This window comes from Lepidochelys kempii, chromosome 19 (assembly GCF_965140265.1).
Source record: "Lepidochelys kempii isolate rLepKem1 chromosome 19, rLepKem1.hap2, whole genome shotgun sequence".
In the NCBI taxonomy this organism is placed as follows: domain Eukaryota; kingdom Metazoa; phylum Chordata; order Testudines; family Cheloniidae; genus Lepidochelys; species Lepidochelys kempii.
This window is the reverse complement of record NC_133274.1, coordinates 9,885,569-9,995,001: the sequence shown is the minus strand read 5'-3', so window position 1 is coordinate 9,995,001 and position 109,433 is coordinate 9,885,569. Positions and strand designations below refer to the sequence as shown.

The window sequence follows — 109,433 nt, the reverse complement described above, 5'->3', positions numbered from 1 at the left end:
CACCCAGGAGATGACGATGACTAGTGGTCATACGGCACAGTCTGCTGCCAGCAAGATGTATAAAAATAGATGAAGTGGATCAAAACAAGAAATAGACTAGATTTGTTTTGTATTCATTTTCTCCTCCCTCCCTCCGTTAAATCAACGGCCTGCTAAACCCAGGTTTGAGTTCTATCCTTGAGGTTTTGAGTTCTATCCTTGAGGGGGCCATTCTGTTTCTCACAAAGCCACCCCCTTTGTTGATTTTAATTCCCTGTAGGCCAACCCTGTAAGCCATGTTGTCAGTCGCCGCTCCCTCCGCCAGAGCAATGGCAAACGATAATGCATTTCGCGCCCTTTTCCCTGGATTGCCCGAGCAGGAGCAGACGCCATAGCACGGCAAGCATGGAGCCCGTTCAGCTCACCGCAGCAGTTATGACCATTGTAAACACCTCGCGCATTATCATGCAGTGTATGCAGAACCAGCACCTGAAAAACCACGCGAGGAGGCGATGGCAGCGCGGTGATGAGGACATGAACACACTTTTCTCTAAAACCGTGTTCCCCCGCAATTTGGATATCATGGTGTTAATGGGGCAGGCTCATGCCATGGAATGCCGATTCTGGGCCTGGGAAACAAGCACAGAGTGGTGGGACCGCATAGTGTTGCAGGTCTGGGATGATTCCCTGTGGCTCCGAAACTTTCGCATGCGTAAGGGCACTTTCATGGAACTTTGTGACTTGCTTTCCCCTGCCCTGAAGCGCAAGAATACCAAGATGAGAGCAGCCCTCACAGTTCACAAGCGAGTGGCAATAGCCCTGTGGAAGCTTACAACGCCAGACAGCTACCGGTCAATCGGTAATCAATTTGGAGTGGGCAAATCTACTGTGGGGGTTGCTGTGATGCAAGTAGCCAATACAATCACTGAGCTTCTGCTATCAAAGGTAGTGACTCTGGGAAATGTGCAGGTCATACTAGATGGCTTTTCTGCAATGGGATTCCCTAACTGTGGTGGGACTATAGACGGAACGCATATCCCTATCTTGGGACCGGACCACCAGGGCAGCCAGTACATAAACCGCAAGGGGTACTTTTCAATGGTGCTGCAAGCACTGGGAGATCACAAGGGACGTTTCACCAACATCAACGTGAGATGGCCGGGAAAGGTTCATGACGCTTGTGTCTTCAGGAACTTTGGTCTCTTTAAACGGCTGCAGGAAGGGACTTTATTCCCAGACCAGAAAATAACTGTTGGGGATGTTGAAATGCCTATATGTATCCTTGGGGACCCAGCCTACCCCTTAATGCCATGGCTCATGAAGCCGTACACAGGCACCCTGGACAGTAGTAAGGAGCTGTTCAACTATAGGCTGAGCACGTGCAGAATGGTGGTAGAGTGTGCATTTGGATGTTTAAAGGGTCGCTGGCGCAGTTTACTGGCTCGCTCAGACCTCAGCGAAAGCAATATTCCCATTGTTATTGCTGCTTGTTGTGTGCTCCACAATCTCTGTGAGAGTAAGGGGGAGACGTTTATGGCAGGGTGGCAGGTTGATGCAAATCGCCTGGCCGCTGAATACGCGCAGCCAGACACCAGGGCAGTTAGAAGAGCACAGCAGGAAGCAGTGCGCATCAGAGAAGCTTTGAAAACCAGTTTCAAGACTGGCCAGGGTACTGTGTGACACTTCTGTTTGTTTCTCCTTGATGAAAACCCGCCCCCTTGATTGACTTTAATTCCCTGTAAGCCACCCACCCTCCCACCTTTGATCACAGCTTGCTTGCAAAGGAAATAAAGTCACTATTATTTAAAAAACATGTATTCTTTATTAATTGATTATAAAAATAGGGAGATAACTCACAAGGTAGCCCGGGTAGGGTGTGGGAGGAGGGTAGGAGGGAAGGAAAAGGCCACTTTAAAACTTGTTGAATGCCAGCCTTCTGTTGCTTGGGCTGTCCACTGGGGTGGAGTGGTTGGGTGCCCAGAGCCTCCCATCCCGCGTTCTTGGGCGTCTGGGTTAGGAGGGTATGGAACTTGGGGAGGAGGGAGGGCGGCTAAGCAGGGGCTGCAGCGGCAGTCTGTGATCCTGCTGCTGTTCATGAACCTCCATCAGACGCCGGAGCATGTCCGTTTGATCCCGCAGTATCCCCAGCGTTTCCTCATGCCTCCTCTGATCTTCCTGCCACCACCTCTCCTCACGTTCATCGGCCACCATCCTGTACTCTGCTATTGTGTCCCGCCACACAGCTCTGTCAGTACCGGACGACTGCATGAGCTCAGAGAACATTTCATCGCGTTTTTTTCGCTGCCTTATCTGAGATAGCCTGTGGGACGGAGGAGGGAGGCTTGAAACATTTGCAGCTGCTGGAGGAAAAAAAGGGAGTGAAGTATTTAAAAAGATACTTTTTACAGAACAATGGCTATACTCTTTCACGGTGAACAACACTATTCACATTACATAGCACATGTGATTTTGGTACAAGGTCGCATTTTGCATCTTATATTGAGTGCCTGCGGCTTTGGTGTTAGAGATCACACATGCAGGGCTGGGCAACAGAATTCGGCTTGCAGGTGGCCATGGTAAGCCATAGTCTTTCGGCTTCTGCAACCTTCATAACAGCAGCCCCCTCCTTTCCTATACCAAGCGAAGCCTGTTGAGTTGGCCATTTACTGCTGCAGTTTTCCTGTTAACGTGCAGCAGCAGAAACCAAACTAACCCCCTCCCCCCATCCAATTCTCTGGGATGATCGCTTTTCCTCTCCCCCCACTGCCTGGCTGGTATCAGGGAAGATCCCTGCTAGCCAAACGCGAACAGCTCAGCGCCAATGGCCCCCCCTCCCACCGCATGGCTAACTGCAGGGAGTATTTCTTTTCAGCCACAGGCAAACAGCCCAGTAGGAAGGGTCACCTCTGAATGTCCCCTTAATCAAATTCCCCTATTTCAAGCAGGTTACCATGAACGATATCACTCTCCTGAGGATAACACAGAGAGATAAAGAACGGATGTTGCTTGAATGCCCGCAAACACTGGGACCATACGCTGCCAGGCTTTGTCATGCAATTATACCAGATTACTTGCTACTAACATGGCGTGGTAAAGTGTCCTACCCTGGAGGACGGAATAAGGCTGCTCTCCCCGGAAACCTTCTACAAAGACTCCAGGAGAGCTTCATGGAGATGTCCCTGGAGGATTTCCGCTCCATCCCCAGACACGTTAACAGACTTTTCCCGTAGCAGTACTGGCCACGAATGCATCCCAAGTCCTCAGGGCTACTCAATTATTAAAAAACGCTTGCTTTTATAACGTATTATATTTAAAAAGGTACACTCACCAGAGTTCCTTTCTCTGGCTTCGTTGGTTTGGGAGGGTGGTAAAAAGATCCTGGCTGTCGGGGAGAATGGTGTGCTGTGTGTTCTCCCCAAGCTCGTCCTCCTCCTCCTCATCTTCCCCATCTGCAAAATCCTCAGCCGTGGTAGAGAGTATCCCATCCTCAGAGTCCACGGACAGGGGTGGGGTAGTGGTGGCGGCCCCCCCCAGAATTGCATGTAGCTCAGCATAGAAGCGGCATGTCTGGGGCTCTGTCCTGGAGCATCCATTTGATTCTTTGGTTTTCTGGTACGCTTGTCTGAGCTCCTTAAGTTTCACGCGGCACTGTGTTGCGTCCCTGATGTAGCCTCTGTCCCTCATGGCCTCGGAGATTTTTTGAAATGTTTTGGCATTTTGTCTTTTGGAACGTAGTTCTGATAGCCTCTGATTCCTCTCCCCATACAGTGATCAGATCCAGTACCTCCTGTTCAGTCCATGCTGGAGCTCTTTTTTGATTCTGGGACTGCATGGTCACCTGTGCTGATGAGCTCGCCTGGCCAAACAGGAAATGAGATTCAAAAGTTCCTGGGGCTTTTCCTGTACACCTGGCCAGTGCATCCAAGTTCAGAGTGCTGTCCAGAGCGGTCACAATGTTGCACTGTGCGATAGCTCCCGGAGGCCAATACCTTCGAATTGCATCCACACTAACCCTAATTTGAAACGGCGATGTCGATTTCAGCGCTAATCCCCTTGTTGGGGAGGAGTACAGAAATTGGTTTTAAGAGCCCTTTATGTCGAAAAAATGGCTTCGTTGTGTGGACGGGTGCAGGGTTAATTCGGATATAATGCTGCTAAATCCGACATAAACTCGTAGTGTAGACCAGGCCTCTGACTCTCTGCTTTCTCCAAGAGGTAGCATTTTCACCTAAGTGGCACTTCATTGCTTCTTGGCTGTTGGTGCTGCTACACAGCAGGGACTAAGCCCACACCAACCGGTAGTGAAAAGCCATGCCACAAAAATGAATGGAGTGGATTAATTAATAACTTAATAATTTGGCAGCTAATGAGATCTCAGAGCAAACATATTCCCTGATCAACAGAGCTTTGATTCCGCTCCCAGCTGACTCCCATTAGCCATTCTTTCTGTGATCCTACTCCTCAAATCCCAGAAGTGATCCTGCTTGAGAAATTATTTGGGATGAGCACCCCCCCTCCGCCCCCGGATCCCCCCAAATCACAGAGCGGTATTATAGTGTGTGGGAATTGAGTCCTTTTACATACTTTATGAGCCCTCTAGTGGAACTAACTGTATTCTATATTTTAGAAACCACCTGAAACTGTTCAGAGCTGCAATATGTATGCAGCTACTAGGCCCGTGTATAGTCAGCAAATGCAGTTATTTGGGACCCAGCTGTGCCCTGTGGCTTTTTCATATTCTGTTGTACAAAGAGTAAAAGACATAACAGATTTAAATATGCTGGGAAATGCATTTACTTGGCCAAAGGAAAAATAATGCCTCACAAGCTTCAAAACAACAACAACAAAACCCACCTGAGTTTGTGGCACTCTTGCGTATTTGGCAATGCTGCAGCTCAAAGGAGCATGTGTCACCACAAAGGAAAAGTGGCTGGAACAATATAAAGCTTGTACTGTCTTGCTTCTCTGTATGTTTCATAACCTTTTTTCCCAGAGGGAATGGACCAAAGTATGAAGTCTACAAAGGGACTCGGCAAGTGTTTGTTTTTTTAATCGGACGTGTGCCCTTTTTTCCTCCCTCTTCTTTACGATAGATAAACAAAGACCTGAGAGGAGGTTGGACGTTTTTTGGGTATCCCAGCAGCTCCCTCCTCGCAAAAGGAAATTTTTTTCCTATTTCTTTTTTACATTAGAAATCTCAGGAACATCCAGTCTGGCCTTCCCTGGGTCTGTCAGACTAATGTTTATCCTGGCTCTTGCACCTTGATGACAGGCGGGCGAGAGGGCATCGAAACTTTTACAAAAAAAATGTCCTAACTCAGTCATATTCACTAGGCATCAATATGAAATAGACATTAACAAACCCAAGTGGTTTTACAGTGTGTGACTGAAAATCCCTTCCCCACTGAGCTTCCGCTCATAGCTCTTGGCATCTCACTAGTTCTCCAGGCACCACCGACTCTTCCAGGACATATTAGATCTGAATTTATAAGATTTAAAAAAAATAATAATCCTGCTTGTTTTCTAACAAAACTTTTTAGGCCTCCTGTTCCATCATAATGAAGTTGAAAAGGGCATTGCCCATTTTTTCCCCTTTGCAGCTAACTTTGCATTTGAGCCTGTGCTCCCCTTCTCCATCGCTACAAGATAAGGACAACGTTAATCAATTGCAAGGTTTTAATGCTGGTTAATTTAGCCAACAGACAATGTCTAATCTGCTATATATTTTTCATGTTATAAAAATTAAAATGTGCCCTGAGGGGCTCATATTAAAAAATGTGTAAAATAAACATAGCATCTATAAAAAGATACAAGTGCAGGGAAATATCAAGGATGCATGTGTGTTTTTAATGAAAATAATGCATTGCACTTAGGTAAGCACCTTCCATCTAAGGATTTCAAAGTGCTTCATAAAGGTAGATATTGTTATACCCATTTAGAAGATGGGGAAACTGAGGTACAAAAGTAAAACTACTTATCCAAGGTCACAAAGCTCACAGCCAGTCTGTGACAGACTCGAGACGAAAATCCATGTCTCCATGTCAGTTTGCAAAATATGAACTTCATGCATTTTGGCCCCTGGTAGATTAGATAAAATCTTTATTGCACCTACTTTATATTGCAGCATAATACTATAAAGCCTGTGTCCATGGAAGTCAATGTGAGTTTTGCCATTGACTTCAGTGAGAGCAGGGATAGCAGGGCTTGCAAGGCAGGTAAATAAAGGTTTCTTTTTGCCTACTTTCCAACAGGAGCTCAGTGAGACACTTGCTCACAAATTAGCTTTTGAAGGCCCTGGCCAAAGCTGTGGTGTTGATTTGTCTCTTTCAAAGTCTCCACAGAATCATTTCCCCCCCGCCCATCCTTGCATGCCACTAATTAACATATAAGATAAACATTCCACAGCAGCCCAGAATAAGATATAGTGGAAATGAGGTCAGTGTGTTGGAAACAGATAATAAATAATGTTACATCAGATAATATTTAGCTCAAAAATCCTATCCACTCAAACAGCAAGAACTCCAGTGTACAGTAAGAATCCTTTAAAAGGCCACAAGATCCACTGGATATTGACAGCAATAACACATTAGTAGCTGGCGGCGGGCAATGGTAATAGGTCACAAAGAACCTGGTTACTCACCTTCTCGTAACTGTTGTTCTTCGAGATGTGTTGTGCATGTCTATTTCAATCAGGTGTGTGCGCATGCATATGCATGATAGCTGGAAGATTTTTCCGCTAGCAGCATCCGTGGGGTTGGCCTGAGCACCCCCTGGAGTTGTGCCTTCATAGTGCCCAATAAAGGGCCCTGCCAACCCGGTACCGCCTCAGTTCCTTCTTGCTGGCTACTCTGACTGCGGGGAAGGAGGGTGGGTATTGGAATGGACACGAACACATCTTGAAGAACAACAGTGATGAGAAGGTGAGTAACCGTTTTTTCTTCTTCGAGTGCTTGTTCATGTCAATTCCAATCAGGTGATTCACAAGCCCAAGTTCAGGAGGTGAGCTTGGAGTTGTTGACCAATTGGAGCACTGCTCGTCCCATCTCTGGCCTGCTGGGTAATCACCTAGTGCATGGCGAAAGTGTGTATGGAGGACTACGCCACCGCCCTGCAGATTTCCTGAGTGGGAACCTGAGCCAGGAACACTGTTGACGAGGCTTCCGCCCTGGTGGAGTGTGCAGTGATTGGAGGTGCAGGAACTCCCGCCAGGTTGTAGCACTCATGAATGCAGGACATGATCCATGACGAAATGCGTTGCGATGACACAGGCAGACCTTTCATTCTTTCCGCCACTGCCATGAATAACTGGACAGATTTTCTGAATGGCTGTATTCTCTCAATGTAGAAGGCTAGCGCCCTACGGATATTCAGTGAGTGAAGTCTCTGCTCCCTGCCACTGGAATGCGGCTTAGGGTAGAATACCAGGAGGAAGATGTTCTCGTTGATGTGAAACTGCGACACAACCTTTGGGAGGAAAGCAGAGTAAGGTCTGAGCTGAACCCTGTCCTTATAGAACATGGTGTAAGGAGGCTCTGATGTTAACTCTTAAGTTCAGAATCCCTCCTGGCTGAGGTAGAGCAGGGAGCATGATGCCAAGGGTTCAAATGGAGGTCCCAGGTTGAGGTCCCAAGCTGGGACAGGCTGCCAGATGGAAGAGTATAGCCTGTCAAGACCTTTTAGAAACAGGCTGACCATCGGGTTAGCAAAGACAGAATGTCCGGGTGGAAGGCTGAGATGGTGGCCAAGTGAACCCTTATTGATGACACTGAAAGCCCCTGCTGCTTCAGATGGAGGAGGTAGTCCAGAATAAGCGGCACTGAGGCTAGTATTGGGAACGAATGGTCCTGTGCCAACCAGACTGAAAACCTCTTCCACTTGGCAAGGTAGGTGGCTCTCGTAGAGGGTTTCCTGCTGCCAAGGAGGACTTGTCTAACCTGGTCTGAACAGGAAAGCTCCACCAGGTTCAACCACGGAGCTTCCACACCATGAGGTACAGTGACCCGAGGTTCGGATGTTGGAGATGACCGTGTTCTTGTGTCAGAAAGTCCGGGAAGAGTGGCAGGGTGATCGGGGCTTCTACGGACACATCTAGGAGAGATGTGTACGAGTGCTGGCGGGGCCAGGCTGGAGCTATCAATCATAGAATATCAGGGTTGGAAGGGACCTCAGGAGGTCATCTACTCCAACCCCCTGCTCAAAGCAGGACCAATCCCCAACTAAATCATCCCAGCCAGGGCTTTGTCAAGCCTGACCTTAAAATCTTCTAAGGAAGGAGATTCCATCACCTCCCTAGGTAACGCATTCCAGTGTGTCACCATCCTCCTAGTGAAAAAGTTTTTCTTAATATTCAACCTAAACCTCCCCCATCAATATGACCTGAGCATGTTCCCTCCAGATCTTGAGGAGTACCTTGTGAACGAGCAGTATGGGCGGAAAGGCATATAGGAGACAACCTCCCCATGGGAGGCGGAACACCTCCGTGCTGGAGCCCTGGCTATGATTTTGGCGGGTTGGTAGGGCCCTTTATTGACCCCACGGATGCTGCTAGGGGAAAAATCTTCTGGCTACTGCGCATGTGTGCACGCACACACCTGACTGGAACTGACATGAACAAGCACTCAAAGAAGAACCTTTCACCACTGTGTGCCTGTTCAAAGATATCCAAGGTCAGTAGTGATTGGAAATAGTTATCTGACAGTCATTCAATGGCCCCTGTGAAATGAGTGGGTGGATCTCTTAGTTTCAAATGGACAAGTTCTGCTCACAAAACCACCACCACTTTTGGCACTCAGGCTTTATCTACACTGGAACTTAGATGGCAAAATTTTTGTTGTTCAGGGGTGTTAAAAAAATCACCCCTCCGAATGACCAAAGCTTTACTGATGAAGCGCTGGTGTGAACAGTGCTTTGTCAGCAGGGGCACTCTCCTACCAAAGCTACAGCCATTTGTCGGGGGGAAGTTTTTTGTCGGCAGGAGAGCTTTTTCCTGTCGACAAACAGCAGCTACACTGCGTACCTTTTTGCGGCACGGCTGTAGCAGCAGAGCCGTGTCGCTGAAAGCTGCGTGGTGTAGACAGCCTAATTGACCAATGGCAGTCTCAGCAGAGGCAATGGTGGGCATGGAAATAGGCATGCTTGGGCACTGCCAAATATATAAGGCTGGCACTATACTAGGACTTTAGAAATTCACTTAATAAAAAAGAATAGTAATGGAAAGTGAACCCCAGGCAGGGTAAGTCTCTAGTTTGAGACACATTAGTGGAATGGAGCAGTGGAAACTTGGATAAGTGAACCAAAATGGTCTGAGTCTTGCAGTCCGCACCATCACCCACTTCAACAGCTTGGGATCTGCCTTTGTGCAGGATAGGGATTGTATCTCAGATCGACAAGAGCCGCAACAGGAATGCAGAACTAGCGTGTTTTTGTGGGGATACCACTGTAAAGTATCCTGTTTGTGAGGAGAGGGTGATATTACAAGCTACATAAGCAAAACTGTGTGTGTGAGGATTGCTGAAGGGGGATGTGCCCAGACCCAGTGGGCGTGACTGCACAGAAGCCCAGGGCAAAGAAGCATCTGTTCTGCCTGCATATGTATCCGGTTGTGTAATGAAGTGAGCTACCTGTTCAGTGTTCAGATTGCAATTGCTCCATATCTGGGCTGGAATCCAATGCCTTAGGGAATAAATCATCCCACTGTTCCCTGCTCCGGTGCACACAGGCAGTGCGTGCACAAATCTGGTGCTGAGCATAAACATTGTGTGATAAGGAACTTGATGACATTGGGGCTTTTTAACTTCAAGATCTGGGTCCAGGCAACCCCTATTGTTAGCAGGGCATTATGTAAGCTACCCCAGATCTATTTCAGTGTGTCATAACAGAAGCTTTCATGTTGTGGCCCCTGCGAATTCTGCTGCCTGTTACTGACAATTTCAAATGAATTATAGACTGAACAGGGACACTGGATTTATGGCTTATTATAACAATCTGTAACCCACTAACCCTGTCTTTTTGTGCTATGCCTGCAGAGGTGTTAATGGGCAACCCTACCTTGAATAGTCCATTACAATATGTGCTAACTACTTAAGCTAAACAATCTGTTCCACCTTGCATTTAGCTGAGATACTTGGAGTACCTTTCCCAGACCTGAAGAGCTGTGTGTGGTTCAAAAGCTTGTCTCTCCCACCAACAAAAGTTGGTCCAATAAAAGATATTACCTCACCCATCTTGTCTCTATTTATTTTTCATTTAATTTTAACAGTTTATAAATTCACTGCAGTCTTGAAGACCTTCTAGTACAGGGGTCTCAAACTCGAATCACCAGGAGGGCCACATGAGGACTTGTACGTTGGCCTGAGGGCTGCATCACCCCCTGCTGCTCCTGCCCCCCACTCCACACCTGCCCCTGCCCACGGGGTGCAGGAGGGGACTTAGGGCAGGGCGCTGGGATGCAGGAGGGAGTGCGGGGCGTGGGAGGGGGTTGTGGTGTGGCAGGGGGCTCAGGGCACGGGGTTGAGGTGCAGGAGGGAGTGCGGGATGTGGCAGGGGGTTGGGGTGCAGACAGGGGCTCAAGGAAGGGAGTTGGGGTGCAGGGTGCAGTAGGGGTTTGGGTTCCGGCCCGGCACCGCTTACCTTGAGCGGCTCTGGGGTGGCAGGGGCACGCACCAGGGCCAGGGTAGGCTCCCTGCCTGTCCTGGCCCCGGCCCTGTGCCACTCTGCTCCAGGAAGCGGTGGGCACCCTGTGAGCCCTTCTTGCCTGTGGGTACCTCCCCCGAAGCTCCCATTGGCCGCGCTTCCCTGTTCCCGGCCAATGGGAGCTTCGGGGGAGGTAACCACAGGCAAAAACAGCTCAGGGAGTTCTCTGATCCCCCTCCCCCCAGGGCCGCAGGGAAGCGGTGCGAGGCCCTCAGCACCATGGGGTTGGCAAATCCCTGGGCCGGATCTGGCCCGGGGCCGTAGTTTGCCCACCCCTGGCCTGGAGGTAGGCTGGGGACGTGGCGCGCTGGGGAGGGGACGGGCAGGGGGGATGCAGGGAGCTTGGCGGGCCGCAGGGAATAACCTCGCAGGCCGTGTGTTTGAGACCCCTGTTCTAGTAGCTGAAATCCTAAAACAGTTTCCAGGAAACAGTCTGCTTTGAACTAGGCCATGCTGGATTGGCTCATAGTTTAATTTTAATTGTAAGTGCTTTAGGGCAGAACTGCATTTTCTACTACACTTTGACTTTGCTTGGGGAAGAAGCTAGTTTTCAGGGAGTCCAAAGCAGATTGGTGCACACACACATACAAAAGTAAATATATTTTCTGACAGACGCTGAGTTTAAATAGGCTTGGCAGAATTCCTTTTTATAAAATTTTAAATGAATCATATAAATGGTTATTTTTAAGCTTTTTAAAAAACTTTTATTTATTTCAATTTTCAGAGCTGTAGGAAATTATGGGGGATCAGACAATAGTTATTTAATGATGGTAGACATTGAGATTTAAAAAATTAAAGCTGTATAACTTAAAACACAAATTTTCAACATTACATGTAAAAAATATACAAAGTAAATATCCTTAAATCAAACTCCAATAAGTTCTCAAGCAGCATTTTTTTTACTTTGCCTATATATAAATTTTGATTATTGATGGAAATATTTTTTCATCGGTGTGTGTGTATATGGTGAAATCAACATTTACTAATAAAAATCTAAAGCCTTCCAAGTATCAGAAAACTTGATTCAATCAGAATTTAATGTGCCTTATGAAGTGGGACAAGTCTTAACATCCTAGATCCTGGAGTGCATTTATATTGTGAAAGAAACTGGAGAGAAAGCAAACACAAACAAAATATTTGGGATGGGCTGATTGGGTAGAAAAGTGAGGGAACACAATAATAAGTGGAGGAAGCTTGCAGTGAAGTGAGGTTCAGATTATGTGATTTATACTATAACCTCAATTTCATGATTTAGCAGTACTGACATAATTTTACACTAATAAAAGCAGGATAATATTAGGCTTGCGGATACCAATTTAAATTTGAGTCTGAAATAAGGAATCCCCTGCTAACTGAGGACAAATAAGGATGACAAGGGTTCTCAGGTTGAACCCAGGTCTCTAGGATAGCTCTGATAGCACCTGTAACAACTCTTCAAGAAGGCTGATCCAGTGCTTCATGTTCTAGTCTAGGCCTTGGGAGACCTGGATTCAATTACTTTCTCCACCACAGAATTCCTGTGTGAACTTACAAGCCTGAACAAAGGTCTTGTACTTCCCTACTTCACATGTGTGTTGTGAGGCTAAATTAAGATTATGAGGTTCTCAGATCTTGTGGCAATGACAGCCATATAAGTACCTTAGATAGAGAGACCACCAGACTCTTAAGGGAGCCTCATGTTGCTTAAGTGACCAGTTGCATGATTTTGCTCTTTTCAGGTCAGAAGAACATCAGCACAATGGGGAATATTAGAGCATTCCAGAGAATTCCCTTTCTCCACCCTAAAAGAACACACAAGTTAGATTTTGTTATTAAAATGGTTTGAAAACACCTGCTTGTTGACAGGCACAGACTATGTTACAGGTTGTCAGTGTCCCAGCTTGTGACACATGGTTCCAAGTATTGATTTTATGTTTGCTGGTGATGCCACCACATGGTGAAGTGGGGAATAGTCTCTTAATCAAAAGTGCTGCTAACTTGAAGAGCAGCACTGCATAATACAACCCTGAATCCACCAAACTGGTGTAGGACTGTCCTGAGCTTGCCAAACACAGTGCTACCCTGGCAGTAAGCTTCAAACCTGACTTGCAGGGATGCTCACACTTTTGGGGGTGAGTGGTGTTCATTGAGTCCCCACGGCCCATTAAATTCTGGGCCTCTCTGAAGAGGCTAATTATAGTGACTGGGACACTTGTGCATTAAGAACCAGACTGAGACTCAGCAAAATCATTTCACATAGGCCACTGAACAGCCAATATGATTTAAAAATCTTTGGTATTATCTCCACTTTAGAGAGGAGAAAATTGAGGTAGAAGTTAAATTAATTGCTGAAGGACACAAAGGCAGTTGGTGCTAGGGCTGGGTTTACAAGCCATGGGCTTAGCATCCTTATGCTTAGATCACATTCATCTGCACCAGCATTAAGCACCAAGAGATGCCATGTTGTTAGAATAATGGCCTCTCCTATGCCTATCTCTTACTGTCTGTATTAGTGGAGCTAGATTAGTAACTCTTGCCTAGAGGTAACTGCTGTCTTGTCTCATCTGTGACCATTGTGCTGTACCCCTCTTGTTCAAGAGGGGTATAACACAATGAAAATGGCTAGAAGAATTTAGATCTGGAAACTGTTACTCTGGGGAAAATTTCAGTTAGAAACCCAAAGATAAACTGAGTAAGATCAGTTGAATAATGGAAGATGCTGTAACAGTAGGTGACAAAATCATCATTTAGAAGGGGAAACCAGCCCTAAAGTCTGGTTTTGAAGGACCGGTCCAGACGGCGAAAAGTCTTCCTGAACCCCGACTTAGTAGAAGTTAGAGAATGAAAAGACCTATTAGGTCACATTGATGACATCCCCCAGCCATTGCAAGATTGTTTCTTATGCTAAGTCTAATTTTAAGCATCCAAAATATGAAGGTTTCTACTGTTTCCCCTGGGGAGACTATTCCATTTGAACAGATCTCACCAACAGGAAGTTTTTTGTCCTAGTTAGCCCAATTTCTCTTCCTCAGCCCTGGTCTACACTAGGAGTTGAGGTCAAATTTAGCAGCGTTAAATCGATTTAACCCTGCACCTGTCCACACGACGAAGCCCTTTTTTTCGATTTAAAGGGCTCTTAAAATCTGTTTCCTTACTCCACTCCCGACAAGGGGATTAGCACTTAAATCGGCCTTGCTGGGCCGAATTTGGGGTACTGTGGATGCAATTAGACAGTATTGGCCTCCGGGAGCTACCCCAGAGTGCTCTATTGTGACCGCTCTGGACAGCACTCTCAACTCAGATGCACTGGCCAGGTAGACAGGAAAAGGCCCGCAAACTTTTGAATTTCAATTTCCTGTTTGCATGGTCACCTGCAGCTTGCCATGCTGGCCAGAGCTCATCAGCAGAGGTGACCATGATGGAGTCCCAGAATCGCAAAAGAGCTCCAGCATGGACCAAACAGGAGGTACGGGATCTGATCGCTGTATGGGGAGAGGAATCCGTGCTATCAGAACTCCGTTCCAGTTTTCGAAATGGCAAAACATTTGTCAAAATCTCCCGGGGCATGAAGGACAGAGGCCATAACAGGGACCCGAAGCAATGCCGCGTGAAACTTAAGGAGCTGAGGCAAGCCTACCAGAAAACCAGAGAGGCAAACGGCCACTCCGGGTCAGAGCCCCAAACATGCCGCTTCTATGATGAGCTGCATGCCATTTTAGGGGGTTCAGCCACCACTACCCCAGCCGTGTTGTTTGACTCCTTCAATGGAGATGGAGGCAACTCAGAAGCAGGTTTTGGGGACGAGGAAGATGATGATGATGAAGTTGTAGATAGCTCACAGCAAGCAAGTGGAGAAACCGGTTTTCCCGACAGCCAGGAACTGTTTCTCACCCTGGACCTGGAGCCAGTACCCCCCGAACCCACAACAAGGCTGCCTCCTGGACCCGCCAGGCGGAGAAGGAACCTCTGCTGTGTGTCCTTTTAAAATACTATACATGGTTTAAAAGCAAACATGTTTAACAATTAATTTGCCCTGGCATTTGCGGCTCTCCTGGATGTACTCCCAAAGCCTTTGCAAAAGGTTTCTGGGGAGGGCAGCCTTATTCCATCCACCATGGTAGGACACTTTACCACACCAGGTCAGTAGCATGTACTCAGGAATCATTGTAGAACAAAGCATTGCAGTGTATGTTTGCTGGCATTCAAACATCTGTTCTTTATCTCTCTGTGTTATCCTCAGGAGAGTGATATAATTCATGGTCACCTGGTTGAAATAGGGTGCTTTTCTTAAGGGGACATTCAGAGGTGCCTGTTCCTGCTGGGCTGTTTGCCTATGGCTGAACAGAAATGTTCCCCGCCGTTAGCCATGGGGAGGGGAGGCAAAATGCGACCTTGGAATGAAAGCACATGTGCTGTGTATGTAATGTTAACAGCAAGGTTTACCATGAAAGAGTGTACCCATTATTCTAGAAAATGTGTCTTTTTAAATACCACTGTCTCTTTCTTTTTTCTCCACCAGCTGCATGTGTTTCAAGGATCACAGGATCTTCTCCTTCCCAGAGGCTAGTGAAGATTAGAAGGCGAAAAAAACGCACTCGTGATGAAATGTTCTCTGAGCTCATGCTGTCCTCCCACACTGACAGAGCACAGACGAATGCGTGGAGGCAGACAATGTCAGAGTGCAGGAAAGCACAAAATGACCTGAAGGAGAGGTGGCGGGCTGAAGCTGAAAGGTGGCGACAGCGTGATGAGAGGCGGCAGGATTCAATGCTAGAGGATCAAACCAATGTGCTCCAGCGTATGGTTGAGCTGCAGGAAAGGCAGGAGGAGCACAGACCGCCGCTACAGCCCCTGTGTAACCAACCGCCCTCCTCCCCAAGTTCCATAGCCTCCTCACCCAGATGCCCAAGAATGTGGTGGGGGGGCCTCCGGCCACTCCACCCCAGAGGATTGCGCAAGCAACAGAAGGCTGGCATTCAATAAGTTTTAAACTTTTAAAGTGCTGTGTGGCCTTGTCCTTCCCTCCTCCACCACTCCTCCTGGTGCTTCTCTCCTCCACCACCCCTCCTGGGCTACCTTGGTAGTTATCCCCCTATTTGTGTGATGAATGAATAAAGAATGCATGAATGTGAAGTAACAATGATTTTATTGCCTCTGCAAGTGGTGATCAAAGGGAGGAGGGGACGGTGGTTAGCTTACAGGGAAGTAGAGTGAACCAAGGGGCGGGGGGTTTCATCAAGGGGAAACAAACAGAACTTTCACACTGTAGCCTGTCCAGTCATGAAACTGGTTTTCAAAGCTTCTCTGATGCGCACTGCGCCCTCCTGTGCTCTTCTAACCGCCCTGGTGTCTGGCTGTGCATAACCAGCAGCCAGGCGATTTGCCTCAACCTCCCACCCTGCCATAAACGTCTCCCCCTTACTCTCACAGATATTGTGGAGTGCACAGCAAGCAGTAATAACAGTGGGAATATTGGTTTCGCTGATGTCTAACCGAGTCAGTAAACTGCACCAGCGCGCCTTTAAACGTCCAAATGCACATTCTACCACCATTCTGCACTTGCTCAGCCTGTAGTTGAACAGCTCCTGACTACTGTCCAGGGTGCCTGTGTACGGCTTCATGAGCCATGGCATTAAGGGGTAGGCTGGGTCCCCAAGGCTAACTATAGGCATTTTGCAAAAAGAAAAGGAGTACTTGTGGCACCTTAGAGACTAACCAATTTATTTAAGCAAATAAATTGGTTAGTCTCTAAGGTGCCACAAACACTCCTTTTCTTTTTGTGAATACAGACTAACACGGCTGCTACTCTGAAACCTGTCTATAGGCATTTCAACATCCTCAACGGTTATTTTCTGGTCTGGGAATAAAGTCCCTTCCTGCAGCTTTTGAAACAGACCAGAGTTCCTGAAGATGCGAGCATCATGTACCTTTCCCTGCCATCCCACGTTGATGTTGGTGAAACGTCCCTTGTGATCCCCCAGTGCTTGCAGCACTATTGAAAAGTACCCCTTGCGGTTTATGTACTCGCCGGCTTGGTGCTCCGGTGCCAAGATAGGGATATGGGTTCCGTCTATGGCCCCACCACAGTTAGGGAATCCCATTGCAGCCAAGCCATCCACTATGACCTGCACATTTCCCAGGGTCACTACCCTTGATATCAGCAGATCTTTGATTGCGTTGGCTACTTGCATCACAGCAGCCCCCACAGTAGATTTGCCCACTCCAAATTGATTCCCGACTGACCGGTAGCTGTCTGGCGTTGCAAGCTTCCACAGGGCTATTGCCACTCGCTTGTGAACTGTGAGGGCTGCTCTCATCTTGGTATTCTTGTGCTTCAGGGCAGGGGAAAGCAAGTCACAAAGTTGTGCCCTTATGCATGCGAAAGTTTCGCAACCACTCGGAATCGTCCCAGACCTGCACCACTATGCGGTCCCACCAATCTGTGCTTATTTCCCGAGCCCAGAATCGGCGTTCCACTGCATGAACCTGCCCCATTAGCACCATGATGCCCACATTGCCAGGGCCCATGCTTTGAGAGAAGTCTGTGTCCAGGTCCTCATCACTCACGTCACTGTGCTGACGTTGCCTACTCGCCCGGTATCGCTTTGCCAGGTTCTTGTGCTGCATATACTGCTGGATAATGCGTGTGGTGTTTAATGTGCTCCTAATTGCCAAAGTGATCTGAGCGGGCTCCATGCTTGCCATGGTATGGCGTCTGCACAGAAAAAAGGCGCGGAACAATTGTCTGCAGTTGCCCTGACGGAGGGAGGGGTGATTGACAACATGGCTTACAGGGTTGGCTTACAGGGAATTAAAATCACAAAGGGGGTGGCTTTGCGAGAAACTGAATGGCCCTCTCAAGGATAGAACTCAAAACCTCAAGGATAGAACTCAAAACTGGGTTTAGCAGGCCGTTGATTTCACAGAGGGAGGGAGGGAGGAAGGAGAAAATGAATACAAAACAAATATGGTCTATTCCTTGTTTTGAGCCACTTCATCTATCTTTATACATCTTGCTGGCAGCAGACTGTGCAGTACGACCACTAGCCATCGTCAACACCTGGGTGCTCGGCAGAAGACGGTGCAGTATGACGACTAGCCATCATCTTCTGCTAGCTGCAGGTTAAAAGACAGTGCACTGCCGGTACGACTCAATTGCCACGAAACGAAACAAGGGAAATGACCTGGCTGAGTCACTCCCATGTTTGCCCAGGCGCCCGGTTAAAAGAGCACCCAGGATTATGTCGATGACGGCTACCAGTCATACTGCACTGTCTGCTGCCAAAAGGCAATAAACTTCTGCTGTGTAGCAATGCAGTACCACGTCTGCCAGCACCTAGGAGACATATAGCGATGGTTAGCTGAGCAGGCTCCATGCTTGCCGTGGTATGGCGTCTGCACAGGTAACTCAAGAAAAAAGGTGCAAAACGATTGTCTGCCCTTGCTTTCACGGAGGGAGGGAAGGAACGGGGGCCTGACGATATGTACCCAGAACCACCCGCGACAATGTTTTAGCCCCATCAGGTACTGGGATTTCTACCCAGAATTCAAATGGGCAGCAGAGACTGCGGGAACTGTGGGATAGCCACCCACAGTGCAATGCTCCGGAAGTCGATGGTTGCCTCGGTACTGTGGACACACTCCGCTGACTACATGCACTTAGGGCATTTGTTTGGGGACACACACAATAGACTGTATAAAAACGCTTTCTACAAAACCGACTTCTATAAATTTGACTTAATTTTGTAGTGTAGACATACCTTTATTCCATCATGTTGCTCCCAGTTATATCACTTTTGAGCACCCTAAACAATTCCTCATAGCCAGAAGTCAATAAAAGTCGGCACCAGGCTCTCTTACTACCTTGCCCCTCAGTTCAGGCAACAGACCTTCCAAACTCATTCTTACTAAAGTTTTTCTTCCATATAGGCCCAGATCCATACAGACACCTAAGACACATAAGTCTCAGTTTTAGTCTAAGATCCACTTAGACACCTAAGTCTCAGTTTTAGGCACCATTGAGATCCACAAAACCCCTGCTTGGCTGCTGCCTCTCTCTAGGCACCTACATTCATTTGGAGCCTAAATTTCTACTGTAAAAGTTCCATAGGCCCCTACATTTCTGCCTCTGGGCAAGTGCACTGCTGCCTCCTTCTAGGCATCTGGTCTCTTAAGCCCTAGTGCAGGGTAGTCAACAGGCAGACTGTGGGCCAAATCTGAACCGCCAGAGGCTTTTGACTGGACTGTGAAACTGCTTGGAGACTGTGGGCAGTTAGTGCTGGGATGGAGGAAGTCTCGTACACGTACAGGAGTGACTGGCTGTGTGCTGGTGGGCTTGGGGGAGCTGGTGCCCAAGCTGAAGGTGCCTGAAGTGTCCCCTCCTGCCCTCCCTAAATGGAACCATGCTGGGTGCACTGGGGCCTCAAACCCTGCTGGGCAAGCTGGGCGGGACTCCATTTCAGGAGGGTGGGACACTTGTCCCCTCAAAAGTTGAGTCATCCTCAGGTGCTTGCCGTGGCTCTTGCTCAGAGCCCCATGGGGGTGGGGCTCCATTTAGGGAGGGTGGGGAGGCACCTGCCACCCTGAGTTATGTGTCAGCCCTGGGCACCAGCTCCCCCAAATCTGTCAGCATGCAGCCAGTCACTCCTCTACCTGCATTAGCTGCCCCCACCTGCACGAACTGCCCACAGCTTCCAGAGTTTCCTGGTCCAGTCAAAAGCCTCTGCAGTCTGGATTTGGCCCATGGTTCACCTATTGACTACTTCTGCAGTAGGCCCTGGGTATATTACACAGCATTTTAGGTGTTTGTTGAACAAGGGGACTTGTGGTGTGAAAAATGATTCTCTGGAGTCTGGACCTTGTCTGTACCTTGACCAAGAAATTTGGACCATGAGAAAAAATAATTGACTATCTTTGCCCCAGTGCAATCCACAAACCAGATGAAGATAGGCATTCTTCCACCTGCACTTCTGTCCTGTAGGCATGCTCAGAGCACATCTAACTCCACACAAAACAGCGACCCCTGAACTATAGGATATTCTTATGTAGGTCTCCCTCAGCCTCTCTGTTGAAGCCATTCCACTTTAATTAAATTATTATATATTAATTGCACCAGAGAGAGAATCACTCCATAGTCCAGTGGTGAGGGCACTCAGCTCCTTGCCAGGCAGAGGGGGAAATTGAACTGTCGGGGTAAGTATCAATGAGACAATGCAAGTGCCAATTAATGCAACCTAACTCTGTGGGGCAGGACTACCCACCCCTAGAGCTAGGAGTAGTTACATCTTTTGGCCAGTTCAATTCTTCGCCTTTCTGCCACGAATGCAGCCACCAGATACAGGGAGACTACCTGTGCTACATTTGAAGAGGAGTTATTTGGTTGCCCAAGTAATGCATTCTGAATCTGTACAGAATGCTTTGTCAAATATTTGTATATTGGGATACTGTACAACTGAAACATTATAAAGGTGCTGGCCCTTTAAAAATAAGCTGTCCCATATTTTTCATGCAGTAGTCGGTTTCCTTTAAACATAGGTGGTCCCTAAGGTACTGTAATAATTTTTAAAAGGATTATGAGTGTTACCTGTCTACCCCCCCTTATTCCACGTAACATAAAACAGGTGATTAAAGAGCCGGTGACATTTTGCACGATTAACTTTAACAGCAGTCCTAGACAAATCCAAATTAGGGTAAATACATTCTGTTTACCTAATTTCCACTGCATTCTCAATTCAGTATAGTATTCTGAACTTCTGCCTTAAACTGGCATGTTCCACCCAAAGCTGGCTGCAATTCACGGTAGCCAAAGTGATTTTTGTATGTGTTATTTGTAAAGTGTTTTGGGATCTTTGAGGGGGCAAAAATATATTATAAATATGATTTCCCCAGTATAAAGTTTTTTGGGAAAAATGCATTAAAGACTATTTAAACATGTAGAGTGGACTGCTTATTGATTTTTCATTAAATTTTTTCCATCTCTTCAATTATTTGCATATCACATGGCATACATCCCTGTGCAAAGCACTCAATAGATATAGCTGTGTTTTCATAGAGATCGAGCCAGTAGAAAACTGTAGGACAACCAGAAAAAAAAATCACCGACAATTTTCCTGATGTTTTGCAGGGCCTTTGTTTTATAGTGTTACATCAGATGGGGACAGTCACTCACAAATGTCACACTGCTAATCATACCAGAAGATCCACAAATTGACAAAGTTAATTGCATTAATCAGTAACATCTAACAGGAGCGCCATGTGAAGGTTTTCATCTTAAGTTCAGAAGAAGCTTTTTCTAAACATCCAAGAAAGCCCCCCCACTTCACCACTATCATCTCCATATACTATACAAGAAACAAACAAGGCACTTATGGCCACTAAAAGTGGTAACGTTTCTGGAAAGGATGACCTAATGATTGCTATACATTCAATGGGAAAGATCCCCAAAAGCTGGTATGAGGTGATAAGTCATTACACTCTTCAAATGATAATGCCAGCTATTGCCCAATATCACTTCTTTCACTGGCTGGTCTCAACCCTATTTTTGACGTCGTCCTGCTGAAGAGCTGGTTTCAGACCAGGCCATAGTTGCTGTGACCAGGTTCTCACCATTGCTATTCATATTGAGACTGGCTTTCAGGGGAATCTAAAAACCACAACAGCACTGATACATTTATTTGCCACTTACAATATGGTAAGGAGATATGGGCCACTGCTCAAGGCATTTATGGCCATCAAGTATCGTAGCACTATGCAACTTCTGGCCACAATGTGGAGCAACAGAATATACTGCATTCTTCTGAATAGGGAGATCGGCAAAAAATGGTACGAGGCAAAGGTCTCATCACCCTCTCCATTGAATTCAACATAATGGCACAATATTTCAATACTGGAAGCTCCATGCCAACAGCCTTTCACCTAAACAACAAAGCCAACAACAAACACTTAATGTCACCTTTCGCAGTCAGCAGGTCTGAAATGAGCCCTGTCCAAAGAACTTTGACAGAAGAGCTTGACTTTTAAAGCCCACCTGGAAAAGATATGCGAAAAGATAAAAGCAAGAACGAGCCTTGTTTGAAAACTCATGGGCACAACATGGCATGCTGATGTGCACACACTTCAAACAGTGACTCCAGCTTTGGCAGACTCCACTGCTGAATACTGCACACCAGTCTGGGTGGGCAGCTCATGTGCCAAATCTCTAGATGCACAGCCTAATGCCACGATGACAATCGTAACTGGAACATTAGAATCAACGTCTGCCCAAGGTTGCCCACTCTTGCACATGTACCCCCACCCAAAATCCAGAGAGACACATGCAGTTTGTGAGTACAGTTGAATCATGGCCAACCTTAACTTGCCAATTCATGACGAACTCCAGAAGATTCCAAAGACGCATGAAATCTCAAACCTTTCTGGGATTGGGCTAAAACTATTAACTATTCAGGGGACACCATCATAGGGCCTAATCACATCAGCCACACTATCAGAGGCTTGTTCACCTGCACATCTACCAATGTGATAGATGCCATCATGTGCCAGCAATGCCCCTCTGCCATGTACATTGGCCAAGCTGGACAGTCTCTACGTAAAAGAATAAATGGACACAAATCAGACGTCAAGAATTAACACATTCAAAAACCAGTCGGAGAACACTTCAATCTCTTTGGTCACTCGATTACAGACCTAAAAGTGTCAATTCATCAACAAAAAAAAACTTCAAAAACAGACTCCAAAGAGAGACTGCTGAATTGGAATTAATTTGCAAACTGGATACAATTAACTTAGGCTTGAATAAAGACTGGGAGTGGATGGGTCATTACACAAAGTAAAACTATTTCCCCATGTTTATTCCCCCCCTTTCCCCTCCCACTGTTCCTCAGACGTTCTTGTCAACTGCTGGAAATGGCCCACCTTGATTATCACTACAAAAGGTTTTTTCCCCCCTGCTCTCCTGCTGGTAATAGCTCACCTTACCTGATCACTCTCGTTACAGTGTGTATGGTAACACCCATTGTTTCATGTTCTCTGTGTATATAAATCTCCCCAATGTATTTTCCACTGAATGCATCCGATGAAGTGAGCTGTAGCTCACGAAAGCTTATGCTCAAATAAATTTGTTAGTCTCTAAGGTGCCACAAGTCCTCCTTTTCTTTTTGTGGATACAGACTAACACGGCTGCTACTCTGAAACCTATTAAAATATCCTCATTCAATCCTGAGGCAGAATGGAAAGAATTCTGGGATAATTCTGTGGTTGTTTGTTCGTTCCAAACACACACCTGATTGCCAACCCTACAAAAGAATTTCTAGGCTACAATCCACTCTGAAAACAGTGGTCTGCATTGAACCATTTAACAGTGCATGGCAGATGCTGTCACCTCTTACAACTTTGGAAGATCAGAGACAATGAACAATGTGACTGCTGTAGACTACTCCTGGGGGAATTCTGTGCCAAAAAAATTAAAAATGTTGTGCTCAATATTTTAAAATTCTGCAAAAGTCTACATATTTTATTTCTCAAAATAATACAATAATTCAATTATTTTGGTAATTTATTTCAAAATACCTGTCAGCAATCTGAAGCAATACAGACCATAAAAAAAAGATTCAGGAAATGTTTTTTTGACAAACTGATTCCTTACTAGGCATATTAATACAGAACTGTGTGTAATTCATTTACACTACGATACAGAAATGTATTTCTCGCACCCGTAAGAAGCAGTGCAAAGGCTTGGGGGAGTCAGGGGTAATGAAGGAGCTGAGGGAGATGGAAGGAGCCTGGGAGTGAATCTGGAGGGTTGTTGGGTGTGGGTAGAAGTATGAAATAGTTTCTTGGGGGGAAGGGGATTGTTAGGAAGCCTCCCCCATGCAGACCCTGGCTGACCCCGAATCTCCCCCATTCAGTCAGGCACATCTGTCCCTGTCCCCGTGTGTCTCTGCACTCTCCACCCCCATGTGACCCTGGAGTCCCTTCCCATTCAGCCCCTGGCTCAATACTGTCATGCCACTTAGCTCCTGAGCCTGTGCCCCACGTCTGTGACCCCCCCCCCCCCCAGCAGCCCCATGTGCCCCACTCTGCCTCCTATCCTGGCTACAGGGGCAGGCTGCTGTGATGAAGATAGCTGGCTGCTAGCCATTACTACTGGACAGTTGGCTGTTCTGGCACCACAGCGGCCTCTGATGGCTGAAAGGCAGAACTGCAGCACTTTATGTGCAGAATGTATTTTTTGTGGGGGAAAAATTCTGCTCTGGAAATGAATTGTGTGTGTGTGCAGTGGTGCAGAATTCTCCAAGTAGTAAACACCAGTCACAATTTTATGGACCACACTGTAAAGCAGTTTCTGCTTTGATTGCTTGCCAGTAGCATCTCAAACGTACATCAAGCCACTCCCAAAGCTAACCACTGGCTCTCTAATCTGGATTTATTTGAATGTTGCTTTTTTCACCTCTCTTGCCATATGAAAGAAGTCACTGACATTTTGGATCACAGTTATATCTATTTATATCAATCACACCACTGTAATGCTATTTGTTTAAGATCTCAGAAGCAGGTACTCTCAAGCAAAAATCAACTCAGCAGCTAGATGCCATTCTAAATATCATTAACAAAAATTAACAAGAAAGGTTGATGATAGATCACAAGCCCAAAGTTTTTGCAAGGAGTTTTCTACACTTTTTTTTCTTAAACCACACAACTGACAGCACTTACCTTACAGAATCATAGAAATGTAGGGCTGGAAAGTACCTTGATAAGTCATCAAGTCCAGCCCTCTGTGCGTGGCAGGATCAAGTAAACCTAGTCCATCCCTGACAGATGTTTGTCCAACCTGTTTTTAAAAACCTCCAGTGATGGGAATTCCACAACCTTCCTTGGAAGCCTGTTCCACAGCTTTAGAATGTTTTTCCTAATATGTAACCTAAATCTCCCTTGCTGCAGATTAAGACCATTACGTCTTATCCTTCCTTCTGGGAACATGGAGAACAATTGACCACTGTCCTCTTTATAACAGTCATTAACATATTTGAAGATTTAGCAGGTCCACCCCCACCCCGCTGACAAGTTGTCTTAAACTAAACATGTCCAGTTTTTTAAACCTTTCCTCATAAGACAAGTTTCCTAAATCTTTTATCATGTTTGTTGCTTTCCTCTGGACTCTCTCAAATTTGTCCACATCTTTCCTAAAGTGTAGCACCCAGAACTAGACACAGTACTCCAGCTGAGGCCTCCTGAGTGCAAAGTAGAGTGGGACAATTACCTCGTGTCTTATACGACACTCTTGTTAATACACTCCAGAATATTAGCCTTTTTCATGGTTGCATCACATTGTTGACTCATTCAATTTGTGATCCACTAGAACCCCCAAATCTTTTTCAGCAATACTACCTCCTAGTCAGTTATTCCCCATTTTGTAATTCTGGCATTTGATATTTTTTTCTAAGTAAAGTACTTTGCACTAGTCTTTACTGAATTTCATCTTGTTAATTTAAGACCAATTCTCCAATTTGTCAAGGTCATTTTGAATTCCGATCCTGTCCTCCAAAGTGCTTGCAACCCCTCCCAGCTTGGTGTCATCTGCAAACTTTATAAGCACACTCTCCACTCCGTTATCCAAGTCATTAACGAAAATATTAATACCAGACCCAGGACTCACCCCCCTGTGCAACCCCATTAGATACATTTTCCCAGTTTGACAGCAAAGCATTAACTACCCTTTGAGTATAATCTTTCAACCAGTAGTACACCTATCTTATAGTAATTTAACCCAGATCGCATTTCCCTAGTTTGCTTATGAGAATGTCATGTGGGACTGCGTCAAAAGCCTTACTAAAAATCAAGATAGATCACATCTACTACTTCCCCTCCATCCACTACAACAGTAACCCTGTCAATGAAGAAAATTAGATTGGTTTGCCAAGATTTGTTCTTGAGAAATTCATGGCTAGCTATTCCTTGTAAATCTATTATCCTCCAGGTGCATCAAAACCATTAATTTACCTGAAGCGAGAGAGGGTTAGGGTTTCTTGAAATAGAACCTCAACATTCATGTTACATTTTTATTTGGTAATTATTCTTTTATTTCAGGAGTTCTTAAACTTTTCCACAGCATGGATAACTTTCTAATATAGAGACTGTCTCAAGGATCAACTCTAGTCATTTATGACTGTGTGGACTACCTTCCCTTCCTTCCCATTTGCAATCATATGTGATAATCACAATTGTTTACATGGAATCATAGGAAATGATTTAATGCATTTTTAGCTTGTAATGAATTTTAGCAGTTGGAAAAAAGGTAGGGTACTTATTTCATTCACCAAGACTCCATGGATCATTGAGGGAACTTCTGAACTTTTATTATTCAATTTACAAAACTGATTAACTGGACAACCTCTAAGCGCACAGACTTTGATAAAAACCACATTAATAATATCTTACTAAACAGATTTCCATCCCGAAATAGGTTTTATGTCAGGGATGGGCAAACGTTTTGCCCTGAGGGCCGCATCTGGGTATGGAAATTGTAGGGGGGGGCTATGAATGCCCCGTGCGGGAGGGGTACTCTATGGGGTTTAGCATGTGGGGGCTCTATAAGAGATGTTACTGAGGTGGGGGGAGCGGTGAACTCATGCCTGCGCAGTGTGGCTCTGTGTGCCAGAAGATGGTGCTCATCAAGGGAATTGTGAGTTGGGGGCTGAGGAGTGCTGGGTGGGCAGAGTGGGGCAAGCCCCCAACCCCGCTCCCTGGCGGGAGCTCGAGCTCCAGATAAAAAGATCTAACGGGCCACCGTAGTTTGCCCACCCCTGCTTTATGCAGTCCAATTCCCCTGGGTGAATATATGAGCTTTACAACAAGACTGAACTGTAATGGGGAAAAGGAATTCCAATGTCAAGGACCCTCCACTAAGAATGTTCTAGTATCCAGAGCGCAGATGTTCAAATCTCCCAGCTATCTCAATTCCTGCAACACCATTAAGTGGGGAAGAGAGACAGTCAGTCTCTCAGGTAGCGAGGATGTGGATCATTTAGGAAATTATAACAACTACTCACTAGCACCCAGTAAGAAGGACGACAGGGCAGAGAAGACTCCTAATCTCCTTCCAATGTAGGCAGTGACAAAGTACAAGGAATAAACAGCAAGCAAAGTCTAACCTGCAATGAAAGGGAACACAAAAATAAGAGCTTTGCAGCTGGAATCCATTTGAGTACCTGGTCACTTCCAAATTCAGTCATGCTAAAGGGATCTAGTTATGCATTTGGCTTGACACAGATATGGTAAAGCAGCATGGTCTTGCAGTGCAGCTGGGACCCAATGGGGTACATCTTCATAGCAAAAAAACCCCAAAACTCTACAGCAGGAAGTCTCACAGCCCCGACATACAAACTTGGGTTCACACTAGAGTGCTACAAATAGCCTGTGTAAACATTCAGGCTGGGGCTGAAGCCCAGGGAGAGCTGTACGGGCTCTGAGACACTGCCGTGGGCTTTTTTTTGTTTGTTTGTTTGCACTGTGTAGACATATCCATGGAGTCTGCCACTACAGTTGAATTTGCAATGTATTAATATTTATGTTATCAAAATTAAACTTTGATATTAGCCACCAATTAAAAGGGATTCGAGAAATTACTTTCCTGCTTGTCTAGAGCAGAGGTTCCCAAACTTTTCTTATTTTATACCCCCTTCCAGATCTACCAGCTGCTGCATACTCCAGCCCTTTTCCTCACTGATACTTCGTGAACTTAACAGTACCTGTATTTAGCAATCCATCCATATTTCACTGTTATGTACAGATATAGTTATAGTGCGACATAGGAGGGTTTTTTTGGTTTTCTAAGTTCTGAGCTCAATTAGACTGGACAGTTGCTGGGCAATTGAACTGGTGATTGGAGGCGAGGGCTTGGTACATCAATGTCTGTGTACTTGCGTTCTTATTGGTACATCTTAAATAAATGACCATATTTTATAAAACAGATTCCTAGAGTTTTAAAGCCAATTAGGAAAATGAAATAAAATAAATAAAATTCACCATTATGCAATTTCTCCCACATACCCCTCACAGTTTGGGAACCCCTGGTCTAGAAGAAACATTCCACAAGATAAGGTAGACATAGCAGAAGTATACCTGTTTACATACTTTTTATATTGGAAAAGGCTATATAGTACAATGTCAAAAGGTATAAATGTTGTTTAAGGAGCTTCAGCTTCATAGTTTTACCCTCATTTCTTTTTATGGAGATATAGCAACTCTGACCATCAAGATATCAGTTGTTCTCAGAAGGCCTAAGAACATTATGCACCTGGCTTAGCATTTGAGTAGACAGACATTACACTGAAGAAAGTCCCTTTCGCACTCAGAGCATCTGTGACTGGTTCTACTGAAAGCTTACTCCAACTCTCCTTTGCTGGAAGGGAAAGTATAACAGGCTTTTATCAAGGGAGGAAGAGGCATTTCTACAACTATTTCAGGCTCTTTCTGTATTCTCTAGCATGTATCCCAGTTAATATTTATAACAGCTCCAGTAAAATGAGAGCTAGCTGTTATGGTAAAACTAACCTAAAAAACAGTAAAGACGTAGAATAGAACCAAATCGGAATTGGACAGCATGAACAGGATAGTCTGTGAACGTGAAATCCTATTCTGCTCATAGATCATATAGTAAAAAAGAACAGAGAATGTAATACATTGGCAAACTGCAACTCATTATTTGAGTGCTACCTAAAGCACATGGTTGCATTTCTCTTACCATATACTATGTACAGCTGGTGTATATGGCGTAGTCTTTCCTTTTATTACTTAGATTATACAATTTTGTTAAATATATAGTAACAATGAGCAGTAATAGCTGACTAGAAGTAATTCATCCCTGCACTCTTCTAGCTCAAGAGACATCAAAAAGTAATACACCAGGTAGTTTGACTCCTACCTCTCTCTCAGCACCAAATGCCTTTTAAAAAAAGTAAGATTTCAAATAAAATATTAAGCTAGAATCTTCCTCTGGCCCTCCTCAGACACACAATCTCTGTAGATGCACCTCCTTGAGGCAGGAATCTTCTGTATAATGTCACTGCTCACATATGACTATACAATATTACAATACACAAACATGGCTCAGGAAAGTTTACAAAACACTGACTTTGTTCCACTAAAATTACTGATGCAGACAGTAACTGAATGGAATACTAGGTTCAAGGTGACTTGGAGCACTTTAACTCGTTAAGTAGCACAATGCAAACAAATCCTTGTCTGATTTTAACCTCTTAAAATGCTACATTTACAATAACTGACAATTTTAAAAATAAGAACATGTGATTATAGAACCACAGGAATTGTTAAGGGGACGCAGGGGCAGATATACCCCTTAAAATTACATTAATTCACCATTAAATAGATTTAAACTAGGGCTGTCAAATGATTAAAAAAAATAATCGCAATGAATTGCACTGTTAAACAATTAAAGATTACCATTTAAATATTTGTGGGATGTTTTCTACATTTTCAAATATATTGATTTCAATTATAACAGAATACAAAGTGTACAGTGCTTGCTTTATATTTATTTTTGATTAAATATTTTCACTGTAAAAAATAAGTTTTTCAAATCACCTAAAACAAGTACTGTACTGCAATCTCCTTATCATGAAAGTTGAACTTACAAATGTAGAATTAAGTACAAAAAAACCCATGCATTCAAAAATAAAACATAAAACTTGAGAGACTACAAGTTCACTCAGTCCTATTTCTTGTTCAGCCAATCACTCAGACAAACAAGTCTGTTTACATTTGCAAGAGGTAACGCTGCCTGTTTCTTCTTCACAATGTAACCTGAAAGTGAGAACAAGTGTGTGGCACTGTTGAAGCTGGCATTGCAAGGTATTTACATGCCAGATGCACTAAAGCTTAATATGTTCCTTCATGCTTCAACCACCATTCCAGAAGACATGCATTCATGCTGATGTTGGGTTCTGCTCGATAACAATCCAAAGCAGTGCAGACCAACACATGTTCATTTTCATCATCTGAGTCAGATGCCACCAGCAGGTTGATTCTCTCTTTTGGTGATTCAGGTTCTTTAGTTTCCACATCAGAATGTTGCTCTTTTAAGACTTCTGAAAACATGCTCCACGCCTCATCCATCAGATTTTGGAAGGCATTTCAGATTCTTAAGTCTTGGGTTGAGTGCTGTAGCTATCTTTAGAAATCTCACATTGGTACCTTCTTTGCATTGTCAAATCTGCAGCAAAAGTGTTCTTAAAATGAACAACATATGCTGAGTCATCATCTGAGACTACTATAATATGAAATATATGGCAGAATGCAGGTAAAATAGAGACAGACATACAATTCTCCCACAAGGAGTTGAGTCAGAAATGTAACTAATGCATTATTTTTTTAAACTAGTGTCATCAGCTTGGAAGCATGTGCTGCGGAATGGTGGCCAAAGCTTGAAGGGGTAAATGAATGGTTAGCATATCTGGTAAATACCTTGCAATACCGGCTACAAAAGTGCCATGTGAAAGCCTGGTCTCACCTTCCAGTGACACTGTAAATGAGAAATGGGCAGCATTATCTCCCATAAATGTAAACAAACTTGTTTGGCTTAGCGATTGTCTGAACAAGAAGGAGGACTGAGTGGACTTGTAGGCTCTAAAGTTTTGCATTTTATTTTTGAGTGGTTATGTAACAAAACAATCTACATTTCTAAGTTGTACTTTCACAATACATTGTACTACAGTACTTACAGGAGGGGAATTGAAAAATACTATTTTTTAGTTTTACAGTGCAAATATTTGTAATAAAAAATAATAGTGTACACTTTGTATTTTGTAATTGAAACCAATATTTGAAAATGTAGAAAAATATCCAAAAATATTTAATACTTTCCAATTGATATTCTACTAACAGTGAGATTTTTTTTTCAAGTTAATCACATGAGTTAACTGCGATTAATCCACAGCCCTAATTTAAATTAGCATGCATCTTTCAGTTTGGCTCTATTTGAGAAATGACTAAACAGAAGTGACACTTTCTTACTCAACAAATCTGCTCTGTGCGTATTCAGTTCCTAACTTGGCAAAGTAAGCTTTTGCTCTTATCTCTGCAGCCAACAAAATTCAGCTGGCAAGTGTTTTGCAGAGCCTATTACAACGTAAGTTTTTTCACTGCAAAAATCTAGGAAGTTAAAATATTAGTTCTCCCTATTCTAATCGAAGCACTCATTGTATGTTAGACCAGGATATTGACGGGAACGGTTAGTTTAGTATGTTTTCCTACAGACGCCCAAAAATGTAGCCTGAAGCCACATATGACCAAAAAACCTGCAGTGGAACCACCCCTCCATGTACCATCCCAGATTACAATCTGGGACCAGATATGACCCAAACAACCTTGCAGTGGAGCTACCAGGTGTATGTACTTGTACTATAAGGGCGAGGTGACTAAATACAGCTTTTGTTTTGTGAACAGGCTATCCTATTAGTGTACATGTGTATGTATTACGGCTGTCAAAAAATTAACTATACAATAAAAAAAGTCACATTTAAATAATAGAATACCATTTATTTTAAATATTTTTGCATGTCTACTACAAATATTTGCACTGTAAAAAACAAAACAAAATTATTTTTCAGTTCATCTCATACAAGTACTGTAGTGCAATCTCTTTACCATGAAAGTTGCCTTCCAAATATAGAATTATGTACAAAAAAAACTGCATTCAAAAATAAAACGTAAAACTTTAGAGCCTACAAGTATACCCAGTCCTACTTCTTGGTCAGCCAATCAACCAAGGTTAGTTACAATTTGCAGGAGATAATGCTGGCTGACTACGTATTTACAACGTAACCAGAAAGTGAGAACAGGCATTCGCATACCATTGTTGTAGTTGGCGTTGCAAGATATTTACGTGCCAGATGTGCTAAAGATTCATATGTCCCTTCATGCGTCAACCACCGTTCCAGGGGACATGCATCCATGCTGACGACGGGTTTCGCTCGATAACAATCCAAAGCAACACGGACTGATGCATGTACATTTTCAGCATCTGAGTCAGATGCCACTAGCAGAAGGTTGATTTTCTTTTTTGGTGGTTTAGGTTCTATAGTCTCCACATCAGAGTGTTGCTCTTTTAAGACTTCTAAAAGCATGCTCCACACCTCGTCCCTCTCAGATTTTGGAAGGCACTTCAGATTCTTAAATCTTGGCTCCAGTGCTGTAGCTATTTTTAGAAATCTCACAGTGGTACCTTCTTTGCGTTTTGTCAAAAGTGCTGTGAAAGTGTTCTTAAAATGAACATGTGCTGGGTCATCATCCGAGACTGCTAGAAATGAAATATATGCAGAATGCAGGTAAAACAGAGCAGGAGATGTACAATTCTCCCTCCTCCCCCAACAAATGCAGTCACAAATTTAATTGATACATTTTAACAATCGTCATCAGCACGGAAGCATGTCCTCTGGAATGTTTAGCATGTCTGGCATGTAAATACCTTACAACGCTGGCTACAAAAGTGCCATGAGAACACCTGTTTTCACTTTCAGATGACGTAAATAAGAAGCAGGCATCATACCTCCCATCAACTTGTCTGTCTTAGCAATTGGCAGAATAAGAAGTAGGACAGAATGGATTTGTAGGCTTTAAAGTTTTACACCGTTTTGTTTTTGAGTGCAGTTATGTAACCAAAAAAAGTCTGCATTTGGAAATTACAACTTTCATGATAAAGAGATTGCACACTTCAGTACTTGTTTGAGGTGAATTGAAAAATACTATTTCTTTTATTGTTTTCACATATTTGTAATAAAAAAAATAATAGAAAGTGAGCACGGTGCACTTTCTATTCTTTGTTGTAACTGAAATCAATATTGAAAAGGTAGAAAAATATTTTAACACATTTCAATTGGTATTCTACTGTTATAAGTGTGATTAATCGCACTTATTTTTTAATCACGATTAATTTTTTTGAACTAATCATGGGAGTTAACCACAATAAATTGACAGCCCTAATAGACTGCTTGACATATATCGCTTTCTTCTTCAGACATGTTGCCATGTCAAAGGTGGGAGAGGCCATAGAAAACAGAAAAAAAAAAATATTAAGAACAGTCCGAGCCAAACCGTATCCAGCTTTATTAAAGGTACTTTTCATAAACAATCATGGTAATTCAGGCAGGACATGGGCTACAATCTGCAACATTTTACAACAACTTCAAACTCCCCTCCCTCCATGGACTATCAAAACGTAAAAGTTACTATATAAAACCAATGAAGAATCTTCATTTCATACTTGGACAAGGAAAAGTTTAGAGTGAGGGTGGACACTTTCACATTTAGCATGTTGTTTAACAACTTTTCACAAGCCTACCCTGACTTTTAGAGAAAAAAAATTAAAACTGCAGAGTTTTTAATTTGAAGATCCACAATATAAAAGAGGAAATGTAGCTTCTTTTAGAGCCTGCACATCCCAATTTGGACACTGAAAGTCTGGATTGCCTGACAGTGACAATGCATTACAATTTGGGGTGATAAGTCCCAAAATGCCTTTTGCCATATTTAAAGGAGTGATAAGCTATATGCAAATGGCTAAGGGAATGAGAAAACAGAGGGCATTACAAACTGCAGTTTTAAAATTGGCAAGCAGACAGGTTGGGACCTTCAATGTCCACTCCAATGCATTTCACAAAGCTAAACTCATTTGCAGCATCAGGGAATCCCTCCTTTTCATGTCCAGGAAGAGCCCTCTCCTAAAAAAAACCAAAAACACCCAAAACCAAAACAAAAAAAAAACCAAGGGGACTTTTTTTTGTCTTGTTTAAAATGGGTTCTGAGAAATAGAGAGTGACATTTTTGCCCCTGTTGCTCCCCAAAAAACACAACAACGAAGCATTCTGTGTGCTAACAACATAGCTTAAAAAAAAGTAAAACAAAATTCTGCATTGTTATAAAACTTGATAAAAAATAGTATTTCAAACTGTACAGTCACCAGAAGTACACAGTTATCAAAAAATTCACAATTCACTTGGCATCACCAGCACCTTCAGCTTTCTGTGCCTGAAAGAAAAAGGAGAACTAGTCAGTGCACTGTGCAGATTTACACTCACTTCTCACTTTGCACAAAGCAATTCATAACAGAATCTGGGAGGAAACAAATTATAGCCCCCCAACCACTGAGGATCTTAAAAATGTGCTTTATTACAGTAATCAGATCACAATATTCATGAAGAATTAGAGGAGCCTTAGAAGTTAGCCTGAAGTTACTTTTCTATGCATCAATAGCATTTAAATAAAAGTGCATAACATAAGTGACAATTTAGCACTGCTGCTTTCAACTAGCACCAAACAAACAACTTTCGTTTTAAAGTACACATCAGTTGAGAATGGTAGGAACAAAACAGCCCAGAGCAAACTCTTAAATGTAAGTGTGCACATGGCTTATGCCATAAACAAGTAGCCTAATCAAATCAAGTATCAACACCTCTTTTTACAGCACAGGCCTAGACCTGCCTTTACCTAATAACATGGAAAACTTCCCAGTTCATTTGAGTAACTGACGCTACCAGACTATACCTGGTCTGTTTTGGCATCTCCATTTTCTGCAGGGTTGTTTCCATCCTTGCCAGCATCAGCTTTCCCCTTCTTTCCCTTGGGTAATTTTTCACCCTTCTGCCAAGTGGTGGGAAGATATTAATATTGTTAGAAGGACAAGCATCTTCTCAATACCCAACTATGTACCTGCAAAAGCCCCAAACTGGCAAGATGGGGTAACAGTACACTATTTGGAATTTAGATGTAAGTGGGGGAATAGAGTGACACACACAAGCATTTAGTTATCAGACAACCAAATTTACAGCTTTAATGAAAATACTGTCTTGAAGTTCTTGATCAGAACTCACACAAATATTTTATGTAACGGAAGGGACATCAACCCTTCCAAAGAGATTTAAGTAGACACACAATGTTTTTATTTAATGCACTGACAACTGAGCATTTAAGCCATAATTACTTGTTACCACCAGGCCATGTCTCAAACTAAACAGATCACAAATATACTTTGCACAGGACATTCATGATATTTTACATTAATTCGCTTCCCATGGTATCAGCTTACCTTTGGAGCTACCTTTTTAGGTTTAGGCTCTGGCTTCGGAGGAATAGGTTTCTAGAAGTGAGAAAAACAACTGAAGTATAGAACCCAAAGACACAAAATGACAAGCACTTTGAGCTCTTGTATTTTTTTCCCTGATGCCTTGCTTTTCCACAGCAGAAGAAACTTGGGCTGTTTGCCCATGTGGGTAGGTTTCTGTCTCAGCTACCACACCATTCCTCTAGCTTGTAATATAGCACAATATTCACACCAGACAGTGAGCGGATAACCTTCTCCCACTAATGAGCATTCTAGAATAACACCTGATGTTACCCCCAGCCGATCTTCCATGTTAATATTAAAGACCAGTATTTTAAAAAAGTGTTTATCATGCACCATATCTCATCCCAACAACAAAATACTCACAGCAGATAACCTTGCTGATCTCCGTTGTGGCTATCAAAAAAAAAGAAAACAAATTAATATAACTGTCAGAACAGTTGAAAAGTATAAATTAATTATCTACTTTAAAGACCACAAAATAAATTTGATTCAAGAGTTAACACTAGAACATTTGACCTGCTTTCTTCACACTACCATGAAGAACAGAACACATTGCTTAGATCAGCGGTTCTCAAACTTTGGTACTTTCACACAGCAAGCCTCTGAGGGCAACCCCCCTCCTCCCTGATAAATTTAAATACTTCCTGCTTGAGGTGAAGTGGGGTTTGGGGTGGAGGCTGATAGCTCACAACCCCCCATGCAATAACCTCACAACCCCAGTTTGAGAACCCCTGGCTTAGATGATGGACAATATGGGGATACAGCTATTAGCTAGGCTGACAAAGGGCTAAGATTAAAAGACTTACAACTAAAGTCTTTCAAAGGTTAGTATATATGAAGAATGATTTGCTCCTTACAATTCGCCAAGATGAAATCAAAACTGTAATCTTGAAATTTAAACATTCATAAATCTTCTTACCTCATCCTTAACTTTGGCCTTATCGCCCTTAGAATCTCCTTCAGCCTACAATGAAAAGTACTAATTACACCAAGAAATTAACAGCACCGAACTAAAGGGGCTGAATGAAAGATAAAACTATCAGTCCCAAGACACTGTGCTAGGATGCAATTTTTGTATGTTTGTTTGGTTCAGGTAGTTAGATCAAGCAAATACATTAATTTGACCTCTCACTGGGGGGGGGGGGGGGGGGGGGGAAAGTGGCCTGAACTATACCTTCTATCTCACGGATAAAGTCAAGTTCCAGGGGTGCCCACCATCCTCTCTCAAGCTTGTAGATTTCACAGTAGTATTCCACCCAGCTATTGGATTGTCAGCCCTCTACACTGTGTGGTGTGGCTACACACTATTTAAAATCAGTGTTGACACCTAGCATCCCTAGACTTGCTAAACAAAGCTGGAATAGCAGGAATTGCCATGCCATAAGAGATCTGGGCAGAGATGAGGGAGCCACACAATGCGCCTGGACTCCGTGGCAGCGCATCTCCTGGATCCTGCAGAAAGGTGGTACCAAACTTGCCCCTGGGTGTAATGGGGGCCTCACTATGATAAAGCTGAGCTTAGAAGCACTCTCTGACACTCTCCCCCCACTCTACCCGCCGGAGTTGCAGGAAAGGGATATATACGGTTAGGAGGCTAGCCCTCCCCCCCGGGAGGTGGCGAAGGGTCTCCCCCGAGCTCAGCGGCTGGGCTACCCTAAGGAGACCCTGCTCCCGTTGAAGGGCCCAGCCAGAGCCCTGGTTTTGGCGGCAACTCGGCCCCAGACCCAGAGCGCGGCCGCTTCCCGCCCTTTCCCGCGCGCTCTCGCCTACTTGAGGGAGGGGGCGAGCCCGCACATCCTCCTCCCCCCGCGCGCTCCCTAGCTCCCCGCGGGCACGTGCATCTAGCCGCCCTCCCGCCAAAACCAACTGGATCGAGCCGGCTCCACTCGGCCGCCCATTAATCCGACCAGGCCCAGCCGCCACCCTGTTCATTCGAGCCCGCCCCCGTTCCCCGACTCAGGCTGCTTCGCCCAAGGCCGCTAAGCGCGCGCGACGGGTAACGGTCACGAAGTGACTCGCGCTGCCCCGCCCCTCCCCCGCGACCGTTGGGGCCTCTCCCGCGCGCCGCCTCACAACCGTTACCGCCCCAAAGGGGGGGGAGGGGAGAAAGAGGGATTGGTCCCGCCCCCCTCAGCAACGGGGGGGAAAACACTTTGGGCCTAGGGCCTTAGCCCCGCAAACGGGTAGAGGGTGAAGTGGCTGCCCTTCGGCCGCGCCACGTACCTTTCTCTTGGGCATGTCTCCGGGCGGTGCGTGAGGAGCTCGGCTGGGCGGAGTGAGAGGGTCTCGCTAGGTCCGGACCGGGCGGTGTGGGCAGGGGAGTCTCGCCTAGGTCGGACGGTATGGCAGGCGTTGGCGCTAGGTTCCCTGGTCTCTCTCCCGACCCCACTAATTTGAATCGGGTGTTTATAAAGTTTTATATAGAGCCGGACGCGGCCCAACCGGTTCCAGCCGGATCCCCACCGCCCCGCCCGCCCATTGGCCAGCACGGGTCACGTGGGGAAGGGGCCAAACTGGGCGGGGGGGAGGAGAAGGAGAAAAAGAGGAGGTGGCGCGCGCAGCGCTGCCCTCTTCTCCCGTCCCCGCCATGCCGGCGCTCGCGCTGCGCCCGCCTCGCGCCTCCGTGCGAGCCTGCCGCTGCAGCCCCCTCCCCCCACCTTCTCCCCGCCGAGCAAGCCCGGGCCGGGCTGTTCACCGTCCCCACGGCAGCGGGGGGCTGCAAAGCCTACTTTCTGCCCCAATGGCGGACAGCGCGTAGCAAATACCTGTCAGATATCCGGGGGGGAGGAGGAGAAGGGGAAGCTTCACTATTCCGGCCCTCCAGATCAATGGGGGGGGGGGGGCTGTACGCAATCACACTGAGGGGCGGCGCTGTGCATCGCCCCACGCCGGTGCACGGGGGCTGCGCGAAGCCCTCCCGCGGGCCACTCGGGCTCAGCTGGAGCTCCGCCTCCGGCGGGCGCCCACGAGGGGAAGGGCGAGGCCCCTGCGAACCGCCCAGGGCCCAGCCCGGGGGCTGCGGGCGCCCTCCCCCGGCTGAGGGCGCAGACCGGGCACGGCAACAGCTGCTCGGCTGAAGAGGGGGCGGCGGGCGGAGCGCGGCCGCGGAGCCCCGCGGCCTCCCTCCGCCTGGGCTGGGCGCTGCTGCCGCCCCTGCGCGGGCCGGGAGGCAGGTGGGAAGCAGGTCCGCGGGCGGCCGGCCGGGCAGTCTGCCCTGCACCGCACACGCGAGGGTCAGGGGCTGTTGCCACCTGGAGCCAGCCCCCCGCCTCGTTGTCTGCTGGGGGCCAGTGGGCAGGTTAAGGAGCTGTCCCTTCAGCACCCGCCGGCCCTCCTAGCCTATCCCCCCCGCGCCAGGCACAAGCGTGCAGGCCGGTGGGGACCCCCCTCCCCCCGGGGATTCAGTGACCCCCGTGGCCGCTACCCCTTCACCCCGCACCCAGCCCCTGCTAAAGCCAAGCCACGTGCGCCGGGAGGCGGCTGGCGCCTGGCACCGGGAACAAAGCTCCGCTCGCGGCAGCGGCGCCCAGCCAGCCAAAGCCCGGGCGCACAAAGGCGGAGCGCGCGGGGCAGGTTCCCATCGCACCCGCAGGGATCGCTCCTGAGTTTTAAACGCCCCCCACGGTCCAGGCTACAACGGGAAAATGAATCGAAGAAGTTTTTTTTTTTTTTCTAAATTACAAAACGAAATCACTCACCCTGGCAACAAAAACGATGAGAGAGAAACAGCCAAGTCAATGACCAGAGGAAGGAGCAGGACTTGATCCATGAAGGACAGCGTAGTTAAAGCAACAGGGTGGAACTGGGCGCTTTAGGACATGCATTTGGCCACACGGAAACAGATCAACACTAGGCTGATAACAGAAATGGATTAGAAGCTTTGCTACAGGGAGGATAAAACAAATCTCCCACCCCCTAAACCTGTAAAAATTCCAGGTTTTCCAACAGAAATAGGGAAACTAATCATTTAGTGTTTGAAAAGCCCAAAAAATTAGATTAGGGACTATTAAACAACTCAAACAGTGAAAGTCTGAGTGCCGGTAACCATTATTGATTGTAAATGACTTGTAAAGTCTGCTCCTATCCATAGGAAGACACAGAGAAAGAGACCCCAGAGCCTATTCTTCCATGTATATTTGCTACACTTTGTCTCTGATTATTAGGTACAGTTTCACCTGTGTCAAGCTTGTCCTTTTAGCTGTACCTTCTCTAGAAGAATAGCAGCCCATAGCTTTTTGGGTTGTGACAGGGCTCTTCAACTACACAGCAAGCCTTCCCAGAAAACTTTCTAGTGATGATAATCCATATTAGAATCATAGAATCATAGAATATCAGGGTTGGAAGGGACCCCAGAAGGTCATCTAGTCCAACCCCCTGCTCGAAGCAGGACCAATTCCCAGTTAAATCATCCCAGCCAGGGCTTTGTCAAGCCTGACCTTAAAAACCTCTAAGGAAGGAGATTCTACCACCTCCCTAGGTAACGCATTCCAGTGTTTCACCACCCTCTTAGTGAAAAAGTTTTTCCTAATATCCAATCTAAACCTCCCCCACTGCAACTTGAGACCATTACTCCTCGTTCTGTCATCTGCTACCATTGAGAACAGTCTAGAGCCATCCTCTTTGGAACCCCCTTTCAGGTAGTTGAAAGCAGCTATCAAATCCCCCCTCATTCTTCTCTTCTGCAGGCTAAACAATCCCAGCTCCCTCAGCCTCTCCTCATTACTCATGTGTTCCAGTCCCCTAATCATTTTTGTTGCCCTTCGCTGGACTCTCTCCAATTTATCCACATCCTTCTTGTAGTGTGGGGCCCAAAACTGGACACAGTACTCCAGATGAGGCCTCACCAATGTCGAATAGAGGGGAACGATCACGTCCCTCGATCTGCTCGCTATGCCCCTACTTATACATCCCAAAATGCCATTGGCCTTCTTGGCAACAAGGGCACACTGCTGACTCATATCCAGCTTCTCGTCCACTGTCACCCCTAGGTCCTTTTCCGCAGAACTGCTGCCTAGCCATTCGGTCCCTAGTCTGTAGCTGTGCATTGGGTTCTTCCATCCTAAGTGCAGGACCCTGCACTTATCCTTATTGAACCTCATCAGATTTCTTTTGGCCCAATCCTCCAATTTGTCTAGGTCCTTCTGTATCCTATCCCTCCCCTCCAGCGTATCTACCACTCCTCCCAGTTTAGTATCATCCGCAAATTTGCTGAGAGTGCAATCCACACCATCCTCCAGATCATTTATGAAGATATTGAACAAAACCGGCCCCAGGACTGACCCTTGGGGTACTCCACTTGATACCGGCTGCCAACTAGACATGGAGCCATTGATCACTACCCGTTGAGCCCGACAATCTAGCCAGCTTTCTACCCACCTTATAGTGCATTCATCCAGCCCATACTTCCTTAACTTGCTGACAAGAATACTGTGGGAGACCGTGTCAAAAGCTTTGCTAAAGTCAAGAAACAATACATCCACTGCTTTCCCTTCATCCACAGAACCAGTAATCTCATCATAAAAGGCGATTAGATTAGTCAGGCATGACCTTCCCTTGGTGAATCCATGCTGGCTGTTCCTGATCACTTTCCTCTCATGCAAGTGCTTCAGGATTGATTCTTTGAGGACCTGCTCCATGATTTTTCCAGGGACTGAGGTGAGGCTGACTGGCCTGTAGTTCCCAGGATCCTCCTTCTTCCCTTTTTTAAAGATCCACCTTTGCTCAAGGCTTTTACACCATTCTAAATTACAGAAATTGGACTCTCCCTTGAAAAGGCTTGCAACTTTATTCCTGGGGCTTTAGCTCAAAAACTTCAGTGGAAAGACCCATTCCTTAAAAGGTATATATGTACAAGCTCTGGGTGCTGTTTTTCCACCCCTTCCTTATTTTAAAAAAGCATACCACTGCAGTTCAGGCTGTCATTGTTTTCATTTTACACCTGAAAATATAATTTTATTTGACCAAAAAACAGGTTATTGCACAGAACATATTCTCTAGTTCCTGAAGGGTACAAGGGAATAGGGCTCCCAAGTACTGTGCTAGGACTCTACCTGCCCCGTAAAATTTAGACTACAGAGAAATCCAGCTCCTTAAGGATAAAAGAGATCAGATTTTAAGAACTATTTCCGCAGAAGACCCTATGAAATGTAAAGAAAGGATTAAATGAAATGCAGCTGGATAAACACTATCAAATTGATAGCCTCCATCACCCATAGATCTCACAATGCATTATTTGGGAAGTTGCATTAGCTATTTACACAAGAGGATGCACTGGAAAGTGGTTTATTCAGCCAATGTCTCAGGTTTCCAGCACATCACCCACCCAAACAGAATAAATCAGAAAATCTGCTAATTCACTCTATGCCTGTTAAAATGAAGTGGGGAGTCACACATTGGTTAAGGAACAACAACATTATACCTGGGCATCATCTTCATTAAATCTTAGAAAAGCAGCTTCCTCTAGTTTTAAATTTTCAGCTTACTTTTTAATATAAAGCATTTTAATCATCTTCACAATAATTTTCAGAGTGCTGTTTACAGCACTTAATCTTTTAAATCTGCATTTTTTTATCAAGAGGTAAAAGGAACACTTTAAAAACAGCAAAAGCTGATGTTGCATTTGAACGTGCCTCAGGAACAAGTTGTGGAGACATGTTCAGTTGGTTCTGACCATACAAAAGCACATAAATCAGAGACGAAAAAACAGAAGGTCAGCTAGCCCATCTCCCTGCCAGTAGGGAATTCAAAACAGATAGTACAGTGTCAATTTGAGTCTTTCCCCATCATCAAATTACTCCACAGCCACACAAACCATCCCTGTTAAGAGCCTCTACAGGTCATCTTTAAACTGTATTGAATAGGAAACATGGATTGATCTCAGTCCCCATGTACTTGAGCTAAGGCCATCCCAATACTCTGAAGCAGAAGGGGAAAGCTGTACATGTGGGTTGAGTTTTACACTCATTTAGTAGATCATAACATAGCTGGCTTTAGCTAAGTTCTCTCCCTGCCTCAGACAAGTTCTTTTTAACAAGGTATTTGATTCAGGTAAGGTTCTTTCTTCACACCTCCTCTAAAATAAATAAATAAATAAATAGAAGTATTGTGCCTGATATTGGAAGACACCTGTGCCCTTCCTTGCTTCAAGACTGTAGAAAGGATGATGGAACAACAATGCAAGTACAAGATTATATTAAGGGCCAGTAACAACTTCTTCCTCTATACAGCATGGCTGACAGTCTATGTTTTGCTACAGCTCTTTGAAAGCCAGCAGCAGTTGTATCAAAACCTGGAACAAAAAGGCAAGGAGGGCAAAGAAGAAAATGATTTATGGAGAATATTTTTTGCCACAGCTCATAGCATGTCCCCACCACAAACAATTCTTTCCACACAGAAGGGGAATAGCATGCTTCTTTGGAAGAGATGACCACCCATGTTATTATAATAAACAAATCTTACCGAAAGTGGCAGTAGGAATTGAAGCACAGAGTCCAAGGCAGATTTAAGGGAGAATTGGGTAGCTTTGCCTCAGCTGATTCACAAGGGGACTTAAGTTAATTCTAGTCAATTGCTTGTCGCAAAAATACCCAGAGATGCAAAGTGTCAGGCAGCAGAGATAAGAGAGGGGGCATTGCATTCCTTTCTCGATTTTTAGTGGCAGGAGGCAAGACCATCCTGACACATTACCTTCCTCAGTGGCATTTACAGAACTAGAAAGCCGCATAGTACTCAGCCCAGATCTGCCCTCTGGATAGTGGCACTTTGGATATAAAATCTTGTACCAGTCCTGCATCACCAGTGTGGAACACCCTGCCACATAGTGAATTCCTCTGGCCTAGCAATAGTGTTATTTCTAACACTGCTCATATTCACTGTCACAAGGCCTATCCAGGTCATGCAGACACTGTACACAACCTTTCAAGGAAGTCCACTCTTTTGTGCTCCAGAGCCTGCAGAAAGCTCTGGATTCTCTCTTCCCGCAGGGCAGTGTATTTCTGCAATAGTGTCCGTCGGCGCTGAGAGTCTCCATGGGATGCAGACCCTTCCTGTTGCAGCTTGTTTGTCACATAAGCCTGGTCACTTTCCAGCTGCTGCCGCTTCCCTTCCTCCATGTGCAAATCTCTGGCCTTCTGAAGAAGTGAAAAGCAAGAGAGTATTAGCATTTTACTGGCTCTTTCAGCTCATTCCTCTTTTTGTGGTGCAGATACATGGCAGAATGGACTGTAGCAAAAATAAGTCTCTGCTTACTTAGCCATCAATCTGTAGATTAAACCAAAAATAGGCCCTGTGCGAATATCCTATACTGTTAGGCAGCTGTTAGATTGGCTGGAAAAGATACAGGGAAATCCTTGAGGAACCCTTCACAGAGACCTAGGTCTGGTCACAGACTCACTTTTAATATGGGAACAAAGGCTGTGACTGCCAGTGGAAAAACCTCGAGTATCTGAATCAGAGTTAAAGAAGCTAGTTTACAACACAGCTCTCAAACCACGAACCATGTAACCGAAACAGTCCCTGTCAAAGCAATCCCAGAATCCTTGGAACTGGTTCTCAAAGCAGTTCAAAGGTGGTGTTATAGGAGACAGCACAATGGTTTATGGGGCAAGTCTACCATCTGATGACCAGCTGTCCAAAGTAATCTGCTTCAGCAGAAAGTGAGAGCAGGTTCACCACCACCCAGATGACACTTTGGACTTAATACACTGATTTAAAGACGCAGTATGGAGGCTATAGAAAGGTAACAGATTTAAGTATTGAACTTTTCCAGTATAAAAATAGTTTGATTTCTCTCCACATCACATTTTGAAGTCTGCAGTCATGTAGCTTTGAATACTAGAAAGCTACATGGAGACTTTAAAAAAAACAAAAAAACCCCCAAAGGATTTAGGAGTCTCCACAAGGCTTCCCACAGTGCAGAAATCCCATCCCAAAATAAAGCTCCTCAGCTGATAAAATTCACTGTCATCTAGCAGCAGAAGTCAAGCCACCAAAACCCTACCACATCTTCATTGACATACTTCCTTCTCAACACAATTCATCCCACACCTATGTGGACCCTCCTTGGCCTTGGATGAGACTTTCCTTCATGTGCCATCATCCCAGCTCCTTCCGAAGCTTCAGCGATTATTTTAAAGCAGTGATACTCTGACCTCACTGGCTCAAGAGCTAAATTAGCGATCAACATTACCCAAAAGAGCCACAGTAGTTTGAATTCACTGCTTCGTTTATTATTTTGATATATTATTCTCACAGCAAAATGACTGACCAAGTATTCTACAATTGGTTAATAACATAGTAAAAGCATCCTGATCAGTAAAGAATTAAATCAGTGTTTTAATATCATATGCTGCAAAGAGCCACAGAAAACACATTAAAGAGCCACTTGTGGCTCCTAAGCCCCAGTCTGAGTATCACTGCTTTAGAGTGACAAGCAGCTCTCCTCCCACAAAGCCTAAATGCACACTTAGTAGCATGTACAACCCCTGATGCCCTGTAAAGAGAACAGGCCTGGAAATCTAACTCAATTTTTACGTAGCAATGTGGAGCACTATCCAAAGATTAAGGCTGCCCCAAGTAATCTTGGTTATTCATTTAATTAAGGCACTAGCGACTCTCCATAAACGAGAATACAAGTGACAGTGCTAGTAACTAGAAAATGCTGAGTTCCTATAAAATTTGGTCTAGCAACAGTAACTCATTTTAAATAGAGTAACTTTTTTTTTTAAAAAACAAGTCCTTGTATTTGACCATAATTCGTAATACATGGGAACACAAGTAACAAATAAAGCCAAAAAAAAAATTAGAAATTCAAACAAGTTTTGGCTAGGATCTCTAACCAACTTCTGCAGAAACACCCTCAATTGATTTCCGGTTGCCATGAGATAGTTGGCCTAATCTCAGTATGTATGGGGCTAACAGTTTTGAAGCATAATAGCTAGCCGCAGTCAGTTTCACTTTTGGCTGTTCTAGTAATCCACACTTAATAAGCTGTAGCACTGATGGGGAAATTCCTCCTTACCTAGTTAAATTGATCTAGGTCAGAAAGAAAACTAAATGGAAAGCAGAGAATATTAAATGAATAGATTTGCAGTGAAAACATTAATTTGATTATTTTTCAGCAATCTGCATGTTTGAAAGGGATAGGATCAGAATGCTCCCAGAGAGTTGGGAACTTACATGTTAATACCTTGAAGTTGGGGTTAACTACATTTAGGTGACATTTTAACCTGTCTCATTGTAATCGAACCTTATTATGCCCTCAAAATAAATGAGGCATTAAAGCAATCTAGTGAGATTAGGGGAATTTGTTTAAATTTTGTGTGTTTTTATCACTGAGGTGCAACCCAAATTACATGATCAATGACAAGCCTATAAGAAGTTTGAGGCAGTATTGGGGCTTTTCACCTTCTCATTGCTTATGGAAGAAGTTGTGGTATTTCAGCGCTGCCCAGAATCCCAAAGTGTCTGGATACTTCTATTAAAATGATCATCGGTCAATCAGTTAATTGTATTGCAATGTGTCATTATGCTTCAGAATGAACATCCTAATGAGATGAACAGGGGAGAATCCCAGCTGTCAGAGCTGCTTCTTTTATCTGAAAACTCAGGCAAATGGTATTAGATCAGGTCAGATCAGCATTGGCTCAGATTTTCTATGCCATCATTATTCATTATTATAAAGGCTAGAAATTGTTTTGTGAAACATTCTGCAGAAACCACCCCAGCCACCAGACAAGTGGTGATATGGTGCATCATTATACTCACCCCACTACTGAACATCTGCTGTAAGCCACTATTGAAACAGCATCGGACTAGACATATCATTAGTTTATCCAAACATGGTTAATTGCAATGTTTCTAATACTTACTAGGCTACTTTACACACATGCTCTCCTGACTTCCAGCCTATTACTGTTTTACTGTAGACAATATATCTTGGGCTTATCCTATCTCGTGCTCTTACCTGTAAAGCGCTGTGGTTCATCTGGAACCGAAGGATAGCCTCACACAAGTTCCAGAAGGAATATTCTGGCCACAGTACAGACTGAAACACCAGGCATGAGTGGGATGTCTGCAGAAAGCAAGATCACCAAGAATTTAATATCCTAGGGATGAAAAATCATCAAGAAGTGGCTCTGTCAGTCACAAGCTATGCCAGAGCTTCCCAGCCAGTGGCTCTCATAGGATTTATCAGGTCCTGCCTGCATGTGTACATGAGGCAGTCCAATACAGTATTCCAAGAATTACAACACAGCCTGCTTTATCGGATTGGTTGTGTGAAATTTTAATAGGAAAAGACTAGGAAGCATTAAGCAACAATCATCCCTCAGAGGGATGATAACATACCGTTTGGATGAAGGGGGTTTAAATTAAAACCACAACAGCCAGGAAATTCAGAGTCAGCTTAACACTGTTCTATTTGCACCTGTTTGTTTCTACTGTTGGTAGTGCAAGGATCTTCCATCCTTATTACAATCTGCAGGCAGGGTTAGACTGCTACATCAGTCTTAAAATAATCTATTGCTAGTAAATTAAGCATCAAGCCACACAGCAAAACTAAAACAGCATCCCATGACTACTGGAGCCTGTGTCAGGGATGGATGACAGGTTCATATTAGGGATCAGAACATGACCTCTGGACCACCATTTATCATAGGACATCTTGTGTGATTCCTTTTTACCCTCTCTTAATGTCACTGTAACTGCACCTTGAATTTGAGACACAGTGGGTAACATCTTAGGACTGGGAGCTAGGATCTTTTCACTTAAATCTTGCTTTTGCCATCAACTCCTTCTAAAGACTTGGGAAAGTTATATAATTATTCTGCAAGGGTTTCTGAAAGATGTGGATAATGCTTTACCTTCCAGGGCCATTGCAAGGACTGCTAACGTCTGTACAGTTCTTTGAAGATTTAAAAAACGCTATATAAAATCTAAAGAATTTTAAGTTCTCATTTTGTTACAGAGAAATATAACAATTAAGACATTCCCTTTCAACATTTCAAATTAGCTTCATCAACATCAGAATAACGCCTGTTTCAGGGCTGTCATGGTGTACAGGACACACAACCCTCAGACCATTTAGTAGCTTCTCCAGAATGTCTGATCCATTTCTTGGCCACTTCCTCCCATTCTCCAATGTAGACTAGAAGTTGAACAAACTCATTTTACCTGCGCAGATACATGGCATAAAGGTATTTGTCAGACATATATGTTTGGGTGACAGCTGTTGTGCCCTTCTCTGTGTTGCTATTCAGTTTGTTGTAGGTCTACATTACAGGACCACAATATGAGGAGAAGCAAGAACGAAGGAAAGCAGGGATTCAGCTTGTAAGAACCTCCACCTCCACCTGTTACGCAAATACGGAATATTTTCAGAACAAGACAGAGGTTTTACCTGCCAGAGCAAGAAGTCACTAAGTCGGACCTCTCCAGAGGTTCGTATCAGGAGGTCTGGGTTGGGGGAGTTGTTGGTGTAGAGACATTTATCGAGCAATGACTCTGACACATCGCTGAGAGAGAAAGAGACAGACGGAGAGACATCTCATTAATAAGATCACTTTCATAACCTGACAGTGATAACACCATGAAATCAGAGTTACTAGGCCTACTTATAAAGGTATGAGTTTGCTGTTCTGGACAGAGAACACCAGAGATTGAAGAGACCTACAGTACAGACAGTGGCAGTGTAAGCTCCTTTCCCTCTCCTGACCATCTCAACTCTACTCTGGCTCCAGCATGGAGAGGGGAGTTCAGTCTCTATGATCCATTTGTTACTTGACCTCACAACTGAGACTGCCAGCAAGGAAGCCAACTGTCAAGGCATCTTTTATGCCATAAACACTGGAACTGAATTGAGACCCTCTAGCTCACTTCCGTTCTGTTCAGGTTCTTGTACCATACTCATCACCATGTTACCTAAGGCCACCAAAAAGGCCCTCACATAGTAATTTTAAGTCACTATAAACCAGTCTGATTGGAATCAGTGAATGCCTAAGGGCCACTAGGGAAAATATGACAAAGTATCGGGTGAAACTTGCAAGGAATCATCCTGTTTTTACAATACATTAACTGACGGACTAAACCACTTACCAAGTCAAGGTGCTGTGGTGTTACTGTCTCTTTAAAATGGCATTTATGGGTGTATTGGGACCCAAAAAAAAAAAAAAAAAAGGTTTTGTGTAGCTATTAAAACCTGTAAAGTAAGGGCCTATATACCCTACAGGTTACCACGTTTGCTCCCTAAACTAGTTACAACACAGTTCAAATTTACAGCGTAGGTCAGACCTTAAAATTCCTGCTGGGTATATCCAAAGCTTTAGCTTCGTTATGAGACATAGTTAAGATCCCAGACACTACAACGGGAAGTGTGATGGAACCAGTTTAAGATAGCTGCATTGTAACATGGTCTCCTACATGTCTGTACTCGTAGCATAGACGGGTTATCTGAAACAAGGACTCAGTTCAAGTCTGAAAGACTGGACATTGCAAAGCAATCTGCTGAACATCCAGGGGAAGGTATTGGCCTTTTCACTTCACAGCACCAGCGTATCCTGGGCGCACCTCCTCTGTTCCCCGTGCCAGGAGATTGTGGAGAAGGCAGAGTAGGAGCTGGCCATGCCAGCTCCACAGCTGTTGGGACTTCTCCATGCTGGGGGATCCCCTTACAAAAGGGCGAGGGCCCGTAGCACAAAGGGGATGGAAAGTGGCAAAGAATCTGTCTCAATATTAAGGTATTTGATATAATTGTAGTTGGTTTTTTTTATGCAGTCCAGCAGCTGAAAATAAGGAGAAGCCAGCATCATATGACTAACCAGCTCTCTGTGAGCCACAAGCAAGCACTCCAGGGACCGGTTTTGGAATCACATCCAGCACCCTTTTAAAGAGCAACTCATTATCCCATCAAGTGTGGTTAGCAGTGGTGGAAAGAAAGGACTGATTATTTGCTGAAAGACCTTGTAAACCCATCACCCCTGAATTCTTTATCACCATATATAGAACATTCCACACTGAAGTCTTTTGATCAAAAGCAGTCTTGCTCTCCCTGTTCATTTATTTTTATCCACCCTGGAATAAAGTATTTTTTTTATTTAAATCTGATTTTTTTGATAAAATGCTTTTTGAGGAAAAAACGTATCTAAAGATAGTTTTAATTAAGATAAATTATAGCTCAAATGTATATATCTCATCATGGAATAGGGATTATAAATTCTAATTCCATAGTATGAGATAATATATTCATGTAATGTTTAACAAAAGTTTTGTAAATGAGTTTCAAAAATTCATGGATTAGGGATCCAATCTTGTTGGGTTTTAGGGGCTTTGTTATAGATTATTTAGGTGAATTTTTCTATCTACCCAATGGGACTCAGTGCTCAGTCTAGATACCATCACAGATGCTTAGTTTTGCAGTTCTCAAACTGTGGATTTGTGTCTCCAGAGATAATATGCTTGTTAACAGCAAAAATGTTTTAAAATAAATAAATAAATAAATTGAGGTGCGAAATAACAGACCCGCTGCAAATAATATTGTCCCGCTGCAAATTTGTGTACACAGAGTCAATCCCTTACCTCTCTCTAAAAGTGCCAAGTTTCAAAAACTTTAATGAATAGAAGATTGTTGCGGGGCGGAATAGATCTGGACAAGGAGAAGTCTGGAGATAAATGTGAGATGGAAGGGACAGGCAGTAGAAACAAAAGTGAAACTGTTGGAGCCGCATATTCCAGAAGTCTTGAGGTCTGAGTGTAGCCTTCATTAATTTGAGATCTACCATACCATTCTCACTAGAAGGGAAAACCTATAATGGCAGCAGGCCATAAAAGAGACCCAGTTTGGGAATATTTTAATGAAGTTCCTCTACCTGTGGGTAAGGCAGGCATGCATGCAAAATGCAAACAGTGCAACAAAGAAATGCAAGGCCTGGTTGCCCAAATGAAACAACATCATGAGAAGTGTTCCTTCTCAGGAGGAAGCCGCATTGAAGATGATGAAAGGAACATGTCTGAACATGCAGAATCTTCAGGGTGGTAAACTTTTTTTTATTTCATACCTCTTTCTTAAGGACTGCCAGTCTTCCTTCTGGACTATTCTTGAATTCTCATGTTTGAGCAAAAAATATAGTTGTTACTCTATGGTACTGTTATTTTAGATGCAGTTGTGATAAAAAATAGCTGAAATAGATCTTCCTTTTACAATTTCACCTTTCAAGTAGTACTGAGTGTCAGTGAACGCGATGAATACTACTAAATGAGCAGTATGGTAATAATAATTAAATAACTGCATCGACTTATTTTGTTTAGGAGACTCCATCCTCAACATACAGGGTTCGAAAACTATCCGCCTTCAACATCACCATCATTTTCTATAGTTTCAGCGTTATTCTGCCAATGATCATGTTTCAGTCATATCATGTATGTCACATAGCCACAGTATATCACCTGTAGCAAAAAATAAATAAATAAATCCCCATCATCCAGAAACAACCATAGATACGTTTGTGGTAAGAACCAGCAGATCACAAAAAGAGGTAATTGATGAAAAAATTGCTCAGTTTGTTTATGCAACAAACTCTCCTTTCCATATGATTGAGAACCCACAGTTCATTAACATGGTTCAGCCATTAAAACCAGGATACAGTTCACCCAGCAGAGCAGATATTGCAGGCAAATTGCTGGAAAAAGTGTATGAAAGAGAAATTGAGCAGTGTGCAAAAGGTCTAGAGGGTGAAATTGTTAACCTGAGTCGTGATGGGTGCAGCAATGTCCACAATAATCTTGTCGTATGTGCTTGTGTGACAACAGAAGAATGAAATGTCTTCCTTACAAAAACAATTGATACATCAGGAAATGTACACACAGCAGAATACCTACAAACAGTAGCAGTAAAAGGTATAACAAACTGTGAAAAAATATTCAAATGTCTCGTACGCAACTTGGTCACAGACAACGCTGCAAATGTATCCAAGATGAGAAGAAATTTAGAAGAGAGTCCCAAGCTAATAACATAGGGTTGCAGTGCTCATTTCATGCACCTCCTAGCCAAAGACTTCAGTCTTCCAGAAATAAAGGCTAATGTTGTTGAAATTGCAAAATACTACCACAACAACCACTTTGCAACAGCTGCTCTGAAAAAAGTGGAAGGAACCAAGCTAACTCTCCCACAAGACCTGCTCTGGAACTCCGTAGTGGACTGTTCTGAGCACTGTATCAAGAACTGGCCTAATCTGATGACAGTTTGTGAACAAAATCATGAAAAAATAGATGGCCCTGTCACAGCCAAAGTTCTCAACATTGGGCTTAAGAGAAATGTCGAACACGTGCTGAGTACCCTGAAGCCTGTTTCTCTCGCCCTGAACAAAATGCAGGGAAACAGCTGTTTTATTGCTGATGCTGTTGAAATCTGGAAGGAACGGAGTGAGATCTTAAAAAGAGAAATATGCAATGACAGAATTAAATTACAAGCATTAAAAAAAACAAATGGGACAAGCTATCTCCTGCTCATTTTCTTGCAAATATTCTCAATATTCGGTACCAGGGTCAAACCTTAACTGCTGAAGAAGAGTTGGCTGTGACATGGACATCCAGCAACCATCCCTCCATAATGCCAACTATAATAAACTTCAGAGCTCAGGGTGAACCATTCAAGAAATATATGTTTTCTGATGTTTTAAAGAAAGTTACACCAGTGAACTGGTGGAAGTCACTTAAGCACTTGGACTCAGAGACTGTTGAAGTGATAATCTCACTTTTAACAGCAGTAGCTTCTTCTGCTGGAGTAGAAAGAATATTTTCTTCCTTTGGACTAATTCATTCCAAATTGAGAAATCTTTTGGGACAGGAAAAAGCAGGAAAATTTGTTTTTCTTTTCCAGATTATGAACAAACAGGAAAATGAAGGTGAAGATGACTGAGCTAGCTGCAGAAGCCAATATTTTAAGTTTCTCATGTTGACCTGGCTGACAGAGTCAATTTCACTTTAAAAAAAAAAATGTCATTTAACTATTTTGGTTAAAACAATTTTAACAAAAACCCGATTTTAAAAAATTTGAATGTTTAACTAAATTCAAAAATTCATATGTTTGTTTCGTTAAAATTTTATATGTTTGCTGTTGAAGAAAACAATCCAGAATACATAATATTGTTATTTTAGTTAAATAAAACAATTTAAAATGTCAGTCTGGTGATGTTCTCCACCTAATACAGCATGGCAAGAAAATCCTCCAAATATTAATGATTAACCTGTTGAATTGGAGATATGTATGAAGTCATTGGGAGGTGAACTATCTGCTTCAATTACCTTTGGTAAATGAAATAACCAAACAATCATTCATTTTCTGATATAGCTGTAAAACTAATCTGAAAAGTTTTCAAAATAAGTCACTTTAAAAATGTATAGTGTGTACCTTCTAAAAATGAAACCTACAACTATCTTGTGAAGAACATGTATTAAGGTTGTAACAACCAACAAGAATGCACTTTTAGGTAGAAATCCATGATTAAATGGAGTCTTCCTGACTAGTGATTTAAATCAAATTGATTTAAATCAAATCCACCCTGCTTTATTTCATGCCAGCGTCCTAATGGTGACATCCAGAAACTGACTGGATTTTAAAGCGATGGGTCTTATTTTGTTGCACCTATGGAAGACTACACAGTAATTCCAGAAGTTGTGAGGGGGACGTGGGTAGACTAGAGTCATTAGAGTGAGATACACAAGTTACCTAGGTTCAAGTAGTCCTTGTTCCACACCCCAGGCCATCTCTCTCACTGCATTGCTGATTTCATGTCTTGATGTGTATGCAAAGCAGACATTCAGAAAACATCTGAAAAATGTGAAAGAAACTAACTCAAGGAAGGACCCAGCAGGTAACAGAGAGAAGAATCTATCTAGAACACTGATGCATGCTTATGGGGAAAAAGGCAGAAAGGGACAATGTGCAGTGTCTGTTGAACCTCCACTTCCAAGGGCATGGAATGGATACAGTATCTCTGCAACTTTGAATTGTGTACTACTCACTTGTTGTAGTTCCTGGTGGCCAGCACAGCCTGGGCAATCAATTCCTGAATATCCAGTGGCAGAAGTGGCAGGTCCCCAAGGACACGGATACGCACACCATGCTTCTTCAAATTCTCCCTACACAGAACAACAAGGCTGAGGAGAGCAGCTGGGCTCTGATCAACAGCAGGCATGCCAAACCCTACTGCCATGGACCCTACCAAATTTACAGTTCATTTTCGTAAGTTTCATGGTCATAGCATTTTAAAAATCTTGAATTTCACAGTGTTATAAGAAAGCATGACTATGTAAAACCCACAACAATCTCCCCCAAAGAGTGATGACACCCCCCCATCCCCAATACCATGCCAGCCTTACTTTTGTGCTGCTTCTGGTGAGGTCACTGGCTTCAGAGCTGGACACTCAGCCAGCAGCTGCGGCTCTCTGGCCACCCAGCTCTGAAGGCAGTGAAGAAGTAAGGGTTGCAATACCATGACCCCCCCCCTACAATAGCCTTGCAACTCCCTTTTGGGTCAGGACCCTCAGTTTGAGAAACGCTGATATAGGGTAAAAGTATACAGAAGACCAGTTTTCACAGTCTGTGATGCGTTTTTGATGGCTGTGAATTTGGTAGGGCCCTACCTATTTCCTGTAAATTACATCTGGCACTCCTAACATCTATTATGGAAGAAGAGGGTCATGACATCACAGGTGACATTAAGACCTGATGTAACTGGCAGTGAGGACAGTTGTGCTGAAGTTGTTTCCAGGCAGCCTGAATTTGACCATTGCTAGAGCTCTAGCCATTTCTTCAAGAGAAATTTAAAAATAAAAATAACCCCCCAGTTTCCTGACACACAGAAATCGTTCAGTAACTGTCTAAAAAAGAACCAAGATAAGGATCATAGCTGTGGGATTGTGCATGGTTTGCCATACTTAGAGGCTATGAAATTAATCACATGAAAGACTTTTATATAAGGTGATTATTTTCCTGCATTTTGCTAAGCAGAAATTAAGAGGGGTATGGGCAGCTAGAATTAGTAGTGGCTATTCACATATCACTAATTTCCAATTGGAGGGGAGACTAGTGCATCAACAAGGGAAAAACAATGCCAACAGGAAACATGCTCACTATATAGTTATTTTGGACAGAAAAGACACTCTCCTGTTAGCTCTATCCTGAAATCAACAACCACCTTTGTATTCCAGTACCAGCTCCTGAGTGGAGAATGACAACGCTGGCTCAAGTCCAGTACAATGCAAACCAGTGCTACATGCAAGTTTTCAGCCTACTTCAGTCCTGACCTACAGCATCACTCTAATATTCCAGACCCTCTCTACCTTTACCAATTCACCCAAATACTGAACTACACTAACCGAGCCCTCTTTATTCTAACCCTGTCCCCCGACAGTTCTTCTGATGTCACAAAGTCAGGGCTTTCATTCTTTTTGTCCCACGCTGCATGCAGACACAAATAAATGTGCCAAGTTGTGGAACCATTAAAATGCCTCTCTGTGGTCATCTAAATCCACACTGAATCCAGGTCTACAGCTGGAGAGATCTATAGCTACTTTAATTGAGTTAATGCAGATTAACATGTCACAACATCGCTTTAACATCCCTTTACTGCCATTCTCCCTTTGCCCCACATTTATTTCGCCCTCTCAGTGTGGGCTTGAGAGGATCTTACTGTTCTTCCAGCAGGCGGCTAAATTTTTGCCTTGCCAGCTCCATCAGCCCATCCACCTCCTCCTTGGAGCGTTTAAAGTTCTCAATGCTAAATGCATAGACCGTGACCTCCCGGATATCCAGATTCAAGCACCACCGCAGTGTCTGCAAGAGGAAAAATGTAGTCACTCAGACCAGTGACTCAAAATCTTTACACACTACTGTACCCCTTTCAGAGTCTGATTTGTCTTGGGTACCCTCAAGTTTCATCTCATTTAAAAACTACTTGCTTACAAAATCAGACATAAAAATACACAAGTGTCACAGTGCACTATTACTTGAAAAAATGCTGACTTTCTCATTTCTTCCACACAATTATAAAGTAAGTCAATTGGAATATAAATATTGTACTTACATTTCAGTATACAATATATAGAGCAGTATAAACAAGTCATTGTCTGTGTGAAAGTTTAGTTTGTACTGACCTTGGTAGTGCTTTTTATGTAGCTTGTTGTAAAACTAGGCAAATATCTAAATGAGCTGATGTACCCCTTGGAAAACCTCTGTGTACCCCAAGGGGTACATGTACCCCCTGGTTGAGAACCACTGACTCAGAGCACCAGATCTCAGCAAGTGTGTGAACTTCATGGAAGTTCATCACTACGCTAACAATGACTGGGACGAAAAGAAAAGAAAAAGAAGAGTCTACAATGCTCCTAGTTCTATAAAGATTCCTGATTCACCTCAAAGGACTCTGGAAAAGAATCTTGGCTTGAACAAATATACCCTTTCTTTACCCCTGCACAGAACCTAAACACTGAGTAACTGTAGGGTCTGTTACAGGGTAGATTACAGTGTGTTCCAAGAACAGCCAGTAAAGCAGAAGGAGCATTTAGGAACACAGGAATTGCTGTAATGGGTCAGACCAGAGATTCATCTAGTCCAGCGTCCCGTCTCCAACAGTGTCCAGCGACAGATGCTTCAGAAGAAACTTTCAGTAGGCAGATGTGAGATAGCCCACCTTCCATGAAAGTCTCATCGTAACCCCTAATAGTTAGAGATTGGCATAAACCTTGACTCATGAGGTTTTATAACCCTTCCAGAGCCTTAAAAAAAACAAAAACAAAAAACAAAAACCCCCTCCCCCGCCTACCAAACCATCAACTGTTAAAACTCTGGATATTCTTGTTATCCACATCAATGTCCAAATCTTATTTGAATCTTGCAAAGTTCCTGGCCTCAACGTCATATGGCAATGAGTTCCAGTCTAATTATGCTCTGTGTGGAAAAAGTGTTTCCTTGCATCAGTTTTGAATTTGTCACCTTTCAGTTTCATTAACGTTCCAATCTGAGCACCTTCAGTGCAGAGGTACACTGCACATGCTCATAATAAACCAACACTTCCTATAGCCACTTATTATGGCCAGGAACTCTTTGTAGCCATAGAAATTATAACAATGCAGAGAATCTTGGAAGTCTAGGTGGAGGGAGTAGGGATGAGCCAACCTTCATGAAATAAACATCCAGCAGAAGGCTCACAGGGGGCTGAAAACATTCACAGTATTTAAACCAGAGAGGTCAATGCCAGAACAGACCGAGTAGTAACCCACCCAGGGAAACCACTTCTTGTAGCATACAAGAGAAAAGATTATACATAATAGAATACTGCATGTGTCAGTTCACGTCAAGTGCACCTGTACATCCCCTTAGTGGTTCAGCTTGGGCACTGACTCTCAAGCTTTCAGTCCCCCACCCATCTCTCTCCCTTCTGACCAGGATTTCCAGGCTAAACAGTTCCCTACCTTCACTGTGTTATTCCCAGCATAAAAGACAGACTGCCTAAATAAGCCTGCTTGCTTTCTCCTCTGAGACTAACAGCAGCCTACAGTATAAGTTACCACACAAACCTTCCTAAGGAAGCATATTTTATTCTTAAGGTAAAAGCACTCGAGAAAACATTCAAAACAATAAAAGAACCTAAATGCTTGCTAATAATCTTATCAGAGATCCTCCCCCAGCAATCTCCACAAGTCTGGTCGCTGTCAGTCCTTCTAACCTTTCCTTAAGGACTGGGGACCTCCACGGATCGGAGGTCCTGTCCATTTGCAGGATCAGAACCAAAAGCTCTGAGCCTGTTTAAAAACAAAAAGAAAAGGAGTACTAGTGGCACCTTAGAGACTAACCAATTTATCCGATGAAGTGAGCTGTAGCTCACAAAAGCTTATGCTCAAATAAATTGGTTAGTCTCTAAGGTGCCACTAGTACTCCTTTTCTTTTTGCAAATACAGACTAATACGGCTGCTACTCTGAAACCTATTTAAAAACAGGCTATTTATCCCAAAATCCTTTTTTTGGATGTTGGTCCCTAAAGAACACAGTTTGAACTAGTATATATGAGCCTCTCTGGGGGTGACTTCAAAGGGCTGATAACTGGAAGAATTACATTAGCTCCTCCTAGAGAAGTTATATACAATCTCAGAATAACACAAACAATTGCATATTTAATCCAATGGACCTCAAAGGTATTGGACTCAATTCAGTAAGGTTTGTCCAGGATATTGTCATATCTATCACACTGTGTACTTTGGAATCTTTCACTAAAGGATCTGAATGTGCTTTATAAACATTAAGCGTCATGATCCATGAGGTAGGTATTATTTCCCTGTTTTACAGATGAGTAAATAGGAGAGATTAATTGACTTTCCCAAGGCCACAGGGGTCAATGGTAGAACAGAACCCAGGAATCCTGACTCCCAGCCCCGGGGTCTAAATACCAGATTTCACTCCCTTTAAGAAAGGGGGCAGTTGTCCATGCACTCAGAGAGACAATGCTGACGAAAATTGGAACCAGGGATCCAACATCCAAACCTCTGTCACCCAGAAGCACCTGTTTAGAAGGTCCTCCCCACCTGTGCCAGTTTGTCGAAGCCCTCTGAATGCCCCTGCTGCCTCTTCACGTGACACTTCTGAGCATAACGGCGATTCCCATCCATGATGAATGCGACATGCTTGGGCATTGGACCTGCCTAAATGGCAAGAAAAAGAAAGGCTAAACAGAAAGCTAACAACCAACTTGGAGTCCCACCTCAATTAGCTTAACCCATCCAGCTCCTGGCAGTGCCTCCCCTTTAGTATAGAATCCATCTAATGGAGTCCCTGTAAAGTTTGGGGATGAAGGGGAGACAAGATAGCGAAAGACAGAAGAACACAGGCTACTAGATGTACATATGGTTCTTTGGTAACCCTAGCTTAGGGTCCATTTGAAGCACTATGACAGTGGCATTCACCATTAACTGCCTTTGGCTCTCCCTTACTCTGCTGTGTGGCAGAGAACTGAACATATTTAGGATACAAGAGAGCCTGGAACAGCACTATGAAGTGATTACCACCTTCTGTCAGTGAAGACTCAGCAAGTGTTCCAAGTCCCACGCTGCCAGTATTGTAAGCATTTCCAATTTCAGCATTCAAGAGAAACTACAGACCCAACTCATTTACACGAAGAAAAAATCTGACTTTCACTCCGAAGATGGATATTTCCTCCCCTTAATGTCACTAGGCATCTACAGCTCTTTTTGAGATGCTTATGTTACCAACAGCATAAGTTTCTCAAAACTTGCTTGCAGAGGGTATGACAGACAGTTTTCTGGAACTATTGTGATATATTACATTCAATATAAATATTTTTTAAAAAAAGAATTGGAATTATATGAATCTAAAATATTCTAATTATCTTGCATCCTTCCAACGCCCTCTTCAATTCTCATATGATTTAAACAGCCATTATTTCTCAAACCACTAGACAGACATGAACGTGTAATACCGTTTGAAAACTAGGGCTTCCATCTGCTTTCAGATGGAAAAATAATTTCTAGCTCTAGCGATTCTTATGATGCTGGTTATCAGAAATTAAATGAGAGAAACAGCAAGAGGATGACAAGATACATCATTTTAAGATTCATTATCTCTTGATCAGCCAGGGCTACAAATATTAGAAATCTGGGAATCCCGGCTTGCTACTGACAAGCATCAATTACTGCCCTGCTCATCCACAAGATTCAAGCCGGTGTAATTTTCCATCCCTGAATACAATTTCGGAATGTACATTCAGTACTAGTATTAACATGCGTTCCTATACAAAGGCGCTTTTTTAAAATATTATTTTTTTATTATTATTATTATTATTATTAACAGAAGCAGTCACAGTGATAGTTCTTTTCTATAATATGGAGAAGCAATCTTGAAAATGCTTAGTCATCACAGGCAGCACAGAGGTTTGTCTTACCTTTATAACGTTGGCACAAAATCTCTCTATGATGGTCAGCTCTCCTTCTTTGATCCACGACATGGCTTTACCCACAGTGGCCTCTTTTTCGGGGGCAAGATGAGAAAAGGGGCAAATGAATCAGGAGGATCTGTTTGGCCCAAGGCGGTAAGAACAGTCACTTTGGAAAAGTACGCTTTAGTCAGTCACCTTCTAAGAGCTTTTTTTTACTAATTTATACTAAGGTTAGAAAAACAGAACATGCAATCGCTGGACTGGATAGCTTAGGAATGGGATATGGAGTCTGTTAGCTTTATATTGCCAGCACTGGGTGGTAATAAGAAAAAATTGATATCACCTGATAACTGTTCAATGGCCTGGGTGAAAAGACTTGTGGGGTTTCAGCACAGGTTTCAGAGAATAAGCACACACATTACAAAAGCCACCACCATGGTTGTCATTAATTGGTCATCAGCAAAGACAAAGGCTAACTGATCTTGGAGACTGCACTCCCCTCTCACCTGCTGCCGCTCATGCTATTTCTGTTCTGTAGAAAAAGAGGACTTCAGCCTCCAGTCATCAAGGCAGAAAGTTTCACCAGCACTAAACTCACATCAAATGCTGATAGGTCCCATGTACATTTATCCCATTGATCATGTCTGTGGCAACTTGCTGAGCTCCCAAAGAATCCTTTACTTTCTCCCAATTAGGGCTCTGAGCAATCCACCTTCAGCTAAGGGCAGACAAAGCAGTAATGGAGAGAGAGCCTGGGGGTGGGGGAGGATAGTCCACCTAGCTGTTTAATACATGCCGCTCCAGACCTTGTTTTGACTCTATCATGGGCCCGAGGTGAACAGAGGGGATGGTTTCTTCACCCACCCTCACTTAGATTCCCTCCCCTTTCTCCTCCAGAGAGGAAGTCTGGCCAGGGACTCAGGGCAGCTCAGCCACCTCCCAGAACTTGGGCTTTATTACCAGAACTTCCCCACCCCCTCTCAATAGGAGACCCCGGCTCCCGAGACCTTAGCCTTCCTCCCTGGCCACTAACAATACTACCCAGCTCTCAGACAGCCCACGTCACCCGTAGGCGCTTTACCAAGGATCATTATCACTGTGCTACAGATGGGGAAACTGAGGCACGCGGCAGGGCAGAGGAGTCCAGCCCGGGTCTCCTGAGCCCCAGCCCAGTGCTCTGCCCACTAGGCGACGCCGCCTCACCAGCCCGGGGCTTCCCCCAGCCGCGTCAGGTACTCCCCACCCCCACAGGCTCTCCCCAGACCCTTCCCCAGCGGGGGGACACAATGGGAGCACCCCCAGCGCCTCGGCCCGCTCCCCACCCTACCTCTCCCTCCGGCACCCAGCCTCTCCGCAGCTTCCCCAGCAGGGTGACGTGTCCTTCCGCATACGTCATCACCACGCGCGGAGGGAGGGAGGGCCCCTCCCGCGCACGCGCCGTGCGCGCTCTGAAGCTGCTGCCTTTAATGGTCCCGCCCTTTCGGCTTCCCGCCAACGCGGCCCGGGGGCCGGCGACAGGACCCGGCTGAGGGGCGGGACGGGGCGGGGGGTAACAGGAGATGGGAACAGCCTGCCCCGCCCAGGGGTCCCCCCCCCCCCGCACTGTCGTGGTCGGCGGGTGCTGAGGGTAGAGTGGGCCGCCCTCCCATGAGGGGGGCCCTGTCCTGGGGAGGTGCTCTGGGGACCACACCCCGAACTGACTGGCACAGTGTTCCAGGGCAGCTCACACCTTGCGAAGGGGGCAGCAAGGCCCACTCTGCTGGGCTGGGACGGTTACGGGCACAGCCCCCATGTCTCCCTCTCTTCATAACAGCCCGTCAAAATCCTGCCCCTGGCCACCCACGTAGCATGCAGGCCTGTCAGTTCCTGCCCCACCTCCACGGGTGTTTAGGGAGACATGGGGGCGGGATGGGGATGGGACGACATATTACCCCCCAAAACTGCAAGCTTCAGACAGGTGCAGAATTTGCCACCCTTCCCTCGCCCCGTAGCCCCATTGGCCTGACAGGAGCTGCTTCCACCAAATACAGAAATTAAACTATGCCCATGCCCACATCCCCAGGCACAGCACCCAGCGTCAGCTGTTGCAATTCACACACCAGTCCGGTGACATTTTAAAGTGGGGCCTGAGTGTTAATTCTGATTTTTTTTTGGCCACAGCCGTACAAATGCAGTTAACACCGTTTTCACACGCACCGTCCTTTTGTTAGCGTGGGCTAGCCACCTTACTTTGCTCCTGGGTGCACCAGGTAGCTCCTGTCTCTGTTACCTGTTTCACCCATAGCTGGAGGCAATTAGGTTAGGACACCTAGCAGGCTTTGCTGCTCCACATGCCACTGAGCAGCAGAAATGATTGAAGAACATAGTCCAATGATGTGGTAACAGCCATTAGAGACTGAGTTTATTAGTAGAGCTCCCTGATAAAGCAAGATGATCGCTTATAAAACTCTTATAGGGCCAGGAACATAGAGGTTAAGAGCTTAAATCTGAAAATAGTGAGAGGAAGCCCACAAAGGGGTGGGGGTTAGCGACAAAAGAAGGGTTTAGTAGCAACATTATGGACAGGCTGGAAAGGGATGGGGGTAACACAGAAAGGGTACAACCTGTTGGGGCTTTATGAGATGGTTTTGAGTGGAGGGAAGCAAGCAATGGTGGGTACAAGCCTAAGATGTTTGCTGCTAGAAGAAGGTATGGACTGGGAAGTGAGGTGGTGTGTGGGGGAGACTGCTGCTTCCAGCAGAACAGGGAAGAGCACATACCCTGCACAGCAGGTCCTGACAGATGAGCTCTCCTTACATAGAGGGGCTCAAAAGGAGAGCTGCTTGGCTCACCAAAGGAACTCCCTGCTGTGCTCCATGGGGCAACAAACCGAAGTCCTCTACCTATGCATGCTACTGCTTGACGTGCTTCTATGTTGAGTTTGATGGAGTTGGACCCGAGTTTCCATATGTACACAGGGTATCCTCCTGTTTGCAAGTAGCATGGCTCCTAAAAAGAGGTTACTAGCTTCTGATCACTCTTGCCTGAGAGGTTTATATTTGCAGGCACACTTGCTCACCTTACTTCTGAAAGCAGTATGAGACTTTGCTTTTTAATAGCTGCTGCCACCAAGCCCTCTCAATCTTTCTGCACAGTACAGAACCTTGGGATGTTTACAGTGGAAGATGACCCCTACATGATTAGACTGTGCACCATTAAAGCTGGGTGTCAGGGCAAAAAATATTTTTTTAAAAAAAGAGGGGAAATTGCAAACAGATTAGGTTCCCCACATTAGAATAGCATTAAATAGCAATTGAGAATAGTTTAAAATAGCAAACAGTTACAAAGGGCCCTGTGTAACAAAATTAAGAGTCTTGCTTAGTTTGCAGCAGACCAGGATGAAAATGGTCCCTACCCAAATAAGTGACCAATTGTACAATCAAAATTATGGCTACAAATAGTCAAACTCTGATTGAATCTGTGGGCAGATTGCTGCACCCACATGCAGCCCCATTGACTTCTGGATTGGGACCTTATCAACTCTTAGAAAAGGGGTAGGGTTCTGAGGACATTATAAAGGGAAAATATATTTTCATGGACTATTTCCATCCCAGCTGCTCCAAGCATTTAATCTGCAAACCACTGGGAGTGGAGGGGGTCTATGGATGGTAATGAGACCACTCTTATAACACCTTTCATCCAAAAGCACTTCACACAGCTTCTGATTAAGGCATAAAATGCAGCCTCCTCTTGGGTAGAGGTAGCAGACAGCACGGAGGACCCCGCCCAGAACTTTTATTCTTACCAAACCTACCATGCAAGGCAGATAGGTCCTTGAATATTTTTAAAAACTCTGATAGAAAAGAGACAATTTATGGTCTGTGCTGCCTAATGGAAAGAGAAAGGCTGAGCTGATGCTGTTAGGACTCAAACCTGTGGGTACAGAGTCTACTCTGTAGACTGACGGCGGTCTACATTACATGCAACTAGCAAAGGAGGATCACATCCTGATGCAAGTGGGTGATTAGTACATGAGAATTAAAAGCCCTTGTACTTTCTCAATGTAACTGCATCTCTCACTCTTATTTAAAAGGTTTAGATATAAAGTTTAGTAGATGGTAAAGTTAATTGGAAAATAATTAAAATGATTAAAAGGGGACCAAACCAAAATCTCTCAATGCTGGGAAGCATTCAGATTTGGATTCAGTCAATTTGTGGATGGGAGTGATGCTTAGAGCTTGCGTAAGAAGGATGATTTTTGGACTGGTCAGACCTGGGTTCAGTTCCTGGCTCACATTTTCTGTGCTGCTTTGGGAAAGTCACTTAATCTACTGTGCCCTTCTGTTTCTTATCTGTAAAATGGGGTTAACATTTCCTTCCTTCAGAGGGCATTGGGAGGATAAGAGCAATTAGGCTTTGTCTACACTAGCACTTTTGTCTGCAAAACTTTTGTTGGTCAGGGGCGTGGGGAAAAAAACAAACACACCCCTGACTGACAAAAGTTTCGCTGACAAAAGTGCGGATGTGGGCAGTGCTATGTTGGTGGGAGACGCTCTCCCGCTGGCATAGAGCAGCTTCATGGGAGACCTTACAGCGCAGCTCCTGTAAACATAGCCTTAGTGCTCAAATAGAGTGATGAGGGCCATATAAATAACTAAGTCACTGTGGAACAGAACCAAGAATTCCTGAGTCCCAGACCTCTGCTCCAGGACTCTTGGAGCCAGTTATCATTCAGGTAGTGTCTGTAGCTTTGGGAACATGCTTCTCAACATGACAGATCTCTGGTAATGAAAGGAAAAGCACCAGCCACCATTACCCATATTCTTTATTCTGCAGAGAAAAAAAAAATCAAACATTTTCCTTGATTGGTACAAAAATGAAAAGGAGAAAAAATGCAGTGAGATTTTTTTGATCTCACTGCAGACATTTCAGCAGGAAATCTGCTCTCCAGAAAGCACAGTCCTGCACTTAAGACAACCCCCAAAATCATACACATTCACCCTCTTCCTCCCTCCCTCCCACCCCTTCCCACGTCATAAAAATTCAAGAGTTTGACACAAACAAGCTTTGGTTGCTAGCAGTAAACATGGAGTTACATTCTTCCGTCTGACAGTAGACAATCTTGTGGCCACTTGACTCCCAAGTTTTTGCACCAGGGGAGAATCGTCCCTCCAAGGATATTTTATCCCCTTAACATTCAAATGAGCCTATATTTTTGGATAGGACTGATACTTAGCGCTTGTGTAAGAAGGATGATTAGTGGACAGGGCAGACCTGGGTTCAGTTCCTAGCTCAAAGAGAGCCTGGCATAGTCTGCCTGCTTCCCATAATGCATAGAGTCCATTGCCTGCAAACCACGCATGAGCAGAGGAGGTGAGGACAGCAAGTCTCTTGCAGCAATTTATCTGCAAGATCATCATCAAGGAATGGAAAAAGCCACAACAAATCTCTGCAGTCTGCAGAGGTACATAGAGCATTGTAATGTACGTGGCAAAGGATACTGCAAACCACAGAAAAAAAGGAGAAGATGCAATTGAATATTGTAAACTTCCATCTTCTCTAGCGTGGCTTCTCCTTACAAATCAATCACTGGTTTCTTGGGAGGCAATTTGCTCTATTGACAGCAGAAAACCTGAGGGCTTTATGATTCACTTTCTCACCAGAGCCCCCAGGATGGGGCTGGTTACCTAAGTCACCTCCCTGCACAGGTAGAGCATACAGAGAGGATCCCATCTCCCTGGTCCAAAAACCCATCAGATGCTTTGGCTATTTTTTTTTAAGTTTGTAAACAATAATCAAGGAGAATATTGAAAGAAAGTGGAGAGATTTACATAGATATTTACACATACTAGACACCTAGCAAATCACCAAACTGATTACTTGGAAAAGTTCTACACAATTCAAGACAGATACAAAACTAGAAGGGGCAGCATTTACCCATTGGCACACCTAAGGTGCCAAAGGATGGTCAACAGTTCCCTCTGTGGGTCGCATAGGGGTACTGGAACCCAGGGTTAGAGGCACACAACCCAATGCATTCTATTGCATTTACCCCGTTCAGACAGAGAAGTTATCCTGAGGTAGATTTGTATAGATCCTATAGCTATTTAAAAACCAAAATTTCCTTTTTTCCTCCCCCCTCAAAAGGGCCACCACCACTTCACCACACTCACTACTGCAGCAGGGCAGAAAGCCAGCCCGAGAGCTTTTCTCCACCCACCAAGCCTAGCTACAGGCAACATCGGAGACTGTGGCATCTCATCTAGGCGGTTCTCATGTGTACCAGGGTTTTGTGTGTGTGTGTGTGTGTGTGTGTGTGTGTGTGTGTGTGTGTGAAGGAGCCTTGCGAGGCTAATTGTCCATTACCACAATAAATATCTGACTTGTTAAAGGCAGGCAAGTACATTTTCTGACCAGGCTAGTCACTTTTCACGATTATTTAGCAGGGCAGCGTGTTACAAACACAATGCTTCCTAGCCCCCCTTTTTCATTCCCCTAATTCATCTCCCATAGAAGGGAAGTTTTGCCATCAACTTAAATGGGAGCTGAATCAGTCCCTTGGATAATAGCTCCCAGAGTTCTAAGAGGTGATCATTTCACTCCAACTGTTTTAAGCACTCCTGTTGTCCAAATTCACATCCCAGCAGCAGAGGGAAGCCTCGGAGGGGGGAAATCTTGAACAGTGCCTCTGATTCCCCCTAATCTCCCCCTGGTGCCTGTTTGGAAGATTAGAGATCTCTCTTTCTCGACGTTTCCTGCCCTGATCTAAATCTATTCTATTACTATCTAAAACTTATAGTGGAAACTGCACACACATTCTGAAACATACCACTGCGTCAGCCTTATCCTATACTGGGGAGGGGTGGTACGGCCAGGCCCTGTGGCTACAGAGCACACAGGAGTGTCACAGCTCCTGGCTCAAGGACAGGACTCCATAGTCCCACCCAGCAATTATTGGCTAGCATTTGAGGAAAGCGGAGAGGGGAGAAGTGGGGGGGGGGCAGGGAAGAGAAAGGGGGAGCAATTGTATCTGAATCTGCTACAAACATGGATGATAGGGCTGGCTTTGGGGAACTCTTGCAGCACACATTATGGGCCCAGCTCCAGTCACATCCCCCAAGGAAGTGCTGGAGTCAAAGCACATTAGCACTAGATAGAGATAGTTGGACCAGAAAGGCCTCCTCTTGTGGAGAGTTAGCATTGTAACATTTATTCTGGTTACACTGCAGGTTTCCTAGAAATGCAAACACGCCAGGTGGGGGTAAGGAGACGAGAACCTCACAGCCAACATTTCACAGCCATGCAGAGAAAAAGGAGTTTTTAAAAGAAGGTATTTATGTTATAGCCCGTTTAGGACCTTAATATACGCACTGAAAGGCTCTTGCTCTCTCAAAGAGAGGAATAACCAGGTGCAAGGGCAGCAGGCTTCCTTATGCCTCCAATCCAAGTTAATGCCGCCCCCCCCTAGTGCTGGAGTGACATCCAATCAGTCATTGCCCCCCATTTCTGATCTGAAGCCGGGCACTGAGCTAGGTAACTGGGGATCTATACCACCCCAGTGTCTACAGCAGGAGGAAGTCACCAGCAAAGAGACTGGGGAGGCAGAACAATGAGTGATGGTAGTCATTAAAAATTGGACTGGGGCAAAAACTAGGGAGACAGGAACGTTTCCAGCCAGTGAGTGGAATTGAGAATGGACAGGAATGGGGAGGGGAGATGGGAACATGGCCAGGCTGGGAGGGAATTTGGAGTCCAAAATACAGATACAGGCGGCCGTACCCTCCTCTGCAACGTTGACTGACTTCTCTTTAACCACCCGCAGACACAAAGTCCCAAATGCCATGTAAATACAGTGAGAGGGAGAAGAGAATCTATTAAAATACAGTTTTAAAAATAATCAGTCCACCTGACGAACATCCAGCGAGGTAGACCTAGTTTAAAATACAAACTTTGTTCTGTCTTTGTGCTGTTAAAAAGCAAAGAAAACAAAATTCCACTCCGTCCAGCACTGGAGCTGCAGAGGCTGTTCATCCCTGAGATTGCTCAAATACCTGAGAATAAGTTGCAGTAGTTATGTCCTCTCTCTCTCTCTCTTTAAGATTAAAATATACAAAAATACAAAAAAACAGAATATTTATATTTTAAAAAAAACAAACGACAAACAAACCCAAAGATACGTCATACGCGCACGTCCTAGTGCAGGTTTCACATCACATCGGCTTCAGCACGGATGGGGTGGAGGGAGGGGCCTTGCATTGCAAGGGCAGCTGTCCGCAGGAACAAATAAATAAAGGCAGAATAGAGGGGTTGGGGAAGACAAAGTGGGGAGAGAAGGCAGCAGCTTTTAACTGACAGAAAGCACCCTGTTCCTACAGGAAAGGAAAGGACCAAGCCTGCAGCCCTTATGCTCAAAAAAAGGGCATTACAGATTCATATGGACTAGAGGATTGGGCCCTAATAAACAGACGAACAGAAGCAAATTGTATACAATATAGGTATGATCCAAGGTCCACTGAAGTCCATGGGAAGACTCCCACTGATTTCATTGTGCTCTAGATCAGCCCCTATAGACACATGGCTACATGAAATATATTCCACTGTAGGTGCTCTCAACTGTGACAGCTTTAAAAGCAGTGGGGGGTGGAAATATGGTTTCTTCCTCTGTCAGACCCTGGATTGCAGCCCCTGGGCAACAAGGACCCACCATGATCTATACCAAGACACATGCTTCCATGCCTCCTGCCACCGAGGCTATGCCACTGCTCGTGCGCCAGCATGCATGCTGACAGCGAGTGGCAGACCAGGACAGCGGATTCTGGCAGGGCTGGAAGAACTCCTCCCCCAAATTTTGTGTCTACCCCATTTGTTACAGTTTTGATGTCACCATAGTTTCCTTCCAACTAGGCCATGTGTTGCTTTGATCTGTCTCTTGCTAATATAGCTAGACATTTTCAAAAGTCAGCATTACATTACAATGGCCTTCAATTAAAGAAACCCTGAGTCTAGTTAAATGCTAGGAGCCAGAGTCCACTGAAATCATTTTAGCAGGCCCAGGATTTGGCCTCTAGAAAAAGGACTTTTCATGCTAATTTTGGAGCATAGAAAGCCCAGCTTCTACCATGAACTCCCTTCCCCTCCTCCACAAACTGGGAGAGGAGAGAGATATGAAGTCTGGATGGCTCTGAAACTAAGGGCCTTCAGAGAGGAGCAGGTCCCAGCAATGCTACAAAACCCTCAGTCCAGCATGGAAAGCCTTAAATAAATAAAGAGGCTCTTCCTAACTATTTCAGGGGCAGCTAACACTTAATTCAAGAGAGGCATGCTGTTCCACCATTCCCCTGCAGGGGGTGTGCTGCTCCACTATTCCCCTGCAGGTCGCAAAAACAGGGGACAGTTGATATTCCTGGGCAAGGAGAAATCCTGGGCGAGATCCATTTGGCTCGCCTGTGTCTAGCGAGAACAAATTTGCTCACTAGTTTCTAGCTTGCCGTTGACAACCGGTCTCTGTTCTCCTGCTAGGATGGAGACACCTGTCTCCAAAATGATCCAGGGGTTCACAAACACTATTGGGAAGGTTGGTTTAAAAACACAAAAATCACCAAACACAGGGAAAGAAACTAGAGCGGCATGTGGCTTTCGATTGGAGGAAGTGGTTAGGTACAGGGTTATGGGGCTGCTCCCTCTCCCGCTTTTGGAGCTGGGCATCTGGACAGAGGGGTAACCGGCTTCTTCCTACTCAAAGTGTGTGTGGTGGATGAGATCTGTGCTGGGATTTTGTAACCCACATACAACCATCTCAGTCCCTCTGTCCAGATACCAGTGCCATCGCCTGGCAGGTTACATCCTACAGTTTGAGCTGCCACCCTCCCACCCATCCCTGCTTTACACCAACCCCCCTACATCATGACAGCAGAGACTGCTCGCTGCTCCCCCTTTGCTGACCGATTCCTTGCTGAAGCCTTTTGATCCTGATGGAAATCTCCCCCCTCCCACCCCCCAATCTCCCACCATCATTCTCTGGTTTCAGGAAGAAGGGACGAGCTGTGCATTTCTTCTTCCTCCCGGAAGTAGGCGGGCTTTCCCTGAGAGCTGGGCGATTGCTGTGCTTTGATGGGACAGTTGGCAACCATGTGGGTGATGCTCTGGCAGAAATGGCATTTCTTTGGTTGTGGCGGCAGCTTGCATTCTTTGGCATGATGGTCCAGCCCACCACAGTTGTAGCATCTAGGAAGAGGAAGGGGAGAGATGGAGATCCAGGGAGAGAAATCAGTGCGTTAGGGTATGGTCATTCCAACTGCCAGGGCTGCTTAAAGTTGCCTCACCTTATTACCCCCTGCGCATGAGCTGCAGAACACGGGACCCACGGGTGGGGAGAACCAGCTGTTTCCCAGCCCTGACTGGCATCCCCATTACTGCGCTAGTGACTCTATGGAGACATTGTGGTCAGCAGACTGCGACAAAACTCACATCCTCCTGCTCCAAAAGTGGAGGAAAATCTCTACAGAGCCTGTAAGAGACAGCTGACTAGTTCGCATTCCATCCAGGAGAGTTACTCCTGGGGGGGGGGGGGGGATTCCGAGTGACTACCCGCCTGCAGAAAAATGGCTAAGTTGGGGGGGGGTTGCCCCCCCCACAGCAGAGGTGGGGCATGAGGGCACATGGGCTTATGTGCTGCTGGCCCCCCCCATTTCTGCAAGCACTCGCTCCGCTGACTCTGAAGCTGAACACTGCCTCCCGTTGAGCTCCCCTGCTGTGTGCTGGGAGCCTTCCTGTTTTCTGTGTACGGGTGGGTGGGGGAAATGAGGGAAGGGGCGGTAAAGAGATGGGGAGGGGAGGGAAGAGGCAGTGGGGAAGGAAGTGGGGAATGTAGGAGTGAGGGGACAGGGATGAAGAAGAAAAAAAGAGGATGCTGGCTTGCAGCATCCTCGTGGCAGCAGCTGAAGCTCCCCTGTTAAACAGGGCCATCGAACCCTCACCCTGACAACCCTACCCTCCTCCAATGAGCCCCCCACCCCATACCACTGATCCCCAAGCAGCTGTACCCCCACCCCATCAACCCCACTCCTCCAGAACCCCGAGCCCCCCACACCCAGAACCCCCTGCCGAGCCCTGTCTCCCCACACCCAGAACCCCCCCCCCCCCCCCCGCTGAGCTCCAACCATCTTCACCTGGATCCCTGCAGAATTCCATTGCCCCCTGCCCCTCCCATGAGCCCCTGTGATTTAAATCTCCCACTGAGCCGCCCGCACCTTGATTGCCCCCACACAGAACCCTCTCACCCGGCACCTGGATTCCCCCACACTAAGCCCCTCCACACTTGGATCCTGCTGGGCTGAGGCTGGCCACCCACACCTGCTGCACCTGGCGCAGAGGGGCAGGGCCCCGGGGTGTTTGTCAGGGTCATGTGCAGCCTCACGGCCGAGTCCCTGTACTGGGGGAGATGTGGGCTTCAGGGTGATCTCCCTCCTGAATGCAGCCAATGGCCTGTGCTCCCCACTGCCATGCTGGAGCCACATTTATTTACTGACAAAGTTTGCAGAATTTTAAAATATGCGCTTAATTTTGAGGCGCAGAATATTGAATTTTTTGGTGCAGAATTTCCTCAGGAGTAGAGCGCGTACTGGACCCATGGACAGTACATCATGTCTAGCCTCCCTTTTAGTTAGGCTTGGAAGGATTAGATGATCAGTAAACATCAATTTTTCTGTACACACACAAACTGATGAAAAAAATATTTCCACTGGTAATCAAAATGTACAGATAGGTAAGATAAGAAAAATTCTGCTTGAGAACCTACAAGGTTGATTTAAAGATATTTATGTTGTATATTTTGACATGTGATGTTGACAGTTTGTGTTTTAACGGTTATAAGGCTTTATTAACTTTTTGAATCTTGAGGTTTACGGTCATTAAATCATTGTCTGACCCCTCCTCCCCACTCCTTAATTTTGCACAACTCCGGAAATTTAAAATAAATAAAAATGCTTAAAGATAAACATGGATATTGTCCACTGAAATCATAAAAAGATACAAATCAAATTCTGCCAAGCCTACTTGCAGTGTATTTTTCTGGCTTTTGTCCACATTTCCATTTTAAGTCATGCATCTCTATGATCAAATTACCAAAGCCAAGAGGAAAACAAAAACAAAACAAAAAAAGGCCTTTCTGGATTTATTTTGCATGCTCCAAATGGATTTAAATCCCCTTGCAGAAGCCACTTATCAGAAATGGATGGCTGCAAACAGGCTATGCTTTTCACAGCCTGTGAAATATACTTCAAAATACCACCTGGGGGCAACACTTGCATGCAGCCATGCTGATGCTAGCCTAGGATGTAAGGAAAGTCCCTGGAAATTAAATATCTGAGGAACCGCCTTGCGAACTCAGGGTGGGACGGGTAGGCTACATGGTGCTAACAAGAGCCTCGCCTCTGGGCTGCAAAGCTGCTGTGGGAGACTTTGCTTGGCTGTCTGGCCATTTCCTGAGTAGTCACTGATCTCACAACGCTGGGCTTTTATTAGAGAAAATTACCCCTTCCCTCCCCCAGTTTGCTGTGTGGCTACACCTCCATCCTGAACACACACACACAAACAGAAAGGGAGCATTGGTCCATGCCATTCAGCCCTGGGTGTTTTTGACCTCTGGCCTTTCACTTCTGGTTTTCTGCCCTTTCCCCAGAAATCTGCATCTGACACTCATTAAAAGCTGAGGGAAGCATCTTTCAAGGGAAGGGCCACTGCCCCTCCTACCCCCAGGAGCCCTGTGGCAAGAACTCTCCTGTTCCCAATGGCTCTGTGATATTCAGCCTCATGCCTTCCCAGCTGTGTCCCAAAGGCCCAGCAGCCAGATGGGGTCTCCCCAGCCCAGCTCCTTTATCAGCCCCTTAATAACAGTAATGTCCAGCTCCACTAAGAGTTCTGTGTCTGTCCTGCAGAGCTCCCCTGCCGGGTCACAGCAGACACCCATATGAGGTGTCTGTCCATTAGGGCCTTGCGTAGAAGCTACACTGGTGGTCTCCTCTGAGTGCCACCAGTATAGAACTGGGGTTACCTTGGTGACCCCCTCAGAAGCAGAGTGGCAACAACCTGCCCTTCTCCGACAGGGAAATTTCCTTGCAGAAGTGGATGCCTTTGGGTCTTGGATAAATGCCAGAATCTTGGCCCAGGCCCCAAAGGTTGCAGAAGATTCTGGGAGCATGTTTGGAAATGAAGAGGTGCCAAGTGATTGGACACAGAACAAATGGTTCAGAGGAAGGAACGATACAAACAAAGGGGTGGGTGGGCTGCAGATGGGTGGGGAGGGATGTTACCACATCAGAACATAGTCCCCAAACCAGTCTTGACTATGTGTCTCCTCCCACCCTGCCCTCTGCCATGAGGCTCTCTCCCATATGGCTCAGGTCAGGTGCTAGGCTGATCACAAAGCTCTTGGAGATCAGGTGCTGCTGTCTGATTACTGTGCATCCCTTGGCCTGTTGCCCTTACCTGTCTCCTTTTGATCTGCGTTTCTGGAGGTTCTTCCCCTTTGGTCTCCTCTCACTCCCAACGCAGAACACGCCTCCGGGGCCAGTCACTCGGATGGACTCCAAACCTTTGGATGACTTCTTGAAGGTGAACTCAACTGCCTCGCCTTCTTTCAGGCTGCGGAATCCCTCCATGTGGAGCTTGCTCTAGGAGGCCAGAGAAGGGAAAAAAGGGTTAGGCATGGCAAGAAGACCCAGTTTCCTGTGGCACGCGAGAAAAGAATCACATTCACCAGGTTGCAGGCTCACTGGAACAAGGGCGCTCTCCTCTTTCCCCCGCGGAGCTTGACAAAGGATGGACAGACACAGGGATGCCAGAGTGCTTACTTCCCCAGAGACACTTCTGGAAGATACGTTGACCTGAAATGCTTGCTTCATAGACCAATGGCTCTCAACCTTTCCAGACTACTGTACCCTTTCAGGATCTGATTTGTCTTGCGTACCCAAAGTGTAATTGCACGTAAAAACTACTAGCTTACAAAATCAGACAAAAAATACAAAAAAGTGTCACAGCACATTATTACTGAAAAAAATCACTGACTTTCTCATATTTACCATATAATCATAAAATAAATCAATTAGAATATAAATATTGAACTTACATTTCAGTGTATAGTATATAGAGCACTATAAATAATTCATTGTCTGTATGAAATTTTAGTTTGTACTGACTTTGCTCGTGTTTTTTATGTAGTCTGTTGTAAAACTAGGCAAATATCTAGATGAGTTGATGTACTCCTGGTTAAGAACGAGGGCCGTTAAGCGATTAAAAATATCTTCATTGTGAAAGTTGAACTTACAAATGTAGAATTATAGAAGAAAGACTCGGGGCTTTGGCCAGCCCGGCTGGGGCTCCTCCAGATTGGGGGGGCGGGGAAACGCTCTGGGCTGCGGCTGGTCCGGGGCTCCTCTAGCTGAGGGGAAGGGGGTGGGCAGAAGGGGCAGAGCTGGGGGCTAGTCTCCCCAGAGTGAGGCTCCACACATGTCCCTTGATGCTTCAACCACCGTTCCAGAGGACATGCGTCCATGCTGATGATGGGTTCTGCTTGATAAACCATCCAAAGCAGAGCAGACCAACGCATGTTCATTTTCATCATCTGAGTCAGATGCCACCAGCAGAAGGTTGATTTTATTTTTTGGTGGTTTGGGTTCTGTAGTTTCTGCATGAGGGTGTGCTCTTTTAAGACTTCTGAAAGCATGCTCCACACCTCGTCCCTCTCAGATTTTGGAAGGCACTTCAGATTCTTAAACCTTGGGTCGAGTGCTGTAGCTATCTTTAGAAATTTCACATTGGTATCATCTTTGCGTTTTGTCAGATTTGCAGTGAAAGTGTTCTTAAAATGAACAACACATGCTGGGTCATCTTCCGAGACTGCTAGAACATGAAATATATGGCAGAATATGGGTAAAACAGAGCAGGAGACGTACAATTCTCCTCCCAAGAAGGTCAGTGACAAATTTAATTAACACATTTTTTTTAAACCAGTGTTATAAGCATGTCCTCTGGAACAATGGCCGAAGCATGAAGAGGCATACGAATCTTTAGCACATCTGGCATGTAAGCTACAACAGTGCCATGCGAATGCCTGTTCTCACTTTCAGGTGACATTGTAAATAAGAAGAGGGCAGCATTATCTCCTGTAAATGTAAACAAACTTGTTTGTCTTAGCAATTGGCTGAACAAGAAGTAGGACAGAGTGGACTTGTAGGCTCTGAAGTTTTACATTGTTTTGGTTTTCAGTGCAGTTATGTAACAAAAACCCCAACATTTGTAAGTAGCACTTTATCATGAAAGAAATTGCACTACAGTACTTGTATAAGGTGAATTGAAAAATACTGTTTGTCATTTTTACAGTGCAAATATTTCTAATAAAAATAATATAAAGTGATCACTGTACACTTTGTATTCTGTGTTGCAACTGAAATAGATATTTGAAAATGTAGGAAAACACCCAAAATATTTAATAAATTAAAATTGTTATTCTATTGTTTAACAGTGCAATTAAATCTGCGATTAATTGAGATTAATTTTTTGAGTTAATCGCCCGAGTTAACTGTGATTAATCGACAGCCCTATTAAGAATCACGGTCATAGACAACTAAGAACACACAGTGTGTTGGATGGCTCCCCCTGCTGGCAGTCTCAACAGAGCAGAGGGGAGTCAATAGGTCACATAGACTGAATAGCTCTTTCACCCCCGGAGGAGGTCCCTTTAGGATCAGAACTGAGACACAGTCGTTGCAATGGGAGACCGGCACTGCCCAGACTATACCTGTTTTTGGGGTTTAGTTTCCACAGCTCTCTGTTTAATAACCTGGAGCCTTTTATGAATGCAGATACACACGGAGCCACAGAGGATTTATTGGTTCGGTAGCTACAGATCCAACAAAGCCAAGACAAGAGCAGAATTCAGGTAGATTTGCTACCAGTACTAGTCAATCATGCCATGAAAGTGATTATAGACCCCTTTCCCCAGACCCTTGCTTATTTTCACCTGCTGCTCTCCATTTGGGGAATTAAGGTTGCAATCCTGCAAGTTTCCCAGATGTCAGCTGGAATCATGGGCTCCCAGCAGCCTGCATTGTAAAACAGGAGTCCTACACTGAACTGCCTGATTGCAGGTTTCGAAGGGGTGTATTTGCTAATGTTTCCATGAGCAGTTTCTCAGTGGAACGGAGCAATAAAAGAAAACTTTCCCTGGGGCAGTGTGTGGCCGCAGTTTTCCAGTATGACATGACAGGGATGATGCAAAAGGAATTTCATTTATGAATTCAGCTTGTCCCAGTTCTGTGATCCTTTTCCTCCAAGGGGTTTTATGGAAAGATGCTCCACTGGAATGAGATTGCTGGCCAGGAGCACAGCTGAACCCAAATTATACATGTCCTTTTCACCACAGTTCTGCAGTCAGTTAACAAGTAGCGCACAATAAATGCACAACTGTTTGGGGGAGGATGGTCTCTGCTGGTTGATAATCTCTGTGGATTCAGTGGGAAGAAGGCAGGCTATCAGTCAGACAAGACTGGGTTCACTGTCAGCTCAGTGAAACCAAATTCAAGAATCTGATAAGAGACTTAATTTCAGCTGTTTGCGTAATGGTGAAGAAAACCATCAATGGTATGAAAATAATCCATCTCACTAGGTTTCATCCTTTCTAGGAAAGCAAGATCATGAGGAGTTCTAGTGGTAGTAATTTAGGCATTTGTACTGCTTTCACTACTATAATATCTGAGCACCTTGAACAAGACTGACACCCTCAGCTACACACCACCACTCCCAGCTGGTCCATGCCAGAGGGGCCACCAGATGATGCAAGGCTATTGATACCAGTCTGTATGGGCCAAGGAGATATTTACCAGTTCGTATGGAAATGACTGCTTTTGGCCAGGGGGAGGGGTGAGTAAAGAGTTAATTTGCAATCTGTTGGGGGAAGTGGGGGGGTTAAAATAACTTTCCCAGCATTTTAGCAACTCCACCTATCCTGCAACAGCCTTGTGGCTGGTGATCCCCAGGCCCTGTTCAGACAGTTCCTCTCTCCCGCCAGCAGCCTTGCTCTCAGCTCCCTGCCCATCTGGTCCTCATGCTGCTCTTTGGAACAGGATTTTTTTATGAATGGAGCATTCCCACCATTCATGTGTTCCTCAGTAACCCAGGTCATGTGATCTCCCACAGCCCATTCTTTGCAGGTTGTAGGAAAATGCCCACATTTAGACTTAAACACACCCTAAGGGGAGAGAATTCACATCTTTTCCTCTCCCTATCCCCACAGAGAAACACCTCACCCTCCCAGCCACCCCCCCCCCCCCCACTCTCTCCACACATGATGGCAAGGAATTGAATATGGAAAAAATACTAAAATCAGGAAGAAGACAGATTTTTTTGATAGATCTTTACTACTCTTCAGGCCAGGACGAGGGTGTTTGTGGCGTGCAATGGGAAAGGGAAGGTTTAGGTTGGGGTGGGGTTTGGACAAAGCTGGAGGAAGGACCCTCCAAGTTCAAAGGAAAATTTACTCTTTTCTACTGGGCTTCTCATGTCCCCAACCCTGCCACTCCTTCCCCAATGCTTTTTCCCAGCTTGCCCGCTCTCCAGATCCCCCTGCCACTGCACCATTCCAGGGCTGACTCTGGGAAACCCTCATGGCAATAAACGAGGCCCTATCCATGAACAGAGCCACCCTCAAGGCCACAGTAGCAGGCTTTAGGAGGGGAGGGGCCCACTTGTGGCCTCAGGCTGGCTCACCAGGACAGGAATTCACAGCAGCCCGTGTGTTTGGGGCGAGGGGTTTGACAAGTGGGCAAGGTCCCCTTTAAATGGAACAAAGGTTTCTCACCAGATCCAATTCATGGAGTCACCATCTTAAAGGGAAGATCCAAGAAGCAGGGGCAAGAGCTGCAAGCCACTTGGGTCACTTGTTACTCCAGGAAGGGGCACACACCGTTTGCTGATCCTGGCCAGCATCTGTACACTTGATGTTTAGCTGGAAAAGGAAATTAACATCCCTCCCTGGTGGCACCGAGCAAACTCCTAGCCAGCTTTCCCTGCAGCGTAAAGAGGCTTCCAAGCTGCACTCGTACAGACTCAGAGTCCACAGTAAAGTAACAAATTCCCTCCCATGAACTTGGAACACTTTTTATATTGGGGGTGCTGTGACCCCGCCATTCCCTAGAGCTGGGGCCAGGAGCAGGGCCATGGCTCTGGGGGGAGGGAGAAATACGGACAGGGGTAAGGGAGCTGAGGCTGGAGCCATAGCTGGGGTGGGTGCGGAGCCCTAGGCATGGGGCCAGTGTCTGGGAGCACACCCCGCAGCCAAGATCCCGTGTGTGGGGCTGGCAGCTGGAGCCCCTCATAAAACCTGGGGGCGCTGCAGCACCCCCCACATCCCTAGTTTTTCCACCTATGAGCCCAGCTCCTTCTGAGTGTACTGCTCACTGAGCCTGGCTCAGAAGACATGTGACCCTCACCTCATGGTGTCAGGATCTGGAGCGGGCGCCCGCTCTCACATTCCCTCCCTATGCTGCCAGCTCCAGGCTGCCGAGGAAGAGGAGTGCAGGCTGCCATGGGCAGGATTGTGCGTTGCCTTCATGGCAGGGCTCGAAGCAGCTCATTTAAGCCTGACAGGGTTTCATTTTCCCCCTGCCAGGCAAACTCCGCCCACCCCCTTTCTTAAAATGCCTCCTCACAAGGCACTGCCCTTCTCTTCGGATGAATAGGGAGCAGCTCCTCAGAGCAAAGACCCAAACAAGATGATGAATCAGTAAGACTTCCCTTCAGAGCATTCTTAGCGCAAAAAAGGTGCCCGGCGGGTATCCCACCAGTCCCAGCGATCATTCATGTCCCCTGCCTGTGCAATGGGCATCTCACAGAGAATCACCTCCACAAGGTTAAAGATTATTCTAGATTCCACTTCCTTCTTTGAGAGAGTTGGGACATTCCCCGTCCCAGACTCTAATTAGGGCAATTGCCTCCTGCCTCCCTAAATTCCCCTTGAAGCGTCATTGAGGAAATGATGCCCTTTACTTCCTGCCCCAAAACGTGTGGTGCTGGTTTCACTCCAGAAGTGGATGCGTTTCAGTAAGAGGTGAAGGGAACCTTTGCCTATCAGGACCCTTTGAGATGAAAGCTGATGCAAATGCAAGATCTTTATCATTAGAGGTTTATATGAACAGGAGCAGCAGCTGTTTGCACACTGGACAAGAGGAAAATCCTCAGGACTCTGAATCGTCATGATTCCAGACAGAAACTGATCGACAGCTGGGGTCAGGAAGGAACTTCACTACACAGCGAGTTGCATTGTTTATTGGTGTGAGTTGCCCTGTTCTTTGCATCCCTTCCACCCCCAGGCATCAAAGTCTATCATAATTATCAATTTTGGCCTCATAGTACCCTTTAGAGCTGGGTTTTATCCCCTTTTTACAGGTGGGGAAATTGAGGCAGAGAGGCAAAATAACTTGTACAAGGCTACACAGCAAGAAGTGGCTGAGCTCCCCACAGCTTGCTGCATTGCAGATCCTTCAGCAAGACCTTTAGAAAACCAGCTGCTCTTTCTCCATCGCTCTTCTTGTATTGAGGGCTTGCCTCTGTGTCCTTGGGCACAATGTCTCTCCTCTGCCATGTTGTGCTGGGCACTGCCCTCCAAGTCCCAGAGGTGGCTGCATTTCAGCAACACGGGTGCAGAAAGAGGAGGAAGAGCCACCCAAAACATGACACATTTCTGTTTATTTTCCAGGAGTGCTACAGATAAACCACAAACCCGCAACAAAAGGCGAAGGAAACCCTCTCTCCCTGGGGAGGGGAAAGAAACAACAGGGCACGGACTCCCCCTCCTCCCCGTTTGGGCCTTTTGAAGTGAGCTGCTGAGAGGCTGGTGGTCCTCAGAGCATCCTCCCCTCCCCCCTTCCCAAAACACACACATTGTTCAAATTCCTCTGTTATCAGATAGGTAATCAAAGTGAAGCCCATTGAATTAGCTGCATACCTCCTGCATCTGAAAGGAAGGGGCCCAAAGCCCCCTCCTCCTCCTCTCAGCCTGCCCCACACCACACACAAAGCAGGAACATTCCCAGGCCTCGGCCATTCCCCCCCACCCCAAAAAAAAGGGGAGGGGGAGGAGTAGGAGCCTAGAGAGATACTGGAAGGGGGGAGGGGACGGGCTCTGCTTTTAGTCACCAAAGCTGGACCCAGAGAACAAAGAGCTGTCCCTGTCCACTGCTCCCGCTGGTCAAATTCCAGGAGTTCCAGGGTCTCCATGGGGGGAGGGAAGCTGAAGTGGACACTGAGAATCCGCAGGCTAAAGGCAGAGCTCTGTGTGCGTGAGAGAGAGCATGAGTGTGTACGCAAGCAAGCGCCAGCTTGGGACCATGATCCCTTCCTCTTCCGCTCAAATAGCCCCACATTCACTGCTCTCTCCTCCCCACCAGCCCCCTAGCTCCGTCTGCCCCCCTCGCCCCACTGCATACTCAGCCCTGCCCAGCAAGGAACAGTTTCACATCCATCGATGATGCACTTGTTGGAACACCGGGCCTGTGCTATGAACTGGGATTGTTCAGACAACTCTCTGCTCTCCCACTTTTCCCAGCAGAGCCCCAGCTGACAGACCCTACCCTTCCTTCCCGTACCCCAGAGCAGCCTCCCTTCCTGGGTCCTTTGGCAAATCGGTCACTAGGCAAATAAGTAACCCAAACAACATGCTCATGCTCAAATAAATTGGTTAGTCTCTAAGGTGCCACAAGTACTCCTTTTCTTTTTTCCAAACAACATTGCTGCAGTACATCCTGCCAACAGCCTACCGGGTAGTTTCTCACCATGGTGCCTGGGGCTAAGATTTCCTCTCCCACCCGTGATGTGCTCTGTTCTTTTTATTGGCCTGGTGTCTTCAGAAGGTCATATTGGAAAAAGATAAGTAATGGGGCTCTCCCAAACTCCACCCACTCGTGAGGTCAAAATGAGAGGTCACGCTCAGATTGCGCAGTCTCCCTGCGGGCAATAGGGTAATACCCCAATTTCACAGCACGCTTCACTCCAGAGTCAAATAGGGAACGCTGACATTTAAAGAATCGTTGTTACGCTTCAGAGTCAACATGCAATGCAGTTCATAGGGGCAGCGGCTCAGAGCTCTTGTTCCAGGCTCTCTGAAGACTTAGGTAGAAGTCACTGCATCACTTTCCCCAAGCACCATAAGGGTTAGAAAATTGGGGGTGGGGTGCTGTTGTCTGTAAAGACCACCAGGATCCAAGGGTTCAAGACGCAGCTACTGGGACACGGGATCTGCACACTGACCTGGTGCAACTGGCCCAATCCAAGTCCTTGGTGCCTTTAGCAATATTGACCACTCTTCTCCTGGCTCTCCCTTCCTGGCTGACAGCATTTTTAGAGCTGCCTTTGCCCCCCAACTCCCTGTATCTGTTGGGGTCCTTTAAGCTTCTGTCCTCAGACTCCTCCCTCATCCTCTCCCACAATTTCAGCCACCACCTCAGTGCAGATAATACCCAGATCTACCTGGCCTCCTTCCCTGTCCAACTCCTTGCTAAACATAGCTCTACCTAGGCATCTGCTGCAGTCACCCACTTGGGAGAGGAGAACATTTGGCCTTTCCTTACTATCCCACCCATCACATAGCCAATTACCTGCTTCCTCCCCTCACTTTCCCCTTAGCATCAAGTTCAGCCACTTTATCCTTATCTCTATATTCCCCCCTCTCCTTAAATTTGTTCTCATCCTCCCTCCTCTTGCTCCTCACATACCTCCCAATCCCCTCCCGGTGCCTCCAGTTCTTGTCCACCCAGGACCTGCCCTCTCCCCCTTAACACACCAGGAAACGGATTCTTTTTGTAAACTCGGCACATGCTCCCTTTCCTGAGCAACCTGAGAGGCCAGGCCAAGAGGACCTCGAGCTCTCCAGGAGAGAGGATGTGTCCTACTCATGTTTTGTAGAGTCCAGAGGACCGTTTCAGCGTTATACAAGTTAATAATTTCAACAGCCGACACCAAGTCATTTTAAAGTCCTTCTCCTTCGGGAAAGAATTTCTACAGGTCATGCTCACGTTGACATGCTAAGGTTTTCTGGTTGGCTGAACACCTATCCCTGCTTTTCCTCCCCACCACCATTATTCCCTGTCCCTGAAGCTTCCTCACCCCCAAATGCCGCCGCCACCACCACCATTCTTCCCAGAAGAGATGAACTTTACTGGGAGGGAGGCCCTGCTACATATTGACAGTTACTCCACTCTATGTAACTTCCAGCATAGGAAGAAGATCACACCCAGGTTTCCCACCATAGCAGAGTGAGAAACAAGTGGGCCACCAGAATTACCCAACAATGACTGCTTTAAAATAAGAGTGATTCTACCATGCCTCTGAACTGTTAAGGATGAGAAGAGGGAACATCAGTGGAAGAGAACATGGTCCTGCTGCTCCACAAAGCACTCAGGTTCCCATCTAAGGAGGAGACAGTTTATCCTGTGACAATCCTCCATCACAGTACTTACAGATTCACTCGGTGAGTTACATACAGATTACGGGAGGGAAAGTCACTCACTTGGCCACTGCAGAAGGCTGAATTCTGATGGAACCTGTTTGGAGAGCCTGCTAGAGAAAGATAGCCACATGAGTGCCGCTTAGAGTCTCAAAGAACATGAGTACTTGTGGCACCTTAGAAACTAACATGCTGCACTCTCACAGTACATAGCACATCTTTACAGAGAGAAAATGTTTGCACTAATTCACAGCTGCCTAGAATAGCAACAGGATGCTATCCTTAGGCCTTGGAACTTCATGGATGCATCAGGGATAGAAATCAAATCCTCGTGCTCCAAAAGCACAGGCCACTGCCACTTGAGCTAAAAGGAGAATCTCCATTAACTATTAGCAGTGCAGGGCCTATGACACATGGAATTGATCAGCTCCGAGTCGATCCAGAAGGAATCAGCAGCGTGTGCAGCTTGTTATAATACACAGAGTGAGAGCCTAAAAGGCACAGTCAAGCGAAGATGGGAGTTTCAGGGGAGCCAGAGACACACAGGGAGGCTGTTCTACATAGCAGGAGCATCTCCCCCAGGAGGGTGGGACTGCATGGAGGAGTGGTCAGTGCTAGGATGAACAAGGAAGGGAAGGCAGAAACGAGGGCCATGAGGCCATCAGGAGAAAAGGCCACTTCAGGTTTAAAAAGCCAAAGACGGCAAATTTTGAAGTGGATCCTGAAATGAACAGGGAATCAGTGCAACTAGGTGGCTAGCAAAGAGTTTAATAATCAGCTCAGTAGGGGTCCTCCCAACCCTCTGATTGGCATCACTCTGTTATACAAAGACATACCAGGGGATTTAAGGTTTCAGAGTAGCAGCCGTATTAGTCTGTATCCGTAAAAAGAAAAGGAGGACTTGTGGTACCTTAGAGACTAACACATTTATTAGAGCATCGGATGAAGTGAGCTGTAGCTCACGAAAGCTTATGCTCAGATAAATTTGTTAGTCTCTAAGGTGCCACAAGTCCTTTTCTTTTCCTGAGATTTAAACTGATATTTTAAACACAGGGGTTAAGGGGCTCAGTCAACTCTCCCTCTTGTGTCCCCACACCCCTCTGCCAAAAACCCCAGCTGCAGTGGGAAGTGTGAGCGTTCCCTTACTATTGGATGCATTGGCTGGTGATCAAGAGCCCTCATCTCACAGAAGCACTTCCTGTTATATTACATTAGCACCCCCAGCGATGGGCCAGGGCCCCGTGGCGCTCGGTGCTGAACAAACACAAAACAAAAAGACAGCCCCTGCCCTGAAGAGTTCACAGTCTAATCTACAAAAGCAGCTCTCTGCTCACTGTTGATTCCCAACCGGCCGCTAAAGAGAGGTCTTTTCCCCTCCATTAAAACCAAGGTGCTTTCTTCATTAACAAAAAAACAAAAACAAACAAAACAAAAAACTTTTAAAATTACTTTAGAGAGTCCCGATGCAGTGGAAACAAACAGCAGCCTGTGCTTCTATTGCTTCTTTGGCCGGAGGGTCTCAGAGCACCTCACAAACCCGAATCCTCACAGCATCCCTGAAAGGCAGCAAGATTTGTTCCCACTTCACAAATGAGGTGCACAGAGGGTAAGCGACTTGCCCCAGACTGCCGAGCATGGCAGTGGCAGAGGTGGCAATTTGACTCAGGAGTCCAGTCCCCTGCTCTAATCCAACCATTTATTATCAATTGACATGCATTCAAGAGATGCCTTTTAATGCTAGAGGGTCATCTTTGTTCACAGCCTTACAACAGTGCAGTCATCCCCCAAGGGCATGGAGTCAACTCGACACAAGGAGACATTCTTGGGAGCACAGCGCTGAGAACCGTTCAGCTAATCAAGACATCATTAGCTCGGCCATGTGGGGGCCTCAAGCAAAGAAGTCAATTGCACGGAAAGGCCTTATCTACACAAGAAAATTGCATCAGTTCAATTTAAGATTGGTTAAACTCATGCAAAACCCGTTCTAAACACTGAGGCCACGTTTATACGTGGGTGCAGCTGTACCGATCCGGCGTGTCTGGTGCAGATGCTCTGTGCCAACAGAAGAGCGTCATAAAACCACCTCCGCCAGCTGCACAAGCTACGTAAGTTACACTGACAGAAGCGCTCATGTCGCTCGGATGTGAGGGCGGTTTATTCAGAGCCCCGAGCAACACAAGTTCTGCCGACATTGGCTGTAGTGTAAACGCAGCCAAAGTTAAGAGTGGCTCCGTTCCGTTTAGAATCAATTTAAGCTAAATTGAGATAAGCCTCTCCAACTGAAGGAGTGCCCTCACCAGGCTTTGCGTAGATAGAGTACATCACTTTAAGAAACACCCCTTTAGTTAAAGCAGAGCAAGTCTGCAGACAAGGCCAAGCTCTTGCACCTCTTCAGTGTCATGGTAGGTGGAAGCGCGTAGCTCCAGTGAGGAAAAATAGTTATTTCTCGTTTCATTGCTTTTCAACATAGGAGACAATCCCTTTGTTCATGGCACCAGCTGAGGCCAATAGCAGGACTCACACTGAATTCAATGGGAGTAGAAGCAGGCTTCCTGGAGCTGGGATGTGCCTTTTTAATTGGTAGAGCATTATGCATTATTATTACTTATACCCACCTAGAGCAGTGGGGAGAATACAAAACTGCAGACCTTGCACTGCTCAGGAACCACCCCCTCCCCCCCCCGCCCCACTGCCCCCCTGACTCCTTCTCTCCTACCCTAGCACATCCCAAACCTTCCCTCCCCACTACACAGATCTTCAGAATTCTCCCGCCTACAACCCTCTAAAGGATTTGCAGGGATACACACCCCCAGCACTCACCCCCCCCGAACAGTCTTTGCTGGCATGGCTGCTTCTCAGCCCATCTCCCCCTTTAATACTGCAAGGCATGCATATGTTAAACCTTCCATCAGTCAGAGTGTAGGACTGGGAATCAGCCAACTGGGCTTTAGTCTTGGCTTTCCACTGACTTGCCGCAGGACGTGGGCAAGGCACTTTACATTTCAGCCCCTCAGTTTACCGATTGAAGATAATCCTTCCCTATTTCACATGGAAGGGTGCTTTGCAAAGTGCTGACAGGCTCTGGATTAAACGGTCCTGTGTAAATCCAGAATATAGATACAACAATCAACCCTTTAAAATCCTTAAATAAATAAAATTAAATATGGAGCGAGAATGCATGCAAAGCAGGTCTCTATATCTAGCACAGGAATTTCTAAGGCTACATGAAAGCTTATGGGATGCAATTTTTTGAAGCCATTTTGCACCCGCCCCATTGGAAAATGCCGATTTCAGAACCTGGCCCCAGGAAGAGGTTGGTTTTGGTGAATTTTTCAACTCAAAAAAAAAAAAAAGATTTTGAAAAAAAAATTGAAATTGTCAAAATGTTTGCTTTGCCATTGTCAGAACAAAAAAAAAATCCAGTTTTCTTGTTCAAAAGAACTTTTCATTTCAAAATAAGCTAATTATAGTAAAAGATCAAAATGTGAACAAAACATCTTGATTGATCCAACCTGAAGGATTTCCCTCCCCCTAGATTTTCAGCTGGTGAAAGTTTGCAATTGACTTTTTGGCCCCATTCAGGACAGGAACATTTTTGGAATCTTGAAAGTTTTCATTAATAAGAAAAGTCCTTCCCTGCCCCAGCTCTACATACAGCCTTGTCCTCCTCCTGTCCCTCACCACAACTGGTCGTCGCATTCGGTCTAAATTTCTATCACAAACTCTGCAGGGACCTGTTCTTACTGGTCTATCAAGGGCCAAGCACCCTTACAGCGCTCTGTGCACAGTGTCAGTCATTTGCTGAACGCTCTCATGGGGACCAGAGGGAGAGAAAAGAGCAGAGAGAACCTCTGTTCAATGGTCTTGGAACCCTGCTTAGCTACAGAACCAAGACAGCTTTGGTAAGCTCCACCAGCTTGGCCAGAATCCCAGAGCCTTATTCCTTCTAAACCAGTGTTCCAGAATCAGTGTAGACAGGGTCCCACCACTGGTTCTGAGCCCCAGCTCGGAGCACAAAGATATGACTTAGAGGCCGTGTGCATAGTCCTGCAGATGGAGGCGGAAGGGGAGCTGTACTCAGAGCAAATACAGCTCAGTCTTGGCAGGCTCCCACAGGAGCTTTTCAACGGCTCCCCACCGCAGCCAGGGACCCTGTGGGTGAGCAGATTGACGTGGGGGGAATCTGTAGGTAGTCAGCGGGGCCATGGATTACCCAACCCCATTCCCCCCACCCTGCAGGAACGGGAGAGAGAGAGATAGGAAGAGACCTAAGAGAGGAAGGAGGCTTTGATGAGAATTGTGCCAGTTGTGAGCCCTAAATGCCTTCCCATCTCCTGCTGTTCAATCACCGGGGTAAGGGCCTGCTGGGGAAGGAACAAAGAGACAAGCGCAGGACTGCGCTCCAGCTCTTGTGGACAGCCAGGATTTCTTCCTACCTCTCCCCATTTCTTACAGGGCACACAAACCCTCGCTTTGGGGGGAGGAGGCAGAAAGACCCTTCAATCTGGGGGCGAGGCAGGGCCATTTCCCCTACACAGCCTTGGTTCATGCTCGAGGGAAATGTACACAAAAGCTGTGTCAGAGCAGGGCTCAGGCTGGTTTGGAACAGCATGGCCCTGCCCCCGCTGGTGCCCAGACTGTATCAAGGCCGGCTCCAGGAGAGAAGCCGTGCTTGACCGGCAATCTGAAGAGGAGATGGGCTCAGACTAATGATCCAGATCTAGACCCGCCCTGCTCCTCCCATGCTTAAAGTTCAGATCAAAGTCCCCACTTTGCAACTGGCCCTTGGTCTCAGCCTAGCACAGCGGAGCCCTGGTCTATGTGGGGCTCCTAGACCCTACCCCCACCCAGATGATAAATGCCAGAAATGACTTTCAGACACAGCCCCCTCTCTAGCGTCAGCAGCAAGGAAGGATGCCACTAATTTTCTGACAAGGACGTTGAGAAAGCCACAGGAGATACCTGCGTGGCCACAGCCGGCCCAGCTTTGTCACTCAGTGCAGGATTGTTCCCTGCAGTGGGGAAAATGGTAGCCCAAGCCTGCTCGAGTCAGAGCTGCAAAGCCCCTAGAAAGAGCTTCTCATGACTCCTGGGCGCACACCACATTCTTAATCTCAGAACCAGAAGGGTAGCTCCTCCTTTCCTCAAACGTGTTCACCACCTGGCTTGGGTGGGTAAACTGAAGAGGGGCTTGTTTCTTATCCCACATCCCTGTTGAAACTTATTCCACTTGTCACATATTTGTGGGGTTCATGCTTTGCACCAAGAGCATGCCAGGGTGCCCCGACACTGCAACGACACACCTGTGGCTGGCCCATGTCGGGCTCACAAAGCTCAGGCTGCGGGGATATACAATTGCAGCATAGACGTTCAGGCTCGGGCTGGAGCCCAGGCTCTGGGGCCCTCCCCCTTCACGAGCCCGAATATCTACACTGCAATTCGATAGCCCCACAGCCTGCGTCAGCTGACACGGGCCAGCTGTGGGTGTTTTACTGCAGCACAGATGTACTCTGCGAGTCCAGATCAACTTACACAGGTTTGTTCGTTTTAGGACCATGGTGTCAGGATTAGTCACCGCAACTGTGGGCTCTGAAATGTGCACTGCTTGGGCTAGCAGGACAGCGACAGCAGCCCACGCTGGCCTGACTCAGAGTTGCCAACTCACAGTTTTATCTCAAATCTTGTGAAATTTGTGTTTTTTTCTTAAAGCTCCAGCTCCCGGAGTCAGGAGATTATGTGACAATTTCAAATTTAATGTATGGTCAGGTAAGTTTCCCACCCCCCTGGCTTTGGAGAAAAGTTTGAAAAAGTGAGCCCTAAAGGCTGAAGAAACAGAAGGCAAATAAAAAGCACCCCAAATAGATTTTAAAAATCATGAAGATTTTGGGGATCGGACTCATGATTTTCCATGGGGCCGGTGATACAGTTAACCCTCCAACATAGCATAGGGTACGTAGCACAACTGTACCACCACTGACAGAAGTTACAGTCATGCTAGGAAGAAAACAAGCAACGTTAACCACGGTCTGCCTAGCCTAGACCAAACCTACATGTGAGATCAGTCCATTCAACACAACCCGTTTGTATTTTCAGCCCCGGCACTCGGTACTGAAATGTTGCCACCGATTCTCTTCCATGGCTAAGGAATGATTTGGGTGTTCATCTGCATGGGCTGCATAAGCAAGGAGGGATTATTTATGTGAATAGGATTTTTAATGTCTCCCCTGAATCACTTGGCAAATTTTTCCATTGCCTGAGGGAATATAGAGCTGAGAGAGAGAAGCAGCTTCTTTCTAAGAGCTTGTCTACACACAGACTGGGACAGAAATAAGTACAACACTTTCAGTTTGCATCTTTAGCTATTTTGGTGAAAATTGTGTGTCAAACACTTTTATTTTGGAGCAAGCGCCTTATTCTGAGTAACCCAAGGGCTTACCCGAATGGGAAAATTGACCAGAATATCTATTATGGAATAAATGTCCACATGGGGAATTTTTCTGGAATAGCTATAGCATTTAAATTCACATCCTTCCTTATTCCAAAATAGCTTCCCCCTATGGACAAGCCCTACACCAATTTTTTTTTTTTTGTAAACTGATTTAAGTTAAATAAAGATAGGGCATCCTTGTTTCAAAATAAGAACGTCCACACAAATACATACTTGTACCTTCAGTTATGTTGCTGTGTGTTACCACCAATCTACTTATTTCTGTTCCAGTTTGGGTGCTGACCTGGCTGACTTTTAAGTCAGGGTTTGGGGGTATGTTAATAATGGAGGCATTAGCATAAAGCAGGGGCTCTCAAACTGTGGGTCAGGACCCCAAAGTGGGTTGTGACCCTGTTTTTATGGAATTGCCAAGGCTGGCTTAGAATTGCTGGGGCCCAGGGCTGAAGCCTGAACCCCAAAGCCAAAACCCTTGGGTTTTAGCCCTTGGTGGCGGGGCTCAGGTTACAGGCCCCCTGGCTGGGGCTGAAGCCCTTGGGGCGGGGCTTGGGCTTTGGTCCTCCCCCATGGGGCAGCAGAGTTCAGGTGGGCTCAGGCTTCAGTCCTGGGGTTGTGCAGTAATTTTTGTTGTCAGAAGGGGATCACGGTGCAATGAAGTTTGAGAATTCCTGGCATAGGGGGACCTGCACTTTATGACCCAAGAAGTCCATTCCAGATCTCAAACACATCCAGACTTTTCTAGGTTTGACTTGAGCCTTGCTCTAAAAAAAGAGGCGTGAAGAGATTCCATTTGTTTGGAGGTCATTTTATCTTGGAGAACATTTAAGGGCCTTTTCTCCCACCCCCCAGGGGTTTGAGAGTTTGTGGTGGGGGAAGGGAGATGCCTGCAGTGATCAGTTTAAAATTTAGACAGAAACAGGAGCTCAGAGCTCTTTTTGAAATGGGACAAGTCTGCTCTTTTTGGAACACAACACACTGCCTTATTAATCCCAGCAATACTTCACAAACAAAATAGAGAGGTACAAAGGTGCATTTCCCCATTCAGAATAGCTTGGATATCAGCAGATTCCCTTATAACAACTCCAAGTCTAACTTGGCATATTGCCACTGAGCACAATGGGACTCTGCAAGGGAGTGAACTAGGTGTTTGCTGGCATCTTGGAGGCTGATCTGCAATCTTTACACCCTATAATTCCCAGTGGCTGCAGCTCCACCCGTGGCAGACCCACACAAAGTTCTGGCAATCACATCACTGCATTCTCTAACCCTGCTCAGGGTAGAAAGCTTGATCCCCTAAATCAGTGGCTCTCAACTTTTCCACACTACTGTACACCTTTCCGGAGTCTGATTTGTCTTGGGTACCCCAAGTTTCACCTCACTTAAACTACTTGCTTACAAAAATACTTGCTTACAAAAATCAGACATAAAAATACAAGTGTCACGGCACATTACTGAAAAATTGCTTCCTTTCTCATTTTTACCATATAATTATAAATTAATTGTAAAATAAATATTGTACTTACATCTCAGTGTATACAGCAGTATAAAGAAGTCATTGTCTGTATGAAATTTTAGTTTGTACTGACTTCACTAGTACCTTTTACGTAGCCTGTTGCAAAACTAGGCAAATATCTAGATGATTGTATGCCCTGGAAGACATCTATGTACCCCTGGTTGAGAACCACAACCCTAAATGTTCACAGAAGGGGATCACGAAAGAGTCACAACACAGCCAAATGGAAATTCACTTCAGAATTCAAATGCCTGTTTGGGAATCATTTCTCCCTGTTAGCGAACTACAACCATGAGTTAAGATCACAAGCTAACCTTTTCCATTCACTAGACATTTGTCATTTCCAGACCTTTATTAAGCACCATCAGGCTGTAGAATCAGGAGCTGGGGCCACCAGAAAACAAAATCAGCTGTTGAAAAATCTGTCCTGGTAAGATGCCCCTTGTTAATTCTGGGCACGATCCCAGCCAGGTTATTTACACTGAACAGATCCGGCCCGTCTAACATTTCTGTCCAGCCTGCCAGGCTCTTTGGCTGTCCCCTCGCAATCTCTGGGCCGCTAAAAGTCCAGCAGTTTAGTGGGGCGCTCAGGCAAGCTGCCTGCCTGCCATGGCCCCACAACGCTCCCAGAAGCAGCTGGCTCCTGCTGGCATGTCTCTGCGTGCCCCTGTGGGACCATGCGTGAGTCAGTTTCTGTGCCTCATTTCCCACCCCCAGTCTGTAAAATGGGAATAATATTCCTGTCTCTCGCTGGTCTATTTTGTGCATGGCATAACGGGGCTCTGATCTGAGCTGCAGCTTTTAGGTGCTATTGTACAAGAGACCCAAGCCTTATCCACACGACAGCTTCCGCTAGAAGAGCTGTACCTGTTGGGAGTTACAAGGCTAATGGGACTACTCGCTGAAGTAAAGTTACTCAGGTGTGTAAGAGCTTGCATGGTCACTGGCTTCAGACTCATGGAAAGTTAAGCACAGCGTCGCTTCAGGTTGGGCTTTCTGTGAACTATAGTAGGACCTTGGGTCCCTGGTCTGGGGGGGCCTATGTGCTAGGGGCACAACAAACTGCCCCACGGAGCTTGCTTGCCCTGGGACTGGTTTTACTATTGGACCAACCTGGTAGTTTGTCCCTTTTATTTATATATTTATTTAAATAGAAAGAATGGAGGGTTCCCAAGCCAGCAGTGAGGAATATTGGCATACTGCGTAAGGGACCACGCATGCCACAACAGGAGCCGGCCATGCCTGGAGGCAGCAGGTTTTAAGACAGGTGTGATCGTGAGAACGGGTGGGCCAGCGTCTTCCACAACTGGGTCAGGAAACAATGCTCCAATCAAAGCGTAACAGGTTCTGTCCAATTCAGAGCAAGAATAGACAATATCATGGTAAAGACCCCTGAGCCCTGTCTACACTGCTATTGCCATTAACGGACCACGATAGGCCTCAGTTTTCCTGCTACTGATGCACCCCAAGGTCTCATCTACACCAAGAGTTATCAGGGCTGTTCCACCGTTGGTGCCCCCAGTGGAAGTGGAAGTGCTAGAGCAGACAGGACTTGGCCATTTGTACCACTGCGCTGCCTAGGAAGGCATGGAGTAAGAGTAGACGACACCATCGTACAGGACACGGCAGCCGGGCTCCCCCAGTGCTCCCATGGCTAGCACCGAGGAGCTTCTCTGGTGCAACGTTTTCATCAAAAGCCACCGGTGTCTACAGCAAGACACCCGTCCACAAGTAACACCAGCTGTAAGGTAGAACAAAGGCCAAAAAAGAATGCAGATCTATTTGTTCAGTCTGAATAGCGTAAACTGCCCCGGTGTTGGTCTTGTGGTAAAGGCCCTGGGCTGGAACTCTGAGCTGACCGCTCAACCTTGGTCTCCTGTCATGGACTTCCCCTGTGATCGTGGTCAATTTACAATTTTGCTGAGCCTCAATTCCCCCATCTGTAAAATGGGGATAAGAGGGCTACCTTTCTCCCACCATTTATCTGTCTTGTCTGTATAGACTACAAGCTCTCTGGGGCAGGGAGTGTCTCTTTGTACGTGTACCTAGAGCACCTTGCACAAATGGACCCCAGTATCAGCGGCCTCATACAATATAGTTCTTTTTCAAATTAATAAATACTTTGCCCTCCAGTGGCACATCTTACAAGGTTCCTCAACGCTCTCAGAGAGCGAGAAATTGGAAAAATGGAACCCAGGAGTCCCAACTCACAGTTCCACATTGCTCTAATTATTAGACAACACTGTCTCCTTTCCAGAGGTCATGCCTGTCTAACCCATGATCTGAACTGCAGGGAAAAATTGCCATTCCTTGAACCATAGGAATGGGATTCAGATGCCCGCATGATACAATATCACAAAGCCCTGCCAGGAAGAGTTCTCTGGAGGTAAAAAACAAAACAAAACGGCCAAAGTGCTATCCTTATTAGATAGCAAGAACCAAATTCTTTTAAAATTCTTATCACTTGAGTTTCTCTGGATACGCATTAGCATTCCCCTTTGATAAACATGCCGAGAGGTTCCTCCACATCATTGCAGCTTCTCAACACTCACGTATCCTTGGCCAACAGGCTTTCATTTTTCCAGAGTAACGTTGCTAATCCAATACGTGTATTTTCCACTCTTCCCACCACAGCAGTATTCAGGGGAGGGACTATTTTCCCCAGCAGTGGAAGAACATGTTTGGCACAAAGCTGCAATAAATCCAGCACTGATAACAATAGGCCCTGTGTTTAAGGGCCTGAACTTGTTCCCATAGTAAGTTCTTTGGGTGGGGACCACATCTTCACGTATATATGGTGTCCAGTACAATGGGCCCAGGATCCTGGCTGGGCCTCTGCACTCTACGGTAATACCAGCATTAAATAAGTCAGAGTTTTGCTATTGATTTTTCAGGACACGCTCCTGCTCCCATTCAAGACTGAGCTTTATAAGGCCACGGCAGCCTAGAAATCAGCAACCCAAAGAAGCTCCGGATGAATTATCCATGGGATCCACCACCCTACACACTCACCTCTGAGTTTAATTTAAAGTTCAGCCTCTACATGGAGCCTCAAGATCGGGGGAGGTGGGAATTGCTTTATACGGAGTACAGCATCCTGCCCTTCAAACCACATTACCAGTCACACAGCATGCTGGGAAGCTGAGGGTCCCCAGAGAGCTGCAGAGTCCCGACTCTCTGGCTAATAGGGGGCCCTGCTATCAGATCAGTAACAGTAAAGTACATAAAATTCCAGGGGATTATTAATCCTTGTGATTTCTTTGGGAAATGTGACTCTGAGATGTGGGCTTAGGGACCAGGATGATTTTTCTAATGCGGTTGTTTTAAGGGACCCACAAAATGTTAATTGTTCAGGTTAGTTTAATTTTCCCCCCACCCAGAGTTAACTATTCCCTTTCTGTTCTCTCCTTTTGGGAATTTAATTTGGGGCTTCCAGACATTCCTCAGGCTTTTCTCTGAGCCCATTTTTAAATAGCTTTCTGTTTTAAGACTCGAGTGGGTTTGTTTTTGTAGTACACTGAGCTTACTTTCACTAGTTTTATTTGAGGCTCTCAAAGCTCTTCCCAAATATTAAGCCTCACCACACCCTAAGAGGCAGGCAGGCAGGTTTCAGAGTAGCAGCCGTGTTAGTCTGTATCCGCAAAAAGAACAGGAGTATCTTGTGGTACCTTAGAGACTAACAAATTTATTCAAGCATAAGCTTTCGTGGGCTACAGCCCACTTCATCGGATGCATAGCAACAGATGGGATATAAAATCCTGCAAGAGAATCGTTCTCTGTTTTTACAGATGGAGAAACAGAGGCACAGAGAAGGGGAATGACTGGCCTGAGCTCACCGAGCCAGTCAGTGACAAAGGCAGGAGAGGAGCTCGGGACTCCCGGTTCTTTGTTGTAGGTAGGGTGCCCCACTGACAGCCTGGAGATGAAATCTTTAGCCCCCACAAGAAGGGTAGCAATGCAGCCTCCCCCCTAGTGCCCTGCCAACGGGCCTCAGTCTTGTGCTATGAGGACTATTTTGTGGCTTGGGAAAGGAGTTCAGTCTCCATGGCCCATTCAGTCCTTGGACTCTCAGCTGAGGCTGCAAACCATGGTACCAATCAGGGCATTTGCCTTGAATGTGTTTCAATTCCCCTTTTGCTGGTAACTCTTGCTGCCTTGGGGGCTAGCGGGGACTACCCTGGGCGTGCACCCACTTCAAGTTCCATGTGTTTGTGTTTTATTCTTTCCCCCAGGAGGCTATTTCATGGGTTCCTTTCTATTCTGGGCTTGAATTGGTCTTGCCTGGTGGATCCAACCCACCCCTTCTGCGGGGGAGTGCTAACCACTGCTGGGGATGCACCATTCCAGCCACGTTTCCAAATAAAACTCCCAAATTAAACCCTGCTGTTGGGACTCTACAGCCGGTCAGGGTCCCCATGAGCAGCTCTCTCATCGGTGGGTGTAAATCAGTGCTGCTCCATTGTCTTCAATGGAGTCTGCTGATTTACACTAGCAGGGGAAAGGACCCAGCATCTCAGTTCTTGGCATCCTGGTTGAAGGCCAACTCTGCTCCTACGTGCTTCATCCCCTCTGCCTCCTCAGAGGCCCCCAAATGAATCCATCTCCAGTGCCTGGGGAAGGCTGGGAGATTTGACCTGAATGCCTCATTTTAAGCTCACAAGGCAGCCCTGGAGGAGCCCCGTTAGTCGCCTGTCCTGCAGAGATTTTAATCTCTTTGTGATCAGATAAAGGGGGAGAGAGAGAGGGAGACTCACCCCCTGCCGGGAAGGGCCATTCAAACCTGGTTCCTGTAATAAAGTGATTTAATAGATCTAAAGAGGCCAATTCCCTTCTTTCTCCCACAGTTACTTCCTGTGGGTCATCATTCACATATGTAAATGAAGAGGGGAAGGAGCGGGTTATCCAGGACACTGCAGCCGGTTAAGCTGGTTTTGGGGCATTGTGGAGGTACCCCATGGCAGACTGATACCACCCCTATTCTCAACACCTCCCCAGACACCTCATTGCTTGGATTTGTCCATTTGTCTGTCCTCCTCTGGATACTTTGGATTATGGCCCATCACTGACTTGACTCTCACACCATTCCTTGGGGTGAAGGTCTCGAAATACACAGCTACGTAGTGGTCAAGAAAGGTGCTGGGTTGACAGCCCCAACATCCTCTATTCATAGCACAGCATACACAGTGGAAGTAGAAGTTTCCTTTGTGTTTCTGAAACGTGTCTCAACCTTGTCCCAAGGGATGACTCCTGGGGATGAGAGGAGACATTCATTCTCCGTGCTCTCCTTGGCTTCTCTGTTGGGGCTGCGAACAAGGGGCCCCAATTTGTGCCATCCCAAATCTCCTTTGGGAGAAGCCAGACAACTGGACTGAGTTCCAGATTAAATTCACACAGGCCAAGTAGCCACTGGCTAGTAATGACTTTCTATTACTACCAACCTGGGGCTGGATTTGAACCAGTAACCTTGAGATGAACGGCTCGATAGACCATCATCAAGCTGAAGCCACCTAGTTGCCCCACAGGCACAACTCCGTCACCTCCAAGGCTAAGCTGGAAGCGTCTTGTTCCCTTGAATGCTAACACACAATTAAAGCAGGAAGCATGCAAGCTGGGGAGCAGCCAATTGGACATCAACGTTACCTTTGACTCTATTTCCCCCCTCCACCACTCCAAAAAAGTCTACTCAGTCACTTACATAAGTTTCTTGAACATACCAGCTCTCCACCAACTCCCTCTAAGTTTATGGCTACACTGGAGAATTTGCAGCTGCGCCACTGTAAGCTCTCCAGTACAGCTGCTTTCAGCCAACAGAAGAGAGTGCTCTCCTCCACTTAATTAATCCACCTCCACCACAGGCAGTAGCTGCTCAGTGCAAGAAGCTCTCCTGCTGACCTAGCGCCGTCCACACCAGCGCTTAGGTCGGTGTAACTTATGTCACTCAAGGGGGGAGTGGCTTATTCACACCCCTGAGTGACATAAGTTATACGGCTGTAGATGGTAGCGTAGACATAGTCTAAGTGTGCGAACAGTCACAGGAACTGCTCAACCCACGGCCCAATCAGCACACAGCTGCGGCCCATGTGACATCCTCAGGGCCATACAGGTAGTATATATATTGTGTGGATGTGGCCTGCATAACAAAGAGGGCTCGCGGTGGTAAATAGGTTGAGAACCACTGGCTCAGATTAAGGGCTCTCCAGACCCCATCTTGGGTGATTTAAGGAAGTTTGTGGCCTTTTCCTAGACAGGTTTCAGAGTAGCAGCCGTGTTAGTCTGTATTCACAAAAAGAAAAGGAGGACTTGTGGCCCCTTCGAGACTAACAAATTTATTTGAGCATAAGCTTTCGTGAGCTGTATGAAGTGAAGTGTATGAAGTAAGCCGATGAAGTGAGCAGTAGCTCAGGAAAGCCTATGCTCAAATAAATGTATTAGTCTCTAAGGGGCCACAAGTCCTCCTTTTCTTTTTTCCTAGATAGTGGGTTGTGAGAGATACAACAGGCAGACACACCCTGGCTAAGTCTTTTTTGTGCAGGAATGTTAGTGACTGCAATCAGAAAACTAGACTGACTGGGGGCAATAAATGCTGGGGAGAACAGAGCATTCCTACCAGACTCCATTAACCGGGAGTCACATTGAATCTCTCTCTCTCTCACACACACACACACAAGATCCAGTCGCTTCTTCTAACAGAGAACTTGGCACTGTCATTTACTGGATCTAATGACTAGTTCCAGGAACTGGGTTTTCCCAGCCAATTTGAATCCACCTCCTCCATACTCAAACAAATGTTTAGTATGCATCTAAAGGGCTGTGTAATTAGAGCAAAAGCAGTTTCCTTTCTGTTCTACACCACGCCACATCCCTGACTGCATTCTCCCAGGCTGAGAGAATTCAGTTTTCCACGTTCATTCACTTTGGGATTTGCCATATCATTCCATCAGCCATGACCGCAGGAGCCATTCCCTCCTGGAGCAGAAGATGAAAGAGAACCCATACCCCACCTCCATTCAATCTTGTGGTTCCAACACACAGCTTCCTCAATGGCAGGGATAGGTTATAACCAAAACTCTGCATTTGAAACACCCTGAACTCTGGGAAAGCCCTGTTCTGAACTCTTTAAACAATGGCACTCAGCCTACCCCCGGAAGGAACCCTCTCTTCTGGAGGTCTCATGACATTCAGGAGCCATCAATATGTCCATTTCTAAGTTCCGCTTTTTCAGTGGTTTTCACATCACATAACGTCCATTAAATAATCAACTCTGTTGCAGGATATTACACTACAAGCACCACACCAACTTTTCAATGAAGAGAACAAGTTTCTTTGGTGCCATCTAGGAATAAATAGCAAACACGTTGTTTACAACACCACACACAATCCATATTCAGCTACCCTTCAGCCCTACTATTAATCAGCTATACTGTGTCCACACTGGCTGGGCAGACTGTGTTTAACCTGTGTCAGCCTGTATCCCAGGGTAGCTAAGGCCTTTGAAAGATGCAGAACCAGAACAGAGATCATGCAGACATCTCTAAGGGTATGTCTACCCTGCAAGTGAAGGTGGATTGCAGCATGAGTAGTCATCCTTGTGCTAGCTTTAATCTAGCTAGGGTAATCTAGGGTAACAACTGCAGTGTAGACATGATGGCACAGGCTAGTATCCAGACTATAAGCTGATTGAGGATCCTGGGTACATACCCTGGTTGCTAGCCTATGTGCCATCGAAAGCTCATGCTCAAATAAATTGGTTAGTCTCTAAGGTGCCACAAGTACTCCTTTTCTTTTTGCGAATACAGACTAACACGGCTGTTCCTCTGAAACCTGTATTATTACTGTTACCCATGATCGCTAGATTAAAGCTATCCAGGGTGCGCCTACCCGTGTAATAATCACGCCTTCACTTGCAGTGTAGACACACTTTAAGAAACGCAGAACCAGGCCCCAGGTTTTTCCCCCAGAGACCACCTATGCTTCAGTGTAAGGCAGATTCAGCAAAGCACTTGAGTCCCATTGGCTTCAAGGGGATTTAAGCACATGCTGGAGCAATTTGTACAGTGGGGGTGCGGAGAGCCATGAAACCCAAACTGGAAACCCTGGATATAATGGAAACCACTGCAAGCCAGGGGGTGCAGCACCCCGCCCAGTTCCAGCGCCTATGGTTGAGGCTAGCAGAGTCACTGCCCCTCACAGGCAGGGAGATTTTAAAAGCTGGTGCCACAGAAGATGCCCACGACCATTTCCCTGGGTGAATGCCATAGGTTGGCATTCACCCAGATCACAGGTTTCATAGGCCTGTCACATGCAGATGCAAACCGAGACTGGGCCTGCACCCCGTTCCCTCCATACTGTGGAGGAGGACTTTTCTGGGGGTGGGGGTTGTAAGATTTTTCTGCCTCTTTAGAGCAAGAGAAAGGTGACTCCAACACACCATGTGAAGAAATAGTCTCAGCCTAGGTAGTGCCAGGGCTAGAACCCATCTCTGACCAGCTTAGATTTTTGTCTCCAATCCCATTTGACAGCACATTAAGGACACAGCCGTGTTACACCAGAGGGATCAAAAGGTGGATGATTTTTAACTTCCGTGTGGACACGGTCAACGGGCACTGTCCATTGTTAACAGCCACAGCGTGGGGGTCGGGGTTTCTAAAAACATGATTCTCTCCTAGATGGGACCTAATCATACCGCGGTCAGGGCACAAAGTGTTTTAACCTGTGCCCTGTAGCCCAATGAGCTTGTGAGTGATTCCATCATTTTGGAATGGGGTGGGAAGCCTATTCTAATTCACTGTCTTGGCCCCCCATCTCTCAGCACACTTCTTCCTCCATCCACAATCCATGCAGGCCCGCGGACATTATTTCTACTTCCAGTACCCGCAGGGGAGCACTTTCCACCCCACTTTAAGCAGGAGGGTGCCTGCCTACAAACCCCTCTCCAGCCAGCCCCCACCCCTAGCCTCTCAAAGCCTATAGCAGCTCCCTGCCCAGCCTTATGGGCTCCCACATGAGCCATTGTTGACAGAAAATGGGATCAAGCAGGTATCCCTTTTACATGCGCTGCAGGAGGGCTGGCTCCCTGGAGGTACTCCGGAGGGGAAGCTCGTCCCCAAATCCCCCAACTAGCTGGCCCTGGCGAACCAGTCCCCCGGTCCCCACGGGGCTGAGGAAGTGGGAAGGGAGAGAGGAGGCAAAAACAATCACAAGAAACAAGCGCTAATCCCAAAGCTCCCGAGGCAAGGCCGCAATCCCTGCAGGCCCAGCGTGGCATGGGGATCCCCTTCCCCGCTCCCTCCCCCCACTCGTGGGGCTGATGAAGCTGGCCTGAGATGTGTGGGGGGGAGGGAGCCTCAGAAACAGGCTGGAGCTACCCCCTCCCCAAGAGGCTTCACAAAGCAGGAGCCCCAATGCAGGGGACTCCCCCGTGTCCAAACGCACCTCTCCCCCTCAGCACGGGGGTGGGAATGCCCCCGGCCGCCCCACTCAGGGCGAGCTGCCCCCAGAGCTGAGCTGAAATCTTTGCCAGCGTCCTAGGCCGTAAACCGCCCAGCCCCACCGCCCTGCCCAGGGACCGGCGGAGGAGGCTGAAAAGCCCCTGGACCCACGCTGGCCTCAGAGAAGCCCCCCCCCCCCCAGTCTTACCTGGTGCACAAAGACATCCACGGGGGCGTCCAGGGCAGTGCCCTCCTTGCTGGTCATGGAGAGGAAACCGAAGCCCATCCTCACGTTGAACCATTTGCAGATCCCGGAGCCGTGGAGGGGCTGGGGTTCCCCGTCTGGCTTGGGGGAGTCTCCCGCGGGCTCCTCGCCCGTCTTCGCACAGCCACCTGGAAACATCCAAGCCAGACCCACTGAGCTAGGGGAGAAGAAACCAGGAGAGCCGCCTTCGCCATAGTGCGGCGATGGGGACCAGCAGCTGGGGCGCCCATGGAAGCATGATCGAGGCTCCCTCTGCAGCCCCTGCCCTTCCCCGCGGAGGGGGCCCCCCACTACTGAGACCCCCGATTCCCTAGGACTCTTCCTGACGGCTGCTGCTTGCAATCCAGCTGCGCGCACCAAGCCAGGCGGCTCCACACTCGCCTTAGAGAAACCGCCAGAGCCTTTGCTCCTTTGGGGGGCGGGGGAGTCTCCCTCTCCCCCAAATCTAAAGCAAATGCACCGAACCCCCACCCCGACATGAAGTATGGGTCACCCAAGTCTGATCGCAAAGGGGGCTGGGGCGGGGGGGAAATCAATCTCCCGTCCCTAGAAGGATAATTTTGTTATGCTGATCAGTTGCAATTAACCTCGATTAGATCTAAGAGACAGAGGGACTGAACCCCCTCCTCCCCCAAATGGTGCGAAATAAAAGAAATCCCCCCCGAAAAGTTTTTGCCTCTCGAAATCAGCTGATCTCCCATTTTAAAAGGCACCCTCTCCACTCCCGCCCCCCTTCCCAGCTGCTAGATTCGCCCAGTCTTCGCAAAATCCCCTAAAAAGCCCACAACGTCCCAACTCTCACCCCAGAGGAAAGCACATGTTGCAGTGATGCACTGATTTCATTTACTATCCCCCCCCACCCCCCGCACGCCGGAGGAAAAAAAGGCGGGGGGGGGGGGAAGCAATCATTCGTTTAGTGAGTTGCTAGATCTAAAGCACCCAGGGGTGGATTCTTCCCACAAAGCTGAAACAAACAAAACAGATCATTTTTGGTAGCGGCGAATCCCCCCCCCCCCTCCACAAATCGACCAAGGCTGTAATGAAGCGGCACCGAACCTGCAAACTGCTGGTTAGAAACGGAACCCATCCTGCACCCCCTTTGCAAAAGCCCGAGCTGCGGCCGGAATCCCCTCCGCTCTGCAGCCAGCCGGGAGGGTGTCCCCACAGCTCAGCCCCCAAAAGAAGACTCAGCGTGCTACATCTTCACTCCAACAATAGCGGTGGGAGGGCCCAAGGGCTTTCCAAGGATCCCAAATTCTAAGAGACAATAGCAACCCCTAGAGCCATGCCTCCTCCTTCTCTCCCGCCTCGACAACACCCCTGAGCTCTCCCCCCTCCCGGAGGTGGGGGTGGGGGGAGTCACCTTCTGCCATGCTGCCTGCTGCGGGACAGCCCTGGTTAATTTCACTTTCCCCCTTTTCCTACTTCATCACGCCTGCTGGGGCGGGGGGGGGGGGCGCCTTGCCTAGACATCCATGGCTCTGTTTTATCAGAGTGTGGGTTTCACGTGTCCCCTTCCTCCCCCTCCCCCACCTGACTCAGTTACTTTCCCCCCTTGCTAATAATTATACATTCCAAGAGGGATTTTTGTTTTAAGGGAGGGGAAGGCTGCCTGCGAGTGCAAACCCCACAGCGGGCCAATCACGGACAGAAACCACCTGTCAAGACCAAAAAAAAAATGAATGACCCCTCCCCACCCCCCTTTGCACTCCACTCCACCCCCTTCAGGACACTATTAACCGCTGTACCCTTCCCGCCCCCCCCCCCAGCCTCTAGTCAGTTTGGCTGGGAGATGATCGGCAGGACTCTAGCTGATCTGTTTAAAATGAGAGCTCTCCCGCTTCATTCCTGCTTGGCACGTGAAATCTTTCTCGGCCAATTCCCTCCCCCAGGAGAGGAGAGAGCAGGGGTACTACTGTTAGGGGTAGAGGAAGGGACTCGTGAGGGACCCTCTCCCAAAATACTCAGTCATGGGCAGTTGCTCCTAGGAGGATCTGAAATTAATGAGGTGGGGGGCGCCTTTGATTGTTTTCCCGTTTATTGCTCTCTGGTGATGGATTAATTTTAAACCACCTGCGATTGGAGTCATCTGGCTTCCCAAATTTCTGATTCGAGCGGAATTGAAATGACCCAACCTTGCTTTTGAACCACCCCCCCCCCACAGTTATTTATTCAATGCTGGGCTTTAGTTAAAATTTCCCCGGGAAGATTTCTTTTTAAACAAACAAACAAAGTCTTAAGGGGGGCGGAGAAGAAAACACAAAGGGATGTTTTATGAAGGGGGGGAGCAAACCGATTTTGTGGTTCGATGCATCACGTGGAAGACGAATTAAGAGATCCCGCCCCTGTTCCGTGGTTTAAAATCAAAGGCTGGTGGTAACAATTTGGGGAGCTCCACTCAGTGTTGTAAATTTCATTGTTGCACACGGGGTAGAAACGCCAGCAAACAGAAGCCATGTCCCCCAGCCAGAGGAAAAACAGGATGTTAAAATGAAAGTCACCCAAATCGAATCCCCTGTAAACGGTTCTTTTGGCCCCAAATCACAGAGTTGTTTTGGGAAGCGTTGCATAACAACCTGGGAATTAAATCTGTTCCAATCACTCTTTTTATAAAGTATTTTCCGATCTCGCCCCTTCACAATAAGTTAGGCAGGGCATAAATATCTTTGCCCCTCATACATGTAAAGTTCAGGGATAAACATGGTGATCTTATTTTCTACCCCCACTACAGCCGGGCCTCTGGGGTGGGCAGGGGGGATTGGAAGCGAAGCCTGAGAGCTGGTTAAAAGGCAATCAGATCAAATGAGATGCGATCAATGCTTCATCGGGGCTGATGGATGGGATTGGAGACCCCCGGGGGTGGGGGTTCCCGGGCGCACAGCAGAGGAGAGACCCCTAAGGAAGGGGGTTCTTGTCTGGGAAATTCACTTGCTCTCCGTGAAATGCTGGGTCCCGGGATTAATCCCCCCCCTCCCCGCCCGCGCCCCGGGAGTGGGGTGTGAACTCTAGGCTCTCTCTGGCCAGCATATTTGGCATTACATATCTGGAGCGGAAATGACCCATTTGGCTATTCGGGGGGGCGCTTTCTTCCCTCCACTGATAGTGGCTTGGGGGAGGGGCTGGCTGGGGGGGGCTGCATTTGCCACCGAGGGTCCCGATTTGCATGGCCTGAAGGGGTGGGGGCTAGAGGGAGCTGAGTTTCGCAGGGGTGGGTATCTCCAAGCTCCCCCCCTTCCCCCCCGGGGAGAGATTTCATGGCTGGCCCAGGACAATGGCTGAGTGACCAGTGCAGGCTCCATTTCCGGCGCTCAGTTCAAACTGGACAATGCCAGCGAGCTATTCCCCCGGAGCAAGGCTGAACTTTTAAAGGGACAGCGCCTCTTATCCCAACTCCGAGAGCAGCTCCGGCCAAGCCCACCCCGGCCGCCCGGTCCTCGCCTCTTTTATTTGTAAAGGGACTGAGACAATGTGGGTGATCTCCTAGCGGTTCCTTCCAAGCCCACGAGCAGGGACAAAAGATTCCCCCCCCCACGTCCCGATTTCCTGGGGGGCACCCCCAGACCGCGGAAACCGGTGTCTCTTTCTACCGCCCCATAACAAACCTGCCACACCCTGCTCTGAAATGCGGTTCCTTCGGCTACAGGCCGCTTCCAATGCACAGAGATGCCCGTGGGCCGTTATATGGTCTATATAGGGATTGCTCAAAGAAAACACACTCTTCTATCTCTCCGTCCATCCCCAGCGCTCCCTCTGGTTCTACCCACGGCTCCGTCCCCCTGGCTCCTCCGATTCCAAAGAGCTCACACGGTCCCTTTCCCTTGCTTGTTTTGGGGGCTGGACTTCAAAACTAGAATTAGTATTTCCTTCCCCCCCCAAAAAAAAACATGTAAATTAAAAACGATTGACACTGATGAGTGATCTTTCCTGGCGGCCAGGAAAACCAAGCTCTCGCCAGGTCACTTTTATGGGGATTGTTATTTTTAATTTCCAAATGGCGAGGATGGCTGGAGATTTTCCATTTTTTTTGTTGTTGTTCATTCATTAAAACCACCCGCGTGGGAAATGGGCGCTAAGCGGAGACTCGCCGAACAGCGGAGTGGCTCCGTTTCAGGGAAGCGGCGGTTAGCTGTAGGGTGTGTAGGAGAAGAGACAATCTCCCTCCCGGGCACTGATCAAGGCCGAGCCCTTGGTCTTTCCTCGCCCCGAGCCGGCTGCGATCTGTGCAGGGGACGCGGGTCGGCCTTTCCCTGCCTGAAGGAGGACCAAAGGCCGGCGGAGAAGAGAGATCAGACCCAAAGTGGGAACTGGCAGGAGGCCCCGCCGCGCTCAGCAGCTGGGTTTGAACCGGGCGCTGTCGGCACCCAGGCACTGACCTCTCCCGCGGGAGTTAAAGGGGGGAACAGCCGAGGGGACTGACAAGAGGCGAGAATTTCACTCCCGTTTCGGAGGGGCCGGGACACCCCGCAACTGACACCCCCAGAGCCTGGGGCTGGGTCTCCGAGGCTAGCGCAGGACAGTGCCTGGCCGAGCGCTCCCCGCTCCTCCCTCTGCCCAGGCTGGGGAACTCCCGCAGAAAGGGGGGCTCTGAGAGCCCCGCTAACCCCGGCTGTCCCTTCATTGCACAGTCAGGACCCGCCACCCCGCTTCCTGGGGCTTTCTCCTCTCGCCCAAGTCACTCGAACTCTTAGGTTAGGTGCCGATTCTAAAGCTGGTTCCCCCTTTCCTTTCCCGAAGGGATCCTGCCGGTGAGCTGGCGAGTTTGGCCAAGGCAACATTTGACGTGTCTCTGGGCTCTGCAATAACTCGATTCCTGCTTAGCCTAGGATTCACATTCAACATTCACCGATTTGCACATTGCTACACTCACCCTGCTGGAAGGGGCAAGTGGGGAGGCTTTAAAACGGTGCTTCTGGCTCAGTACCTTATCTGTCTGTGGGCTACCAAACCCTTCAGTAGCCCCGTTCACCGGGGGGCCAGCCAAGCGCGTCCAGTTTAGACTAGGATGGGGGGAGAAAGAGAAAATTCAGGATCAAACCGGAATCCCTATGCTCTGTCCAGGGTGCTGACTTGCTGGGTCAGCGCCGCCTTTCGTTGTCCCTGGTGCTGAAAGGCAGATCGGCCTCACGCTGTCCAGGACTCTGAGTGGGGATTTTCATTTTCTAGACAAGCCCAGAAACACACACGAAAAATGATTCAGTTTTTTCTCTTAAACCGAATCTAACTTGTTAAACATTCCATGCCCCGCCCCTCTTTTATCTAGCGTGTCCATAATTATGAGGGAAAGGACAATTCAGTTGCGTTGCTAACATCTCAACGCGGTTATCTTTAAATCTTGCCCTGATGGTTATTTCTAATAGTTCCAGTTTTGCAGTCAATGCAAAGCTTTCTTTAGGTGTTAACTGCCGTCTTTGATTATAGGAAGTGGCTGGAGTCTGTGGAGTGTATTTTGATCATCGAAAAACTACGGGTACTGCTCCATATTTCTGAGACACAATATAAAATAATGGAAGAAAGGCCTGAATAATCCCGCCCCCCCCCCTTAGCTTCACTTTTTGGATTGAATATCATGTAATGTGACTCGAGATATTAGGACATCTGAACAAGTGTTATTATTCTAAATAATTATGTTGCATCACTGTTGTAATATTTTAATAATCTGGGTTATTAATAATTATTACCCAATTAATGGATACCTATTTAGGCATGACTCACAAAGTCAGAGGTGTATTTAATTTGCAGGACACGCTAGGCGTGCTCATAAGAACAAGCACCACCAGTCTCACCATGCAACTGTTGCAAACTTTCAGATTCATCTTCCCAGAGCAGATAAGCAGGTAGGGAAATGCAGTTCTAGGGAACTGATCAAACCTTCCCAGCAGTGATTCGGAAGGGTGGTTTTATGACAGTAGATTTCTGAGGCAATAAACTTCTGGGGGGGGGGGATACCTGTGACTCTTGATTTGTGCAGAGCCTAGTTAGGGGAGAAATATGCCCCTTGACACTATGATCAGAAGGACCCATTGTTCAGTATGAAAATGAAGGACCATTCAGAAATAGCTCTGATGTAACTCAGTCAAAGCGAATGGATTTAGGCAGGGATGGTTCTGACCCTTATGTTCTCTTCTCTCATTCCCCCATCACTATCAGGAATAAGTGTATCCCAGATACAGGGAGAGATTGGCACCAGCTACATAAGCTGGTAAGCATCTTCCTTGGCATGTTGTTGCATTTGTAAGTTGTAGCTGACATGGATCAAGGAAGGATAGCTACAGAGATTGGGAGAGAAAATATAAAGTCCAAGGGGATCTACTAACCTGCCATGGGGAGGTGACACCTGATGGTCAGAGCATTCATCTTCGTAGCATGGGGGAGATGGGCCAATCTGTGCAGGACAAAAATATGTAAATATGTATCAGAGTGAAGGCCACTTCAGCGACTGCCCAAGAAATCAGTGCTGGAGGCTGGGCAGGGCTCAGAGAGCCCAAGAAGCCCCTGTAGTCATTCTTTACCAACAGCTTCCACTGCTTATTTTGGAAGCCAGGCCAAGCCTTCTTGTGATGGGGCCAGGACAGCAACACCCTGCACTGGACCACAGAGTACAACTCAGCAGGAGGATTGCTGAAACCTTCCAGGCCCTGCTTAATTTGTGTCAGGGCTTGCCAGGGCTGAGCCCTGGCACCTCTGGGCTTGTCAGTTCATAGCCCCAGCAGCTCTGAGCTTGCTGCACAAGTTATGAATGTAAAAAAAATTGCTTGAGCCCCGGCACCTAATTGCTTAAGCACAAAGTAAGTGTTGGGGAGGAGCACTGCCTCCGGGTCCCCCCTTTCTGTCCAAACTGATGCCAGTGGGCTCGGCATCCCTCCAGACATGACAGTTAATGGACTAGACATTGGGGGAAGGGGTCTGTACATCTGATGGGTTGCCTCCTTTACTGAGTGGGGACCTCTCTGCTTGTCTGTCATATCCTCTTGTCTGTCAGTCTCTCTGCTTAGATTGTCAATAACCCTATATCTGTACAGTGCTAAGCCCAATGGGGCTGGGATCTTGGGTGGCCTCTGGGCACTACTGTAATAAACATCATCAATAATTAAATGGAGAGCAACTTAGCCTGAACCGGAGCTTAGTGCTCACATCATGGGGATGGACATCAACATAGGAACTTACATAGATAAGATAGAACTGGCTCTCTCAGAAGCTCCTGAAGGAATGGCTCACTGGTATACTGTTTGTGTCACCCCTTCCTTTTCATATCCCCCTTTTGTCTCTACTAGAAAGCAACATTGAATACACATATACATTCATTAACCTTTCTAAATCATCAGACACGTTATTCCCTCCTATGGCTTAATCTTGTATAATGCCCAGTGCTTTGACACAGCTCCAGCAAAGCGCTTTAAGCATGTGCTTGACTTTAAACTTAACATTGGCTTCAAAGGAACCACTCACATGATTAAGTGAAGGGCCAGTAAAGGGAGAGTGCTCAGCCCCTGGCAGGATCCAGGCTCTACATTCTAACCTTGGAACTTCATTTCCCCTTTCTTGGTGCCTTGTATACCATTATCCTTGTACCTGGCTATATGTCTGTCTGCTTTGTAACTGTTAGTAAAGACTTTGTAATGTCTCTCTTGACAGTAAATATTCTGTAATTTGCTTATTCTGGTTTCATGTACATGATAGACATTCAAAGTAACTCCACTGTCATCCGCTAAGTGACACCTGATTTGTACAGGGGTTAATGAGATCAGAAAATGGCTCAGCAGATTTCTGTAAGAACACACTAGCTTCCCAATGACATCTAAGCCACACCCAAACTTTACTGCTTGTGGAAAGTGGCAGATGAAAAGCCTTGGAAAATGAGGTCCTCTTTGTATCTATAAAATAGGCCCCATAAGCAGACGGGGCAATTTTCCTTTGCATCCCCCACTCCCTGTCCCATCCCCAACGTGGAACCCAAATGAGCAAAGCACACGCTGGAGGGTAAGCACAAGCTTAAATGCTTTTGTTGAATCAGGGCCGTGAGGTACCATCTCTAGGAGCGAGAAGATTTATCGCCACACCAATTCAATCCTCAACCTCTCTGCTCTCATTACCAACAAGGATAACAATTAGTGCCAACTGGGATGAGTATTGTGTGTGTGTGTGTGATGTGCATGCTTGTCCCCTGGGAACTCAAATGAGCCCCACAATTCATTTCACATAGTCCAGTGAACAGCTATCAGATGGTAATGACTTTTGGTTACTACTGACCTAGGCTCAGTATGAACCTGCGACCTAGAGGTGAAAAGCTCCATCTCTAATTAGCAATCTCCTGAGCCAGACTGTCCTGATGTAAATATTCCTGATGAATTCTTCACTTCCACCTAGGATACAGTAGAATGAACTATACCGACAATTTGCCTTGAAAAATATAAAAACCACAAAAGAGCTCAACAACAATATAATCAGTTAATTTCCTCTAATTAAATTTCAGTTTAATTATCAAGCCATCCCCCACAGCTTCAATTTAGCTCCTCAGCTGCTGAAATGATATGTGCATTCAACAACTACTGACCTTCTCAATATATAACCTAAGGTAATAAGTATACTTAGCACCTAGGGCTAGATCTTGAAGCTGTTGGACTCAATCGGCATTTTATAATTTACTTCAGTGGGAGAGTAATAGGACCCTATATAGCACTTCATTCCTTCAAAGCACTGTATGGACATTATCTCACCAGTAACCATAATGATCCCTGTAATGCAGGTTAATATTATTTCCCCCATTTTATAGCTTGGGAAAACCAAGGCACAGACATGTTAAACTATTTGCTTAAGTTCACAAAGCGAATCAGTGGAAGAACTGGAAAGAGAACACAAGAGTTCCTAGTTCTTAGACCGGTGCACAATCTATTAGACCAGATCTCATTTGGGAGCTAAATTCTGCTCTTAGTTACACTGGGGTAAATTCAGAATAAGTCCATCGACTTCCATGGAGTCACCCATGATTTATACCTGAGAACAGAATTTGGAGAGAGAATTTCTTGCAGAGCCAGGTGAACAAACTGCTCCCTAAACTGCAGCTCTCTCCAGGTAACTGTGGGGTGAGGACAAAGCTGATCACCTGTAAATTCTCACCACTGGCAATCTCTGCAGACAGAGAGTTTCTATTCATCCATCAAGGTGAAACAACCACAAGCAAATACTATGGCCATGTGCATTTAATGTGCTATGTGATATACAGTTTGTGTGGTCCTCACACTCTTGCTGTTACATGGTTTTTGGGGTCGCTAAGCTGGGCATCCTGATTAAAGGTGAAGTGAGCACACTCAGCTGGGAGCTAACTTTGTTCGGTTCTGTTTCACTTCTCATCAGAGTCTCTCCAAGCATCTGGGTGACCCAAGGTCATTGTGCTCTGCCAGCCACTTACCTCTGCAGGAAAGGAACACTTCAATTCAGCAAATCCAGCTGCAACATTGCAAGATCTCTGTTTGGTCATGCCATCAGGAGTTCAAAGGAAGAGAGCCATTTCCTATTGTCTTTGAATTGAACAATCCATTTCTCCTTCCATCATATTGAGAGGCGTCTCCAGTAGGTGCTTACCTGCATCTCCAATCCTCTATGGGATACATGGCAAACCTTAGACTTTGAATACCAAACAATACCTTATGTGTGTAGAGAATCACAGACAGCTTGTGATTGTTAGGAGACTTACTTGGTCTGGGGCCACCTTCCTTGCATGTTTCTGATCCCTTTGGCAGGAAGGTCCCTTATGTCTGGATCTCTTGTTCAGCTCTGACTCATTTCAGATCAGGAAATACCTGGAAAGTTGCATTCCTTAGACCTTCTCTGGTAGAAAGGGAGCTCTATAGATCTGAGTGTCTCACTCTTGTCTGGTTGACTCCCTTGGCAGGAGAGTGCCTGGAGGCTACGGCTTATCGCAGGAAGTTCTTTGTCATGGTGAAGCCAAATGGAAGAGTTTTGGCTGATTTGGTTATTATCCCTGGTTACTCTGATTTCTCAGAGGGGAAAGTTTCCTACTAAGACCTCAGTCTCTCCCTGACTCTCTATTCGCCTAACAAGAGCCCCCATGGCACATCTCTCCCTGCTGCCCCCTTGTTTGCTATGTTCGTCAAGGCTTCTGGAACTCCCAGCCACAGAAATGCCTGGATGGAGGTGCTGAGACGAAAGTGGATTGCGATGCCGACTCTCCAATGTAATATAATTTTTCAGCACATCAGCCTTTTCCCTTCTCCAGTTACCTAGGTGACCAGACAGGCCAGAACACTGAGAGTGAACAAAGGATGCTGCTCTGCAAGCCTCACCCTCCAGCCCTTTCCCTTTCCCTCCATTGCTGCCCCGGGCCCATTTATACCCCATGAGCCTAAGAGATTAACATGGAATTGAAACAATTGTAAGAGGAGAACTTGGCCACACCCCTGAATCCCATTGCGATCTCACTGCCATGTCATTCTGAGCAGCACGTGTCTTACCAAAGGCAGGACGTGCCCGGTCCCCTTGGACAATGGCTTGTATTAGGCTGGCATCTGCTCTGGGGAGGCTGGCTTGAGCATCCTGCTCGAGAACCCGCTGCTTTCCTTTGTCACATC

At 46.3% G+C, this 109,433-nt stretch overlaps 3 protein-coding genes across 11 annotated transcripts; all 3 read right to left on the bottom strand.

Annotated features, from left to right (window-relative positions):
* Positions 1 to 32,742: 32,742 nt before the first annotated feature.
* HMGN2 (high mobility group nucleosomal binding domain 2) lies at positions 32,743 to 37,277 on the bottom strand. The gene is made up of 6 exons (XM_073317361.1): positions 37,007 to 37,277; positions 35,703 to 35,747; positions 35,147 to 35,176; positions 34,745 to 34,795; positions 34,204 to 34,299; positions 32,743 to 33,687 (listed from the first exon to the last, which is right to left on the bottom strand). Exons 1-6 carry the CDS (start codon positions 37,019 to 37,021, stop codon positions 33,652 to 33,654), a joined length of 273 nt encoding a protein of 90 aa, XP_073173462.1. The 5' UTR covers positions 37,022 to 37,277; the 3' UTR covers positions 32,743 to 33,651.
* A 3,272-nt stretch (positions 37,278 to 40,549) lies between these two features.
* DHDDS (dehydrodolichyl diphosphate synthase subunit) lies at positions 40,550 to 60,122 on the bottom strand. Of its 9 annotated transcripts, none has more exons than XM_073318059.1 (10): positions 60,050 to 60,114; positions 59,229 to 59,440; positions 58,729 to 58,811; positions 57,356 to 57,472; positions 54,469 to 54,611; positions 52,799 to 52,915; positions 52,503 to 52,604; positions 47,181 to 47,295; positions 45,747 to 45,854; positions 40,550 to 42,912 (listed from the first exon to the last, which is right to left on the bottom strand). In XM_073318059.1, the coding sequence occupies exons 3-10, from the start codon at positions 58,789 to 58,791 to the stop codon at positions 42,676 to 42,678; spliced, it is 1,002 nt and encodes a 333-aa protein (XP_073174160.1). In that variant the 5' UTR covers positions 58,792 to 58,811; positions 59,229 to 59,440; positions 60,050 to 60,114; the 3' UTR covers positions 40,550 to 42,675. The 9 variants fall into 9 exon arrangements, 8 of the variants coding, with proteins under 8 accessions (XP_073174160.1, XP_073174162.1, XP_073174163.1 ...); XM_073318061.1 differs by having other exon boundaries at positions 59,321 to 59,440; XM_073318064.1 differs by lacking the exon at positions 59,229 to 59,440 and adding an exon at positions 45,188 to 45,257 and having other exon boundaries at positions 42,763 to 42,912; positions 60,050 to 60,122.
* An 8,589-nt stretch (positions 60,123 to 68,711) lies between these two features.
* On the bottom strand, positions 68,712 to 99,934 carry LIN28A (lin-28 homolog A). Its single transcript, XM_073317851.1, has 4 exons — positions 99,904 to 99,934; positions 98,791 to 98,975; positions 72,187 to 72,371; positions 68,712 to 68,925 (listed from the first exon to the last, which is right to left on the bottom strand). The coding sequence occupies exons 1-4, from the start codon at positions 99,932 to 99,934 to the stop codon at positions 68,712 to 68,714; spliced, it is 615 nt and encodes a 204-aa protein (XP_073173952.1).
* Positions 99,935 to 109,433: the final 9,499 nt, after the last annotated feature.

What these genes read in the sequence shown, in the direction of transcription:
- HMGN2 (XM_073317361.1), bottom strand. An exon ending in CTAAAAAGGTAGCTCCAAAG is followed by an intron (nt 34,300 to 34,744) that starts GTAAGCTGATAC and finishes ACCACTTGGCAG; the next exon opens with AAGGGTGAAAAATTACCCAA. An exon ending in GAGATGCCAAAACAGACCAG is followed by an intron (nt 33,688 to 34,203) that starts GTATAGTCTGGT and finishes TTTTTCTTTCAG; the next exon opens with GCACAGAAAGCTGAAGGTGC.
- DHDDS (XM_073318059.1), bottom strand. Translation starts at nt 58,791, where the DNA reads ATGTCGTGGATCAAAGAAGGAGAGCTGACCATCATAGAGAGATTTTGT. An exon ending in TTTGTGCCAACGTTATAAAG is followed by an intron (nt 57,473 to 58,728) that starts GTAAGACAAACC and finishes CTTGCCATTTAG; the next exon opens with GCAGGTCCAATGCCCAAGCA. An exon ending in TGAACCACAGCGCTTTACAG is followed by an intron (nt 42,913 to 45,746) that starts GTAAGAGCACGA and finishes TCACTTCTTCAG; the next exon opens with AAGGCCAGAGATTTGCACAT.
- LIN28A (XM_073317851.1), bottom strand. Translation starts at nt 99,934, where the DNA reads ATGGGTTCCGTTTCTAACCAGCAGTTTGCAG. An exon ending in TGGATGTCTTTGTGCACCAG is followed by an intron (nt 72,372 to 98,790) that starts GTAAGACTGGGG and finishes CTGGCCTCCTAG; the next exon opens with AGCAAGCTCCACATGGAGGG. An exon ending in CGCAGATCAAAAGGAGACAG is followed by an intron (nt 68,926 to 72,186) that starts GTAAGGGCAACA and finishes TCCTCTTCCTAG; the next exon opens with ATGCTACAACTGTGGTGGGC.